Genomic DNA, 144179 nt, shown 5'->3' with positions numbered 1-144179 from the left:
GTTGGTGTAATCAGGTCACCCCTAGGTGTACCGGTGACCAACCTGGCTGCCATATTTTGAACTAGTTGAAGTTTCTGGACTAGGTACAAACGTAGCCCTATGTACAGGCCATTGCAGAAGTCAAGCCTCGAAGTTACCAGCAGGTGCACTACCATCTTTAGGTCTTCTAACTCTAGGAAGGGGCACAGCTGGTGTATCAGGCAGCAAAGCTGATAGTAGGCACCCCTGGCCGTTGCATCTATCTGGGCTGTCATTTGGAGCGATGGATCCAGAAGCACCCCCAAGCTGCAAACGCAGACTTTCACGGGGAGCGTAACCCCATCCAGAACTGGTTGACACACCTCCAAACCCAGGTTGGGGCCTTTGACAGTAAGCACCTCCATCTTGTCTGGATTCAGCTTCAGTTTGTTTTTCCTCATCCAGCCCAGTACCGCCTCCAAGCATTTATTCAGAGGAGACACACTATCCTTAGCTGACGCTGTTGTCGGAGGCATAGAGAAATATATTTGAGTGTCATCGGTATATTGATAGCACCGCACCCCCTGCCTCCGGATGATCTCTCCCAGCGGTTTCATGTAGCCTAAAAAGCTGACTGGATGTTGCACTTGACCATCAGGGCCCCTGTCCCACATGCCCTGATTAAGCCAGCTTCATGCTCAAATGACATAATGTATAGCTATGAGCTCAGGTGGGATGGCATCATTAACAGAGGGCTTTTTTGGGTATGACAAATGGTGGATAAGGCAACAGTTGGCTGGTGTTTTCTTTGGCACTATTCTCAGTGGAGAGACTTGGAGGTTGGGAAGGAGTGGGATGAACAATAGATTTGCCACTCTACCTGCTGATGTCATCTGGCTGGATGGGGGTGCTAGCCAGCCCCAGGCCTTCCTTCCTCTGCATTGCCCCACTAGTTTCTTAGGGAACCTCAAGGTGCTTGGTTTCCAGCTGCATTTCCTTCTCGCTTTCTGACTGGTAGGTTGGCAGGGCAGTTGCCTCGAAAGGAACTCTGCCTCCCCTCTAGGACAGGACAGTCTAGGATGAGAGCCCATGCAGCTATCACTATCATGACTGAATTTGCAATGGGTCCCTCTGGCATTTCCCTTGGTTGTATTCCCTTCCAAAAAATTCCCTTCTATTCATGCCCTTGGCCAAATGCTAGCCCCGCTTGGGTATGTTGACATTACCCCCATGTACGTTGAGTAGCCCACCAGCTGATTATGGTTGTGATTTATAAATGACAGAAATTCTTTACCAGAACCCAGAAGGGAGGAGAAAGGATTGATCCCTAGGATACAGATGTGAACATCTTAGCAGAAACACGTGAGTTTAAGAGCATCATCAGATGGGGGTGCGTGGGTGGGTGGGGAGAGAGAATCAGACATCAAAGCCTGACAATACCTTTTGAACTTTTCTGGGATCTTTGTATGGTTTGCTCCAACCTCGTATCAGGTGCTACAGCACTGAAGCTCCCCTCTTTATCCTTCACAACAAAATATCCTTCAATGAATTTTTGGTAAACAAAGAGGTTCTTATGCTCCACTTTCTTTACTCTCTCCAGGTACCAGCTGCCATACTGAAGGTAATTGGTGCAGTCAAACTCACGAAAACTGGGAAGTAAAGACTCAACAGTGTCAACATGCAGATTCAAGTTACCATTACGATCAGCAACAATCAAATTTTTCACTAGTGAAATTTGCTTGAGGAGGATTTCCCAGTACCTACATAGTTCAGATTACTCTCCACATTCTTTAACTAAAGCTTCAAACTTGGTTCTCAGTTATACAACCTTCCCACTTAGCACATCAAACTTTTTGTGAGGGTTTTTTTTTGGTCTGTTAGGTTAAGTACATTCTGCAGCTTTTTTACCTCTTGAATGACTTCCAAAAATACTGATTTGTCCTCTCTGCACCAAAAAGTATTCCACAACAGTGTTTGTATTGCCTCTGATATTATTATCATACCATGGAAAGGCTGAACATAATGACATCCATTCAGTATTGACTGCATAGTTTTACTGATAAAAAATTCTACTTCAATAAGGGCATCATCCATGCCACTTTCACTGATGTGTTTTCCTGCACACCTTAATGTGGAACATGCCCATCATGTGATACAGATCAGGGAATTCTTCTGGACAAGAAGGAAAAATATCTGATTGCATATATCTATAGATTGCATATATCTATGCCCAGAAAGCTTCAGCTATTGGGCGGTATAAAAATGTAATAAATAATTAAATCGACACTTGAGCGCCATTTTTAAACATGGTGGAAGGACTATGTTTCCATCAAAATTAATGTCATTGTTGACCTGTTCAACCCCAAAAACCTATATTTTAAAGCCAAAATCACATGTGCATATTGATTTGTTGAGAAAATGATAAAATGAGACAACATTTCAATGCCATCTTGGAAAATGGCAAAAGGATTACTCTGACAATTAATATAACATATTCTTTGAACTCCTTGACCCTGAAAACCTATGATTTGATACCAAACACAGGACAGTTACTTCTGTGATTGACGAAAATTAGTGATCTAAAGAAAACTGTGCACCATTTTGAAAATAGCCCCTAAAAAGGTTTGTGCAAGAATCAGAATGTCTACCTAAATGATTATGTTAATCCAACACCACAAGATCACATATCAGCAGGGAAAATCTCTGAACCTCAAAATTTTAATGGGGTTATATTGTGGTTACTGGATTAATCTAGCCCAGCTGGGTTAGAATGGTGGTTCAACTGCTTAATGAGGATGGCAAAATGATAACAGATGACCAAGAAAAAGCAGAAGCATTCAATTCCTACTTTGGCTCAGTCTTCTCCCAAAAGAGGGTCTATGACCCACCCACCCTGGCAAACGTAGTACAAGCTGAATGGTCAAGCAACACCTAATTACTTTGAACAAGCACAAATCTCCAGGGCCTGATGAATTGCATCCTGGCGGAAGAACTCTCAGAACCACTGTCCATTATCTTTGCGAAATAATGGAGAATGGGTGAAGTGTCGGACAACTGGAGGAGGGCTAACGTTGTCCCTATCTTCAAAAAGGGCAAAAAGGAGGAACCTGGGAACTACAGACCAGTCAGTCTGACATCCATCCCTGGGAAAATTCTGGAGCAGATTATAAAGAAGTCAATCTGTAAACACCTTGAAATCAATGCGGTGATCACTAGAAGCCAACATGGATTTGTCAAGAACAAGTCCTGTCAGACAAATTTGTTCTTATTTTTTGATAAGGTAACCTCTCTTGTGGACCGTGGGAATGCTGTGGACTTCATATATCCTGACTTCATTAAAGCTTTTGACAAAGTATCACATGACATTCTGATTAACAAACTAGCTAAAAGTGGGCTCAATGGAACAACTATTAGGTGGATTCACAGTTGGCTACAGAATTGGACTCAAAGTGTACTTATCAATTGAACCTTCTCAAACTGGGGAGAGGCAACGAGTGGGGTACCGCAGGGCTCAGTCCTGGGCCCAGTGCTCTTCAACATTTTTATTAGTGATTTGGACGAGGAGGTGCAGGGAACGCTGATCAAATTTGCAGATGACACAAAATTGGGTGGGATAGCTAATACCCCGGAAGACAGAAACAAACTTCAAAGTGATCTTGATAGGCTGGAGTGCTGGGCTGAAAACAACAGGATGAAATTTAATAGGGATAAATGCCAAGTTCTACATTTAGGAAATAGAAAGCAAAGGCACAGTTACAAGATGGGGGATACTTGGCTCAGCAATACTACAAACGAGAAGGATCTTGGAATTATTGTAGATTGCAAGCTGAATATGAGCCAACAGTGCGATATGGCTGCAAGAAAGGCCAATGCTATTTTGGGCTGCATTAATAGAAGTATAGCTTCCAAATCACGTGAGGTACTGGTTCCTCTCTATTCGGCCCTGGTTAGGCCTCATCTAGAGTATTGCATCCAGTTCTGGGCTCCACAATTCAAGAAGGACGCAGACAAGCTGGAGCGTGTTCAGAGGAGGGCAACCAGGAAGATCAGGGGTCTGGAAACAAAGCCCTATGAAGAGAGACTGAAAGAACTGGGCATGTTTAGCCTGGAGAAGAGAAGATTGAGGGGAGACATGATAGCACTCTTCAAATACTTAAAAGGTTGTCACACAGAGGAGGGCCAGGATCTCTTCTCGATCCTCCCAGAGTGCAGGACACGGAATAACGGGCTCAAGTTAAAGGAAGCCAGATTCCGGCTGGACATCAGGAAGTTTTCCTGACTGTTAGAGCAGTACGACAATGGAATCAGTTACCTAGGGAGGTTGTGGGCTCTCCCACACTAGAGGCCTTCAAGAGGCAGCTGGACAAGCATCTGTCAGGGATGCTTTAGGGTGGATTCCCGCATTGAGCAGGGGGTTGGACTCGATGGCCTTGTAGGCCCCTTCCAAGTCTGCTATTCTATGATTCTATGATTCTAATTCTTAGCAAGGTAGCTAAGGTAACTGTATTAGACATTTTACATTAGACTCTGCAGTCACATGCTATTGCAGGCCTTATAGGAAATGCATTCTACTAAAGGTGTATACAACAATCAAGTAGCATTTAAATCTCTCTACAACATTAGTAAATTCAATGAAACCAACTTGCAACTCTAGGTTTTCTTTATGCTTTTGAAAATTCCATACATGTTACACAATTTTCAACTAAGTCTCAGGGTGCAATTGCCTTAGCATCATAAGATATCCATACTTTATTTTTCAACTTCCCCATCTTTTCTTTGACAGCTACATCTTTTAAATTAAGATTCCTTCAAGCCATTTCGCAATGAGAGGGCCATTGGCCACTAGGCCTCCCACAGCTTTCATGAAATTCTCAGGTTTACAGATTCTTCTAGCTACGTAGCAAATTGAGAAGGAACGTTGAACACTAGTGTGGATATTGATGGATAACCCCTTTGCTTGTCAAAACAAACAAAACATTCTGTGCTTCATACCTGGGACAGGACAAAACTTTCCCCATTACAAGATTTACTTCTTCTTTTCTGTCAGCTTGGCGTGAAACCACAATACTTCCTGTTACAATTTTTTCTCAGGGTATGTCTTTTGCAATCTGGTATTGTCAAGGCAATTTCAGTCTTGCCTGGGAGTGGCTAACTCCTAAATTTCAACTTCTCAATCATGTGGATCTCAGATATGTTGTCTTCTACAAAGAAAACAAGATACCTGGATTCAAGGTAGTAAATTTATCTGGATTCTCCATGCAATATCTGTTCATATTGAGTCAATCTCTGATTTGATAAAAACTTTTTTACATGCAAAGCAGATGCGGCATTCGCTCATAGACAAAGCATATGGAAACATGCCACTGGCTGCTGTTGAGTAATCACACTACAGTCAGCTATGACAATACAAAAGAAAACATTTTTTGTAAGTTGGCAAGCTCAATGTAGGGGTTTGGGGTGTTTTACTTCAACCACAAGTTCACTTTAACCATGTTAAATGCTAACACTCCAAACTGGAGGGTGTAGTCTTTGGGGTTCGGGATTGCTTATCTCTTGGCTCTGGAGCTTGTGTCTCAGGACAGTATTTACTTTGACCTCCCTTTTTCTGCTTCAGTCTGCACTAGTTTTGGAAATGGCCTTTCTTTCCACAGTAATAACATTTAGGTCTATCTCTTCAGCTTCTTTGGGGCTTTTCCCAAGAGGTTTGAAGCTGTTGCAATTGCTTAGTTAACAGCTTTGTTTCCAACTGTTCTTTCTCTTCTCACATGTCATCCTAGTATTGGGTGGCTTCTGGCAAAGCTTTCCAGTACTTGATGATTGTAGTCCAAATTTTCTCTAAAATTTCACTGAGAAGCTCATTCAGGAGCAAATCAGTTATTTGCCAGGTGTTCTGTGGATCACCTGGGTATAGGTTGATAGCACATTCCAGCCAAGTTTGTTTTTAGATGTGCTTTCATCCTTAAACTGTTTTGTATCTTAAATGGCAGTCATATTTGTTCCTTTTTCACAAATCTGACAACTGGTTTCTCTTTCTTGTCTTATCACGCTGGAGGTCTGCTTCTGTTAAAGTGAGTTCTCCAGTGGGGAAGGGTTTTCTGGCTGGACCGTAAGGGCTAGGTAATCTCTGTTTAAAATTCTAATTATTAGCTGAATTCCAAAGCTGGTAAGCTCTGAACGGAGCTTGATTTGGGGCAACAACATTTGGGTAAGTGCGCAGAGGAAACAATTTACTGGGAGTATTTTCAACGCCAGAATCTAGTAAACTTCTCACTTTTTCTATCAAGGCTCTCTGGATTTGGGGTTAAGGACTTTAGCAAGGACAAGTCCAAATAGGCTATGCACAGTGGATACTTCTTTTGGAGGAACAAATGTTTCTTCGAGAACCACTTTATTTATTGCTCTCTTTACTTCTACTACTTTAAAATGCTTGCACTTGTCTTTCAAAGACCCTTCAAGCTCACTGTTCAAGTAGTCCATCACATTTTTAATTTTTTTTAAATTGAACTTAAACACATCAATACATTAATACAATAATACAGTAATACAGTAACAACAACAAAAAGTATGAAAATATAAAAAATAAATCATAATACATAGGACTGCATAACCTTATAACATTTCTAATTTAATATTTTTAACTCCTCCCATAACATAAAGTGCACCCCCCCCCCCCGGATCTATTCCTGTTTCCAAAATCTCATTGTTTCTTCTGGAGGTGGTTTTCCACTCGCCTTAGATAATACATATTCTAGGAACTGATTCCAAATTCCCTCAAAATCATTCGTTTTTGTTATCCCTCTTCTTACTTTTATATTACATGTCAATTTATCATTTATAGCAATATCCCAAATCTCTTTATACCAATCCTCGACATGATAATCTCCTTGTACCTTCCAGTTCCTAGATATGATCAACCTTGCTGCTGTCAGCAAATTCGTTATCAATTCTTTTAATTCTTTATTACATTTTAAATCTCCATATAATGATAGCAATGCCACTGTAGGTGTCTCTTCAATCTCCATTCCAACAATATCATTTATCTCTTTAAACACCATTTTCCACAATTTTTGAACATATTCACATTCCCACCACATATGTAAATACGTTCCTTTTTTTTTACATCCTCTCCAGCAATTTGCTGAATTCAGCTTATTTATTTTATTTAATCTCACCGGGGTTAAATACCACCTCCATACAATCTTATAGTAGTTCTCTTTTATCCTCACTGACATACTTCTCAACACTCTTTGTCTCCATATTCCCTCCCAACTCTGTTGCCCTATTTGTATCTTCAAGTCAGTTTCCCACACCATCTTGCCCATGTTTTCTGACTCCCCCTTCCCAACCAATACTCTATATATTTCACTTGTTAAACCTTTTATCATTTTATTTTCTCCTTTCGCCACTCTCTTTAAGATCAACTCCTCAAATTTCGTCATTTCTCTACATTCCCCATTATCCTTTAACCATTTCTTCGTCCATTGCTCTAATTGATAATAATTTAACCATGTTAAGTTCTTCTCCTTTAATACCTCTTCTAATTCTTCTCGAGTGTTCATCCTCCTTAACCAATTTTTTAATTTCATTATATCCTTCTCTATTAATATTTTCCCTAATTTGTCTTTTAGATTCCCTGGAAATTTTCCTAACATTATCACTGGTGTTATTGGAGAAATACTTGGAAGTAAATCCTTTTTATATACACGACATATTTCCCAATGATTTCTTAGAAGGGGTTTTTCTATTTCTTCCCCCCATTTTTTATTATATTCTCTAAAAAATATATTTTCCAATTTCCAGTCTTTGTCCATTCCTTTTCTGTCCTTTAACCAACTTAAATCTACAACTCCTAACATACTTTCTACTATGTGTCTTAATCTATTTGCTACATAATATAATTTTATATTTGGGAGTCCTAATCCTCCTCCTTTTTGTGTTAAATACCACCTTTTTTTATTTATTCTCGCTTTCCTATTCCCATTACAATAATTATTTAAAATATTTTGCCAACTTTTTATCTCTTTTTTAGATTTTCTTATTGGTAACATTCTAAACACAAAATTTACCTTTGGTAATATCTTCATTTTTACTAAAGCTATTCTTCCAAACCAAGATAAATTTAATCCTTTATATTTTTCTAATTTATCTATTACTTCTTTTTTCAAGTTATTTAAGTTCTCCTTTTCTAAATCCTCTAAATCTTTTGTAATTTTAATTCCGAAATATTTAATCATCTCTTTAATTTTCATATTCTTCTCCTTACTTTCCCAATCTTTCCCTTCCTTTTTAGTATAGTTAAGCAACATCATCTCTGATTTTGTCCAGTTTACTCTCAATCCCGTAACTTCTTCAAAATCCCTCAGATGATGCTTGATTCTTTCAATTTTTTCTAATGGATTCTTAATTGTCAACAGTGTGTCATCTGTAAACATATTTATTATTATTATTTTTATTACATCCTACTCCCTCTATGTTATCATCTTCTCTTATCGCGTTTGCCAATAGTTCTATAACCAATACAAATAGGACCGGTGAGAGTGGGCATCCTTGTCTAGTTCCTCGGGCCAGTTGTATCTTTTCTGTGACTCCATCGTTTATCACCACTGAAGCTGTGTTTTGTGAGTATAATTGTTCAAACCTTTAAATCTATCTCCAAACCCCATTTTTTCTATTATCCTCTTTAGTGCTTGCCAGCTCACACAATCAAAAGCCTTAAATATATCCAACGCTATTATTCCTGCTTTTGTCTTTATCTTTTTTACCTCTTGTACTATGTTTAAAACTTCCAACTAAGTTAGACATTTGTCTACCCGCCACAAAGCCACTGATCCTCCCCAATATAATTACCTATAAAAGTTTTCATCCTCCTTGCCAATATAGCTGAAAATTTTTTTGCGTCCTGATTTATTAATGAAATAGGTCTATAGGAATCTGGGACTGTTAAGTCCTTATCCGGCTTTGGAATTAATATAATTAATGATTGTTCCCACGATGGTGGTATCTTCTCTCCTTTTATTATTCCATTATATAATTTCAATAATTTTGGTACCAACATTTTAAAAAATATTTTATAATATTCAGATCCCAACCCATCTAACCTGGGGGATTTACCCCCTTTCAATTTCTCAATAGCTTCCTCTATTTCCCTTTGAGATATATCTTTCTCCATTAAATCTTTATCCTCTTCTATTAGACCCTTCTTTATATATTTATCTATATATATATATCTCCATCTTTATCTTAAGTGTGTCACTCTCTTTGTATAATTCTTGATAGAATTCCTGAAATATCTTTATTTTCTTTTTCATGATACTACATGGCTTTCCTAATTTATCCTTCACTATCCCTATCGAATTCTTTGACTTTTCCTTTTGTGTGAGCCTCGCTGGCACCTTTGAATTTTTATTACTATTCTCAAAATACTCTCTTTTCATATAAATCAAATTCTTCTGTACATCTTCTATATTCTTATTCTCTAATTCTTTCTGTTTTGCTTGTAATTCTATCAAAAATTGTTTGCTTCTACTTTGTAAATACTCTTTTTCCAACTTCTTAATCCCTTCTTCTAAGTTTTTCTGCATTTCCTCTTGTTGCCTCCTTAAATTACACATTTCTCGAATACAGATCCCTCTAATCACAGCCTTCATTGTGTCCCACACAACTGATGGTGAACTTCCCCCATTTTCGTTAATTTCCCATATTTCCGACATTTCTTTCTGCGTTTTTTCTACAATCTTATCATATTTTAAGATCCTAGTATTCATCTTCCATCTATTTGCTTCCCTATAATCTCTTTTTACTTTAAAGTCAAGACTTACTAATGCATGGTCAGTTACTTTAATTACCCCTAGTTTCATATTACATACCCTTGTTGCTAAATCCTTTGAGACAAAAATATAATCTATCCTAGAAAAGGTTTTGTGGACTGGAGAATAATATGTGAAGCCTGGTTCCCCCATTCTAGTTAAACGCCACCCATCAACATAATCCTTCTCTTCTATCATTTTATTTAAAATTGTAATATTTCTTATTTCAAACCTACTAGGGTTGGGCCTATCTACTCTATTATCCATAACCATATTAAAATCTCCAGCTAAAATAACATATCCTCTTTTGAATTCCTCTATTTCCCTAAATAATTCTTTAAAAAATTCTTTTTGTCTCTCATTTAGTGTGTATAAATTAATTAAGGTATAATAATTACCTTCCAATTGCCCTTGTATCTCCCTTTCTCATCCTTTTTACTCTTTTCTATATTAAATCCACTTTTCTTCGAAATTATTATAGCAACCCCATTTTTTTTTTGAAGTCCCCAGGGACTTTTCGTAATACCCTGACCATTTTAAAGTAATTCATTCATACCTTCCTTAGCTTGATGTGTTTCCTGTAGAAAGATAAAGTCGGCCCCTTCTTTATTTAATAATTGCTCAATTATCTTCCTTTTAACAACTGCCCCCAAACCTTTGACATTGAGTGTTGAAATTCGTATCTTCTTATCCATAATCTTTTTGTTTGAATTCTTTTAGATCCCTTGTGCACACCCACATTATTAACAAAAACATAAATTTTAACATATAACGACATAAAAACATTTTTTAATTCCCCCCTCCCCTTTCCCCCCTCAACCTCCCTCCCTCCCCTCCTCTCTCCCCCACTTCCCCCCCTTCTACTGCTCCATGGATGCAACACTCCGGTCATGGCCAACCAACCTTAAGGGGGGTGGGGTGATGAAGCCCACAGTTCTGAGACGGCAAGCCTTCTACTCATTTTTTAATTTATTGTTATTATCTCCCTTATATTAACGCTTTATTCCCCACTTGGGCCTGGACCTTCTCCCTCTCCTCCTTCTTGCTGGGATAGAGTATCACTATCCAACCCCAGACTTCTCAGCAGCTCCAATCCCTGCTCCAGTGATGTTACTCTGTGCTGTTTTCCATCTCGCATAAATCTCAGGTACACCGGATAACTCCATGAGTAAGCAATGCCCTCCCGCTTAAGCTTTGCCAAAACTGGTTTTACGCTGCTCCTCCAGAGAATGGTTTGCTGACAAAGATCATTGTAGATTTGGACTGGCGTTTCTTGAAACTTCAGCGTTGTTATTGATCTCAATTTTTTCATCAATTGCTCCTTCTTATAATAATTGCCAAATTTGACCAGAATATCTCTTGGCATGGCTCTTGATCTGTTTCCAGCTACTCTGTGAATTTTGTGTTATATGTTGTGTTATATCCAATCATGTTGTGTTTTATCCATATCAGGAACCAGCTCTTTGAACCATCCTAGACTAGAGAGCGCACAGAGGCAGCAGAAAGCATATTATGACAAGCACACAGCACCTCTTCCACCTTTGCAAGTAGGAGATAGGGCCAGGTTGAAAACAGCTTTAGGTTGGATGCCAGCATCAATAGCTCAGAAAAGAAGAGAGCCACGCTCATATGTAGTTGAGACTCCCCAAGGTCAAACTTATAGAAGGAACAGGGGGCACCTCCGGAGGGATTGCTTTTCCCCTGTGGGTGCAACCAATGTGGATCTAGGGGTTGCAGAGGAGCCGGCATCCCCTGAGGCAGTGGTCTTGCCAGAAGGACCTCAAGGTGAGCTGGAGCTTTCGTCAGATGTAACAGCAGATGGAATCGAACGGACACGGAGTGGGAGAGAAGTGAGACTACCAGCAAAGTTTAAGGACTATGTTATGGGATAGTGGTGAAGAGCTGAGATTGACGAGTTAAGATTTAATTGAACAAAAGTTATTGTTTTTATGGAGAAGGGGGGATATGATATGTGGATGTATCTACCTTTAAGAGGCCTGTAGCTGCTAGTCTCCAGGTCCTCATCGAAGGCCTGGGCGGGGCCTCTGTTTCAGCCACTTGGTGGTGTGGGCCTTGCTACAGGGTTTTGGAGTGTCACTGTTCTAGGAGGTTTTAGTAATAAAGGAATCCAGCAAGGAAAAGACTCTGAAGTTATTGCCTGGTAGTCTAGGGGCAAGTGGCAGGCTGAGCAGGTAAGCTCACCCGTATGGTCCCTATGCCTGAGGGATACTACAGATCTCAAATTTTCTCCTTGTATTTCTGGAAAATATTTAATTTGAATATTTCCTCGTCTTTCTTGTCTTCCAGACGAATCAGCCTCTTCTCATACAGATCAAATTTGATATTGTGCTGAGTTAACTGTTGTTCATTCAAATCCACTTTTTTTGATATTTGATTAATTTCTGTTTTAATCTCTTTAACATCTTTCTCAGCTTTTACAACTGAAGTGTGTAAGTTTTCCATCTTTTTAAAAACTTCTTCCTTAATCGATTTCATTTCTTGAAGCATTGCTTCATTATTACTTTTAATAAATTCTTTCAGATTGTTCTGCAGTTCATCGAGTGCTGATTTTGGCCCAATGCCAGCTTCTGCCGCCATCTTTTGGCTTTGTTGTTGTTCACTGTTTTTTTATTTTCCAACCCATTTTCTTCCCCGTTGCTATTACTGGGGGTATCAGCTTTTGTCAATCTTGCTGCTGATTTGTCTGACGGGTGGGATCTCACCCAAATGGAATTTCTGGATTTATTTTTCCTTTTTGGCATTTAATCTCCCGACACTCTTCTAATTACTGGGCGGAAGTCGATCACATCAATAAATCACAGCTCTTTGATCCTTCCTTAGCCTCAGTAATGATTTAATACTTTCATCTTAGTTCTTCTAGATAGTGATTAGTTACTGTCTCTGCCTCCGATAATGCAGTGATTACAGCATGAAAGTTTCCCTTGAAGCTGTTACGCGGATTTCAAAAACCAAAGTAAAAAACAAACAGTCTTATAGCTCTCTGGGAAACATTTCAATCTTGTCCACTTGCAGAGATATTTCACTATTCATTATTAAAGACAATACTCACATATTTGCCAATTAAGTGGAGATAATTACGTTTCTTGGCTCTCTTCTCAGGAACCGAGAAAAAGGCTTACCGCTCCATTGAACCGTCAGGCTCCGCCCCCCGTAGTTCATCACATTTGGCTGGGCCACATGTCCAGACAAGTGATGTTCTCCATGATCTGGATCTGCCCTACTCAAATCGGGTATGCTTAACCTTCGAACTCCCATGGACGAAGGAATAGCAAACAACCCAGAACTTTCATTTCTGGGGGTTGGCACGTCAGCCTGAAGTCTTGCTACTTCTGGTGGTCTAACCACAACTGCTGCTAGTACAGGAAAAGGGGCTGGCTGCTTTGATGCTGAAATACTACACGGCAGAATGTCTTCCAGGGGATCTACGGGGCATCATAACAAATGCCATGGGGCCTCTGGGAACCCAGCCGTCCCAGGCATAATGTGAGATGTGCCTGCGAACAACGTGTGGTCATACTGAGACAGTGGCAAAGGGGTAGTAGCCACTTGACTGGCTGCTAGTCACAACTGTTGTTTTAGCATGTTCAAACTATTTTTCTAGCTGGCTATTATGCTTTCTGCTCACAAATTGGACATTTGATCCTTCCACAAAAACCAGTATGCTATTTAAGAGGGTTTCCCCCCTTCTAAATAATGTTTCAAGTGCGTGAGCCTTGAATGTACCCTCGGCAGGCCACGGTAATGTGGGTTGATATCTGGTGAAGAATGGCCAATTTTCTTTGCACAAAGTCACTAATCTTTTTAACTTCAACCTAGATGACATACAAATCTTATAGATCTTACACATTTTCCTTACAGGATTTTTGCTGTTTCTGGGCAGCCTGACTTTAACCCAGAGCTTCCCATTGTAACTTACTTAACAGAATAATCTTGTTGGCTGCCTTGAAAGTGTTTCTGCTTATAATCTAGCTGCGATGTTCTCACAACCACCATCAAACCACATACAGGGCTTTCATACATGGCAATTTCCGGGCTTTGGCACAGGCACACAGGATTTTCACACAAGGACTGGCTTAGTATAGGGTGTCTATGCTTCTCTCGCTCCTCTAGTGGCTCTGTCCCTACTCAAGGGAAGGCACAATAGATAGAGCTTGACCAGCACAGTTCATAATTGGAGGGTAATAGGAAAGAAGTCCACTTATTCAGGGCAACTCATTCAGACATGACATATAACACATAACACTGGTATGACTTATGTAGGAGTCCTGTTATTTTCCAGGCTCATAGTTGGAATTAGGGTAGGGAAAAAACAGACAGACAGACAGACAAACATGTTAAGTGTCTCAGTTACATGTGTCTTCCTTATATGTGTCCCTGTTGTTAGAGTTTTACTATTTTAGAGCTCTTTCAGAGGCTTATTCCTCTGTTTTCCTGTTCCTTTCCCCTTTTCCCCTATTTTTCTGTTTTTCTGTTTTCTTGGCTGGACTGGGTTTTCTACCCAGGCTGGGGTTCTACCCCAGTCTTGACTGGTGCCTCCATAGAGGTCTTACCCTCTCAGGGTCCACTATGGACCGCTATGACCTTTTAGGAGCGATCTATGCTCCACCAGTTTAGCGTCACTGCACCTTTTAGGATCCTTGTCAGAGGAACCCCCGCATGCCTTAGGTCTTAGAGCGTTCCACACACGTCCATCTGTCCTTCTTGGATAACAGACTTCAAATTTTCTCATCTGCCTCTACTCACGAGGTCTTATAAACCACGTTTCCAAGATTATTTGACTTGCTTTTTATGCAAGTCTCACTTCCCAGCTGTTGTTCTCTGGATCTCCAAAAATTCCCTCTCAAGGGGAGAGAATACCCTAAAACAGGCGTCACTGACTTTAAATGACACTTACCACTAGAAATCTTCAGCCTCAGAGAGAGTTGACTACAGGAAGGCCCTCCTCTAGTAAGATTTTTTTTTAATAGGGTACCTACTCACCCGCTCCATTTGTGTGCACGTTGGAGGATTTCCTGTGTCACATCTCCATGAAGCAGGGGGTCTCCGGTGTACCACTCATCCCTTCTCGTCGCCAAAATTGTGGAACCCGAAAGGGCAGGTTCCCTTGGTTCGCTGAGTGGCGGTCAAAGACTCTCAAGACACAATTTCTCTCATCTTGGAAAAGTTTTATTATGAGCAGCCTGCAGTGCTGCAAGGTGGCAAACCATAGAAGATCTGAAGGACTGCCCACTAGTTGTAGGCAACGCTAAGATACTTATAGGGTAGCATCCTCAGAAGCAACAACAGAACTTCCTCATATAATAAACCAATCATAATACAGTTTTGCAATACTGTAACCAATGATAAACCAATGAGTAACCAATGATAAACAAGGCATTTATGCATGTGCAGAGTGCAGATAATTCTAAGACTAGAAAAACAACATGTAGATGGGTATTGCAATCCTGGAACATCTATTCCTTTGTGCTTACTACTCTTCCTGTCCCCACTGGGAGATTCACACTCTGACTAATGTGTCAATACTTCTTTTTGGTTGAGCAAGTGTTACTCAATATATTTTCGATTACAGTTTGGGTCAAATTGCTATAGAACTTAATTTCTAATAGAAAGGGCTTTCATCAAAACAGGGTGGGCACAGACAAAACAGCCCATTCACACATTTCCTTGACCCCCAGGAAGACAGAAGCAAACTTCAAAGTGGTCTTGAAAGTCTGAAGCACTGGGCAGAAAACAACAGAATGAAATTTAATAGGGTTCAAGATGGGGGATACTTGGCTCAGCAATACTACAAATGAGAAGGATCTTGGAATTGTAGTAGATCACAAGCATTGTAAACCACCCAGAGAGCTTCAGCTTGGGGTGGTATATAAATGTAATAGATGATGATGATGATGATGATGATGATGATAATGAATAATAGCCAACAGTTTGATGTGGCTGCAAAAAAAGCAAATGCTATTTTAGGCTCCATTAATAGAAATATAGCTTCCAAATCGTGCTAGGTACTGGTTCCTCTCTATTTGGCACTGATTACGTCTCGTCTTGAGTACTGCATCGAGTTTTGGATACCACACTTCAAGAAGGATGCAGACAAGCTGGAGGGGGTTCAGAGGAGGGCAACACAGATGATTAGGGGTCTGTAAAAAAAGCCCTATGAGGAGAGACTGAAAAAACTGGGCATGTTTAGCCTTGAGAAGAGAAGACTGAGGGGAGACATGATAGCACTCTTCAAGGACTTGAAAGGTTTATTTATTTATTTTTATTTATTTTATTTATTACATTTATATACAGCCCAATAGCTGAAGCTCTCTGGGTGGTTTACAAAGATTAAAAAGATTGGATTAAAAGAATGAACATTAAAAAGCAATATACAAAATTTAAAAACATAAAAAACAGTTAATATTTAAAACATTTTTTTAAAACACTAAGCCAATCCAAAGCTATTGGAGTCAATTAAAACTCAGCATATGCTGTTGAATGTCTGGAAGAAAAAGAAAGGCTTAACCTGACGCCAAAAAGATAACAATGTTGGAATAATGGGCTCAAGTTACAAGAAGCCAGATTCCAGCTGGATATCAGGAAAAACGTCCTGACTGTTAGAGCAGTACAATAACGGAACCAATGACCTAGGGAGGTCGTGGGCTCTCCCACACTAAAAGCATTCAAGATGCAGCTGGACAGCCATCTGTCACGTATGCATTAATGTGGATTCCTGGATTGAGTAGGGGGTTGGACTCAATGACCTTATACGCCCCTTCCTACTCTACTGTTCTATGCCACCCAGAGAATATTTGCTGATGGATAGATATATAAAATAAATAATTAATCTTCATGAGTGTTGATTATGTGAACTCTCTGCTTTTTTTGCATTTTTCTGCCTCTGTTTACAGATAATGTTTACTGCCTCTGAGTTAGGAGTATTTGATCTGTTGAAATCAACGAAATTCTTAAATGCAAAAACCATTGCTGAACGTCTGGGCACCAGCCCCACTGGAATGGAGAAGCTACTGGATGCTTGCGTGGGGTTCAAGTTCCTGAGAGTGGAGAGGAAGGAGAACGAAGGTAACCATGTTGGAAGGAGGAAGCAAGTCAAGTTGTTTTAAAGTTCTGACTTAGTAGCTAAAGATGAAAGCCTTTAGCCATGTTTTCTACCAGAGTTCATCCATGCCGAAACATGCTTAGTAGGGGAAGGGTGGGGAAAGTGGGAACCTCTAGATGTTGTTGGAGTGCAACTCCCATCAGGCTTAGCCAGCATCGTTGCAGTCCTACAACAGGCACACATTCTCTATCCCTACGCTTAGGAGTAGAGGTGTGTGCTCTGCACCAGAAAGATCTTGTAACCGCGAACATCCGTGGAGCATTTGATCTTCGAGAGTGGAGACTGGGCGCTTCCAAACCCATTGAATAATTTCAGAGTGGAGGTGTGCCCAATCGGAGCTTCTAATGTCTCTGAAATTATTCAACCATTTAGTGTGTGTGTGTGTGTGTGTGTGTGGTGTGGCCCAATAAGGAACATGGGGGTGATGGAGTGGGGTATTTTTGATAATTGATATTGACATCTGTGGCTAACAAATTAGGAATTGTCAAAGCACTGTCCGTGACTGTGTGTTCTTCCAATTGCAGTGTTCGGGGGAGTGGGAAACACTAACTGGCTGCTGGCTCTGGCCACGGGGGGAGAGGGAGTGCAGGGCTCTTTGGTTGCACATTTCTGCTCGGACTCATAGAAGTCATCCAAAGTGCTGCTGGGCTGGCACCGTGAGTGAGCAAGCTTCTACATCTGAGTCAGGCAGGCTCTTTATTTCAGTTAAACTATTACTGCTATTGGCTGGCTGGGCTTCCAGTGCAGGGTAGGGGCTCCATCCAATAGATCTGGAGGGCACCAGGTTGGAAAAAGCTGGAGTAGAAACTTCCACCAGCAGCAGTGGAGCTCTGCATCAGCAAAGTAAAGGATAAAAACTCCCTCCATAAATGCGCAGGGGAGAATTAACGTGTGTGTGTGTGTGTGTGTGTGTGTGTGTGTGTGTTTAAGGGGGATGGAAATTGTTTGAGGGGGGAAATAAAAAAATCCTTAAAATCAAGGCATGAAGGGATCTGCCTCCAAATTTGTATGCCGAAATCCCTACTTAAGAGCTACCACTGTGCCAAGTTTCATCTCTTTATCTTTAAAAATGAGGGAGCTGTACGCATTTGCTTAATTTCTATTGATTAGAGCGGGTAACCCGTTGGAGAACAACTGGTTCTCCAACGAGTAATCCAATGGGGCGGAGTAAGGGGAGCCTTTCCAAAATTAGGGCAGAGAATCAACTCAATGGAGCTCCATCCCAAATTTTGGGGTGGTGAAGACCCACTTTGTACACCCCTACCAGGGAATAAGCCCCATGCAGGCTTACTTCAGGTGGAACTTACTTCTGAGTAAGCATGTCTAGGCTTGAGCTGCCATTCCCCAATTGAGGGGGGAGGAAGCAAGTAAACATGGCAAATGTGCAGATAGTTATATTTGGATAGCAAGAGATGAAACACATAAGAGCTTCTCTATATAAGGATTTTATTGGGTGCTTGTGATCGGTCACTCATGGAAGTTTGCAGGTCCTTTACATTACATCATCAGCCTCCAGGGCCTCTCCTGTCCTTTGTGACCAATATCATGTCTTTTTCATTAAATGGGAAAATGTAGGATTAAATCTGGAAAGGGCAATATTGCTGTGTGTAAGTGTGCGATTGCCATCTAGTGGCTGTTTAATGAAACATATAGAACTCACAGACTAAGGAAAATCCCACAAAAAATCAAGGAGAAGCATGTGGAAAGAAGCTTTTTTAGGAAATTTGTAAAGTTAAACTTCAACCACAAAATCCTTCAGAAATAAAGGAGATAGTGCATTTCAGGACAATATTAGCACTTCAACTAATTAGCACTTCTGCCCTCATCCGGAGCCAAAACTGTGTGCAACAATGGAGGCTCCGGAAATTACTTATTTTCCCATTGCATAAATGGCGGCCGTAAAGAGTGTGGGCCGATGGGTAGTGCATGTGACATCCCTAAATCCAATGCAACTCTTTCAGAACAGTGTAATAGTTCTTCTGGTATGCTTTCACACTTAATCCGAATGCTACCAATCAAAAGTAATTATGCAGCTATTCTATCTTCCATTCCTTAACCGATTATTATTATTTTTTTTGGTAAGAGAAAAAACAGAAGCAGCAGTGGGAGAACAAGAGAGGGGGTTACCATGGAGGATGTTGTCATATAGTCCGCTTGTAAAGTTCCATGAATGAGGCAGAGTGATTGCACAATAAAAGACTTGTCTAGAAGGAAGCTGGGGAAAAAAACATAGTTTCATACTGATCTGGAAGGCCTGTTTCCCATATCATGACAAATGTGGACTTTCTGTGGTTACTCAGCTACATTTGAAATCCACTATCATGGATTCTTTCCAAATCCATTCTAGAGCTGAGCTCCGGCACAACCTCTGCAGAAAGGGAGAGAAGTAGAAGGGAGTATTCAGGACCACTTGTCTTGCTTTTTTATTATTATTATCATTCAGACATTACTTATGCACTGGGTACAATATTTCTCAATTTCTCCCACAAGGAGGTGTTCAGCAAAACCATAGTCGGGTACTCCTATGTTTTTCTTCACCCCAAAAAATGTGCCTTTTTCTCTGATAGAAAGAGGCAGTTAACTATCTATTTATTATTAACTTTTATACTGCTTCATTTGCTAAAAAGCAATCAAGGCAGGGTACAACAATCTAAAACAAAAAACCTTAATGTATACAAAAACAAGAATGTTAAAATGACATTATTTAAAAGGTGAAATTAAAAAGATGTGTCTTCACTCCATTTCTAAAAGCCAGGAAAGTACTGATAAGCTAGGACTGCCTTCCCCAACCTGGTGCCCTCCAGATGTTATGGACTACAACTCCCTGGATTCTTAATGGGAGTTGGGGGTGAGGAGAGTTAGGAGCTCAAGGGGTGCAAGCTTAGGATGACCATATGGAAAGGAGGACCGGGCTCCTGTATCTTTAACAGTTGTATAGAAAAGGGAATTTCAGCAGGTGCCATTTGTATTCATGCAGCACCTGATGAAATTCCCGCTTCATCACAACAGTTAAAGCTGCAGGAGCCCTGGCCACTTTTGTATCTGATCACTCTAGTATAGCTCCTGCAGCTTTACCTGTTGTGATGATGAGGGAATTTCACCAGATGCTTCATGCATACAAATGACACATGCTGAAATTCCCTTTTTTATACAACTGTTAAAGATAAAGGAGCCCTGTCCTCCTTTCCATATGGTCACCCTATTCAAGCTGCTGCAACAGCATCTGTGTCCAAACTTCTTTCACTGTGGCGATTTCTGCAACTGCAAGGTGAAAATAGAGCAGTTCCATTCTGGTTCATCGGTTACACTTCTCCGGTGAACAGACTGCTGGTATCCAAAGTGGAAGGCCACTGGGGGAGAAGATATAAGCAGCAAACGTTAGTGGGATTTGGTCCATAATTATCGTACAAAGCTACTCTGCTTGTAAGCCGGACTGTCCTTATATCTCAGTACCACTCAGGTTAAACTGCATGTCCTTTAACTTGAAATATATTTGGATAATTAAATTGTACTCTTCAAGTGCTGTTAAAATGTTGCTCCGAATGACAGCCCAGAGAGATGCGATGGCCAGGAGTGCCTGTGGCGTTACACCCCACAAGTCAGTTCCCTAACGTATGTCTAGAATTTGTAAGTCTATTGTGTTTAGAATGTTGACCTGAGTGGGTGGAGATTGAATATCTTAGGAGGGGGAGGAGCATATATAACAGAATGACAGAGGTGATAGGGTGGTTTTTTTAAAGTACTTTGGTTCGAGGGAGAATTAGAGGATCAGGGTAAAGAGGGTTGTCTTTTGTGTGCAGGTTGCAGATAGTCAGTTGGTGTATATTAAACAATCCTGATAATAAAGAAAGTTCAAGAGTGAAGGTGTGAGAGAAAGGAAAGTGTGTATGAGAAGACAGAAAGGATTGGGTGAGAGGTTTTAACAAGGGGCTGAAAAGTTTTATTATGAAACAAAGTTTGTGAACATTGAAATAAATTTTTATTCAGTTTTTTTTTACTACCACAAAAATCCCACATGTCTCCTTGGCATTTATCATCTGCAGTTATATACATATAACACCCGTTCTGACATTAATTCACCATCAGCACATATAATTCACAGCGCATTATTTTATCCCTGAAATTATTCCTGTTTAAATCACACTCTGAACCTGAGTTGAGCAGAAGTAGCAGTGTCTCTCAGTTTAGGACGCAGCAAAGACAAAATGAGGCAAAGGATTCTTTGTAAGTTAAAAGCAAATCCTTTACTGACAGTTGAAATAATTTTAGTTATGGCAGCATATATACAAATACTCACAGACGTTCAATACATAGCAGCATACAGCAAGATGGGGTAAGTTGAAGGAATAATAAACATGAAAAACACAGCTACTTATATAGGCAGTCCTATACAATGATGCAATCACTAATTGATTAATTGCAGAAAAATGCTTCCATACAATAATTCAATAAGTGTCCAGCTGAGACCTTGACATTTAAGAGAATACGTTCTGCTGAATCCTCACTTTCTTCAGGTCTCCAGGTAATAGTAAAAATAGTGGAAAAATAAAAACCAGATCCAATCCAGGATCCAACAATAATTCACAGCACATTATTTTATCCCTGAAATTATTCCTGTTTAACCCCTTTCTCCACATAGTTTGTAGAAAGGTGGTGTTTGTCCCTCACCTCAGGCTCATAAAGTGGTGGCGCTTAGCTTGAGCAGGGAGTGTCCGCAGACAGGCCTGTTGTAAAGAGTCTGTGTCGTGGCACAGTGCCTACTATCAGCTTTGTCTGACATGCCAGCTGCACCTCTTCCTAGAGTTGGAAGACTTAAAGACGGTAGTGCACGTGCTGGTAACTTCAAGGCTCGACTTCTGCAATGTGCTGTACATAGAGCTACCTTTATGCCTAGTCTGGAAAATTGGCAGCCAGGTTGGTCACCAGGACACCTAGGGGTGACCATACTACACCAATTTTAAAATCACTTCACTGGCTGCCGAATAGTTTCCATACAAAGTATAAAGTGTTGGTTATTACCTTTAAAGCCCTACATGGTTTGGGTCCAGGTTACCTAGGGATCACCTTCTCCCATACAACCTGCCCCGCACACTTAGGTCCTCTGGGAAGAATTTACTTCAGTCAGCGAAAACTAGGTTGACATCCATTTTCTTGTACAACATCACTAGAATTCGAACGTTGCTATCGGTCTCTTCCGCCAAGACCCTTGTTCATGCTTTGGTTATTTCTCGCCTGGATTATTGTAATTTTTGTTGACCGGTGTTCCTTCTTCTCATTTGTCTCCACTGGTCTCCATTCATCATTTGGCGGCTAGGATTATTTTCTTCGCTCGTCATTTTGATCATGTCACCCCACTTTTAAAATCCCTCCGCTGGCTTCCTATCTCTTATAGAATCCAATACAAGCTTCTTCTTCTTACTTTTAAAGCCTGTCACGATCTGTCTCCTCCCTACCTTTCGTCCCTTATTTCACTTCATCGCCCTGCCCGTGCCCTCCGCTCCAATAACACCATGTCTCTTACCTTCCCAAGAGTTTCCACATCTCTCACTCGTCTTTGCCCATTCTCGCTCGCTGCCCCTTATGCCTGGAATTCTCTTCCAGTGCATTTGCGGACCACGACGTTAATTTCTGTTTCTAAATCTCACTTGAAAACATTTCTTTTCTCAAAAGCTTTTTAATCGTAGTGTGGTCTTACTAGTCTATATTTAGTTTTAATGTCCCCTACCCCTATTGGTTTTTCCCCTCCCTCCCCTGTCTGTTACAGTGATTTTAGACTGTAAGCCATATAGCAGATTGTCTTGTTTTATTTTATTCTGTACAGCGCCATAAAAATTGATGGCACTTTATAAATAATAATAATAATAATAATAATAATAATAATAATATCCAGAGGACCTTCTCTTCTGCTGCTCCCAGACTTGAATGGCCTGCCAGGAGAGATTTGCCAACTTAACAGTCTTTCTGAATTTAAAAAAGCTTATTTGATTATGTTATTAAGATAAGATATTTTGTATTCAAAATTGAACATTATGCAGTATGTTGTTGTTGTTGTTGTTTTTATGTGAATGTAATGTGTATGTTTAAGTATTGTAGAAAATAAAAAAATTTATATATAAAAAAAAATGAATTTAAAAAAGCTATAAAGACTGATCTCTTCCGGCAGGATTACCCAGTCAAATTTTAAGATGTCTGGCTGTTATTTTAATAATGTATTAGTTTTTATATGTTTTTAATAAGTTTTATGTATTTTATAGTATTTTTGTATTTGATGTTATTCCCCTCCTCGATCCAGAGGGAGAGGCGAGTAAGAAATAAATAAATTCATTATTATTATTATTATTATTATTATTATTATTATTATTAAGTAATGATACCTTCTCTTTGTTAAATCAATGACATGTCTTTTGAAACAGGTGGTGTTTCAAGGACATTCAAGTAAAGAAAGGAAGCATCTATGATACTATTTTAGGAAGAAAATAATGTTGCCCCTTCTTCAGGGTTGGGCAAATTTCAGTGCTTAGAGGAATCTAGAATAATAAAACTTTGATTGATGATTGATTACATGTGTATCCCATTTTTCCTTTAAGGTCCGCTGAATAGCATAGACAGTCACAAACATTTTATCCTGGCAACAAGGCCGTGCGGTAGCTTAGGCTGAGTGGGGATTTGAAACTAACCCTAGACCTACCTCTTATCATGTGACGGAGGAGGGAAGATCCTGTGATGTGATTATTGCGAGATCTCTCCTCTGTTTACACATGAGGCGTGACGACCTCAGGAGGAGCGGCATCGCACCCACCATTTTTTTAAAAGTGACCGGAGTGCACAAATGCTCATGTGCAAAAGGTAAATCTTTTTTTAAAAATAATTTAAATTCCTGCTCCCCCATCCTACCCCTGATGGGTGCAGCTCCCGGCTCTGCCATGAGTAATCAAACCGCAGCAACAGGCCACACGTTCTGTGTTCTTGGGCTCAGCCCAAAAAGCGGGCCCAAAGTGTAGGGCTATATCCCTGATCCTGGGATTCCCTATGTATCATGTGGACGCACAGGGACGATTTCAGGGTTCACCCCAGGATAAAGCCCCATCTAGCTAAGGCCTGAGTTTCCCTACTCTGACTTTGACACTCTAAACCAGAGCTTTCCAAACTTTTCATGTTGGTGACACACTTTTTAGACATGCATCATTTCGCGACACAGTAATTCAGTTTTACTAGCAAACCGGAGGTTAAACCAAACCCTTATAAGAGATACAGACACATACATAAATTGTAATAGCGAAATGTATGGGGACACAACATATCTCATGAAAACCTTTCATTTATATTTTAAAAAATATATGATTTGTAAGATAATAACATACATTTCCAAGATTGTTGTCATTTATGAGTAACAATATGTAAATATGTGCAAGAATTTTTTTAAAAATTGAATAACACCAATAACTACTTACCATTTTAATGAGATGTATGAGGTTGATGGGATGAACACAGCTTTTGAATATTTGGTGGAATATTAGATAAGACACTAGCATTTCGTCATCAAGCATTTTTAAACTTGCATGTTTCAGTGTCTTTAAGTTTGTCATCGCTGAAAAGGATACTTCACAAATGTATGTAGTAGAAAACTGCAGAAGAATTTTTAATGCTTTTTTACTTATGTTTGGATGCTTTTTTGAAATGCGAATCCAAAAGCTGTCTAAGGGCCTTGCTAGACCTACCTTAAAATCCGGGCGTGTGGAAGGGCCAGTCCGCGCTAGAAGGAGCACTGGCTGTCGCTCCTATCCACACATCAATGCGACGGGGAAAAGGAAAGCCCCGTCGTGTCGGCCATTTTGTTTTATATCTTAAAGGGGCCATGTGTGCAGGAGTGCACCAATGATAAAGGTAGTGCACTATACTAATTGGCACCTTTGCTGCGTAAAAATGCATGCAAGTTGGTATTGCTTATTTCACACAGACTCAGAGGTTTTTCATTATGTTCACGTGACACACCTACACACTGCAGCCGACACACAAATGTGTCACGACACACAGTTTGGAAAGCTCTGCTCTAAACACTACACCATCCTGTTTCTTTTCAGTTGATTCTTCTAGATTGACTGACAAGGAATGTTTACATTTATGAAATAATGTCCTAGCCTCTGAACTCCCCATTCAGCCTAAGCTGCCTTGTGATATTTAAAATCTTGGGGTTATTTAGGGGTGCCACCAGGTGCTATTTTCTCACCTCTCCTTATATACAGAGAAGTGGTTCATTGTGTTAAAGTCAATTTGGCTCATCCTGTATACACACACACACACACACACACTTTCATACAGTTGTTTCAATTCATTCCTCCTTTTGTTCCTAAAGCATGTTGGGATGATTTAAGTGTGATTGAATTCAGATACTTTAACTTTCTTATTCTAACCTTGCTGGGAAGTTAGACAAGTTATTAGCCCCAAGATATCAGGTCCTTTTTAAATAAAAAATGAGAGTTGACACAAGGGTTTGAGTTTAAGCACTATTCATGTAACATTTATTAACATAAACATAGTCATACGTGCCACATCAAAGCAACCACAAGCACATAATTGATCCCTAATGCACAGCAAGCATAACCTACTCATGCAATTCACACAGAATAACCTGACCAGTTTCAAGCTGTGGGTGTTGGGACAGAGGAGAAATTTTGAAGGCTGGCAAAGTCCCTTCTTTGTTGATGATTAGGGTGACCATACCACCTGGGGAAGTCCGGATTCCTCTGGGGAAATAAGGCCAGCCGGAGCTGAGAGCCCACTTACTGGGAAAATGGGGGTGCCCAGCCCGGTGGTTGCGGTAGGCCTTGTTTCCCTGGCATACTGGCCTTCTTTCCCAGGAAGTCTCACAAGACTTCCCAGGCCAGCCCAGTACTGAGCTGAGATCTCGCGTGATTCCAGAGTGTGACCAAACAGTCCCCGGCTGGCTGGCTGAACTGTGCAGAAACAGTAGCCAGCCATTGCAGCAAGGCAGTGGGAGAATGAGCAGTGCAAAGAGCAGCAGCAGAACAGGTGCGAGGAGGAATAAGATGATGACAACGAGCAGCGGCGCAAGCAGCAGGACCAGGCCTGCAGCAGCACCACCATGAAGGTACATGGCCAGCAGCACAGCCATTCTCAGCTGTGTGGAGCACGTGGCTTGGTTTTCACTGCCTGGGCAGCCCAGGGTTCCCAGCTCATCCTTTACCTCAGTTGTGTGGCGCACGAAGCTTGGTTTTTTTGGGCCTGCCTGGGCCTGCAGCAATGTAACCCCTTTGTTGATGTCCAGCGACTGTGCAAGCTGGCTGCTTGGTGGGTGGTGATAATAATGATGCTGATAATTGATGATGATGGTAATATAATGATGACAATAATGGATGATAATGGTGATACAGTGAGGGTGAAAGGAGCAGCCTATTGTTGTTTTGTTTTTCTTTCCACTCTCTTTCTTCTCCCACAAGTTAAAGAAAGCTGTGCATGGAATTTAATTATATCATTACTAACTTTCCCCCTGAGTTGATGACATTCCACATTTGGAACTTTCATTGAAAAGGGGTGAAGTTTATGCTTAAGTTAAATCCCTTGGCTAGAGACGTTGGAATAAGCAACAGCCATTTGTTGAAGCTATTGTATGGAGGGAGAAATAACTGGTTGAAAAGTCACTAAATGATTAATACATATTTTGGTTTCAGTTTTGCCTACTTTACTTTTCCTGCTTTAATTGTAAGAAGAAAAGATGCATGTTCTTATTAAGCAAAAGGCCTGTTTAAAGCTTGTTGTCTTAAGTGTGGTTAGACAAAACTTACTCTGCAATGGCATAAAGGGTATTGATGAGCTGTAAAATCTTGCTGCTGGCTTTTCATCTAGCATTATAAGGCTGGTAAAAAATCAGTGGCAAACAGTGTAACAGTATATAATACTCTCACCAATGAAAACGTTGCTTTGTTTTTTCTTTTATGTGCCATTTGTCTGTCTTTAAATAAATTGAGAGTGCACTTGGGGAAATGTAATAATGTGCTCTTGTGCAGGGTTTCCTATATAGTAAATAATGTTAAGTAGCAGAACTATGGTGCTCCATTTAAGCTTGCTTGTGTGTGCGCGCGTGTGCATGCGTGCATTTAAGCCTTGTTTTATAGATTTGATAGGAATTCAAAACATCTGGAGAGCACCAGGGTGGGGACAGCTGATGTTGATAGGATAAGCATATGAAAAGGAGGACAGGGCTCCTGTATTATTAACAGTAGTATTGAAAAGGGATTTCAGCAGTTAAAGATGCAGGAGTCCTGCCCTCTTTTGTTTCTGGTCAAAGCTCCTGCAGCTTTAACTGTTGTGATGAACAGGGACTCTTACCAGGTGCTGCATGCATACAAACAACACGTGCTGAAATTCCTTTTTCTATACAGCTGCTAAAGATGCAGGAGCCCTGTCCTTCTTTCCATATAGTGAGCCCATGCATGTACAGCAACTAAAAATAAATGTTAATTTCTGATACATTGAATGTCTCACATGTTCTTTATTTCAGTGATTTTAATATTAATATATTATGTAGAACAGTTCTGTCTTAATTATAAGGTGTAGAATTAGACATGTCACCAGGGCCATGCCCCCTTGGGGTCCGGGAATGTCAAGTTGGCCCTGCCTTGGTGTGGGCATGTTGGGGTGGGCACGCCTCCTTGAGGGTGGCCATATTGTTCTCCTTTTGGGTTTCCAAAATATGGTCAGCTTATTGATGATGGTGCAGTCTTCTCAGCTTTCTCTAGTACAGACTGGTCTTTTTATAAGATTTTGGTCCATGAGCTCAGCTCTTCTTTGTCCATCCTCTGGGTCCTCCTTCTGGCTCCATCCTTCTGTTATCAACCTCATTCTGGATCATGAAGACAGTTCCCAGGTCACTGTGCCCCCTTGTTCATGTCCTTGTTCATGTCCTTGTTCATGTTTCTCTCTCCATTGGCTCAAACTTCACTGAGTCAATGACCTTGTAAGGACTTTTGGCAAGTTCACTTGTTCCTCTCTCCACAGTCGTCGTTCCTCAGAAATTCCATCTGTCTTGGAAACCACCCATTTTTCTTCAGCCTTTGGCCTAATTTCAAAAACATATATAATCTATCTATCCTGAGCAAACCATCTAAAATATAAAGCAGGCTTCTTATGTTAGGAAAGGCCTCATAAGTCTGTCCAAAGCTGACGTCACTGTCTTGTTGTCCAGATAAAATGGAAGAGAAAGAAAACTACTGTCTATGCTATGCTGAGGACCTTGGAGGAAGGGTGGGATGTAAATGCAATTAATCAATCAGTCAAAGTTTTACTATTCTTGCTTCTTTAAACATTGAAGCCTGCCCAGCCTTGAAGTAGGGGCAACATTATTTTCTTCCTAAAATGGCATTACAGACGCTTCCTTTCTTTACTTGAATGTCCTTGAAGCCAGCGGCACTGAGGAGCCCACTGAACTCTGATGCGGTCCGTATTTTTCCTTCAGTAAAAACCATTAACGTCATGGAGTATAGATGGGCTGCTAAGGGCCCAGTTCTATCTTCATCGAGAATTGTTTCTGAGATTAACACTCCACCACCTGTTTCAAAAGATATTTCATTGATTTAGAAAAAAGAAGATATCATTACTTTTTAAATAGCAATTTGAAGAATACAACTTAATTTTTCAATTTCTCAAGTTAAAGGTAATACAATTTAACATGAGTGGCACCAACATATAAAGGCAGTCCATGGTGAAAGCAAAGTAGCTTTGAATAGTAATTATAGACCAAATCCCACTATCGTTTGTTGCTTATATCTTCTCCCCCACGCGTCCTTCCACATTGGATACCAGCAGTCTGTTCAATGGAGAAGTGTAATTCATGAACCAGAATAGAACTCCTCTATTCACACTGTGCAGTTGCAGAAATCTCCACACTGAGAGAAGTGCGTATTTTTTTAATAACGCCTGAGAGATGAGCAGCAGCGCAAATACACAGCAACACAAGGAGGGATAAGCACTGTGTCTAATATGCACCCTTGTGCAGAGATTTGTGGGTTTTTTTTTAAAAAAAAAACCCACAAGATTGGTGCCAAAACACACCAAGAACAATCAAAACATGTGCAAAAATGGTGGATGGCTCCATTCCACTCACCTCCGAAACTGCTGGACGTGCTCCGGACAGCAGGTTGGCTGTTCGCTGAGCCAGGAGCTCATGCCGAATAGCAACAGCTTTGTAAAGGCAGGGGCACACCAGCCGCGAACTTCAGGGTTGTACCGAGAGAGTCAGCAAAACCGCTACAAAAGCAGTCAGCGAAACCCCGGAATAATGGAGTGGTGGAGCCGAGATCACAGTGGGATCAGCTGTGTGTCATGTGGCCCAGTAGGGACGAGTTCAATATCATCCTGAAATAAATGTCTGGTGTAGACCCAGCCTATGTGCTAACCAAGCCACTGAATCTGTGTTGCTGTGTTTTGTTAATCGCTCTTTATCTGATATGTATTTTTCTGTGTTTTATTATTATACTGTTTACTGATGTTTTGATGGTAGGATTTTATTGCATTTTATTACTTTTATTTTTAATGTACCCAGCTTTGTATAATGAAAAGCAGGTAATACATTTTAGAAATAAATACATAAATAAATCCCAGGAAACTTGAGAGTCCTATAAATAAATTAAAAGGCAATGCATATGGTGAGCCCGAGCATGCAAATTGCAGCTTCTGCTATATAAGTACACCTACCAGGTTTGCAGGCCTTGTACAGTTTAGTTAGCAGCTGCACACACTTCTCATCATCCCAGTCATGCAGGACCCGAGCCAAAAGATATAGGTCAGCTTCAGGAATTGGATCTTTAAAAAAATCCCCTGAAATAAAATAGGTTGAGATTTTTTAAAGTAAGCATATTGTCTTACCAGAAGAATAATGTTTCACCTATAATCACCAGTTATAATAAGATATACATTGCTGTCTGCTGTTGCTCCCAGTGCATGGCCATCTTGCTTAGTAAGCCAAGCATTACGTAAGCCTATCTAGACCTGGTTCACATATAACACTAACCCATAGTTTACTTAACCCATAGTTCGTTGGCCTAGCCAGGGTTTGTCTGGCAGACAATTGAACAAACCATTGTTTGTTTTCTTAGTCCTGGGGTTGTTTGTTTCCCTCTTCCTTCACCCACTGCCTCCCTGTATCCCAAATGCCTTTGCAGTACTGTAGTACTGGCAGGTAGAGCAGCTTTCTTTTCTTTTTTACTACTCTTGCCCACTGCCTCTATAGCCTGGAAAAAACAAATCATGGACAACCCACAATTCTGGGTTCACATGTAGAGGCAACCCATGGTTTAAACAATCCAGAATTCTCAACCCAGCAACAAACCCTGACCTGGATCACATGTTACAGCAATTCGTAGTTAAAACAACACATTAAATGGTGGTGCCTTGCGAGAATTAGTAGAGTGCTGCCTCTTACTCACTTGCCTCTTTGGTTTGCATCTGCTTTCCTAAACAGTTTTAGTTGGGTCATTTAAATCTGTTGGTTCAAACTCTGGGTTTTTGTGGGTTTGAATGCCACAACTAACAACTGGATTCAAACATTATGCATAACAACCCAGGAATGTTATGTTCCTGAGTTGTTTAGCAAAGCAGATTCGAAGTGGTGAGCAGGCAGGAGGCAGCATGTTCACTTGTGTTTGGCCTCAACAAGCCATGTTTTAAACAAGCCATGGGTTGTCATTATGTGGAAACTGGGCCCATGTTTTTTTCTTTCTGGGTTGTTTGTGCTTAACAAGCCATGGTTTGTTAGCAAAGGTGGGTTCTCACGTGACAGCAACACAGAATTTAAAAAAAAACCTATATCATGAATTCGCATGATGTGTAAACCAGGCCATAAATTGTCAAAACGAAGTATACGGTTTGTTAGCGCAGGTGGGTTCTCATATGACAGCAACACAGTATTAAAAACCCTATACCATGGATTAGCATAATGCTTAAACGGGGCCATAAATTGTCAGAACTAAGTATATTTTACCTTCTTGGAAAGTAATCTGGTATTCTTGTGAGAACACAACATGCTTCTTTACTCTTTCTACTACTTCAGGTAGGTCAAAAATTGTCACAGTAGATTTGGGATACAAGGAAATGCATTCCTTAGCCAAGGCACCAACAGCTCCTTAAAGAAAGAACAAAAAGAGGGGGAATTTGAGGGGGAAATTAATATGCTATGAATTTTACACTTCTTACAAATTTTCCTGTGTAGCATGTCAGAGTGCTGCATCAGATAGGTGGCTGTGCATTACTTTCATAGACAGGGCAAAATGAAGAGTTTACCACTTAATATCTCTTAGGGTTTGATAGTCTAGAATGTGAGTTAGGGGATATAAGAGCAAGGGTGGGCTAGCAAAACATAGTGAGGACATACTATCCAGATTAGAAGCAGCCAAAAGAATATATTATAGACTACAGCCATAGGAGAGTGTTCTAAATAGGAGTGGAGAGGACAGGTTAATAGTTTCTGCCCTCTTGTTAAAAACTTGATTTGCTGTAGAGCAAGAAGACTCTAGTTGCCTCCATTATTTCTGACAGCTATTTTCCCCTATGACTGGACTACACTGAATAGAGGCCCTGTTCAGATGACACACTAAGCCATGGTGGTTAAGCATTTTGAGCTAAATATTATGGCTTAGAATGTCGTTTGAACCATTCCTAACCATAGTAGCTACATAACCATGGTTTAAACACACTGACCATTTACTGCAAAAGGGTTAGCCACCTAACCATGGTTTAGTGTGTTCTCTGAACAGGGCTAATGTGATTCAAAAAAATACATCAATGAAGGACAGATTGCTTACCTGTAACTGTGGTTCTTTGAGAACACCCGTACAGCAAGAACAGACAGCGAGAGAACCATGCTGACCTTGTTCAGGCAGGAAAAGTAGGGGTAATACTTGCATACTTGCAATTTGGGAGTTTGTGTAGCCAGAAGGCTGTGGAGTCAGTATCCTGTGTAGACCGACACAGCCAGCAAGGCTAACAGGATATTAGTTCTGTTTATTTATTTATTTATTTATTTATTACATTTTTATACCGCCCAATAGCCGAAGCTCTCTGGGCGGTTCACAAAAAACTTCTGTTGAGTCATTGAGCACTTTTTATCCAGCATATTTGGTTAGGCTGTTGGAGGTGAACTAGATATTAGCTGAACACTATCAGATGTATTTGGTGTTTTGCTCTGTTTTGCATAAGTAGTGCTTTCAATAAACTCCTTCCTTTCATTCAAAAAAGCATTGTCTGTGTTTCCTGTCTCCACCTCATAAGATCCAGGTTCTCCCGGCCTGATCAACTGCTAGAATCACAGAGTTAATTAAATCTAACTCTATCGCCTGTTCCAACATGGCTCTCCCTTTCTAGAACAACCTCCAGCCATTTTCTAGTAAATCAGTAACTCTCACAAACGAAGGAGATAACGAAGGCTAGACATCACCACTTAACCAGTCCTTTGATGATCACAGAATAACAGGGCTGGAAGGGAACCTATGAGGCCAACCAGCCCAACCCCAAAACCATGTAACAAGAAAATCTCTAGCTCCACATAAAGAAAGACTACTGAGAATGTGTGGTACTTACCTCCCACATCACAAACGAGTGGGAAATTAGAAAGATCAAATGCAGACAATACTTCTTTACCATACAGACTCCAACTATCACCCAGGCCATCAATGAAATTTTGCAACCCTTCCTCTGACCTAGAAATTCAAAAGGGTGGATAAAAATCAATTTCAAAAAATGGATCTTTAACTCTAAATAGGTTATTTTATTTAAATCGATTTTATTTATTTTTATAACACCATAAATAAAATAGGAAATTGCTTTATAACTTAAAAAGAGTTACAATTAAATGTTATTATAAACATGCTAAATCTACATCTACAGTCTCATAGAACTGAATTTCCCTATCAAACAAACATTGGCATTCATTTCAGTTTTACATCTCATGAAAATGGCTCTATCCGACCTAACTGCTGTTGCTTCTTGAAAGTTGTAGATGTTCAGTTTTAATAACAAAAATCACATGTAAAAAGACACAGAGCTGGTTTGCATTTTAAACATGATTTAAATTGCCTTGAGTTACATCAGTTCACCCTGATTGGCTGGTAGGAAGCAGACAGAGCATGTCTGGAAACAGCATCTGACTTACATATTACCCTACAAAATACAGCAATACCCAGCCCCCAGCCCCAGACTGGAGGTGGGGGCTGCTCACTACAAAAACAACAAAAACAAAAAAGATAGAGAAAAATGCTAATTTTTTACCTGGAAAAGGCATCAAATATATGATTTGATGAAATGCCATGTATTAATTCACTCTGGTTTTTTCCTTCCCTGGAACAGAACATTTGTTTTAATTGTATGAAAATTAGGCAGCAAAGGTGCCAAATTGAATTTATTTATTTTATTTTATTTATTACATTTTTATACCGCCCAATAGCCGAAGCTCTTTGGGCGGTTCACAAAAATTAAAACCATAATAAAACAAACAACAATTTAAAAACACAAATATAAAATACAGTATAAAAAGCACAGCCATGATAAAACCACACAGCAAAAATTGATATAAGATTAAAATACAGAGTTAGAACAGTAAAATTTAAATTTAAGTTAACATTAAGTATTAAAATACTGGGAGAATAAAGGTTGCTGAAATGATGGTGAATGGAAAGGGGCAGCTATATATATTTTTTGTATTAAAAATACATTATATAATTGAAGCTCTAGCACTTTCATTTAAGCATTATTGTGCAAATATTTTAATTTTAAATGTATTGTGGGACCTGCCCATAACTTTTTCTTGTAGGAAACATATCAATATCATAAACAAGAGAGAGAGGGAGGGAGAGATGAAAACGTTTTTCAGCTAAATTGCGTGACAAATGACAGCCATGTGAAGGGCTATAGTGAAGTTGCTTTTTGCTATATGTTCACTGTCCCATACATCACCGCACTCATCAAAGCTATGCCTCTTGGAAAGCATGAAGAATATTGCTAAATTGCACTCCTATTTTGTTTCTTCATTAAAATTTGATTTTCTATAGGCTGAAAAAGACAGAAGAACTCTTGAGGGAACAACAGGAGAACAATGATTTGATGAACGAACAGAATGAACAACCTAGTTGCTTCCTGGAAATGGAGATGACCAGCCCTAGTCCTATGAGATGGAGACTACCAGCCCCAGCTCTACTCCTCACCTCACAGCATCAGGAAGGTAATGCATATTTGGATAGAAAAATTCAGAGCAGAGCTTCATGTAATTATACTGAGACTTCGGGCTTGTTTTAGCAAGGCACAAATCAGCGAGGTCTGTGTTTCCGTAAAGTCCTTAAAACGAAGGGGACAAAAGATGATGCTTAAAACCCCAGAAAATATTAGGATAACAGATTGATGAAAAAAAATCTAAAATACACCTTTTCCCCACAAACCAGCAATTCTTTGCAAAGGAGCAAAGCATGATATTCATTAGCTGCTATTGCATTTCATTTATTTTAGTTATATTTATTAATACTAGAGCTGGAAAGCATCTTCTGTCAAAATACTGCATTTTTGTCTTATGGCATTTCTCTATATGAGGCTTCCATAGTGCACTTGTGATTGGTCACTCAAGGAAGATTGTGGGTCCTTTACATGACGTCCTCAACCTCCGTGGCCATGGAAACCTTAATTCTGACTTTTTGCTTTCTTCTTAAAAGATTTTATTATTTTTCCAAAACAAAATCAACAGAGAGAGAGAAAGAAAGAATAAGAAAGGAAATAATAAATAAAAAGAAATGAACTGAATTTACATTGAATTAAATTATTGACAGAGGGCAGCACATGTAAACTCTTCATATTTTTCTGCTTTATTTTACAATCTGAGACATATGTGGAATCCATGAGCTGCTTAAAAGTTTTCTTTATAATTCTTCTGTATGTCAAACTTACATTTAGTCTCTTTTACATAATCCAAGGAAAGGTTTGACAAATACTGCTGTGTACGTCCCTGATCGGTATGTAGAATAAAATCCTGCCATGTTTTATAAAAAGTCTGATGTTTTGACTTTAGCTAGTTTCAATTAGAATTCCAAGTCTTTTTTCTTATGCAGGAAAATGCACTGTTTTCTCTGCATGGCCCTCCAGCGGTTCCATGTAACTGCATAACACTGCTATATCATAGCTATACTGCTGCTCATATAGAGGGTTTATAGTGAAACATACAGAACTTGCAGAAAAAGGATATCCTGGAATGGAAAGCACAAGTAAGCATGTGTAAAAGAAGTGGTCTTAATCCTGCAAAGAATCCAGAAGCGGAAGCCCCAGTTAAGGTGCATGATAAAAGCCTGATGTAGAGATGCTCTGAGTCCCTGTGTTTTGTCACTTGTCCAAATATAAGTCTTTTCATATTTGCTATGTGAGTTTGCTTCCTCCTTCTAGAATTGGGGACTTGTAACTCAAGCCTAGAACTCAGAAGGAAGTCCCACTGTGAAAGCCTTACCCTGAAGCACAGGGATGGGGAATGTGTACCAATGCAGATGTTGTGGGACTACAACTATGCTGGGTAGATCTAATGAGGATTGCAGTTCAACAACATCTAGAGGGCCCCACTTTCCCCAACCCTGCCCTGCTAAGCATGTTTCGGGTGGTGAGGCTTTCAAGGGATCCAGCATTTACCCAGAGTTCAGTTTCCTTTGAAGGCAGTCACTGGGGACTTATGGTGTTTCTGTGATGTAAGGTTAATTTACACACAGATGTAGGCAGAGCAAAAGATGAGGGCTCACAGCATTAACACTAGGGATGTGCTCCGCTTCTCCTCGAACTGGAGAAGCAGGAGTGGAGCGGGGGGCTTCGCCTACCCTTAAGGTGGAGGCGAAGAGGATAGGGGGGCCGGCGGAGCATTGTGAAGAGGATCGAGGTGAAGGCGGATCCTTCGCCTCGATCTGGAGCTCCGCAAGAAAGGTAAGTGGGGTTTACCGGGCCATGCCGCTGTCACTGTTGCACTTGCGGCCCAGACTTCCTGGTTGAGCCACGGGCTCAATTGAAGAAGCTGAGGGACTGCGGACGGACGCAGGTAAGGCCCCCCTCCCCCTTGGTCCCTTACTGGGCTCGGCCCGTGGGGCGGATCGGGGGTTCCGTGCACACCCCTAATTAACACACACACCCAATGGGTTTCTGAAGGATGACCAAAGAAAGACTTCAATGGAGAATAATAATTGGTTGTTGTCTTTAAGGTGGAACACAGGTAGACAAAACAGACAGGAGAGGAAACACAAATATCAAAGTACTTGTGCAGCAAATTACACACAAAAGCTGCTGGTATGGATGAACTCTGGTAGAAAACATCACTGAAAGCTTTCATCTTCATCCACTAAGTCAGAATGTTAAAACAACTGGAGTTGCTTCCTTCTTCCTACACGGTTACCTTCCTTCTCCTTCCTCTCCACTCTCAGGAACTTGAACCCCACACAAGCATCCAGCAGCCTCTCCATTCCAGTGGGGCTGGTGCCCAGACGTTCAGCAATAGTTCCTGCAGTCAGGAGTTTCTCTGACTTCAGCAAATCAAATACACCCAACTCAGAGGCAGTAAACATGATCTGGAAACAAAGGCAGAAAAATGCAGAAAAGCTAAGAGTTCACATTATTGACACTCAGGAAGATTACTTAGCCAAGTTCCTGCCCTTAACAAGGAGCAGTGAATCATAGGGGTGAGTAGGCCGTCGGTGAAGTGAGAAGGGCTGGTAAAGAGCAGCAGCATAGCCATGGCAGCAGCACAGCCACGGCTGGGGCCAAGCAGCACACTGATGGGGTGGGGCCAAAGAGGCGGACCCAGCAGAGTGAGGTCACTCCTTTGTTCTGCCTCCAGTTCAACTTCAGGCTCCCAAAGGCAAACCTCCCATGCATCTCCAGGATTGCAGTTGCTGTTGCTGACTTCCCCAAGAGTAAATCCATGGGGAAAGTGATCACTGAGCTCGCAAAAGAGTTCCACAAGATGGGCTTGATGAGGAGCAAGCCCCCAACCCTGCCCACAAAGGAGGAGCAGGCAAAAGGCCTCAAAACGCCAAATGGGTAAGACACTGGGTAGGAAGAGCAGTGGAAGCGGAGCAAACTTGCCTGTTTGCTAGGAGGTTTGGCGATCAAAGCGCAGAGGAGGGAGGTGGCCCTGAGGGGAAAGGAAGCTGAAGGGTATGAGGCTGCAAATGAGCAACTAGGCCAGCAACAGACCATGAGTTTCTGTTCCCTCCTGTTGAGGAAGCAACATATTATCCCCCCTTTTTAATTTTTGCCAGGTCAGCCAGGCTGAAGGCAAAGGGTAGAATCACACACACACACTTGATACAGCATGTGGCAGCCACCATTGGAAAGGGACAGGGCACATGGCGGTGGCCATTTTATAAATGGAACAAGCCCTGTGTTGGTGGCAGCACAAGCCAAGTTCCTCCCTTAACGGGGAACAGTGGACGGAGAGGCGTGCTGGCTGGCAGCAAAGGGAGAAAGGCTGGTGGAAAGCGGTGCGGTAGCTCAGACCCAGCAGCAGCATCTCCTTCCCAGGAGGGGGCTGCTGAGCCAATCAGCACGATGAGGGGGTGTGGCCAAAGAGGCAGACCCGCCAGAGAGAGACCTCTCCTTTGTTCTGCCTCCCTTGCATTCCTCCCATGGGGCTCCAGGATTGCAGTTGCTGGCTTCCCCACCCACTTAGAGTGGCCATATGAAAAGGAGGACAGGGCTGCAGCTACATTGTGACCAGATTTAAAAGAGGGCAGGGCACCTGCAGCTTTAACTGTTGTGATGAACAGGAAATTTCACCAGGTTCTCCATATATACAAATGACACCCGCTGAAATTCCCTTTCCAATACAACTGTTAAAGATACAGGAGCCATGTCTTCCTTTTCATATGGTCACCCTAGCACCCACCCACTCCTGGTAGTAAGATGTCTTGCAGTGGCAGAAGTAGTCTGGGAAGGAATTTTACCTGCACAGCAGTTGGCAAAGACTGTGCAAGGGTTTTGCCTTCCCCATTGCAAGATTAACTCCATTGTAAATATGTTGATCTGGACTATCAGTATATTCTGTGTGGATTCTTCATTTTATAACATTTCTCACAATTTACATAGGTGTGATAGGCATTGGGTTGGATCCATTGGTGAGGGGGAATGGGATTGGCCTCCCTGCTCCCCCATGGTGAGGATTCCCATAAGGGATCTTGGGGACATGGCACCAAGACCAGACTAGCATGGAGGCTGCAAGCTAGCCACGTCCAAGGAGGTGGAAAGAAGTTCACAGTAGCGGTCCACGCTATGGTGTGTTCCTGGCCACTGGCCAGGAAGAGGAATTGGTCAGCAAGAGAGCTGGCCTATTACAGGATCCACGCCCTGTGCTGCTGCCAAGCCTATTGAAGTGACTCAGTAACATTGTGTCCAATTTATTACTCAGTTATTCCTGTGTGTCTAATTTGTTCTCATCCCTTTGCCAGCTGGACCCAATAAGTGCTGCTCTCACAAGTACAAACCACAATAGCTAAGGCATGAGTTACTACTCACTGTATGTGCACTGCTCCCCCGCCCCCCCCACCTGGCCCAACTAAGCTTATGGGTGGCTGTTATACTTTGAGGAGCTGCCCTACGGAAGGCCGTTCTGCCTGCATAAGTTACGAGCACCAGTTACCCCAGCCCCCACTGTTCTTCACAAAAGGCTGCTGGCTTTCCCCGCTATGGTGGCCAGACCCGGGAAACCCTGGAGACCTATGGAAAAACGAGGATCTCTGGGGCACCTGAGACGGGCTCCCAATTTACTGGGGAAAGGCCTGGCCTCCAGCCCCGCCTATTGCCTCTCGTTGCACATCTGTGGCTTTTCTTTGTCAGCGTGCTGGCGCCGACCAAGAAAAGCCTCGGATTGACACGAGGAGTGGGGCTGGAGGCCACATTCCCCGAAGTGCGGGAACATGGCCTCCAGCCCCGCTCCTCGCACATCTGGGACTTTTCTTGGCTGGCGCAATGGCGCTGACCAAGAAAAGCCCCAGATCGACATGAGGTGAGTGGCTGGGGGCTGCGTGCGGGAACTTCCAGCAACGCGGCCTCCAGCACCCCCCCAGCGCTGAAGCAGCAGCAGCAGCAGCAGCAAGTAGAAGGTAAGACTAAGGTGTGTGTCTGTGTGTGAGAGTGAGTGTTTGGGTGAAGGTGTCTGGTTGTTTGAGTGTGTTTTGACATGGGTGATCCTGTGTGTGTGTCTGTCTGTGTGAGAGTGAGTGTATGGGTGAGGGTGCCTGGTTGTTTGAGTGTGTTCGGGAATGGGTAATCCTGTGTGTGTGTGTGTGTTGGCAGTGTCTGTATTGATGTGATGATGTCTGAATGGGATGCCTGGTTGTTTGACTATGAATGGATGCATGTTTGCAGTGGGGGGGGGAGGGCTGTAGTTTGCTGCAATTTGTGGGGGATGTTTTTGAGGTGATATTCCTATTAAATAATGCATTTTGACCTAGGCCGGATCTACACTACTGCTTTAAAGTGCTTTATAACAGTTATAAAGGGTTTTAACTGCTTTAAAGTGCTATAAAACTTTTATAAAGCGCTTTAAAGCAGTAGTGTAGATCTGGCCCTATAGACCTTCCTCCAATTTGTTTGATATAATTGGCATGATGTATATTTTGTAACAATGGCTGCTAATTGTCTATCGTTCTTAAAAAGCTTTTAAAAATTAACAGGGTTGCCATCATCATCATCATCCTTTATCTCTCTTTTTTTGCTCCTTGTGGTTTTTCTAGATGAAAATGATGGGCTTTGCCAAGTCATGCTGTCTTTTACTGATTCAGAAATTTCCTGACTATTGAACATGTTTCAAGTATGACTGATTTCTGGATGTTGGCGTGCATGTAGGTTTTATAATGTAGGTTTTATATATATATTGTGATGCTGGTGACTGATGTGACTAACTTAATAATTGTAACTTTTTCCTGTTGCCATAGTTCTTTAATTTACATAGCCAGTGGTGTTTCCTCTTCCTTTTCTGCAACATTTTTGTTATTAGGTATTGCTATGTCAATGAAGTAAGTGTGTTTTTCTTGGTTGTTTTTGACTGTTATGTCTGGTTGAAGTTGGTGCTAGCTAAGAGGTGCTAGCCTTTAGTCCATTTTGTTCCATGGCTAATGTTTGCAGAGAAATAGTAGTTTATACTCTTTCTGAATGCTTGGCAGCTGGTTTGTTGTACTAGGTTTTTCTCTACTTGTCAACTGCTTCATTTGTTCAGTGGTAGCAGTATGCTGAATGTGTGAGTATGGATATGAGAAAGGTGATGGGGAAAGTGTGTTAAATGTTAGGAAAAGTGAGACTATGGTCATCCAGTGAAAGATTTGCAGTCAGAAAAGATATTTGAGGGAAGGGGAGACTGTATCACACAGAGTATAGCAAAAGCTTCAAAGTACAGCAAAAGCTACAGAAGTAGAAATGAGTGAAGTTAATTTCAGATACATTGAATGTTTTATTTGTTCTTTATTCCAGTGATTTTAAGATTAAGATGTTATGTAGAACAGGTTTGTTTTAATTGTGTGGTGTGAAATCAGACCTGTGACCAAGGTCATGTTTGGGTGAGCACGCCCCCTTGGGGGCGGCCATGTGGTCCTTCTTTTTGGTTTCCAAAATATGGTCACCCTAAGAAGTAGCCAAACAATCCATCTCATGAGGCTTAGACCATTCTCTTCCCCACATTCCCCAAACTGCTGCTTTGTGATGTAGTGGCTACTTTTATTAGAAGCCAAAAAATGAAAAGAAATTATCAGCCGCTGTAGGAGAGGGCAGGCAATAAAAGAGATATATACATCGACATTGCAGCTCTCAATAGAGCCTATCCTATGAAAGCTTACTGGAAGGGCTGTGGCTGAGTGGTAGAGCACGTGCCCGGCAAATAGTAAAGGGGGAGGGCGGTGGCAAAGTTACCAAAAAACAGTCAGGCACAATGCCCCCCATACACACCTGGGAATATAAAAACCAATGCTCTTGCACCCCACTACTGAGAAGGGAGAACTTGCAGGGGCTTCAGCACTTACTCAGAAGGAGGACACTGGAGACTGACCCCAAGAACATAACATCTGGGTGTGTGTATGCATAAAAAATAATGGTAGCAGGCTTTAGCATCTGCCTTACATGCAGCAGATCCCAGGCTCAAAAGCCTCCTCCCCTCCACCCCAGTATGTAGGCATATAAAGATTAGGCATTTTAGATAAGGAATTAAAGACCACAACAAAATCCAAGATTGAACTGTCCTTATGCAAATCTATGGTGTGACCATACTTGGAATACTGTATACAATTCCAGTAATCACATTAAGATGATAATGATGGTGATACCCACCAAACAAACAGATATGGTAGAGTTAGGAAAACAGCAGAAAGGGGCAACCAAAAGGATCAAGCAACTCCCTTATGAGAAATGGTTTCATGATACGCATGGGGTGGAGAAAGTAGACAGGGAGGCATTTTCCCCCCTGCTATAACACTAGAACACAATGGGTTCATCCCATGAAGCTGAATTTTGGGAGATTCAGGGCAGATAAAACAAAGGACTTCTGTACACAGTGCATAGTAAACTATGGAATTCACATGCACAAGATATAGTGATGAAAACCAATGTGGATGGCTTTAAAATGGGATTGGACTGGAGAAATTCCTCGAGAATATGAGTGGTTTCTGGCCAACAGGGAGCTGATTGGCCAGTAAGTGAGTAGAATGCTGGACTGGATGGATCTTGGTCGGATCCAGCGCGGCTCTCCGTATGTTCTTATGTAACACATGTGGGTTAAAGAGGTATAAGCTTCAGGAAACCAGACCCTACAATGGCTCAGAACGAACGACGCCTCAGGCAAGGGAGCGGGGGCAGGTGAATAGGCATAGAATCAGCTTTCCATGCAACAGATCCCTGTGCCGCCTCTTGTGGCGTGGTACACACTGGGCTGGATCCATTGCTGAGGGGGAGCGGGATTGGGCTCCGTTCTCCCCCATGGTGAGAATTCCTGTAAGGGATCTTGAGGATGTGGCGCCAAAACCAGACCAGCCTGGGGGCTGTGAACTGGCCACATCTGTGGTGGTGGAAAGGAGTTCACATTAGCGGTCTGCGCCGCAGTATGCCCCTGGCTCTTCCAATCAACACCAGTGCACCTGGCATGCCACTTAATTCCTCGAAGATCCTCTGCAGGTGCCTAGGTTATTATGTCTTCCGTGCCAAAAAAGAAGACCCTTCTTTTGTCCTGGGCACTTTAGGGTGACCATATGACCGGATTTGTCCAGGTTTTTGGTGACAAATCCAGGAGGGGGAGGGGAAATCCAGATTTTTCCAATCTTCCCCAGCCAAAGAGCAGCTCTAATGGGAATTAACAAAAATGCTTATAACTCCGTCATTTTTAAAGATAAAGACATGAAATCTGGCATGATGGTAGCTCTTAGGTAGGGCTTTAGTCGTACCAAATTTGAAATAGATCTGTTCATTCATTGATTTTTTAGGGTTTTTTTTTAAAAATTGAGGTTTTAAAATTATTATTTTTAAAATTGTCATTTTTAAAGATAAAGAGTTGAAACTTGGCACCATGATAGGTTTTAGGTCGAGCTTTAGCCACACCAAATTTGAAACAGATCCGTTCATTCATTGATTTTTTAGGATATTTTTTAAAAATTGAGGTTTTAAAATTATTATTTTTAAAATTGTCATTTTTAAAGATAAAGAGTTGAAACTTGGCACCATGATAGGTTTTAGGTAGAGCTTTAGCTACACCAAATTTGAAACAGATCCGTTCATCCATTGTTTTTTTAGGATTTTTTTAAAAAGTTCAAAGTTTTAAAATTATGGTTTTTTAAAACTGTTGGAGCCATATCCTTCAAACTCAGGTTGTCAATCCTCCTCTTTGGGGTGTTGCACACTGAGCAGTTTCAGCCCTTGGCATTAAGGGGATCTCCAGTCTTTAGGTAACCCTGGGCAAGCAGGGCACCTTTCCTGTTGCAGATTTGGTGTGCAGTTGGGCACCTGGAGCTCAGCAGAGGCAAAGCATCCACAAATCAAAATGTGGGAAAGGAGAGGTCAGTCAAAGCAGCCCACAAGGCAAAACAGAATGGGCCAGAGGCCTTTTCCTCAAATTTCCACATCATGGGTGATAAAGGGTCATCTTTAGAGAAAAACTCTCATGACCAACAGTAAGTTGCCATTCGAGAGAGAGGCTCTCTTCTTTGCGGATGCCCTGTTGTTACAAATGTTGGAACCTGGCATATCATTGCTTTGCTTCGCTACCACTTCCCCTCCACTTCACTTTGTACACTTGTGAGATAGGCCCTGACTGCACAGCTGGGATGCAATGCAGAACATTTGAAGTGCATACCAGAGAAAAATAGATAGATTTGTGGCTTTGGCTGGCTGGCATATCTCTTAGAGACAGAGTTAGACTGAAGCCACAACTCAGAGATGGCTGTAGCTGAGCCCTGAGAGGCTGCTGTACAGCACAGAGGCTTTTTAAGAGTGTCTCAGAGTCCAGTTTTGGTGCAGGCAGAGGCAGCTGGTGGTGGAGTTTTTTCTAAAAAACAAGAATCACCAGATGCAACTAAGCTATAAGCTGTTGCCCTACCCCCCAGCCACAGGGTACAAGTGCACAGCCTGGCTGGACCATTGGGAGACTTTGGCAGAGAGAAAGGGGGGTGGGGGAATATTTGAGGCTGGAAATGTTGGAAATCTGGCATAAGGCAGAGAGAGGCTGAAGGCAACCCAGATGCACCTGTAGTTTGGCCCTGAGGCTGGCTTGCCATGCAGAGTGTTTAAAAAGTGCATCAAAGTTGTGCAGGAGGAAGGGAGGCGGAGGCGGCTAGTGGCAGAGTTTTTTAAAGTATTGGGCAAAAGGCGGGAAATAATAATAATAATAATAATAATTATAGTAGTAGTAGTAATGTAAGAGTCACCAGACATGACGAAGCAATAACCTGCAATAAGCAATATCCCAAGCCACAAGTGTACAGCCTAGCTGGACCATTGGGAGGCTTTGGGGAGGGGGGGGAGAGAGAGAGACAGACAGACAGACAGACAGAGAGAGATTTTATGAGGCTGGAGGCTTTGGTTTGTCTGCAATGACTTAGAGTGAGAGACAACAGAGGCTGAACAGACAACCCAGAGACATCTATTGTAACTTAGCCCCATGATGCTGGCATGAAACGCAAGGCATTAGGAAGAGGGTCTCAGAGTTGCGTGTTTGTGCAGGAAGTAGACAGGAGTTCAAAGTCTGGATGTGCAAAGTGGTGCCAACACACAATCCTTGAGAAGCTAATGTATATAAGTGAGAAGTGTGAATGGGCAAAGTAGTGTTCACTGCCACAACACCCACCCTAATGTTAGAGTAGAGAAACTTGTGACAATTATACACAAGCTTATATTAAAAAGCCAGCCATCTGGCTGGCCAGTAGCAAACCCTGTTAACAACAACAGCAGCTTTCAATAAGTGAAGATACAGTCAGAAAAGATATTTGAGGGAAGGGGAGAATGTATCACACAGAGTATAGCAAAAGCTTCAAAGTACAGCAAAACCTACAAAAGTAGGAGTGAGTGAAGTTAATTTCAGATACATTGAATCTCTCACTTGTTCTTTATTTCAGTGATTTTAACATTAAGATGTTATGTAGAACAGATTTGTCTTAAATGTGTGCTCTAAAATCAGACATGTGACCAAGGCTATGTTCGCGTGGGCACACCCCCTTGGGGTCCGACCATGTTGTCCTCCTTTTTGGTTTCCAAAATATGGTCACCCTACTTTACATACTTTGTTCTAGATTTTAAGGCTGTTTTATTGATCCCTCTGCTTTTTGTTGTTTTGCATTGTCCTTTATTCTTTTAAATTTTCAATGGGAAGTGGTATATAAATATTGTAAATAAATAAATAGACATTTGTATTGTATTTTATTTTTTTAACTGTTTTATGGTTGTTGGGTTTTTTTTTTTTAGTCTTTTAACTATCGTACTTTGCTCAGAGAACATTAGCTTTTGGAAGGATTAGAAATGTAATAAAATAGAGTAGGAATAAGCAACCTCACATCCCTGGGCCACATCTGACCTATCACTTAATTCCATCTGGCGCACAGTGAAGAGAGTGGCTGGTTTGGTGCCACAACCCAAAGGTCTTCTGAGTGCTCAAACTGCTTCCCCTTCTCCTGGAAATCACTCACCCCACCCCACCCCTGACCGTTCCTGAGGAAAGGGCCACGGAGAGGTGTGCCGAGTTGGTGCCGGTGCTGGAAGGGGCTGCCGCGTCCAACCTTCCCTTAAGAGAGACAAAGAGGGGGAATAGACAGGGAACAGAGTGGGGGATCGAAGGTAGAAGAGAGAGGGCCCGCTGAGATGGCTGAAAGCTGCTGCTGCTGCTACAAGGTGAGGCAGAGGAAGAAGCAGGGAGCCCAGAGGGAGGGAGGGAAGGGAAGTAGAAAATGGTTCCCCACTTCCAGGGGAACATCAGTATAAATGAACTTGAATTGATCCACACTTCATCAGAATATCTAAGAGAAAGGAACTTTTTGCAAACATGTCTGTAGGGAGGCAGTGAGAATAATTTATTATTATTTATTTATATAGCACCATCATTGTACATGGTGCTGTACATAGTAAAAAAATAAAACAGCAACACCCTGTCATATCGTCTTAGATTATAATAAAATCATAATAAAACATTAAGAAAGGGAAGAGAATGCACCAAACAGGCACAGGGGGCAATAAAATTAACAGTGTGAAAGTAAGAACAAAGTCAAATTCTAAAAGCTGTAGAAAAAAGAAAAGTTTTCAACTGGGCTTTAAAAACAGTAATTGAACTCATGATCCGCAAATGCTCTGGGAGATAATTCCAGGCATAAGACACAGCGAGAGAAAATGGACAAAGCCAAGCAAGAGAAGTCAAGACCTTTGGGCGGGTAAGAAACATGACATTCGGTGAGCGAAGAGCACGAGCGGGGCAATAATGTGAGATGAGAGAAGAAAGATAGGAAGGAGCTAGACTGACAAATTTTGAAAGTCAACAGGAGAAGCTTATATTGGATTCTGAGGTGAAATTAGATGTATTTCATGAAATATTTTATATTGCGTAATTTAAAATAATTCCTTTATTTGTGTTCTGCTTTATTTTCCAGCTCACTTGGTGTTAGAACAAAACAAATATTTGTAGGCATTACCCACTGACCTTACCTTTGAAACAATAAATCCGTGCTGGTGCTGAAATAAGGTTTTAATGGCAGAATTCATTCTTCCTCTGTGTTTGGCCAGACACAACGGGGTCTTCGGCAGCTGAATCACTTATTTTTTCTTGAGGTGAAACAGACTCTTCACTGTCACAACAAAGGCTTCTCCAGAATTTCTTTTCTGAAAAAGCTCCAGAGCTCTCCAGAATGTTCCCTTCTAAAATGAAATTATAACTGAAAAGGGGGGAAAGAGGAAAGTTCTGGCTTGTTGGTTTCAGGAAAACGTGCAATCGTGACGTTATAGCATAGAAGGAGTAAAGAAAAAAAATAGTTGGAAATTCTCTAATTGGGAAGGTGGAAAAAGATATAAATGACTTTAGGAGAGAAAATGGACATAGAAAGGAAATGGTACAGCAAAGTTACTATGACGTAGAGAAACCAGAAATCTTGACACAGTGGGAGAGGTGTTAGGAAACAGAAAGAATTCAGGACAATGGAGGACACAAAACGGCTTACCGGTGGAAGTTCCAGGGAAAGAAGCTGAAATAGCAGAGTTTGTTGCACTCAGCTTTTGCTCCTTTTATTGACTACTAATATTTGAGGAAGAACTTTAAAAAAGAACAACCCTCTCTCCAAAAGGGTTGGAACTTGTTTAGGATAAAACAGACAATCTAATAAATCATTTAAAAAGTTTTTGGAACCATGTCAGCAAAATATGTGCAATTGCATAATGATCAATGTCCTTGGCAGAAAGAGAGCTCCATCATACCTTCACATTTGCCCTGGTTTTCCCATAAATTATACGCCTTCGTTTCTATAGGGTATGAAAGCCTGGGCCCTTATATCTATGCACTTTTATGTATCATTCATCTTTACACCTCTCCTCTCCTGCGCACCAGTGTATCGATGTTGTTCCGTTGAGATGCACTCTCAGATCTCCTTTGTGCCCCCCTACAGTTCACTGGTTGATGGTAGTTGGACACCTCACCCTCCCTAGTAATCGACATGGGACACTCAATGTCCCTCATCTTGACGACTATGATAATGCTGCATGTGGCCACGCGAGACGCAATGCCACCGCATTGACGCTTCTTCCGACCATCTACATCAGAAAGAGCGCAGTTGTGGGCTTTCCAGGCGCCAGCCATCCCCACCTACCTGAACACTCACATGGTTAGTCCAGGTGCGCCTGGGAGCATCCACACTCCCTCTTCTGTGATTAGTGAGTGTTTCAAGGGGGAAAGGGGTCTGATGTGTGTGTGGTTTTAGCTGTAAAAGCAAAGGATCGCATTTACAACTAACTGGGGAGGACAAGGGGGAGGAACGGGGTGCTACCTCCCTGGCAGGATTTCCACACACACCCTTTAATTTTTTTTTTTCATAACAAGGCTCTACTGAGGCGCAGTCTTGCTCCAATCTAGAAAAGTCAGGGTAAGTACCCAACTATTTGTAGTGTGAAGCTTTGGGGACTTTGCCGTTGGATTGCTTCAGAGTGATGACTGCATCATGTAGATCACCTGCCGCCATTCTGATGCAATCCTGTGGCAAAGCGCTCATGTAGCTGAGCCCCAGGTCTTGCACTGCTTTTTCCTAGGAAGTAGCTTCTCTTGTTACTGAACTCACTTCGGGAAAACTCTGTTTCTCTCCTATGTACTCTCGTGGTTATTCCCTGTTGCCTAGGCTACGCCTGTTCCCCTCAACCTGCCTGGGGGCTTTGGAGCGGGAACTGGAGAGGGTTGCAGGATTGTGTAAATCCCATTGATTTCAACTGCATTTACATCCAATTCGTACTAAAATCTCCTGTATGCTTACCTTTGAGTAAACCCCATTGAACAGAGACAGGCTTACTAAAATGGGGTTTCCTCAAAGGTAAGCATGCATGGGATTTTAATATGAATTGGATGTAAATGCAGTTAAAATCAGTGGGATTTACTCTTGAGTAAGGGAACAGCAGATCTCTATTTAATAAACTTGAAAATGCACAGCTTAACATGATCAAGGGATCGATCCTTCGCACTTGCAGACTACCAGGAAAAGGGTTTAAGGGGGAGAATTTAAAAAATTCTCCCTCTTCAACATCCAGTGTTGCATTTATGGCTTGGATTACCTTGTTGCAAATATCTATGGCAGCTAATATTTTGTACCACATGGCTGACATTAACACACAGGCAAAAGATGTCACATATAATAAAACTCCATGGACTTCATTTCTTGTTTTGGCCATCAAATTTAGTTCTAGGAGGTCTTCCAGTGCTATAGGGAGATGGGGAAGTGCCCTGTTACCGTCTGTGGAAGTGCAGGTGCCAGGCATGGGGAAGACCTCCTTACCACCAGTATCCCCATTCATGCCAGTGTGCGGGGGCACCCACAAGGATCCCCCCACTGGGGCATTTTGTTTTGTTTTTTGCTCTCATAACCCCATTTGGACAAATAGGGTTATAAGAACAAACAAACAAAAAGGGAAAGGAAATAGGGGAGGGACGTGCTGGGATGGGGAAGATACAAATGGGTCCCCCACAGGGGCATCCCTTTCCTCCCCTGCCCCACACCTCGCTACTTCCAAGTAAGCCTCTTCTCCCAGATCGGAGCTGAAAGGCTTTGTCCCAAGGCTTGATGTTGATTCCAGGTGTGTGAGTGGGCAGCTGCTTAAAGGCCCCAACTGGGGCAGAGGAGGGGAAAGTGTGTCATTCCTACCCACACCCCACTGCTCCAATATGGGCCTTTTGTATAATGTATGGGAATGGCATGCTTTCCCCTTTAAGGCCCCGATTGGAGCAGGGCGGGGAGTGTGCTTTCCAGGGCCTCCAGAAAGTGTGCTTTCCCTTCCACCGCAGTCGAGACTTTACAGGGGAAAGTGTGTTATTCTCAGACATAGAAAATTATAGAAAATCCCCGGACACCCATGAGAGAACAAAAACCTGGACAAATCCAGGGAAATCTTGACAGTTGGTCGCCCTAGATACAGAGTCAGAACTGGGGCTGTTTCCTATTGATAACCCAGCATTGCAGTAATAGTGCAAATAGAATCCATAGGAAAGCAGGCAATGGGTCTAACAACTGGAGAAAGTGGAAGCAGAGCTTCTAAGTACATTGGATTTTTTTGTGGTGCAGATACAAAGGATGAAAGATTCCAGGCTGCTCTCTTTCTGCATGTGTCTGGAGAAGAGCTCAGGGAGGTTTTCAACAGCTTTCAGTTTACTGAAGAGTCTGATAAACAAGTAATCACAGTTGTTATGACCAAATTTAAGGCCCACTGTGCTCCAAAAGAGAATGTGACTTATAAACGACACAAATTCTTTACCAAGACCTGGAAGGAAGGAGAAAGGATTGATCCCTAGGATAAAGATTTGAACATCTTGGCAGAAACATGTGAGTTTAAAAGCATCATCAGATCGGGGGAGGGGAGGATATCATGTTTCCCTACCATCATTTCCCCTCCAGCTTCTGCCCCACAATACTTCCTCTTTTTTCACATGGGGAAGAAAGAGGAAGTAAACAATGACCACATGGCCTATTCAGCGGGCATGTTTATTGCATGTTTTTCTCTGCACACAGCAGGAAATTGCAGCATGTGACTTTTAGAGGCTAATGGGAAGTTTCAGTGCCGGGTAAGTTATAGAGTTAAACATCAGGTTAGGGTTAGGGATGGAAAGTCCTGGCTCTGTCAGTAGGGAATGGGAGCTTGGTAGGGGCTAGCCTCACCCGACAAACTGAGCAGGCCACCAGGATAGCTTGCCTATTGACTCTTAGAGGCTGGAGGGATGTCCCAGTGGCACCTGACGGTTTGGGTGAAGCTGTAGGTTGGAGTTATTGTTAGGGTTTGGGACTGTATGGCCTGGTGGCCTGCAAAACCATGGATGCCTGCAAAGGCTTCTGGGTGAATGGCTGCTTCTGCCTTTAAGCTAGCAAACTGTTATTTCAGCCTGTACATACCTTTGTGTTATGGGAAAGATAAGTCAAAGCACACAGTTACAGTGATCTCATGAGAACAGCAAGAAGTTTATTTGAGTAGGCTGGAAAACTCTTAACGAGCTGACATTCCAGCCCCTTCATCCAATTAGTAAGTGCATCTGGGTAAAGAGAAGAGCCTTATGTGTGCCAACGAAATGCCAAGTTGTGCCTTGTTTATCACAACATGATATAACCTTAGCATAGATGCTTATGGTGAGAAGAGCTTCCTTGTTATTAATCCACATGTATGATTGATCACTCTCTGAAGTTGGCAGCAATGCCAGTCCAGTTAAACTATAACTAAACTTGTGCCCAGGGGGTGGGCGTTGAGATTTCTCCTGTGCAGGAAGCTTTCGTAGCCTAGTCCACCTTTATGTAGAATAGGCCTGATGTGCTGAAACTATTCTAACAAAGACTGTCTCCTCGTAAGTAAACTTCTGGATCTGGATGACTTTCTCTTCTCCTTGGTCACCCTGAAAGAACCTGGAAGCTCACAGCTGGAGCTTGGCAGGGGGGAAACAGGGACAGACTGGGTGGGACACCAGGACAGCTTGCATTTGCAAGGGCTTGTATTTGCAGAGCGGCAAATGCATGCAGGAGCTCAAAGGTAGTGAGGAGCTCAAAGGAAGTGAGGCAGGTGGCTACTAGGAGGAGGGCTTTCTCCGCTGTGGCACCCCGGTTGTGGAATGAGCTCCCCAGAGAGGTCCGCCTGGCGCCTACACTGTACTCCTTTCGTCGCCAGCTGAAGACCTTTTTATTCACTCAGTATTTTAACACTTAATTTTAACTTAAATTTAAATTATACTGTTTTAACTCTGTATTTTAACCTTATATCAATTTTGCTGCGTGGTTTTATCCTGGTTGTGCTTTTTATATTGTATTTTGTATTTGTGTTTTTAACTTGTTGGTTGTTTTATTATGGTTTTAATTTTTGTGAACCGCCCAGAGAGCTTCGGCTATTGGGCGGTATAAAACTGAAATAAATAAATAAATAAATAAATGTAAGTTTCCTGCAAAGTCCTCAGCAGAAGATGAATCCTGCAACAAGTTTGGCAACATCCACAATACATTTCCCAGGATGTTGGGCTAACCGTTTTAACGGTTCAGGAAAACCTGTCTTTGCACAGACAAGCAAGCAATTCAGCCCCAGGGCAGGACCTTAATTCTTTGTTTGCAGGCCCTGTATTTGCAAGCCAGACTGCAGAGCAAAAAGCATCGAGTGCTCTCTGGTGTGAAGAGGTCACTGTTGCTGGAAAGCCCCTTTTCTTTCAGACTGGACAGTGGTGCAGGTGTAAACACTATTCCAGGAGACAGAGCTAGCCTATTGCAAGGAAAGGTGCAAAAACTCTACCAGGTATAGCATAGAATATTTATTTCTTACGCACCTCTCCCTCTGGTTCAAGGCGGGGAACAATGTTAATTACAAAACCACAATAAAATGCATAAAACTGGTTAAAAACATATAAAATTGGTACAATATTAAAATAACAATTGGACATGCTAAAAGAAACCTAGGTAGGCCTGCCGGAAGAGATCAGTCTTTATGGGTTTCTTAAACTAGGCAAGACTATTAAGTACACAAATCTCTTCCGGCAGGCCATTCCACAGTTTGGGAGCAGCAGAAGAGAAGGTCCTCTGGGTAAAAGTTGTCAGCCTAGTTTTGGCTGACTGTAGTAAATTCTTCCCAGAGGACCTAAGTGTGTGGGGCAGATTGTATGGGAGAAGGTGATCCTGCAGGTCACCTGGACCCAAACCAGGTAGGGCTTTGAAGGTAATTACTAACACTTTGTACTTCGTCTGGAAACTAATTGGCAGCCAGTGAAGTGATTTTAAAGTTGGTGTAATCAGGTCACCCCTAGGTGTACCGGTGACCAACCTGGCTGCCATATTTTGAACTAGTTGAAGTTTCTGGACTAGGTACAAATGTAGCCCTATGTACAGGCCATTGCAGAAGTCAAGCCTCGAAGTTACCAGCAGGTGCATTACCATCTTTAGGTCTTCTAACTCTAGGAAGGGGCACAGCTGGTGTATCAGGCAGCAAAGCTGATGGTAGGCACCCCTGGCCGTTGCATCTATCTGGGCTGTCATTTGGAGCGATGGATCCAGAAGCACCCCCAAGCTGCGAACGCAGTCTTTCAGGGGGAGGGTAACCCCATCCAGAACTGGTTGACACACCCACAAACCCAGGTTGGGGCCTTTAACAGTAAGCACCTCCATCTTGTCTGGATTCAGCTTCAGTTTGTTTTTCCTCATCCAGCCCAGTACTGCCTCCAAGCATTTCTTCAGAGGAGACACACTATCCTTAGCTGACGCTGTTATTGGAGGCCTAGAGAAATATATTTGAGTGTCATCGGTATATTGATAGCACCGCACCCCCTGCCTCCGGATGATCTCTCCCAGCGGTTTCATGTAGCCTAAAAAGCTGACTGGATGTTGCACTTGACCATCAGGGCCCCTGTCCCACATGCCCTGATTAAGCCAGCTTCATGCTCAAATGACATAATGTATAGCTATGAGCTCAGGTGGGATGGCATCATTAACAGAGGGCTTTTGGGGGTATGAGAAATGGTGGATAAGACAACAGTTGGCTGGTGTTTTCTTTGGCACTATTCCCAGTGGAGAGACTTGGAGGTTGGGAAGGAGTGGGATGAACAATAGATTTGCCACTCTACCTGCTGATGTCATCTGGCTGGATGGGGGTGCTAGCCAGCCCCAGGCCTTCCTTCCTCTGCATTGCCCCACTAGTTTCTTTGGGAACCTCAAGGTGCTTGGTTTCCAGCTGCATTTCCTTCTCGCTTTCTGACTGGTAGGTTGGCAGGGCAGTTGCCTCGAAAGGAACTCTGCCTCCCCTCTAGGACAGGACAGTCTAGGATGAGAGCCCATGCAGCTATCACTATCATGACTGAATTTGCAATGGGTCCCTCTGGCATTTCCCTTGGTTGTATTCCCTTCCAAAAAAATCCCTTCTATTCATGCCCTTGGCCAAATGCCAGCCTCGCTTGGGTATGTTGACATTACCCCCATGTACGTTGAGTAGCCCACCAGCTGATTATGGTTGTGATTTATAAATGACAAATTCTTTACCAGAACCCAGAAGGAAGGAGAAAGGATTGATCCCTAGGATACAGATGTGAACATCTTAGCAGAAACACGTGAGTTTAAGAGCATCATCAGATGGGGGTGCGTGGGTGGGTGGGGAGAGAGAATCAGACATCAAAGCCTGACAATACCTTTTGAACTTTTCTGGGATCTTTGTATGGTTTGCTCCAACCTCGTATCAGGTGCTACAGCACTGAAGCTCCCCTCTTTATCCTTCACAACAAAATATCCTTCAATGAATTTTTGGTAAACAAAGAGGTTCTTATGCTCCACTTTCTTTACTCTCTCCAGGTACCAGATGCCATACCATTGGTAATTGAAGCAGTCAAATTCATGAAAACTGGGAAGTAAAGACTCAACAGTGTCAACATGCAGATTCAAGTTACCATCACAATCAGCAACAATCAAGTTTTTCACTAGTGAAATTAGCTTGAGGAGGATTTCCCAGTACTTACACAGTTCAGATTTCTCTCCACATTCTTTAACTAAAGCTTCAAACTTGGTTCTCCGTTATACAACCTTCCCACTTAGCGCATCAAACTTTTTGTGAGGGTTTTTTTTTTTGGTCTGTTAGGTCAAGTACATTCTGCAGCTTTTTTAGCTCTTGAATGACTTCCAAAAATACTGATTTGTCCCCTCTGCACCAAAAAGCATTCCACAACAGTGTTTGTATTGCCTCTGATGTTATTATCATACCTTGGAAAGGCTGAACATAATGACATCCATTCAGTATTGACTGCATAGTTTTACTGACAAAAATTTCTGCTTCAATAAGGGAATCATCCATGCCACTTCCACTGATGTGTTTTCCTGCACACCTTAATGTGGAACATGCCCATCATGTGATACAGAGCAGTGAATTCTTCTGGACAAGAAGGAAAAATGTCTGATTGCATATATCTATAGATTGCATATATCTATGCTCTTCATGATTTTAATTTTTGTGAACCGCCCAGAGAGCTTCAGCTATTGGGTGGTATAAAAATGTAATAAATAAATAAATCGACACTTTGGCGCCATTTTTAAAAATGGTGGAAGGACTGTGTTTCCATCAAAGACATTCCACAACAGTGTTTGTATTGCCTCTGATGTTATTATCATACCTTGGAAAGACTGAACATAATGACATCCATTCAGTATTGACTGCATAGTTTTACTGACAAAAATTTCTGCTTCAATAAGGGCATCATCCATGCCACTTTCACTGATGTGTTTTCCTGCACACCTTAATGTGGAACATGCCCAACATGTGATACAGATCAGGGAATTCTTCTGGACAAGAAGGAAAAATATCTGATTGTATATATCTATAGATTGCATATATCTATGCCCAGAGAGCTTCAGCTATTGGGTGGTATAAAAATGTAATAAATAATTAAATCAACACTTGAGCGCCATTTTTAAAAATGGTGGAAGGACTGTGTTTCCATCAAAATTAATGTCATTGTTGACCTGCTCAACCCAAAAAAACCTATATTTTAAAGCCAAAATCACATGTGCATATTGATTTGTTGAGAAAATGATAAAAGAGACAACATTTCAATGCCATCTTGGAAAATGGCAGAAGGATTACTCTGACAATTAATATAACCTATTCTTTGAACTCCTTGACCCTGAAAAACCTATGATTTGATACCAAACACAGGACAGTTACTTCTGTGATTGACGAAAATTAGTGATCTAAAGAAAACTGCACCATTTTGAAAATAGCCCCTAAAAAGGTTTGTGCAAGAATCAGAATGTCTACCTAAATGATTATGTTAATCCAATACCACAAGATCACATATCAGCAGGGAAAATCTCTGAACCTAATCTAGACCAGCTGAGCTCTACCAAGGGCCCAGTTACTGCTCTAGAAACAGACCTCCCAACCCTAATTGAGGTTGAAACCTCACCCTCACGTGCCACTAAATTCCCTCAAGCCACGGAAATAACAGTAGGCAACCCATCCTTACTGTCAAACTCAGTCTGTCTTGCATAGCCAGGCAGTACTGAGGCCCCGATTCCTGCCTGGAGAGTCTTGCCTCCCCAACCCTGATCCTTGTTTGAAGTTTAAACCTAACCTTCCAACCACAAAAAGTCAGTACACAAACCATCCTGTTGGCCCACTCAGACTGTCTGGTCCAGCAAGGCTTTACCATTTGAAACCCCATTTTAGTAAGTCTGTCTCTGTTCAATGGGGTTTACTCAAAGGTTAGCATGCATGGAATTTTAGCATGAATTGGATGTAAATGCAGTTGAAATCAATGGGATTTACACAGTCCTGCAACCCTCTCCAGTTCCCGCTTCAAAGCCCCCAGGCAGGGTGAGAGGAACAGGCGTAGCCTAGGCAACTGGGAATAGCCACGAAAGTACATAGGAGAGAAACAGAGTTTTCCCAAAGTGAGTTCAGTAACAAGAGAAGCTACTTCCTAGGAAAAAGCAGTGCAAGACCAGGAATGTCCCATGTCGGTTACTAGGGAGGGTGAGGTGTCCAACTACCACCAACCAACGAATTGTAGTGGAAGGTACAAAGGAGATCTGAGAGTGCATCTCAATGGAACAGCAGCGATACGCTGGTGCGCAGGAGAGGAGAGGTGTAAAGATGAATGAAACATAAAAGCGCAAAGGTGTAAGTGCTCAGGCTTTCATACCCTATGGAAACGAAGGTGGATAATTTGAGGGCAAACCAGGGCAAACGTATAAGTGTGATGGAGCTCTCTGTCTTCCAAGGACATAGATCATTATGCAATTACACAAATTTTGCTGGCACGGTTCCAAAATCTTTTATACTGGGCAAGTTCCAAACCTTTTGGAAAGAGGTACTGTTGTTTCTTTTTTAAAGTTCTTGCTCAAAAAATAGTAGGCTATAAAATTAGTAAAATATGAGTGGAACCCCACTATTTTGTTATGAGCTTCTTTCCCTGGAGCTTCTACCGGTAAGCAGTTTTGTGTCCTCCATTTTCCTCTCTCACTGTGTCAAGATTTCTGGTTTCCCTATTTCATAGTAACTTTGCTGTCCAATTTCCTTTCTTTGTCCATTTTCTCTCCCAAAGCCATTTATATCTTTTTCCATCTTCCCAATTACAGGACTTCCAACCACTTTTTTCTTTACTCCTTCTATACTATAAAGTCATGATTGCACGTTTTCCTGAAACCAACAAGCCAGAACTTTTCTCTTTCCCCCTTTTCAGATATAATTTCATTTTAGAAGGGAACATTCTGGATTGCTGTGGGGCTTTTTCAGAAGTGAAATTGCAGAGAGGCCTTTGTGGTGGCATTGAAGAGTCTGTTTCACCTCAAGCAAAAACAAGCGATTCAACTGACGAAGGCCCCAGTGTGTCTGGCATAGCACTAAAGAAGAATGAACTCTGCCATTAAAACCTTATTTCAACACCAGCATGGATTCATCGTTTCACAGGTAAAGTCTGTGGGTAGGGATGGTGGGGAATCCATTTTTGCTGGCTCAACCCCCTCACTGGATTCCAAAGTCTGCCAATTGGCCCAACACAGGCCACACTGAGTCGAGCCAGCTGGCGGATTTTCAGCCTTCACATGGCTGTGTAGCAGCAGGGGAGAGAGGATAAAAGGGAGGAGAAAGAGAGACTCATGCAAAGCACCCCACTCTGCGCAAAATGGAGCATGAGAGGGGAGCACCATTCCCTTCTCATCCTCCAAGCCCTGCTGTTGTGTTGCCATGCAAAGGCCAAAAATCTTCCATATGGCCCAACTCAGTGCAGTCTAGTTGGACCAGCTGGTGGATGTCAGACCAGAGCCACTTGTCCATGATGGTGGCAGTGTGGGCAGCGGTGGGTGGTGGGAAGCCCTGTCCTCTCCTTGCCAGTGTCAGCAAAGCGAGCGTGAGGACTTTGCGCATGGCGGCGGCAGTACCAGCGGCAGTGAGCAAAAGGCAGAAGGTCAGTCGAGCAGAGGCAATGATCCCATGGCCTACAACAACAACAACAACAAGAGTAGTTGTTGTGGAAGACTCCCTGCTGCATGGGATTGAAACCTAAGTATGTCGTGAAGACCCATGGATTCACCAGGTATACTGTCTACATGGACGATGGATTAGAGATGTGACTGAAGGGTTGCCAGTGCTCACAAAGCCCACTGATATGTATCCCTTTCTTCTCCATACGGGAACAAATGATACCGCCAAGCGGAGCTATGAAGAAATCACATTAAACTTTGAAGCTTTGGGAAGGAAACACAAGAACTTTGGGGGTCAGTTTTCTCATCCATCCTAGAAAGGGAAAGAAAAATACTGCAGGTGAATAACTAGCTACAAAGATGGTGCCGATGTGAGAGATTCGGATTCTGGGACCATGGGCTATGCTTCTTGGAAGATGAGACTACTGGCTAGTGTTTGGTCGCACTTCACAAGGACTGGGAAGAATGTGTTTGGCCACAGCATGAAGAACTTCATCAGGAGGGCTTTAAACTGAATCCTCTGAGGGAGGGTAAACTTGGAGGCAACAGTGGTCGAAGGCTTAGGCAGCTCATCAAAGAGAACAGCTCTAATAGTTCCCAATGATAGTCTTCACATTAATGTAGGAAGGAAGCCAGAGGAAGGAACTAGAGGATCGGCTATCCTTGCCTTGATTTTGACCAATTGAGATGACTTAGTGGATTAAGTGGCAGTTATGGGAACTCTTGGGGAAAGTGACAATCTCATACTTAAGTTCTATAAGCAAAAGCTGAATGTATCTATATGTATACTTTGTATTTTAGGGAAGCAGATTTTAATAAACTCAGAACTATGATAAGTAAGGTCCTACAACAGCAAGTGATCCTAATGAGAAAAGGACTCCAAGATGGGTGGGGGGTTTCTAAAAAAAAAAAAAAAATTCTTTCCCAACAAAGTAAAAAGGTAGAAGACAACAGAAGAAGACAACGTGGCTCCACAAAGAGCTTAGAGATGACCTGGAAACAAAAAAAGGACACATATAGGAAGTGGAAGGTAGGCCAGCCTGCAAAAGTAGAGTACAGACAGCACAGAAATGCCAGAATGGTGTCAGGAAGGCTAAAGCTGAGAATGAGCTGAGGTTAGTGAAGGATGTTAAAAGCAACAAAAAGGCGTTCTTCAGATATGTGAATAGTAAAAGACAGAAGAAAGAAATGGTGGTTCAACTGCTTAATGAGGATGGCAAAATGATAACAGATGACCAAGAAAAGGCAGAAGTGTTCAATTCCTACTTTGGCTCAGTCTTCTCCCAAAAGAGGGTCTATGACCCACCCACCCTGGCAAACATATAGTACAAGCTGAATGGTCAAGCAACATCTAATTACTTTGAACAAGCACAAATCTCCAGGGCCTGATGAACTGCATCCTGGCAGAAGAACTCTCAGAACCACTGTCCATTATCTTTGCGAAATCATGGAGGATGGGTGAAGTGTCGGACAACTGGAGGAGGGCTAACGTTGTCCCTATCTTCAAAAAGGGCAAAAAGGAGGAACCTGGGAACTACAGACCAGTCAGTCTGACATCCATCCCTGGGAAAATTCTGGAGCAGATTATAAAGAAGTCAATCTGTAAACACCTTGAAATCAATGCGGTGATCACTAGAAGCCAACATGGATTTGTCAAGAACAAGTCCTGTCAGACAAATTTGTTCTCATTTTTTGATAAGGTAACCTCCCTTGTGGACTGTGGGAATGCTGTGGACGTCATATATCCTGACTTCATTAAAGCTTTTGACAAAGTACCACATGACATTCTGATTAACAAACTAGCTAAAAGTGGGCTCAATGGAACAACTATTAGGTGGATTCACAGTTGGCTACAGAATTGGACTCAAAGAGTACTTATCAATGGAACCTTCTCAAACTGGGGAGAGGCAACGAGTGGGGTACCGCAGGGCTCAGTCCTGGGCCCAGTGCTCTTCAACATTTTTATTAATGATTTGGATGAGGAGGTGCAGGGAACGCTGATCAAATTTGCAGATGACACAAAATTGGGTGGGATAGCTAATACCCTGGAAGACAGAAACAAACTTCAAAGTGATCTTGATAGGCTGGAGTGCTGGGCTGAAAACAACAGGATGAAATTTAATAGGGATAAATGCCAAGTTCTACATTTAGGAAATAGAAACCAAAGGCACAGTTACAAGATGGGGGATACTTGGCTCAGCAATACTACAAACGAGAAGGATCTTGGAATTATTGTAGATTGCAAGCCGAATATGAGCCAACAGTGTGATATGGCTGCAAGAAAGGCCAATGCTATTTTGGGCTGCATTAATAGAAGTATTGCTTCCAAATCACGTGAAGTACTGGTTCCCCTCTATTCGGCCCTGGTTAGGCCTCATCTAGAGTATTGCGTCCAGTTCTGGGCTCCACAATTCAAGAAGGACGCAGACAAGCTGGAGCGTGTTCAGAGGAGGGCAACCAGGAAGATCAGGGGTCTGGAAACAAAGCCCTATGAAGAGAGACTGAAAGAACTGGGCATTTTTAGCCTGGAGAAGAGAAGATTGAGGGGAGACATGATAGCACTCTTCAAATACTTAAAAGGTTGTCACACAGAGGAGGGCCAGGATCTCGTCTCGATCCTCCCAGAGTGCAGGACACGGAATAATGGGCTCAAGTTAAAGGAAGCCAGATTCCAGTTGGACATCAGGAAAAACTTTCTGACTGTTAGAGCAGTACGACAATGGAATCAGTTACCTAGGGAGGTTGTGGGCTCTCCCACACTAGAGGCCTTCAAGAGGCAGCTGGACAAGCATCTGTCAGGTATGCTTTAAGGTGGATTCCTGCATTGAGCAGGGGGTTGGACTCGATGGCCTTATAGGCCCCTTCCAACTCTGCTATTCTATGATTCTATGATTCTAATTCTTAGCAAGGTAGCTAAGGTAACTGCTTCTCTTATTAGACATTTTACATTAGACTCTGCAGTCACATGCTATTGCAGGCCTTATAGGAAACGCATTCTTCTAAAGGTGTATACAACAATCAGGTAGCATTTAAATCTCTCTACAACATTAGTAAATTCAATGAAACCAACTTGCAACTTGGTTTTCTTTATGCTTTTGAAAATTCCATACATGTTACACAATTTTTAACTAAGTCTCAGGGTGCAATTGCCTTAGCATCATAAAATATCCATACTTTATTTTTCAACTTCCCCATCTTTTCTTTGACAGCTACATCTTTTAAATTAAGATTCCTTCAAGCAATTTCGCAATGAGAGGGCCATTGGCCACTGGCCACTGGGCCTCCCACAGCTGTCATGAAATTCTCAGGTTTACAGATTCTTCTAGCTACGTAGCAAATTGAGAAGGAACGTTGAACACTAGTGTGGATATTGATGGATAAGCCCTTTGCTTTTCAAAACAAACAAAACATTCTGTGCTTCATACCTGGGACAGGACAAAACTTTCCCCATTACAAAATTTACGTCTTTTCTGTCAGCTTGGCGTGAAACCACAATACTTCCTGTTACAATTTTTTCTCAGGGTATGTCTTTTGCAATCTGGTATTGTCAAGGCAATTTCAGTCTTGCCTGGGAGTGGCTAACTCCTAAATTTCAACTTCTCAATCATGTGGATCTCAGATATGTTGTCTTCTACAAAGAAAACAAGATACCTGGATTCAAGGTAGTAAATTTATCTGGATTCTCCATGCAATATCTGTTCATATTGAGTCAATCTCTGATTTGAGAAAAACTTTTTTACATGCAAAGCAGATGCAGCATTCGCTCATAGACAATTATTATTATTATTATTATTATTATTATTATTATTATTTATTTATGTAGCACCATCAATGTACATGGTGCTGTACAGAGTAAAACAGTAAATCGCAAGACCCTGCCGCATAGGCTTACAATCTAATAAAATCATAGTAAAGCAATAAGGAGGGGAAGAGAATGTAAACAGGCACTGGGTAGGGTAAACAGGCACAGGGTAGGGTAAAACTAACAGTGTAAATTCCAAACAACATCAAGTTTTAAAAGCTTTAGGAAAAAGAAAAGTTTTTAGCTGAGCTTTAAAAGCTGCGATTGAATTTGTGGATCTCAGATGTTCTGGAAGAGCGTTCCAGGCGTAAGGGGCAGCAGAGGAAAATGGACGCTTTTTCTGCTTCAGTCTGCACTAGTTTTGGAAATGGCCTTTCTTTCCACAGTAATAACATTTAGGTCTATCTCTTCGGCTTCTTTGGGGCTTTTCCCAAGAGGTTTGAAGCTGTTGCAATTGCTTAGTTAACAGCTTTGTTTCTAACTGTTCTTTCTCTTCTCACATGTCATCCCAGTACCGGGTGGCTTCTGGCAAAGCTTTCCAGTACTTGATGATTGTAGTCCTAATTTTCTCTAAAATGTCACTGAGAAGCTCATTCAGGAGCAAATCAGTTATTTGCCAGGTGTTCTGTGGATCACCTGGGTATAGGTTGATAGCACATTCCAGCCAAGTTTGTTTTTAGATGTGCTTTCATCCTTAAACTGTTTTGTATCTTAAATGGCAGTCACATTTGTTCCTTTTTCACAAATCTGACAACTGGTTTCTCTTTCTTGTCTTATCACGCTGGAGGTCTGCTTCTGTTAAAGTGAGTTCTCCAGTGGGGAAGGGTTTTCTGGCTGGACCGTAAGGGCTAGGTAATCTCTGTTTAAAATTCTAATTATTAGCTGAATTCCAAAGCTGGTAAGCTCTGAACGGAGCTTGATTTGGGGCAACAACATTTGGGTAAGTGCGCAGAGGAAACAATTTACTGGGAGTATTTTCAACGCCAGAATCTAGTAAACTTCTCACTTTTTCTATCAAGGCTCTCTGGATTTGGGGTTAAGGACTTTAGCAAGGACAAGTCCAAATAGGCTATGCACAGTGGATACTCCTTTTGGAGGAACAAATGTTTCTTGGAGAACCACTTTATTTATTGCTCTCTTTACTTCTACTACTTTAAAATGCTTGCACTTGTCTTTCAAAGACCCTTCAAGCTCACTGTTCAAGTAGTCCATCACATTTTTAATTTTTTTTAAATTGAACTTAAACACATCAATACAATAATACAATAATACAGTAATACAGTAACAACAACAAAAAGTATGAAAATATAAAAATTAAATCATAATACATAGGACTGCATAACCTTATAACATTTCTAATTTAATATTTTTAACTCCTCCCATAACATAAAGTGCACCCCCCCCCCCGGATCTATTCCTGTTTCCAAAATCTCATTGTTTCTTCTGGAGGTGGTTTTCCACTCGCCTTAGATAATACATATTCTAGGAACTGATTCCAAATTCCCTCAAAATCATTCGTTTTTGTTATCCCTCTTCTTACTTTTATATTACATGTCAATTTATCATTTATAGCAATATCCCAAATCTCTTTATACCAATCCTCGACATGATAATCTCCTTGTACCTTCCAGTTCCTAGATATGATCAACCTTGCTGCAGTCAGCAAATTCGTTATCAATTCTTTTATTTCTTTATTACATTTTAAATCTCCATATAATGATAGCAATGCCACTGTAGGTGTCTCTTCAATCTCCATTCCAACAATATCATTTATCTCTTTAAACACCATTTTCCACAATTTTTGAACATATTCACATTCCCACCACATATGTAAATACGTTCCTTTTTTTTTTTACATCCTCTCCAGCAATTTGCTGAATTCAGCTTATTTATTTTATTTAATCTCACCGGGGTTAAATACCACCTCCATACAATCTTATAGTAGTTCTCTTTTATCCTCACTGACATACTTCGCAACACTCTTTGTCTCCATATTCCCTCCCAACTCTGTTGCCCTATTTGTATCTTCAAGTCAGTTTCCCACACCATCTTGCCCATGTTTTCTGTCTCCCCCTTCCCAACCAATATTCTATATATTTCACTCGTTAAACCTTTTATCATTTAATTTTCTCCTTTCTCCATTTCTCTCTTTAAGATCAACTCCTCAAATTTCGTCATTTCTCTACATTCCCCATTATCCTTTAACCATTTCTTCGTCCATTGCTCTAATTGATAATAATTTAACCATGTTAAGTTCTTCTCCTTTAATACCTCTTCTAATTCTTCTCGAGTGTTCATCCTCCTTAACCAATTTTTTAATTTCATTATATCCTTCTCTATTAATATTTTCCCTAATTTATCTTTTAGATTCCCTGGAAATTTTCCTAACATTATCACTGGTGTTATTGGAGAAATACTTGGAAATAAATCCTTTTTATATACACGCCATATTTCCCAATGAATTCATAGAAGGGGGTTCTCTATTTCTTCCCCCCATTTCTTATTATATTCTCTAAAAAATATATTTTCCAATTTCCACTCTTTGTCCATTCCTTTTCTATCCTCTAACCAACTTAAACCTCCAACTCCTAACATACTTTCTACTATGTGTCTTAATCTATTTGCTACATAATATAATTTTATATTTGCCAACTTCTTATCTCTTTTTCAGTTATTCTTATTGGTAACATTCTAAACACAAAATTTACCTTTGGTAATATCTTCATTTTTACTAAAGCTATTCTTCCAAACCAAGATAAATTTAATCATTTATATTTTTCTAATTTATCTATTACTTCTTTTTTCAAGTTATTTAAGTTCTCCTTTTCTAAATCATCTAAATCTTTTGTAATTTTAATTCCCAAATATTTAATCATCTCTTTAATTTTCATATTCTTCTCCTTACTTTCCCAATCTATAGTTAAGCAACATCATCTCTGATTTTGTCCAGTTTACTCTCAATCCCGTAACTTCTTCAAAATCCCTCAGATGATGCTTGATTCTTTCCATTTTTTCTAATGGATTCTTAATTGTCAACAATGTGTCATCTGCAAACATATTAATTTTTATTTATTTTTTATTACATCCTACTCCCTCTATGTTATCATCTTCTCTTATCGCGTTTGCCAATAGTTCTATAACCAATACAAATAGGACCAGTGAGAGTGGGCATCCTTGTCTAGTTCCTCGGGCCAGTTGTATCTTTTCTGTGACTCCATCGTTTATCACCACTGAAGCTGTGTTTTGTGAGTATAATTGTTCAATTAAACCTTTATTTATTTATTTATTTATTTTAATTTTTTTTATTTATTTTAAAACACAAAATAAACATCTTACAAAAACAACAACACAACATACTACATACATTTAACTAAATGTTGAATACATATATATTGAGTAAATATTATCTATTACTTATCCTATCATACAATATACCATTCTTAACATATAAGTGCCCCCCCCCACCTCGGGATCTATTCCTGCTTCCAAAATCTCATGCTTTCTTCCGCTGGCGGTTTCCCACTTCCTTTAGAAAACACAAATATTAGGAACTGTTTCCAAATTCCTTCAAAATCATTTGATTTAGCTATCCCTCTTCTCCATTTAATATTACTTGTCAATTTATCATTAATAGCTATATCCCATACTTCTTTGTACCATTCTTCAATAGAATATTCCCCTTGAATCTTCCATTTCCTAGCTACAATCAATCTCGCTGCAGTCAGCAAATTCGTTATCAGTTCCTTAATTTCCTTTTTACATTTAAAATCATCTTCAAATAGTGACAGCAATGCAACTTTTGGTGTTCGTTCTATCTTCATTTCCACAATTTCTTCAATCTCCAAAAACACCATCTTCCACAATTTTTGAACATAGTTACATTCCCACCACATATGCAAATACGTTCCTTTAACCCCACAACCTCTCCAACAATTTTCTGATTGCTGATTGTTTATCTTATTCAATCTAACCGGAGTTAGGTACCACCTCCATACAATTTTAAAATAATTCTTTTATTCTTACTGACGTATTTCTCAACGCTCTTTGTTTCCATAATCCCTCCCAACCCTGTTGTCCTATTTGTACCTTCAAATCTGTCTCCCAAACCATTTTACCCAAATTATCCTCCATCCCTTTCTCCACCAATATTCTGTATATTTCACTCATCAACCCTTTTAACACTGTTCTTTTCTCCCTTTCATTATCTTTCTTAACTATTAGTTCCTCAAACTTTGTTAATTCTCTACAATCTCCATTATCTCTTACCCACTTTTTAGTCCACTGTTCTAAATTAAACCTTTAAATCTATCTCCAAACCCCATTTTTTCTATTATCCTCTTTTGTGCTTGCCAGCTCACACAATCAAACGTCTTAAATATATCCAACGCTATTATTCCTGCTTTTGTCTTTATCTTTTTTACCTCTTGTACCATGTTTAAAACTCTTCCAACTAAGTTAGACATTTGTCTACCCTCCACAAAGCCACACTGATCCTCTCCAATATAATTACCTATAAAAGTTTTCATCCTCCTTGCCAATATAGCTGAAATTTTTTTTTGCGTCCTGATTTATTAATGAAATAGGTCTATAGGAATCTGGGACTGTTAAGTCCTTATCCAGCTTTGGAATTAATATAATTAATGATTGTTCCCACGATGGTGGTATCTTCTCTCCTTTTATTATTCCATTATATAATTTCAATAATTTTGGTACCAACATTTTAATTTTTTTTTATAATATTCAGATCCCAACCCATCTAACCCGGGGGATTTACCCCCTTTCAATTTCTCAATAGCTTCCTCTATTTCCCTTTGAGATATATCCTTCTCCATTAAATCTTTATCCTCTTCTATTAGACCCTTCTTTATATATTTATCTATATATCTCTCCATCTTTATCTTAAGTGTGTCACTCTTTGTATAATTCTTGATAGAATTCCTGAAATATCTTTATTTTCTCTTTCATGGCTTTCCTAATTTATCCTTCACTATCCCTATCGAATTCTTTGACTTTTCTTTTTGTGTGAGCCTCGCTAACACCTTTGAATTTTTATTACTATTCTCAAAATACTCTCTTTTCATATAAATCAAATTCTTCTGTACTTCTTCTATATTCTTATTCTCTAGTTCTTTCTTTTTTGCTTGTAATTCTATCAATGTTTGCTTCTACTTTGTAAATACTCTTTTTCCAACTTCTTAATCCCTTCCTCTAAGTTTTTCTGTATTTCCTCTTGTTGCCTCCTTAAATTACACGTTTCTCTAATACAGATCCCTCTAATCGTAGCCTTCATTGTGTCCCACACAACTGATGGTGAACTTCCCCCATTTTCGTTAATTTCCCATATTTCTGACATTTCTTTTTGCATTTTTTCTATAATCTTATCATATTTTAAGATCCTAGTATTCATCTTCCATCTATTTGCTTCCCTATAATCTCTTTTTACTTTTTAGTCAAGACTTACTAATGCATGGTCAGTTACTTTAATTACCCCTAGTTTCATATTACATACCTTTGTTGCTAAATCCTTTGAGACAAAAATATAAACTATCCTAGAAAAGGTTTTGTGGACTGGAGAATAATATGTGAAGCCTGGTTCCCCCATTCTAGTTAAACGCCACCCATCAACATAATCCTTCTCTTCTATCATTTTATTTAAAATTGTAATATTTCTTATTTCAAACCTAGTAGGGTTGGGCCTATCTACTCTATTATCCATAACCATATTAAAATCTCCAGCTAAAATAACATATCCTCTTTTGAATTCCTCTATTTCCCTAAATAATTCTTTAAAAAATTCTTTTTGTCTCTCATTTGGTGCGTATAAATTACTTAAGGTATAATAATTACCTTCCAATTGCCCTTGTATCATAATATATCTCCCTTTCTCATCCTTTTTACTCTTTTCTATATTAAATCCACTTTTCTTCGAAATTATTATAGCAACCCCATTTATTTATTTTTTAAGTCCCCAGGGACTTTTCATAATACTCTGACCATTTTAAAGTATTTCATTCATACCTTTCTTAGCTTGATGTGTGTCCTGTAGAAAGATAAAGTCGGCCCCTTCTTTATTTAATAATTGCTCAATTATCTTCCTTTTAACAACTTTCTCCAAACCTTTGACATTGAGTGTTGAAATTCGTATCTTCTTATCCATAATCTTTTTGTTTGAATTCTTTTAGATCCCTTGTGCACACCCACATTATTAACAAAAACATAAATTTTAACATATAACGACATAAAAACATTTTTTAATTCCCCCTCCCCTTTCCCCCTCCCCTTTCCCTCCTCAACCTCCCTCCCTCCCCTCCTCTCTCCCCCCTTCCCCCTTTCTACTGCTCCATGGGTGCAACACTCCGGTCATGGCCAACCAACCTTAAGGGGGGTGGGGTGATGAAGCCCATAGTTCTGAGACGGCAAGCCTTCTACTCATTTTTTTAATTTAGTGTTATTATCTCCCTTATATTAACGCTTTATTCCCCACTTGGGCCTGGACCTTCTCCCTCTCCTCCTTCTTGCTGGGATAGAGTATCACTATCCAACCCCAGACTTCTCAGCAGCTCCAATCCCTGCTCCAGCGATGTTACTCTGTGCTGTTTTCCATCTCGCGTAAATCTCAGGAACACTGGATAACCCCATGAGTAAGCAATGCCCTCCCACTTAAGCTTTGCCAAAACTGGTTTTACGCTGCTCCCCCAGAGAATGGATTGCTGACAAAGATCATTGTAGATTTGGACTGGCATTTCTTGAAACTTCACGTTGTTATTGATCTCAATTTTTTCATCTATTTCTCCTTCTTATAATAATTGCTGAATTTGACCAGAATATCTCTTGGCATGGCTCTTGATCTGTTTCCAGCTACTCTGTGAATTCTATCTATATCATGTTGTGTTATATCCATATCAGGAACCAGCTCTTTGAACCATCCTAGAATACTAGATCTCAAATTTTCTCCTTGTATTTCTGGAAGATATTTAATTCGAATATTTCCTCGTCTTTCTTGTCTTCCAGACGAATCAGCCTCTTCTCATACAGATCAAATTTGATATTGTGCTGAGTTAACTGTTGTTCATTCAAATCCACTTTTTTTGATATTTGATTAATTTCTGTTTTAATCTCTTTAACATCTTTCTCAGCTTTTACAACTGAAGTGTGTAAGTTTTCCATCTTTTTAAAAACTTCTTCCTTAATCGATTTCATTTCTTGAAGCATTGCTTCATTATTACTTTTAATAAATTCTTTCAGATTGTTCTGCAGTTCATCGAGTGCTGATTTTGGCCCAATGCCAGCTTCTGCTGCCATCTTTTGGCTTTGTTGTTGTTCGCTGTTTTGTTTATTTTCCAAACCGTTTTCTTCCCCGTTGCTATTACTGGGGGTATCAGTTTTTGTCAATCTTGCTGCTGATTTGTCTGATGGGTGGGATCTTACCCAAATGGGATTTCTGGATTTATTTTTCCTTTTTGGCATTTAATCTCCCGACACTCTTCTAATTACTGGGTGGAAGTCGATCACATCAATAAGTCACAGCTCTTTGATCCTTCCTTAGCCTCAGTAATGATTTAATACGTTTAATACTTTCATCTTAGTTCTTCTAGATAGTGATTAGTTACTATCTCTGCCTCCGATAATGCAGTGATTACAGCATGAAAGTTTCCCTTGAAGCTGTTACACGGATTTCAAAAACCAAAGTAAAAAACAAACAGTCTTATAACTCTCTGGGAAACATTTCAATCTTGTCCACTTGCAGAGATATTTCACTATTCATTATTAAAGACAGTACTCACATATTTGCCAATTAAGTGGAGATAATTACGTTTCTTGGCTCTTTTCTCAGGAACCGAGAAAAAGGCTTACCGCTCGATTGAACCGTCAGGCTCCACCCCCCATAGTTCATCACATTTGGCTGGGCCACTTGTCCAGACAAGTGAAGTTCTCCATGATCTGGATCTGCCCTACTAAAATCGGGTATGCTTAACCTTCGAACTCCCATGGACGAAGGGATAGCAAACAACCCAGAACTTTCATTTCTGGGGGTTGGCACGTCAGCCTGAAGTCTTGCTACTTCTGGTGGTCTAACCACAACTGCTGCTAGTACAGGAAAAGGGGCTGGCTGCTTTGATGCTGAAATACTACATGGCAGAATGTCTTCCAGGGGATCTACGGGGCATCATAACAAATGCCATGGGGCCTCTGGGAACCCCGCCGTCCCAGGCATAATGTGAGATGTGCCTGCGAACAACGTGTGGTCATACTGAGACAGTGGCAAAGGGGTAGTAGCCACTTGACTGGCTGCTAGTCCCACCTGCTGTTTTAGCATGTTCAAACTATTTTTCTAGCTGGCTATTATGCTTTCTGCTCACAAACTGGACATTTGATCCTTCCACAAAAACCAGTATGCTATTTAAGAGGGTTTTCCCCCTTCTAAATAATGTTTCAAGTGCGTGAGCCTGTCCGTTTCAAATGTACCCTCGGCAGGCCACGGTAATGTGGGTTGATCTCTGGTGAAGAATGGCCAATTTTCTTGGCAGAAGGTTACTAATCTTTTTAACTTCAACCTAGATGGCATACAATTCTTATAGATCTTACACATTTTCCTTACAGGATGTTTGCTGTTTCTGGGCAGCCTGACTTTAACCCAGAGCTTCCCATTGTAACTCTTGCTTAACAGACTAATCTTGTTGGCTGCCTTGAAAGTGTTTCTGCTTATAATCTAGCTGCGATGTTCTCACAACCACCATCAAACCACATACAGGGCTTTCGTACATGGCAATTTCCGGGCTTTGGCACAGGCACACAGAATTTTCACACAAGGACTGGCTTAGTATAGGGTGTCTATGCTTCTCTCGCTCCTCTAGCGGCTCTGTCCCTACTCAAGGGAAGGCACAATAGATAGAGCTTGACCAGCACAGCTCATAATTGGAGGATAATAGGAAAGAAGTCCATTTATTCAGGGCAACTCATTCAGACATGACATATAACACATAACACTGGTATGACTTATGTAGGAGTCCTGTTATTTTCCAGGCTCATAGTTGGAATTAGGGTTGGACATTAAGGCTTCTAATGTCTCTGAAATTATTCAACCATTTAGTGTGTGTGTGTGTGGTGTACCGCAATAAGAAACATGGGGGTGATGGGGTGGGGTATTTTTGATAATTGATATTGACATGTGTGGCTAGCAAATTAGGAATTGCCAAAGCACTGTCCGTGACTGTGTGCTCCTCCAATTGCAGTGTTCGGGGGAGTGGGAAACACTAACTGGCTGCTGGCTCTGGCCATGGTGGGAGAGGGAGTGCAGGGCTCTTTGGTTGCGCATTTCTGCTCAGACTCATAGAAGTCATCCAAAGTGCTGCTGGGCTGGCACCATGAGTGAGCAAGCTTCTACACCTGAGTCAGGCAGGCTCTTTATTTCAGTTAAACTATTACTGCTATTGGCTGGCTGGGCTTCCAGTGCAGGGTAGGGGCTCCATCCAATAGATCTGGAGGGCACCAGGTTGGAAAAAGCTGGAGTAGAAACTTCCACCAGCAGCAGTGGAGCTCTGCATCAGCAAAGTAAAGGATAAAAACTCCCTCCATAAATGCACAGTGGAGATGTGTGTGTATGTGTGTGTGTGTTTAAGGGGGATGGAAATGGTTTGAGGGGGGGGAAATAAAAAAATCCTTAAAAATCAAGGCATGAAGGGATTTGCTTCCAACTTTGTATGCCTAAATCCCTACTTAAGAGCTACCACTGTGCCAAGTTTCATCTCTTGATCTTTAAAAATGAGGGAGCTGTACACATTTGCTTAATTTCTATTGATTAGAGTGAGTAACCTGTTGGAGAACAACCGGTTCTCCAGCGGGTAAAACAGTGGGGCAGAGTAAGGGGAGCCTTTCCAAAATTAGGGCAGAGAATCAACTCAATGGAGCTCCACCCCAAATTTCGGGGTGGAGAAGACCCACTCTGTACACCCCTACTAGGGAATAAGCCCCATGCAGGCTTACTTCAGGTGGAACTTACTTCTGCGTAAGCATGCCTAGGCTTTGTGAAGGACTGGGAAAGTTATCAAATGTATTAGGTCCTAAAATATAGTTGTTCCCGAAGTAATTTGTGTTTTTTTTCCAGGTATTAAACCTTGTTTTTCTGTTAGGCAGTATACCATAGTGGTGATAGATAGAGGAAAGATTAATTTGATATGTTTATGGGGGAAACCGGCGCCAGGACCCAGCTTTTGGTATGTGGGAAAGTGGGAGTTAAACTTGCTGAGGTCAGGCTGAGGCTTCACACCTGGAGGTTATCTCCTGCCTAGGCTAATTGGGCTTTGTGTGGGAAGAAAGGACCGACTCCCTCATTAGGAGACAAACAGATAAAAGCTAATGGGATTAAGCTGGGGGTTCGTCTTTAGCCCTGAGGCTATGGATGTCTACGGTTGCCCGGTTAGGGGACTGGGAGAGCGTTAGGAAGCCGTACTTTGGCTGTGAGCTGGTTTCTTTAAAGGCAAGTTGGTCGGTTTGACCAGGGAAAGGGAAATTTAATGGACTGACTGTCGGTTCTTGTATGAATGGATTTATGGGTGGTTTTGCCTGACTTGTATTTGTTTTATCCATTCCCTACCCCCATTCCCTCTTATGTTCTGTTCTATGTACTTGTTTATATCTGCTACTGACCAAGTGCCTATCTAATAGCTGTCTTTTTAAAAATAAACCTTTTATTTTGGTTACTTCGGGTGTTGGTGTGTTTTATTCCAAGGAAGTACTGGTTCTTTGGGTGGGAGCAAGCGGGGAAGAGACCCTGAGGAAGGACTGATTAACTCAGACTTCCATCACAAGACCCTGAGGAAGGACTGATTAACTCAGACTTCCATCACAGGCTTGAGCTGCCATTCCCCAATTGAGGGGGGAGGAAGCAAGTAAACATGGCAAATGTGCAGGGAGTTATATTTGGATAGCAAGAGATAAAACACAGAGACTAAGAGCTTCTCTATATAAGGATTTTATTGGGTGCTCGTGATTGGTCACTCATGGAAGTTTGCAGGTCCTTTACATTACATCATCAGCCTCCAGGGCCTCTCCTGTCCTTTGTGACCAATATCATGTCTTTTTCATTAAATGGGAAAATGTAGGATTAAATCTGGAAAGGGCAATATTGCTGTGTGTAAGTGTGCGATTGCCATCTAGTGGCTGTTTAATGAAACATATAGAACTCGCAGACTAAGGAAAATCCCACAAAAAATCAAGGGGAAGCATGTGAAAAGAAGCTGATCTTGATCCTGCAAAGAATCCAGAATCAGAAGCTCCTGGTAAATAGGCATGTGCTCCGCTCCAATTAGGAGCGGAGAAGCAGTAGCGGATTGGCCTGCTCCGCCTTACCCAGAGGCGGAGTAGAAGCGGACTGCGGACCCCTAGAAGCAAGGCGAAGAGAAGCGACCATTTTTCGGAGCTCCTAGTTCAGGCAGAGCGCTCCGGTCGCCATCTTGAAAACATTTCGCCATAGGATTGCATTGCGGGAAATAATTGCGCATAACTAGGTTGTTTTTGAAGCTATTGTTCTGGAAATTCTTGTGCACAGAGAGTCGTGGATGGGGGTCATTTTGAGACTACTCTCACCTCTCTGCGTCGTGCGGGTCACGTGCTAGAATTTTTTAAAAATTGGGTCAACAGCGCGGCTCAAACGGTGATTTTCGGCTTTTCGCCCATAGGATTGCATTGCGGGAAAGAATCGGGGATAACTGGGGGGGGTTTAAGCTATCGTTCTGAAAATTCTTGTGCTTAGACAGTCGTGGATGGGGGTCATTTTGAGACTACTCTCACCTCTCTGCGTGGTGCGGGTCGCGTGCTATATTTTTAAAAAAATCGGGTCAACAAACATTACAAACAGGGACAGCGCGGGTCAAACGGAGGTTTTCGCCCATAGGATTGCATTGCGGAAAACAATCGGGGATAACTGGGGGCGGGTTTAAGCTATTGTTCTGAAAATTCTTGTGCTTAGACAGTCGTGGATGGGGGTCATTTTGAGACTACTCTCACCTCTCTGCGTGGTGCGGGTCGCGTGCTAGAATTTTTGGAAAAATCGGCGGGAAAAATACCTTTTTCAAAGGGCTGAGGGGCAGAGTCAGCTCCCGGTCATGATCACATGATCCCAAAGTTAGAGGAGGGCATAGGCAAAATGGGTAATTTGGGATTCTGGGAAACTTCTCTTTCTTCATCTGAACGGACTTTTCCCAGTGTTTTTTAACACAGTAGCCCCACCAAATGCACAAACACAACCTGAAATCATATACTAAGCCAAGAATAAAAGATAGAAACACAGCACTGCTACCCACCCTAACTTTGGGGAACAACTGAAAAGATGTGGTGCAAGGGGATGAGCTCCCCTAGGGCATCTCATTGTGGACGTGCCCCCACTCTCTCCTGCACTGGAAGGCCATTAGAGCCTTCCAAAGAGAGTAAAATGGTGGAGCAATGCCTATCATGAGTCGAAGTGAGCGTTTACTTCTTAGTGGTGGAGCGATGCCTATTATGAGTTGAAGTGAGCGTTTACTTCTCAGAGCTCTTGGTGAAGCAATGGCTGTCTTGAGTTGAACTGGCAGCTGCTTCCCTCTCCCCCGGGCACGTCCCCCTATTACTGGTAAAAGACAGATATAGCCTTTTTTTAAAAGTTCTTCTTGTTGTTTATTGAGCAACACTGCTGCTTTTAATTCCACCCCTCCTTTGTTTATTTGTTTATTTATTCCATTTTATATGCATTACTGGCTTATCCTTGGCTCACTTCCTTATGCCCCCAGAAATGCCAGCTGCATGCCTGCCTGCCTTCCCTCCCTCCTCCCCTGCCCACCTCACAGGGATGTTGTGTGTGTGTGGCTTTGACTCAGGGGAGAAGTCCTTCCTGCGCTCACTTGGAGTTTTGGAAGTTCCAAATTTTGCAGGTTTAAGCCCCGCCAAAAAACAGGGGATGATGGGACTGCCTTGAGTCTCGGTGTGCGGCGTATGTATCCCTGGATAAGCTGTCATGGTGGTGAGTTTGAGGTTTTTTTTTAACGTGCAAAATTGACAGAGCTATGGAAAGGGGTGTTGGATTTTCATAAATTCCCCAAAAATCAGGGGATGATGGGACTGCCTTGAGTCTCGGCATGCGTATGTATCCCTGGATAAGCTTCCATGGTGGCGAGTTTTAGGTTTCTAACGTGCAAATTGACGGAGCTATGGAAAGGGGTGTGAATGGGGTGCCCGATTTTCAAAAATTCCCCAAAAATCAGGGGATGATGGGAATGCCTTGAAACTTGGCGTCCATGTGGACACATGGATAAGCTATCATGGTGCTGAGTTTGAGGTTTCTAACGTGCAAATTGACGGAGCTATGGAAAGGGGTGTGAATGGGTGTTGGATTTTCAAAAATTCCCCAAAAATCAGGGGATGATGGGATTTGCCTGAGTCTCGGCGTGCCTATGTATCCCTGGATAAGCTTTCATGGTGGCGAGTTTGAGGTTTCTAACGTGCAAATTGACGGAGCTATGGAAAGGGGTGTGAATGGGGTGCCCGATTTTCAAAAATTCCCCAAAAATCAAGAGATGATGGGATTGCTTTGAAACTTGGCGTGCGTGTGTATACCCCCATGAGGTGTCATGGTGCCAAACATGAGGTTTCTAACTTGAACAGAAAAAAAGTTGTATAATTCTTTAGCTTTCAATGCAAGCCTATGGGGGGGGGGAAAACGGAGCTCTTATCCGGATCCGGAGCTCCGAGCGGAGCGGAGCGGAAGTGGGCGGAGCGGGGGCGGGGCAAAGCGGCCCGCTCCAAAAATCGCGGATCTGCAAGTGAAGCGGAGCGGGGGGTCTGTGCACACCCCTACTGGTAAAGCTGCAGAATAAAAGCATGCAGAAGAGAAACTCTAAAAGAAATTGACATTATCTTGATAGAAGATGCTTCTGAGCTCCAGTTTTAGAAAATATGACATACATAAATGGAACACAATAATAGTTACTTAATATTATGCTTTTCTCCTTTGCAAAGAATTGCTGGTTTGTGGGTTTTACAGCATTTACAATATTTACAATATTGCTGTGTGTAAGTGTGCGATTGCCATCTAGTGGCTGTTTAATGAAACATATAGAACTCGCAGACTAAGGAAAATCCCACAAAAAAATCAAGGAGAAGCATGTGGAAAGAAACTTTTTTTAGGAAATTTGTAAAGTTAAACCTCAACCACAAAATCTTTCAGAAATAAAGGAGATAGTGCATTTCAGGACAATATTAGCACTTCAACTAATTAGCACTTCTGCCCTCATCCGGAGCCAAAACTGTGTGCAACAATGGAGGCTCCGGAAATTACTTATTTTCCCATTGCATAAATGGCGGCCGTAAAGAGTGTGGGCCGATGGGTAGTGCGTGTGACATCCCTAAATCCAATGCAACTCTTTCAGAACAGTGTAATAGTTCTGCTGGTATGCTTTCACACTTAATCCTAATGCTACCAATCAAAAGTAATTATGCAGCTATTCTATCTTCCATTCCTTAACCGATTATTATTATTTTTTTTGGTAAGAGAAAAAACAGAAGCAGCAGTGGGAGAACAAGAGAGGGGGTTACCATGGAGGACGTTGTCATATAGTCCGCTTGTAAAGTTCCATGAATGAGGCAGAGTGATTGCACAATAAAAGACTTGTCTAGAAGGAAGCTGAGGAGAAAACATAGTTTCTTGCTGATCTGGAAGGCCTGTTTCCCATTTCATGACATATGTGGACTTTCTGTGGTTACTCAGCTGCATTTGAAATCCACTATCATGGATTCTTTCCAAATCCATTCTAGAGCTGAGCTCCGGCACAACCTCTGCAGAAAGGGAGAGAAGTAGAAGGGAGTATTCAGGACCACTTGTCTTGCTTTTTTATTATTATTATCATTCAGACATTACTTATGCACTGGTACAACATTTCTCAATTTCTCCCACAAGGAGGTGTTCAGCAAAACCATAGTCGGGTACTCCTATGTTTTTCTTCACCCAAAATACATGTGCCTTTTTCTCTGATAGAAAGGGGCAGTTATCTATCTATTTATTATTAACTTTTATACTGCTTCATTTGCTAAAAAGCAGTCAAGGCAGGGTACAACAATCTAAAACAAAAAACCTTAATGTATACAAAAACAAGAATGTTAAAATGACATTATTTAAAAGGTGAAATTAAAAAGATGTGTCTTCACACCATTTCTAAAAGCCAGGAAAGTACTGATAAGCTAGGACTGCCTTCCCCAACCTGGTGCCCTCCAGATGTTATGGACTACAACTCCCTGGATTCTTGATGGGAGTAGGGGGTGAGGAGGGTGAGGAACTCAAGGGGTGCAAGCTTAGGGTAATCATATGGAAAGGAGGACCGGGCTCCTGTATCTTTAACAGTTGTATAGAAAAGGGAATTTCAGCAGGTGCCATTTGTATTCATGCAGCACCTGATGAAATTCCCTCTTCATCACAACAGTTAAAGCTGCAGGAGCCCTGGCCACTTTTGTATCTGATCACTCTAGTATAGCTCCTGCAGCTTTACCTGTTGTGATGATGAGGGAATTTCACCAGATGCTTCATGCATACAAATGACACATGCTGAAATTTCCTTTTCTATACAACTGTTAAAGATAAAGGAGCCCTGTCCTCCTTTCCATATGGTCACCCTATTCAAGCTGCTGCAACAGCATCTGTGTCCAAACTTCTTTCACTGTGGCGATTTCTGCAACTGCATGGTGCAAATAGAGCAGTTCCATTCTGGTTCATCGGTTACACTTCTCCGGTGAACAGACTGCTGGTATCCAAAGTGGAAGGCCACTGGGGGAGAAGATATAAGCAGCAAACGTTAGTGGGATTTGGTCCATAATTATCGTACAAAGCTACTCTGCTTGTAAGACGGACTGTCCTTATGTCTCAGTACCACTCAGGTTAAACTGCATGTCCTTTAACTTGAAATATATTTGGATAATTAAATTGTACTCTTCAAGTGCTGTTAAAATGTTGCTCCGAATGACAGCCCAGAGAGATGCGATGGCCAGGAGTGCCTGTGGCGTTACACCCCACAAGTCAGTTCCCTAACGTATGTCTAGGATTTGTAAGTCTATTGTGTTTAGAATGTTGACCTGAGTGGGTGGAGATTGAATATCTTAGGAGGGGGAGGAGCATATATAACAGAATGACAGAGGTGATAGGGTGGTTTTTTTAAAGTACTTTGGTTCGAGGGAGAATTAGAGGATCAGGGTAAAGAGGGTTGTCTTTTGTGTGCAGGTTGCAGATAGTCAGTTGGTGTATATTAAACAATCCTGATAATAAAGAAAGTTCAAGAGTGAAGGTGTGAGAGAAAGGAAAGTGTGTATGAGAAGACAGAAAGGATTGGGTGAGAGGTTTTAACAAGGGGCTGAAAAGTTTTATTATGAAACAAAGTTTGTGAACATTGAAATAAATTTTTATTCAGTTTTTTTTTACTACCACAAAAATCCCACATGTCTCCTTGGCATTTATCATCTGCAGTTATATACATATAACACCCGTTCTGACATTAATTCACCATCAGCACATATAATTCACAGCACATTATTTTATCCCTGAAATTATTCCTGTTTAAATCACACTCTGAACCTGAGTTGAGCAGAAGTAGCAGTGTCTCTCAGTTTAGGACGCAGCAAAGACAAAATGAGGCAAAGGATTCTTTGTAAGTTAAAAGCAAATCCTTTACTGACAGTTGAAATAATTTTAGTTATGGCAGCATATATACAAATACTCACAGACGTTCAATACATAGCAGCATACAGCAAGATGGGGTAAGTTGAAGGAATAATAAACATGAAAAACACAGCTACTTATATAGGCAGTCCTGTACAATGATACAATCACTAATTGATTAATTGCAGAAAAATGCTTCCATACAATAATTCAATAAGTGTCCAGCTGAGACCTTGACATTTAAGAAAATACGTTCTGCTGAATCCTCACTTTCTTCAGATCTCCAGGTAATAGTAAAAACAGTGGAAAAATAAAAACCAGATCCAATCCAGGATCCAACAATAATTCACAGCGCATTATTTTATCCCTGAAATTATCCCTGTTTAACCCCTTTCTCCACATAGTTTGTAGAAAGGTGGTGTTTGTCCCTCACCTCAGGCTCATAAAGTGGTGGCGCTTAGCTTGAGCAGGGAGTGTCCGCAGACAGGCCTGTTGTAAAGAGTCTGTGTCGTGGCACAGTGCCTACTATCAGCTTTGTCTGACATGCCAGCTGCACCTCTTCCTAGAGTTGGAAGACTTAAAGACGGTAGTGCACATGCTGGTAACTTCAAGGCTCGACTTCTGCAATGTGCTGTACATAGAGCTACCTTTATGCCTAGTCTGGAAAATTGGCAGCCAGGTTGGTCACCAGGACACCTAGGGGTGACCATATTACACCAATTTTAAAATCACTTCACTGGCTGCCGATTAGTTTCCATACAAAGTATAAAGTGTTGGTTATTACCTTTAAAGCCCTACATGGTTTGGGTCCAGGTTACCTAGGGATCACCTTCTCCCATACAACCTGCCCCGCACACTTAGGTCCTCTGGGAAGAATTTACTTCAGTCAGCGAAAACTAGGTTGACATCCATTTTCTTGTACAACATCACTAGAATTCGAACGTTGCTATCGGTCTCTTCCGCCATGACCCTTGTTCATGCTTTGGTTATTTCTCGCCTGGATTATTGTAATTTTTGTTGACCGGTGTTCCTTCTTCTCATTTGTCTCCACTGGTCTCCATTCATCATTTGGCGGATAGGATTATTTTCTTCGCTTGTCATTTTGATCATGTCACCCCACGTTTAAAATCCCTCCACTGGCTTCCTATCTCTTATAGAATCCAATACAAGCTTCTTCTTCTTACTTTTAAAGCCTGTCACGATCTGTCTCCTCCCTACCTTTCGTCCCTTATTTCACTTCATCGCCCTGCCCGTGCCCTCCGCTCCAATAACACCATGTCTCTTACCTTCCCAAGAGTTTCCACATCTCTCACTCATCTTTGCCCATTCTCGCTCGCTGCCCCTTATGCCTGGAATTCTCTTCCAGTGCATTTGCGGACCACGACGTTAATTTCTGTTTCTAAATCTCACTTGAAAACATTTCTTTTCTCAAAAGCTTTTTAACCGTAGTGTGGTCTTACTAGTCTATATTTAGTTTTAATGTCCCCTACCCCTGTTGGTTTTTCCCCTCCCTCCCCTGTCTGTTACAGTGATTTTAGATTGTAAGCCATATAGCAGATTGTCTTGTTTTATTTTATTCTGTACAGCGCCATAAAAATTGATGGCACTTTATAAATACTAATACTAATACTAATACTAATAATAATAATAATCCAGAGGACCTTCTCTTCTGCTGCTCCCAGACTTGAATGGCCTGTCAGGAGAGATTTGCCAACTTAACAGTCTTTCTGAATTTAAAAAAGCTATAAAGACTGATCTCTTCCGGCAGGATTACCCAGTCAAATTTTAAGATGTCTGGCTGTTATTTTAATAATGTATTAGTTTTTATATGTTTTTAATAAGTTTTATGTATTTTATAGTATTTTTGTATTTGATGTTATTCCCCTCTTCGATCCAGAGGGAGAGGCGAGTAAGAAATAAATAAATTCATTATTATTATTATTATTATTATTATTATTAATTAATGATACCTTCTCTTTGTTAAATCAATGACATGTCTTTTGAAACAGGTGGTGTTTCAAGGACATTCAAGTAAAGAATGGAAGCATCTATGATACTATTTTAGGAAGAAAATAATGTTGCCCCTTCTTCAGGGTTGGGCAAACTTCAATGCTTAGAGGAATCTAGAATAATAAAACTTTGATTGATGATTGATTACATGTGTATCCCATTTTTCCTTTAAGGTCCGCTGAATAGCATAGACAGTCACAAACATTTTATCCTGGCAACAAGGCCGTGCGGTAGCTTAGGCTGAGTGGGGATTTGAATCTAACCCTAGACCTACCTCTTATCATGTGACAGAGGAGGGAAGATCCTGTGATGTGATTATTGCGAGATCTCTCCTCTGTTTACACATGAGGCGTGACGACCTCAGGAGGAGAGGCATCGCACCCACCATTTTTTTTAAAGTGACTGGAGCGCACAAATGCTTATGTGCAAAAGGTAAATCTTTTTTTAAAAATAATTTAAATTCCTGCTCCCCCATCCTACCCCTGATGGGTGCAGCTCCCAGCTCCGCCATGAGTAATCAAACCGCAGCAACAGGCCACACGTTCTGTGATCTCGGGCTCAGCCCAAAAAGCGGGCCCAAAGTGTAAGGCTATATCCCTGATCCTGGGATTCCCTATGTATCATGTGGACGCACAGGGACGATTTCAGGGTTCACCCCAGGATAAAGCCCCATCTAGCTAAGGCCTGAGTTTCCCTACTCTGACTTTGACACTCTAAACCAGAGCTTTCCAAACTTTTCATGTTGGTGACACACTTTTTAGACATGCATCATTTCGCGACACAGTAATTCAGTTTTACTAGCAAACCGGAGGTTAAACCAAACCCTTATAAGAGATACAGACACATACATAAATTGTAATAGCGAAATGTATGGGGACACAACATATCTCATGAAAACCTTTCATTTATATTTTAAAAAATATATGATTTGTAACATAATAACATACATTTCCAAGATTGTTGTCATTTATGAGTAACAATATGTAAATATGTGCAAGAATTTTTTAAAAAATTGAATAACACCAATAACTACTTACCATTTTAATGAGATGTATGAGGTTGATGGGATGAACACAGCTTTTGAATATTTGGTGGAATATTAGATAAGACACTAGCATTTCGTCATCAAGCATTTTTAAACTTGCACGTTTCAGTGTCTTTAAGTTTGTCGTCGCTGAAAAGGATACTTCACAAATGTATGTAGTAGAAAACTGCAGAAGAATTTTTAATGCTTTTTTACTTATGTTTGGATGCATTTTTGAAATGCGAATCCAAAAGCTGTCCAAGGGCCTTGCTAGACCTACCTTAAAATCTGGGCGTGTGGAAGGGCCAGTCCGCGCTAGAAGGAGCACAGGCTGTCGCTCCTATTCACACATCGATGCGACGGGGAAAAGGAAAGCCCCGTCGTGTCGGCCATTTTGTTTTATATCTTAAAGGGGCCATGTGTGCAGGAGTGCACCAACGATAAAGGTAGTGCACTATACTAATTGGCACCTTTGCTGCGTAAAAATGCATGCAAGTTGGTATTGCTTATTTCACATAGACTCAGAGGTTTCTCATTACGTTCACGCGACACACCTACACACTGCAGCCGACACACAAATGTGTCACGACACACAGTTTGGAAAGCTCTGCTCTAAACACTACACCATCCTGTTTCTTTTCAGCTGATTCTTCTAGATTGACTGACAAGGAATGTTTACATTTATGAAATAATGTCCTAGCCTCTGAACTCCCCATTCAGCCTAAGCTGCCTTGTGATATTTAAAATCTTGGGGTTATTTAGGGGTGCCACCAGGTGCTATTTTCTCACCTCTCCTTATATACAGAGAAGTGGTTCATTGTGTTAAAGTCAATTTGGCTCATCCTGTATATATACACACACACACACACACACACTTTCATACAGTTGTCTCAATTCATTCCTCCTTTCGTTCCTAAAGCATGTTGGGATGATTTAAGTGTGATTGAATTCAGATACTTTAACTTTCTTATTCTAACCTTGCTGGGAAGTTAGACAAGTTATTAGCCCCAAGATATCAGGTCCTTTTTAAATAAAAAATGAGAGTTGACACAAGGGTTTGAGTTTAAGCACTATTCATGTAACATTTATTAACATAAACATAGTCATACGTGCCACATCAAAGCAACCACAAGCACATAATTGATCCCTAATGCACAGCAAGCATAACCTACTCATGCAATTCACACAGAATAACCTGACCAGTTTCAAGCTGTGGGTGTTGGGACAGAGGAGAAATTTTGAAGGCTGGCAAAGTCCCTTCTTTGTTGATGATTAGGGTGACCATACCACCTGGGGAAGTCCGGATTCCTCTGGGGAAATAAGGCCAACCGGAGCTGAGGGCCCACTTACTGGGAAAATGGGGGTGTCCAGCCCGGTGGTTGCGGTAGGCCTTGTTTCCCTGGTGAACTGGTCTTCTTTCCCAGGAAGTCTCGCAAGACTTCCCAGGCCAGCTCAGTACGGAGCTGAGATCTCGCGTGATTCCAGAGTGTGACAAAAAAGTCCCCGGCTGGCTGGCTGGCTGAACTGCACAGAAGCAGTAGCCAGCCATTGCAGCAAGGCAGTGGGAGAATGATCAGTGCAAAGAGAAGCAGCAGAACAGGTGCGAGGAGGAATAAGATGATGACAACGAGCAGCGTTGGCCTGCAGCAGCACCACCATGAAGGTACATGGCCAGCAGCACAGCCATCCTCAGCTGTGTGGCACATGTGGCTTGGTTTTCACTTCCTGGGCAGCACAGGGTTCCCAGCTCATCCTTTACCTCAGTTGTGTGGCGCACGCAGCTTGGTTTTTTTGGGCCTGCCTGGGCCTGCAGCAATGTAACCCCTTTGTTGATGTCCAGCGACTGTGCAAGCTGGCTGCTTGGTGGGTGGTGATAATGATAATGATGCTGATAATTGATGATGATGGTAATATAATGACAATAATGGATGATAATGGTGATACAGTGAGGGTGAAAGGTTTTGTTTTTCTTTCCACTCTCTTTCTTCTCCCACAAGTTAAAGAAAGCTGTGCATGGAATTTAATTATATCATTATTAACTTTCTCCCTGAGTTGATGACATTCCACATTTGGAACTTTCATTGAAAAGGGGTGGAGTTTATGCTTAAGTTAAATCCCTTGGCTAGAGATGTTGGAATAAGCAACAGCCATTTGTTGAAGCTATTGTATGGAGGGAGAAATAACTGGTTGTAAAGTCACTAAATGATTAATACATATTTTGGTTTCAGTTTTGCCTACTTTACTTTGCCTGCTTTAATTATAAGAAGAAAAAATGCATGTTCATATTAAGCAAAAGGCCTGTTTAAAGCTTGCAGTTGTCTTTTGTCTTAAGTTAGCATGACCAATCGTCCGGATTTGCCCAGACATGGCCGGAAATGGGGGGGAAAACTCCGGCCGGCCGGAAATGGCCATTCCCCCCCTTTTGCCCAGGAAAAAAAGGCTCCCCCGGCTTCTATCGGGGCCTCTCCTTGGTCGTCGTCACCATGGCGACCAAGGCGAGGCCCCAATAGAAGCCGGGGGAGCCTTAAACCGTGTGTTTCCCAAACGTGGAAACACCCGGCTTAAGACCTGCCCACCTCATCCAATCGGGTCTCTCCTATGACGTCGATGTCATAGGAGAGACCCGGATGGATTAGGTGGGCGGGTCTTAAAGCCGGGTGTTTCCGTGTTTGGGAAACACGCGGCTCTCGGGGCTTCTATTAGGGTGTCTCCATGGAGGAGACGCTCCAATAGAAGCCAAGCCCCGAGAGCCGGGTGTTTATCAAACACGGAAACACCCAGCTTTAAGACCCGCCCACCTCATCCAATCGGGTCTCTCCTATGATGTCAACTTTGGCCTAATTTCAAAAACATATATAATCTATCTATCCTGAGCAAGCCATCTAAAATATAAAGCAGGCTTCTTATGTTAGGAAAGGCCTCATAAGTCTGTCCAAAGCTGACAACGTCACTGTCTTGTTGTCCGGATAAAATGGAAGAGAAAGAAAAGTACTGTCCATGCTATGCTGAGGAAGGGTGGGATATAAATGCAATTAATCAATCAGTCAAAGTTTTATTATTCTAGTGTCTTTAAACATTGAAGTCTGTCTAGCCTTGAAGTAGGGGCAACATTATTTTCTTCCTAAAATGGCATCAAAGAGGCTTCCTTTCTTTACTTGAATGTCCTTGAAGCCAGCGGCACTGAGGAGCCCATTGTACTCTGATGCGGTCCGTTCTTTTCCTTCTGTATGGAGCAGCATCAATATGGAGTGTAGGTTGGCTGCTAAAGGCCCAGTTCTATCTTCATCGAGAACCATTTCTGAGACTAACACTCCACCACCTGTTTCAAAAGATATTTCATTGATTTAGAAAAAAGAAGATATCATTATTTTTTAAATAGCACTTTGAAGAGTACAAGTTAATTTTTCAATTTCTCAAGTTAAAGGTAATATAATTTAACATGAGTGGCACCAACATATAAAGGCAGTCCATGGTGAAAGCAAAGTAGCTTTGAATAGTAATTATAGACCAAATCCCACTATCGTTTGTTGCTTATATCTTCTCCCCCACGCGTCCTTCCACATTGGATACCAGCAGTCTGTTCAATGGAGAAGTGTAATTCATGAACCAGAATAGAACTCCTCTATTCAAACTGTGCAGTTGCAGAAATCTCCACACTGAGAGAAGTGTGCATTTTTTTAATAACGCTTCAGAGATGTGCAGCAGCGCAAATACACAGCAACACAAGGAGGGATAAGCACTGTGTTGAATATGCGCCCTTGTGCAGAGATTTGTGTGTGTGTTTTAAAAAAACCCACAAGATTGGTGCCAAACACACCAAGAACAATCAAAACATGTGCAAAAATGGTGGACGGCACCATTCCACTCACCTCCGAAACTGCTGGACATGCTCCTGACAGCAGTTTGGTTGTTCGCTGAGCCAGGAGCTCATGCCAAACAGCAACAGCTTTGTAAAGGCAGGGGCACACCAGCCGCGAACTTCAGGGTTGTACCGAGAGAGTCAGCAAAACCACTACAAAAGCAGTCAGCGAAACCCCGGAATAATGGAGTGGTGGAGCCGAGATCACAGTGAGATCAGCTGTTTGTCATGTGGCCCAGTAGGGACGAGTTCAATATTATCCTGGAATAAATGTCTGGTGTAGACCCAGCCTATGTGCTAACCAAGCCACTGAATCTGTGTTGCTGTGTTTTGTTAATCGCTCTTTATCTGATATGTATTTTTCTGTGTTTTATTATTATACTGTTTACTGATGTTTTGATGGTAGGATTTTATTGCATTTTATTACTTTTATTTTTAATGTACCCAGCTTTGTATAATGAAAAGCAGGTAACACACTTTAGAAATAAATACATAAATAAATCCCACGAAACTTGAGGGTCCTATAAATAAATTAAAAGGCAATGCATATGGTGAGCCCGAGCATGCAAATTGCAGCTTCTGCTACAGAAGTACACCTACCAGGTTTGCAGGCCTTGTACAGTTTAGTTAGCAGCTGCACACACTTCTCATCATCCCAGTCATGCAGGACCCGAGCCAAAAGATATAGGTCAGCTTCAGGAACTGGATCTTTAAAAAAATCCCCTGAAATAAAATAGGTTGAGATTTTTTTAAAGTAAGCATATTGTCTTACCAGAAGAATATCACATGTTACAGCAATTCGTGGTTAAAACAACATATTAAATGGTGGTGCCTTGTGAGAATTAGCAGAGTGCTGCCTCTTACTCACTTGCCTCTTTGGATTGCATCTGCGTTTCTAAACAGTTTTAGTTGGGTCATTGAAATCTGCTGGTTCAAACTCTGGGTTTTTGTGGGTTTGAATGCCACAACTAACAACTGGATTCAAACATTATGCCTAACAACCCAGGAATGTTATGTTCCTGAATTGTTTAGCAAAGCAGATTCAAAGTGGAAGTGGTGAGCAGGCAGGAGGCAGCATGCTCACTTGTGTTTGGCCTCAACAAGCCATGTTTTAAACAAGCCATGGGTTGTCATTATGTGGGAACTGGGCCCATGTTTTTTTCTTTCTGGGTTGTTTGTGCTTAATAAGCGATGGTTTGTTAGCGCAGGTGGGTTCTCATATGACAGCAACACAGAATTAAAAGAAAAACCTATACCATGGATTCGCATAATGTGTAAACGGGGCCATAAATTGTCAGAACTAAGTATATTTTACCTTCTTGGAAAGTAATCTGGTATTCTTGTGAGAACACAACATGCTTCTTTGCTCTTTCTACTACTTCAGGTAGGTCAAAAATTGTCACAGTAGATTTGGGATACAAGGAAATGCATTCCTTAGCCAAGGCACCAACAGCTCCTTAAAGAAAGAACAAAAAGGGGGAATTTGAGGGGGAAATTAATATGCTATGAATTTTACACTTCTTCCAAAATTTTCCTGTGTAGCATGTCAGAGTACTGCATCAGATAGGTGGCTGTGCATTACTTTCATAGACAGGGCAAAATGAAGAGTTTACCACTTAATATCTCTTAGGGTTTGATAGTCTAGAATGTGAGTTAGTGGATATAAGAGCAAGGGTGGGCTAGCAAAACATAGTGAGGACATACTATCCAAATTAGAAGCAGCCAAAAGAATATATTGTAGACTACAGCCATAGGAGAGTGTTCTAAATAGGAGTGGAGAGGATAGGTTAATAGTTTCTGCCCTCTTGTTAAAAACTTGATTTGCTGTAAAGCAAGAAGACTCTAGTTGCCTCCATTATTTCTGACAGCTATTTTCCCCTATGAGTTTACATATGACTGGACTACACTGAATAAAGACCCTGTTCAGATGACACACTAAGCCATGACGGTTAAGCATTTTGAGCTAAATATTATGGCTTAGCGTGTCGTGTGAACCATTCCTAACCATAGTAGCTACATAACCATGGTTTAAACACACTGACCATTTACTGCAAAAGGGTTAGCCACCTAACCATGGTTTAGTGTGTTCTCTGAACAGGGCTAATGTGATTCAAAAAAATACATCAATGAAGGACAGATTGCTTACCTGTAACTGTGGTTCTTTGAGAACACCCCTACAGCAAGAACAGACAGCGAGAGAACCATGCTGATCTTGTTCAGGCAGGAAAAGTAGGGGTAATACTTGCATACTTGCAATTTGGGAGTTTGTGTAGCCAGAAGGCTGTGGAGTCAGTATCCTGTGTAGACCTACACAGCCAGCAAGGCTAACAGGATATTAGTTCTGTTGAATCATTGAGCACTTTTTATTCAGCACATTTGGTTAGGCTGTTGGAGGTGAACTAGATATTAGCCGAACTAATATCTAGTTATTAGATATTAGATATTAGAACTAGATATTAGATATTAGCCATCAGATGTATTTGGTGTTTTGCTCTGTTTTGCATAAGTAGTGCTTTCAATAAAATCCTTCCTTTCATTCATAAAAGCATTGTCTGTGTTTCCTGTCTCCACCTCATAAGATCCAGGTTCTCTCGGCCTGATCAACTGCTAGAATCACAGAGTTAATTAAATCTAACTCTATCATCTGTTCCAACATGGCTCTCCCTTTCTAGAACAACCTCCAGCCATTTTCTAGTAAATCAGTAACTCTCACAAACGAAGGAGATAACGGCTAGACATCACCACTTAACCAGTCCTTTGGTGATCACAGAATAACAGGGCTGGAAGGGAACCTATTAGGCCAACCAGCCCAACCCCAAAACCATGTAACAAGAAAAGCTCAAGCTCCACATAAAGAAAGACTACTCAGAATGTGTGGTACTTACCTCCCACATCACAAATGAGTGGGAAATTAGAAAGATCAAATGCAGACAATACTTCTTTACCATACAGACTCCAACTTTCAGCCAGGCCATCAATGAATTTTTGCGACCCTTCCTCTGACCTAGAAATTCAAAAGGGTGGATAAAAATCTATTTCAAAAAATGGATCTTTAAATCTAAATAGGTTATTTTATTTAAATTGATTTTTATTTATTTTTAAAACACCATAAATAAAATAGGAAATTGCTTTATAACTTAATAAGAGTTACAATTAAATGTTATTATAAACATGCTAAATCTACATCTACAGTCTCATAGAACTGAATTTCCCTATCAAACAAACATTGGCATTCATTTCAGTTTTTCACCTCATGAAAATGGCTCTATCCAACCTAACTGCTGTTGCTTCTTGAAAGTTGTGGATGTTCAGTTTCAATAACAAAAATCACATGTAAAAAGACAGAGCTGGTTTGCATTTTAAACATGATTTAAATTGCTTTGAGTTACATCAGTCTACCCTGATTGGCAGGTAGGAAGCAGACAGAGCATGCCTGCAAACAGCATCTGACTTACATATTACCCTACAAAACACAGCGATACCCAGAACCCCCTACCCGGTACTAAAAAGTCTTTTTGCTCTGTTCACTACAGAAAAAACAAACACATAGAAAAATGCTATTTATTTTTTTACCTGTAAATGGCATCAAATACATTATTTGATGAAATGCCATGTATTGATTCACTCTGGTTTTTTCCTTCCCTGGAACAGAACATTTGTTTATTTATTTATTATTTATTTATTACATTTTTATACCGCCCAATAGCCGAAGCTCTCTGGGCAGTTCACAAAAATTAAAACCATAGTAAAACAACCAACAGGTTAAAAGCACAAATACAAAATACAGTATAAGAAGCACAACCAGGATAAAAACCACGCAGCAAAATTGATATAAAATTAAAATACAAAGTTAAAACAGCAAAGTTCAAATTCAAGTTAAAATTAAGTGTTAAAATACTGAGAGAATAAAAAGGTCTTCTGCTGGCGACGAAAGGAGTACAGTGTAGGCGCCAGGCGGACATCTCTGGGGAGCTCATTCCACAACCGGGGTGCCACAGCGGAGAAAGCCCTCCTCCTAGTAGCCACCTGCCTCACTTCCTTCGGCAGGGGCTCACGGAGAAGGCCCCCTGTAGATGATCTTAAGGTCCGGGCAGGTACATATGGGAGGAGGCGTTCCTTCAAATAACCTGGCCCCAAACCATTTAGGGCTTTAAATGTCAATACCAGCACTTTGAATCGGGCCCGGACCTGGACTGGCAGCCAATGAAGCTGGAAAAGGACTGGCGTAATGTGATCTCGCCAGCCAGTCCCTGTTAGTAAACGGGCTGCCCTGTTTTGTACCAGCTGAAGCTTCCGGACCGTTTTCAAAGGCAGCCCCACGTAACGCATTGCAGTAATCCAAACGAGAGGTTATCAGAGCATGGATAACTGTAGCTAGGCTATCTCTGTCCAGATAAGGGCGCAGTTGGTATATCTTTGGTGCTCTTTGCCACTCAGTTGGTGCTCTTTGCCACTGAGTTCACTTGTGCCTCAAGTGACAGTTCTGGATCCAAGAGCACCCCCAAACTACGGACCCGATCCTTTAGGGAGAGTGCAACCCCGTCCAGGACAGGGCAAACATCACCTCGTACAATTTAATTGTATGAAAATTAGGCAGCAAAGGTGCCAAATTGAATGCCGACTCTTTCCTCTCCTAAGACAGCCACAATGCTAATATTCAATTAGATGCATTGCTTTCAAACTTGACTCTAAAGAGGTCTTTCAGACAGGGGGAAAATCACCTTTCCTTACCGTTGCTTTACTTCCTGCTTCTCTTCCGCATTTGAAACTAGCTGAATTGCATGGGAAGACAGCAACGACCATGTGGCCTGTAATGTAAAACTTCCCAGACCATACAGTGCCCTTTAGTGGGCATTTTTTAGTGCAGTTTCAACAGCACACAACAAATCCTGACATAATATTTCAGAAGAATTCAGGTTTCTGAGGTTTATTTTTTTTTCCAGAAAAAATGGGGAAAGGAGTGTGGCATGTGCAAGAGGCTCACGGCATTCTCAAAATGACTTGTGAACATCTGTGAGTGGCCAATGACGAGCATGCTATAAATTGCTTGCTTAAAGAAGCCCAAAATTACAGGTTCTAAAGCAGGAGTAGGAAGCTTTTTTAGACCAAGGGCCAAATTTCAACCAGGCAGTGGTCTGGGGAAGGGGGAAGCATTCCAGCAGTGGGTGAGGCCAAAGGCAAAGTAGGAATGGGGCAAAATAAAATAAAATAAATGGTACTCCCCATTTTCAATAAGTAGAGTCTGCATCAGAGCTAAAGAGCCCCAATGCAGCAGCAACAAAGGCAATGGAAACCCACAGAGCACACTGAAGTGCTCAGGAAAGACAGAGGGCTTTCTGGGAAGGTTGTCTGAGGTCAAGAGAAGCTGAAATAAATGGGAAAACTGTAGATCATAACCCAAAAACCAGTTCAACATTTAAAAGATGTATAAGCAAAGATCAAATTCCAGACCAAGGGCAAGTGGCCGTGACGGCTGCAAGGTGGTGTGCAAAGACTGGAGAACTTGGCAGGTTGGATTGGGGAGCCCGCAGGCCAAAGGTTCCTGTACATCCCACTCAGAAGTAAGTTTCTCTAAGTTGTCCTGCTTTATTTCTACCTAAGTAGTGCTGAATAATGTTGACTTCTAGGCTCAACCCCTTCATATTCAACACTACTTAACAGTACTAAAGAAGAAGAACCCATTTTTCTCAATACATGCTCCTGAGCTGGTGTTGTTGGCAGAGATCTCTCCTGAAGCCCACTATTTAGCCTCCTAAGACCCAATGAGGCACATTTTCCTCCCACCATTTAGCCAAGTTTCAGCAACCCACAAGCAACTGCATTGGCAACAAGTGAGATGCTTGCACTGGCAACAAGTGAGATGCTTGATGACTTTGCCAGTGCAGACCTGTGGCGTGGGAGGAGCAGGGGCTGTTGCAACAGAACTGAGCTTCTGAAAGAGGCCTTAAAAACATGTCATAGAAGTTTGCTTCTCCATCACGCTTACAGTCATTTTACACTCTGCCATTAACACATCTCTGGCCCCATGTTACTTCAAAGCACAATATACCATTGGCCAATTTGGTCTGAGTCAGCCATGTGATCAAAAGATGATGCCTCTCCCATTAAAAGTTCCAATGCCTCCCTTCTAATCAGTTCTTTCACCAGTGAAGGAGAGGCGGAAGGAATAGGAGTTGCACCCTTACTGGGTGTGTTGGAGCTTTTGAAAGCACAGGCACCATCTCCACGTTGACACCTGGCGACTCTACTTTGTGTCTAACTGAATCCATCTTGAGAAGGCCTCTTGAAAAATCTGTCAAGTAGAGGGGAGGTATACGCCCTTGAAATCTGTAAATTCTGTTCATTCAGGCCATGTCCTTGGTATTTAGAGGAGATTCTGATCTCGCTCTCACCATGATTTATATAAAGGGTGTTATTCCTACTGAATTAGTTTTAAAAGGATGGTCCAGAGAAAACACTTGTGTCTACCCAACACCCTCAAGTGTTTTCACTCTAATGGTCTCTTGCAAGAAAAAAGTCTCACACGTTATTTTAGAATTGTACAGAGAAATGAAAAGTCTGATACCAATTGACTAGCAATTATGTCATTTATTTTAGATACTGTTCCCAAGCAATTCTTGTGGTTTCCTTTATACGGGTTTTCAACTGATGTGAACATGGATTAAAGGAAGAGGCAAGGTCAAGTTCCACCAGAGGATGCGCTGATACATCAGGATTGTGCTGGAAATGTGAAGAGCAGGAAGGAACATTCTACCATGCATGGTGGACCAGTAAAAAAGCAAAAACTTTCTGGATACAAATTCACTTTGTAATCCTAAAAAATCCTAAAAATTAACATCCAACTGAAACTGGAATACTTTCTTTTGGGATTTATGGATGAGCAGATGAAAAAGAACCATGGGACTATATTTTTTTTATATGACGACAGCAGCACGTTTACTATATGTCCAAAGATGGAAGGGCAAAATAGTGCCCACAACAGAGGAATGGCTACTGAAGATGTTTGAGCTAGAGGAGATGGCAAAACTCACGGCAATTATGAGAGAAAAATCGACTTTAAGATTTATAACTGAATGGGAACCTTTTGTAAACTTTACAAAGGGACAAGAAAAAGATGACTTGTACATCTGTGGATTCAACCAATAATGTAGAAAATGTTAAGAGAGAAATTAGAGATTTGGATTTGACATTATAGAGTAAGAAAATATAACAACAACATTGTTACATACTTTTGCTGGGGGGAATATTGGAAGAACATTTTTGTGTTTTTTGTTTGTTTTTGCTTTGTTGCATTTTTGTGTGTGTCTGCTTATATGTATTATATTTTGCGCTGTAGTGTTTTTATTTATTGGTGTTTGGAAACAATAAAAAAGATTAATCTCCAGAAGATGCCCTGATAGCACCTGAATAAGGTCTGGGAAGAATGAGGTTAGTGTGACTCTCAGCCATCAGAGTAGTGTGGACACATGAGTGAACTCCACCCCAGAGGCACTGTTGGCAAGGGACCTGAAGGAAACAGAGTCAGAGACCATTATCCAAAATATATACCTGAAAATAAACTCTTACAAACTTACTTTGAACTCCGGAATCCTGGGATGCTTCCAGATGGACAGTTCCTAGTGCTAACTAATCATTGCTCTTCCACTGGAAGCTGTATGTGGAATTGCCATGGACTTTCCTCACTAGTATTTCAGTTATAGTTGTGTTTTGGTTTAATGTGTGCATCTTACTATGGTCTGTTCCTATCAGTGGATATGTTATAGCCACAGTTTACTGGGGAAGGGGAAAGCACAGCTACTTGAGCAGCCATAGTTTAAAAATCCTTTTCCTCTTAGCAATCTTCCCCCCACCCCCACAAATAGGTTACTTAATTTGCATTAGAACACTTAACGATGTAAGTGCGATTGCGTGAAATGTCAAAAAATGTAAGGCACTGTCCAACTGTGTCATTCCACAGTGCAAATGACACTCCCTATCAGAAACTAGTTTCCAAATTACTGTTTTACTCTGTACAGCACCATGTACATTGATGGTGCTATATAAATAAATAATAATAATAATAAGAAGAAGAATCGAATTAAATTTACGTTTCCACAAGCATGGCTGCGCATTATGCTTGTACAACCACTTTTGCACACATAATGCCCAACCACTTGCACAACAGGTTCAGTGGAGTCCCACTAGCACAATTGGAGTGTGCAGAATGGTGTCCTTGGATAGTGCCAAAGTATTTTAACATTTGTTTTGGAGCAGAAGTGTAAACTGTAATTATTTAATGAGGTAAAAGAAAACCAAAGGTTGCTGAAATGATAGTGAATGCAAAGGGGCAAATTTTTTGGGGGGTATTAAAAATACATTATATAATTGAAGCTCTAGCACTTTCATTTAAGCATTATTGTGGCAATATTTTAATTTTAAATGTATTGTGGGAAACACATCAATATCATAAATGAGAGAGAGAGGGAGAGATGAAAAAGTTTTTCAGCTCTAGTTAAAAGATTGCTTAAAAATTTCGTGACAAAAAGACAGCCATGTGAAGGGCTATAGTGAAGTTGCTTTTTGCTATATGTTCACTGTCCCATACATCACCACACTCATCAAAGCTATGCCTCTTGGAAAGCATGAAGAATAATGCTAAATTGCACTCCTATTTTGTTTCTTTACTGAAGTTTGATTTTCTATAGGCTGAAAAAGACAGAAGAACTCTTGAGGGAACAACAGGAGAACAATGATTTGATGAACGAACAGAGTGAACAACCTAGTTGCTTCCTGGAAATGGAGATGACCAGCCCTAGTCCTATGAGATGGAGACTACTAGCTCCAGCTCTACTCCTCACCTCACAGCATCAGGAAGGTACTGCATACTCGGATAGACAAATTCAGAGCAGAACTTCATGTAATTATACTGAGACTTCGGGCTTGTTTTAGCAAGGCACATATCAGCGAGGTCTGTGTTTCCATAAAGTCCTTAAAATGAAGGGGACAAAAGATGATGCTTAAAACCCCAGAAAATATTAGGATAACAGATTGATGAAAAGCCCTTCTAAAATACACCTTTTCCCCACAAACCAGCAATTCTTTGCAAAGAAGCAAAGCATGATATTCATTAGCTGCTATTGCATTTCATTTATTTTAGTTATATTTATTAATACTAGAGCTGGAAAGCATCTTCTGTCAAAATACTGCATTTTTGTCTTTTGGCATTTCTCTATATGAGGCTTCCATAGTGCACTTGTGATTGGTCACTCAAGGAAGTTTGTGGGTCCTTTACTTGACGTCCTCAACCTCCGTGGCCATGGAAACCTTAATTCTGACTTTTTGCTTTCTTAAGATTTTATTATTTTTCCAAAACAAAATCAACAGAGAGAGAGAAAGAGAGAAAGAATAAGAAAGGAAATAATAAATAAAAATAAATTAACTGAATTTACATTGAATTGAATTATTGACAGAGGGCAGCACATGTAAACTCTTCATATTTTTCTGCTTTATTTTACAGTCTGTGACATGAGCTGCTTAAAAGTTTTCTTTATAATTCTTCTGTATGTCAAACTTATATTTAGTCTCTTTTACATAATCCAAGGAAAGGTTTGACAAATACTGCTGTGTATGTCCCTGATCGGTATATAGAATAAAATCCTGCCATGTTTTATAAAAAGTCTGATGTTTTGACTTTAGCTAGTTTCAATTAGTATGCCAATTTTTCTGCCATGGCTCTTTACCATAATTCCAACACTTTTTTCTTACAGGGGAAAATGCACTGTTTCCAACGGTTCCATGTAACTGCATAACACTGCTATATCATAGCTATACTGCTGCACATATAGAGGGTTTATAGTGAAACATACAGAACTTGCAGAAAAAGGATATCCCGGAACGGAAAGCACAAGTAAGCATGTGTAAAAGAACTGGCCTTAATCCTGCAAAGAATCCAGAAGCGGAAGCCCCAGTTAAGGTGCATGATAAAAGCCTGATGTAGAGATGCTCAGAGTCCCTGTGTTTTGTCACTTGTCCAAATATAAGTCTTTGCATATTTGCTATGTGAGTTTGCTTCTTCCTTCTGGAATTGGGAACTTGTAACTCAAGCCTAGAACTCAGAAGGAAGTCCCACTGTGAAAGCCTTACCCTGAAGCACAGGGATGGGGAATGTGTACCAATGCAGATGTTGTGGGACTACAACTATGCTGGGTAGATCTAATGAGGATTGCAGTTCAACAACATCTAGAGGGCCCCACTCTCCCCAACCCTGCCCTGCTAAGCATGTTTCGGGTGGTGAGGCTTTCAAGGGATCCAGCATTTACCCAGAGTTCAGTTTCCTTTGAAGGCAGTCACTGGGGACTTATGGTGTTTCTGTGATGTAAGGTTAATTTACACACAGATGTAGGCAGAGCAAAAGATGAGGGCTCACAGCATTAACATCCACCCCCAAACGGGTTTCTGAAGGATGACCAAAGAAAGACTTCAATGGAGAATAACAATTGGATGTTGTCTTTAAGGTGGAACACAGGTAGACAAAACAGTCAAGAGAGGAAACACAAATATCAAAGTAGTTGTGCAGCAAATTACACACAAAAGCTGCTGGTATGGATGAACTCTGGTAGAAAATATCACTGAAAGCTTTCATCTTCAGCCACTAAGGGCTTTGCTAGACCTACCAGGTGTTCCGCCGTTGAGGAACGGTGAAAGCGGATTTTCCCGTTCAGCCGTGACGCCTCATGATCCACACCTGCCTTCGATTTGTGGCGGAAGTTTGCGCCGGTTGTGCTGCTGCCGCCGCGAGCACAGTTGCGCAGCCACACCGGCCTGATTGCTGCGGCTTTTTTTTTTCGCTCGCTGCACGGTTTGCGCAAGTCCGAAAGACCGCAAACTTGCGCAGCCGTCAGCGATGCTGCCGCCGGCCCCGGCGGCAGCGGCAGTGCCAGTGCCAGCTGAAGTGCTGCTGGTGCTGTTGAGGGTGAACATTGATGCGCTCACTTCCTGATGGGGGTCGTGGCGGGTGTAATATGACCCGAGGTCAATCGTCTGCATGGGCACTCTGTGCCTACATCTCCCATCATGCCTCTGAGGTGTCGGCGGCGATGACCGCCTCTGTGCCCTGTGCCCCATCCCAAGGAGCCAACCCACATCTGGCCGTAGCCATGGCAGCAGCCCACAAACAGCTCTGCCCTCTGCCAGCCTGGTACCCACACTAACAGGCAGCGTACAGCACCGCCATTATGCGGCCACGGTAGCTGCCCACCGCAAGGAGTCACCAGCCACTTTTCCGTTCCTCCGTTCCTGCGCAAACTGTCACTGGGGGAATAATAAAAAAAGCCGCTCCACCGCGCTGCCCCAGTTGGCGGACTGCGCGCAAATGGCGGAGGCGGCTTGACCGAAGCTGCTGACCACTCCCCCTTAGCACGCCTTTTCCTGCCCAGTGCGGACCGCAGTGACCTCACGTCCTCCAACACGTACTCCGAATTACCGCGGGACGGCAGGAAAAGGCGCACTAGAACTCACTTTTTTAAAGTCTGGAGAAAGAGGCTTCACCGCAGGATAACGGCGGATCCTCGTGAACGTCATCTGGAAGCCTCGACGTGACTGCGGAAGGTAACGCGCGCTAGAGCCCCGTCTAGTAACGCCCTAAGTCAGAAGTTAAAACAACTGGAGTTGCTTCCTTCTTCCTACACGGTTACCTTCCTTCTCCTTCCTCTCCACTCTCAGGAACTTGAACCCCACACAAGCATCCAGCAGCCTCTCCATTCCAGTGGGGCTGGTGCCCAGACGTTCAGCAATAGTTCCTGCAGTCAGGAGTTTCTCTGACTTCAGCAAATCAAATACACCCAACTCAGAGGCAGTAAACATGATCTGGAAACAAAGGCAGAAAAATGCAGAAAAGGCAAGAGTTCACATTATTGACACTCATGAAGATTACTTAGCCAAGTTCCTGCCCTTAACAAGGAGCAGTGAATCATAGGGGTGACTAGGCCGTCGGTGAAGTGAGAAGGGTTGGTAAAGAGCAGCAGCACAGCCATGGCAGCAGCACAGCCACGGCTGGGGCTAAGCACCACAATGATGGGGTGGGGCCAAAGAGGCGGACCCAGCAGTGAGGTCACTCCTTTGTTCTGCCTCCAGTTCAACTTCAGGCTCCCAAAGGCAAACCTCCCATGCATCTCCAGGATTGCAGTTGCTGTTGCTGACTTCCCCAAGAGTAAATCCATGGGGAAAGTGATCACTGAGCTCGCAAAAGAGTTCCACAAGATGGGCTTGATGAGGAGCAAGCCCCCAACCCTGCCCACAAAGGAGGAGCAGGCAAAAGGCCTCAAAACGCCAAATGGGTAAGACACTGGGTAGGAAGAGCAGCGGAAGCGGAGCAAACTTGCCTGTTTGCTAGGAGGTTTGGCGATCAAAGCACAGAGGAGGGAGGTGGCCCTGAGGGGAAAGGAAGCTGAAGGGTATGAGGCTGCAAATGAGCAACTAGGCCAGCAACAGACCATGAGTTTCTGTTCCCTCCTGTTGAGGAAGCAACATATTATCCCCCCTTTTTAATTTTTGCCAGGTCAGCCAGGCTGAAGGCAAAGGGTAGAATCACTCACACACACACACACACACACTTGATACAGCATGTGGCAGCCACCATTGGAAAGGGACAGGGCACATGGCGGTGGCCATTTTATAAATGGAACAAGCCCTGTGTTGGTGGCAGCACAAGCCAAGTTCCTCCCTTAACGGGGAACAGTGGACGGAGAGGCGCGCTGGCTGGCAGCAAAGGGAGAAAGGCTGGTGGAAAGCGGTGCGGTAGCTCAGACCCAGCAGCAGCATCTCCTTCCCAGGAGGGGGCTGCTGAGCCAATCAGCACGATGAGGGGGTGTGGCCAAAGAGGCAGACCCGCCAGAGAGAGACCTCTCCTTTGTTCTGCCTCCCTTGCATTCCTCCCATGGGGCTCCAAGATTGCAGTTGCCGGCTTCCCCACCCACTTAGAGTGGCCATATGAAAAGGAGGACAGGGCTGCAGCTATACTGTGACCAGATTTAAAAGAGGGCAGGGCACCTGCAGCTTTAACTGTTGTGATGAACAGGAAATTTCACCAGGTTCCCCATATATATAAATGACACCCGCTGAAATTCCCTTTCCAATACAACTGTTAAAGATACAGGAGCCCTGTCTTCCTTTTCATATGGTCACCCTAGCACCCACCCACTCCTGGTAGTAAGATGTCTTGCAGTGGCAGTAGTAGTCTGGGAAGGAATTTTACCTGCACAGCAATTGGCAAAGACTGTGCAAGGGTTTTGCCTTCCCCATTGCAAGATTAACTCCATTGTAAATATGTTGATCTGGAGAAGAAGAAGCAAGTAGAAGGTAAGACTAAGGTGTGTGTCTGTGTGTGAGAGTGAGTGTTTGGGTGAAGGTGTCTGGTTGTTTGAGTGTGTTTTGACATGGGTGATCCTGTGTGTGTGTGGGGTGTGTGTTGGCAGTGTCTGTACTGATGTGATGATGTCTGAATGGGATGCCTGGTTGTTTGACTATGAATGGATGCATGTTTGCAGTGTGTGTGTGGGAGGGGGCCTGTAGTTTGCTGCAATTTGTGGGGGATGTTTTTGAGGTGATATTCCTATTAAATAATGTATTTTGACCTATAAACCTTCCTCCAATTTGTTTGATATAGTTGGCATGATGTATATTTTGTAACAATGGCTGATAATTGTCTATCATTATTAAAAATCTTTTAAAAATTAACAGGGTTGCCATTGTCATCGTTGTCATCATCATCATCATTTATTTTTCTTTTCTTGCTTGTGGTGGTTTTTCTAGATGAAAATGATGGGCTTTGCCAAGTCATGCTGCCTTTTACTGATTGTGTATGCATAAAAATGTGTGTGTATGCATAAAAAATAATGGTAGCAGGCTTTAGCATCTGCCTTACATGCAGCAGATCCCAGGCTCAAAAGCACCCCTGCCTCCTCCCCTCCACCCCAATATGTAGGCATATAAAAATTAGGCATTTTATGTAAGGAATTAAAGACCACAACAAAATCCAAGATTAAACTGTCATTATGCAAATCTATGGTGTGACCATACTTGGAATACTGTATACAATTCCAGTAATCGCATTAAGATGATGATGATGATGATGATACCCACCAAACAAACAGATATGGTAGAGTTAGGAAAACCAAAAGGATCAAGCTACTCCCTTATGTCCTGGGCACTTTAGGGTGACCATATGACCGGATTTGTCCAGGTTTTTGGTGACAAATCCGGGAGGGGGAGGGGAAATCCAGATTTTTCCAATCTTCCCCAGCCAAAGAGCAGCTCTAATGGGAATTAACAAAAATGCTTATAACTCCGTCATTCTTTAAGATAAAGACATGAAACCTGGCATGATGGTAGCTCTTTGGTAGGGCTTTAGTCATACCAAATTTGAAACAGATCTGTTCATTCATTGATTTTTTAGGATTTTTTTTTAAAATTGAGGTTTTAAAATTATTATTTTTAAAATTGTCATTTTTAAAGATAAAGAGTTGAAACTTGGCACCGTGATAGTTTTTAGGTCGAGCTTTAGCCACACCAAATTTGAAACAGATCCGTTCATCCATTGATTTTTTAGGATTTTTTTTTAAATTGAGGTTTTAAAATTATTATTTTTAAAATTGTCATTTTTAAAGATAAAGAGATGAAACTTGGCACCATGATAGGTTTTTAGGTAGAGCTTTAGCCGTACCAAATTTGAAACAGAGCCGTTCATCCATTGTTTTTTTAGAATTTTTTTAAAAGTTCAAAGTTTTAAAATTATGTTTTTTTAAAACTGTTGGAGCCAAATATCCTTCAAACTCAGGTTGTCAATCCTCCTCTTTGGGGTGTTGCACACTGAGCAGTTTCAGCCCTTGGCATTAAGGGGATCTCCAGTCTTTAGGCAAGAAGTCCTGGGCAAGCAGGGCACCTTTCTTGTTGCAGATTTGGTGTGCAGTCTGGTACCTGGAGCTCAGCAGAGGCAAAGCATCCACAAATCAAAATGTGGGAAAGGAGAGGTCAGTCAAAGCAGCCCACAAGGCAAAACAGAATGGGCCAGAGGCCTTTTTCTCAAATTTCCACATCATGGGCGATGAAGGGTCATCTTTAGAGAAAAACTCTCATGACCAACAGTAAGTTGCCATTCGAGAGAGAGGCTCTCTTCTTTGCGGATGCCCTGTTGCTACAAACGTTGGAACCTGGCATATCATTAATTTGCTTTGCTACCACTTCCCTTCCACATCACTTTGTACACTTGTGAGCTAGGCCCTGACTGCACAGCTGGGATGCAATGCAGAACATTTGAAGTGCATACCAGAGAAAAATGGATAGATTTGTGGCTTTGGCTGGCTGGCATATCTCTTAGAGACAGAGTTAGACTGAAGCCACAACTCAGAGATGGCTGTAGCTGAGCCCTGGGAGGCTGCTGTACCACACAGAGCCTTTTTAAGAGTGTCCCAGAGTCCAGTTTTGGTGCAGGCAGAGGAAGCTGGTGGTGGAGTTTTTTTAAAAAAACAAGAGTCACCAGATGCAACCAAGCTATAAGCTGTTGCCCTACCCCCAGCCACAGGGTACAAGTGCACAGCCTGGCTGGACCGTTGGGAGACTTTGGCAGAGAGAGGGGTGGGGTGGGGGGATATTTGAGGCTGGAAACGTTGGAAAGCTGGCATAAGGCAGAGAGAGGCTGAAGGCAATCCAGATGCACCTGTAGCTTAGCCCTGAGGCTAGCTTATTTATTTATTTATTTATTACATTTCTATACCGCCCAATAGCCAGAGCTCTCTGGGCGGTTCACAAAAATTAAAACCATTCAAAGTATAAAACAACAGTATAAAACCATAATATAAAATACAATATAAAGTGTGAATGGGCAAAGTAGTATTCACTGCCACAACACCCACCCTAATGTTAGAGTAGAGAAACTTGTGACAATTATACACAAGCTTTTTTTAAAAATTGAAATTTTACAAAGCCAGCCATCTGGCCAGCCAGTAGCAAACCCTGTTAGCAACAGCAGCTTTCAATAAGTGAAGATACAGTCAGAAAAGATATTTGAGGGAAGGGGAGAATGTAACACACAGAGTATAGCAAAAGCTTCAAAGTACAGCAAAACCTACAAAAGTAGGAGTGAGTGAAGTTAATTTCAGATACATTGAATCTCTCACTTGTTCTTTATTTCAGTGATTTTAACATTAAGATGTTATGTAGAACAGATTTGTCTTAAATGTGTGCTCTAAAATCAGACATGTGACCAAGGCTATGTTCGGGTGGGCACACCCCCTTGGGGGCCGACCATGTTGTCCTCCTTTTTGGTTTCCAAAATATGGTCACCCTACTTTACATACTTTGTTCTAGATTTTAAGGCTGTTTTATTGATCCCTCTGCTTTTTGTTGTTTTGCATTGTCCTTTATTCTTTTAAATTTTCAATGGGAAGCGGTATATAAATATTGTAAATAAATAAATAGACATTTGTATTGTATTTTATTTTTTTAACTGTTTTATTGTTGTTGGGTGTTTTTTTTTTTAGTCTTTTAACTATCGTACTTTGCTCAGAGAACATTAGCTTTTGGAAGGATTAGAAATGTAATAAAATAAAGTAGGAATAAGCAACCTCACATCCCTGGGCCACATCTGACCTATCACTTAATTCCATCTGGCCCACAGTGAAGAGAGTGGCTGGTTTGGTGCCACAACCCAAAGGTCTTCTGAGTGCTCAAACTGCTTCCCCTTCTCCATGAAATCACTCACCCCACCCCACCCCTGACCGTTCCTGAGGAAAGGGCCAGGGAGAGGTGTGCCGACTTGGTGCCGGTGCTGGAAGGGGCTCCTTCTACCCGCTGCGTCCAACCTTCCCTTAAGAGAGACAAAGAGGGGGAATAGACAGGGAACAGAGTGGGGGATCGAAGGTAGAAGAGAGAGGGCCCACTGAGATGGCTGAAAGCTGCTGCTGCTGCTACAAGGTGAGGCAGAGGAAGAAGCAAGGAGCCCCGAGGGAAGGGAAGTAGAAAATGGTTCCCCACTTCCAGGGGAACATCAGTATAAGTGAACTTGAATTGATCCACACTTCATCAGAATATCTAAGAGAAAGGAACTTTTTGCAAACATGTCTGTAGTGAGGCAGTGAGAATAATTTATTATTATTTATTTATTGATATAGCACCTTCATTGTGCATGCTGCTGTACATAGTAAAAGAATAAAACAGCAACACCCTGACATATCGTCTTAGATTCTAATAAAATCACAATAAAACATTAAGAAAGGGAAGAGAATGCACCAAATAGGCACGGGGGGCAACAAAATTAAGACATGGAAGTAAGAACAAAGTCAAATTCTAAAAGCTGTAGAAAAAAGAAAAGTTTTCAACTGGGCTTTAAAAACAGTAATTGAACTCATGATCCGCAAATGCTCTGGGAGATAATTCCAGGCATAAGACACAGCGAGAGAAAATGGACAAAGCCAAGCAAGAGAAGTCAAGACCCTTGGGCGGGTAAGAAACATGACATTCGGTGAGCGAAGAGCACGAGCGGGGCAATAATGTGAGATGAGTGAAGAAAGATAGGAAGGAGCTAGACTGTGAGAAGCTTTGAAAGTCAACAGGAGAAACTTATATTGGATTCTGAGGTGAATTTAGATGTATTTCATGAAATTTTTTATATTGCGTAATTTAAAATATTTATGTTTATTTATGTTCTGCTTTATTTTCCAGCTCACTTGGTGTTAGAACAAAACAAATATTTGCAGGCATTACCCACTGACCTTACCTTTGAAACAATAAATCCGTGCTGGTGCTGAAATAAGGTTTTAATGGCAGAATTCATTCTTCCTCTGTGTTTGGCCAGACACAACGGGGTCTTCGGCAGCTGAATCACTTATTTTTTCTTGAGGTGAAACAGACTCTTCACTGTCACAACAAAGGCTTCTCCAGAATTTCTTTTCTGAAAAAGCTCCAGAGCTCTCCAGAATGTTCCCTTCTAAAATGAAATTATAACTGAAAAGGGGGGAAAGAGGAAAGTTCTGGCTTGTTGGTTTCAGGAAAACGTGCAATCGTGATGTTATAGCATAGAAGGAGTAAAGAAAAAAATAGTTGGAAGTCCTCTAATTGGGAAGGTGGAAAAAGATATAAATGACTTTAGGAGAGAAAATGGACATAGAAAGGAAATGGGACAGCAAAGTTACTATGAAGTAGAGAAAACAGAAATCTTGACACAGTGGGAGAGGTGTTAGGAAACAGAAAGAATTCAGGACAATGGAGGACACAAAATGGCTTACCGGTGGAAGTTCCAGGGAAAGAAGCTGAAAACGAAATAGCAGGGTTTGTTGCACTCAGCTTTTGCTCCTTTTATAGACTACTAATAGTTGAGTAAGAACTTTAAAAAAGAACAACCCTCTTTCCAAAAGGGTTGGAACTTGCCTAGGATAAAACAGGCAAGCTAATAAATCATTTTAAAAGATTTTGGAACCATGTCAGCAAAATTTGTGCAATTGCATAATGATCAATGTCCTTGGCAGAAAGAGAGCTCCATCATACCTTCACGTTTGCCCTTGTTTTCCCATAAATTATCCGCCTTCATTTCCATAGGGTATGAAATCCTGGGCCCTTACATCTATGCACTTTTACGTATCATTCATCTTTACACCTCTCCTCTCCTGCGCAGCAGTGTATCAATGTTGTTCCGTTGAGATGCACTCTCAGATCTCCTTTGTGCCTCCCTAAAGTTCATTGGTTGATGGTAGTTGGACACCTCACCCTCCCTAGTAATCGACATGGGACACTCAATGTCCCTCATCTTGACGACTATGATAATGCTGCATGTGGCCACGCGAGACGCAACGCCACCGCATTGACACTTCTTCCGACCATCTATATCAGAAAGAGTGCAGTTGTGGGCTTTCCAGGTACTGGTGGCACTGGCACCAGCCGTGCCCACCTATCTGATCACTTACACGGCCAGTCCAGGTGCGCCTGGGAGCATCCACACTCCTTCTTCTACTATTTTGGGCTGCATTAATAGAAGTATAGCTTCCAAATCATGTGAGGTACTGGTTCCTCTCTATTCGGCCCTGGTTAGGCCTCATCTAGAGTATTGCGTCCAGTTCTGGGCTCCACAATTCAAGAAGGACGCAGACAAGCTGGAGCGTGTTCAGAGGAGGGCAACCAGGATGATCATGGGTCTGGAAACAAAGCCCTATGAAGAGAGACTGAAAGAACTGGGCCTGTTTAGCCTGGAGAAGAGAAGATTGAGGGGAGACATGATAGTACTCTTCAAATACTTAAAAGGTTGTCACACAGAGGAGGGCCAGGATCTCTTCTCGATCCTCCCAGAGTGCAGGACACGGAATAATGGGCTCAAGTTAAAGGAAGCCAGATTCCAGCTGGACATCAGGAAAAACTTTCTGACTGTTAGAGCAGTACGGCAATGGAATCAGTTGCCTAGGGAGGTGGTGGGCTCTCCCACACTAGAGGCCTTCAAGAGGCAGCTGGACAAGCATCTGTCAGGGATGCTTTAGGGTGGATTCCTGCATTGAGCAGGGGGTTGGACTCGATGGCCTTGTAGGCCCCTTCCAACTCTGCTATTCTATGATTCTATGATTAGTGAGTGTTTCAAGGGGACTGAAAGGGGACTGATGTGTGTGTGGTTTTAGCTGTAAAAGCAAAGGATCGCATTTACAACTAAATGGGGAGGACAAGGGGGAGGAACGGGGTGCTACCTCCCTGGCAGGATTTCCACGCACACTCTTTAATATTTTTTTTCATAACAAGGCTCTGCTGAGACGCGATGTCTTGCTCCAATCTAGAAAAGTCAGGGTAATGTGCATGTGTCTGGAGAAGAGCCCAGGGAGGTTTTCAACACCTTTCAGTTTACTGAAGAGTCTGATAAACAAGTAATCACAGTTGTTATGACCAAATTTAAGGCCCACTGTGCTCCAAAAGAGAATGTGACTTATAAACAACACAAATTCTTTATCAAGACCTGGAAGGAAGGAGAAAGGATTGATCCCTAGGGTAAAGATTTGAACATCTTGGCAGAAACATGTGAGTTTAAAAGCATCATCAGATCGGGGCGGGGGGGGGGGGAGGAGATCGTGTTTCCCTACCATCATTTCCCCCTCCAGCTTCTGCCCCACAATACTTCCTCTTTTTTCACATGGGGAAGAAAGAGGAAGTAAACAATGACCACATGGCCCATTCAGTGGGCGTGTTTATTGCAAGTTTTTTTTTTCTGCACACAGCAGGAAATTGCAGCATGTGACTTTTAGAGGCTAGAGGGAAGTTTCAGCGTCAAGTAAGGTATAGCTTTAAGCATCAGATTAGGGTTAGGGTTGGAAAGTCCTGGCTCCGTCAGTAGGGAATGGGAGTTTGGTAGGGGCTAGCCTCACCAGACAAACTGAGCAGGCCACCAGGATAGCTTGCCTACTGACTCTTAGAGGCTGGAGGGATGTCCCAGTGGCACCTGAGGGTTAGGGTGAAGCTGCAGGTTGGAGTTATTGTTAGGGTTTGGGACTGTATGGCCTGGTGGCCTGCAAAACCATGGCTGCCTGCAAAGGCTTCTGGGTGAATGGCTGCTTCTGCCTTTAAGCTAGCAAACTGTTATTTCAGCCTGTACATTCCTTTGTGTTATGGGAAAGATGAGTCAAAGCACACAGTTACAGTGATCTCATGAGAACAGCAAGAAGTTTATCTGAGTAGGCTGGAAAACTCTTAACGAGCTGACATTCCAGCCCCTTCATCCAATTAGTAAGTGCACCTGGGTGAAGAGAAGAGCCTTATGTGTGCCAACAAAATGCCAAGTTGTGATTGATCACTCTCTGAAGTTGGCAGCAATGCCAGTCCAGTTATGCTATAACTAAACTTGTGCCCAGGGGGTGGGCGTTGAGATTTCTCCTGTGCAGGAAGCTTTTGTAGCCTAGTCCACCTTTATGTAGAATAGGCCTGATGTGCTGAAACTATTCTAATAAAGACTGTCTCCTTGTAAGTAAACTTCTGAATCTGAATGACTTTCACATCTCCTTGGTCACCCTGAAAGAACCTGGAAGCTCACAGCTGGAGCTTGGCAGGGGGGTTCAAGGTGGAGAACAATGTTAATTACAAAATCACAATAAAATGCATAAAACTGGTTAAAAACACATAAAACTGGTACAATATTAAAATAACAATTGGACATGCTAAAAGACACCTGGGTAGGCCTGCCGGAAGAGATCAGTCTTTATGGGTTTCTTAAACTGGGCAAGACTATTAAGTCCACAAATCTCTTCCGGCAGGCCATTCCACAGTTTGGGAGCAGCAGAAGAGACGGTCCTCTGGGTAAAAGTTGTCAGCCTAGTCTTGGCTGACTGTAGTAAATTCTTCCCAGAGGACCTAAGTGTGTGGGGCAGATTGTATGGGAGAAGGTGATCCTGCAGGTCACCTGGACCCAAAACAACGTAGGGCTTTGAAGGTAATTACCAACACTTTGTACTTCGTCTGGAAACTAATTGTCAGCCAGTGAAGTGATTTTAGAGTTGGCGTAATATGGTCACCCCTAGGTGTATTGGTGACCAACTTGGCTGCCATATTTTGAACTAGTTGAAGTTTCCAGACTAGGTACAGAGGTAGCCCTATGTACAGGCCATTGCAGAAGTCAAGCCTCGAAATTACCAGCAGGTGCACTACCATCTTTAGGTCTTCTAACTCTAGGAAGGGGCACAGCTGGTGTATCAGGCAGCAAAGCTGATAGTAGACACCCCTGGCTGTTGCATCTATCTGGGCTGTCATTTGGAGCGATGGATCCAGAAGCACCCCCAAGCTGCAAACGCAGTCTTTCAGGGGGAGAGTAACCCCATCCAGAACTGGTTGACACACCTCCAAACCCAGGTTGGGGCCTTTGACAGTAAGCACCTCCATCTTGTCTGGATTCAGCTTCAGTTTGTTTTTCCTCATCCAGCCCAGTACCGCCTCCAAGCATTTCTTCAGAGCAGACACACTATCCTTAGCTGACGCTGTTGTCGAAGGCATAGAGAAATATATTTGAGTGTCATCGGTATATTGATAGCATCACACCCCCTGCCTCCGGATGATCTCTCCCAGCGGTTTCATGTAGCCTAAAAAGCTGACTGGATGTTGCACTTGGCCATCAGGGCCCCTGTCCCACATGCCCTGATTAAGCCGGCTTCATGCTCAAATGACATAATGTATAGCTATGAGCTCTGGTGGGATGGCATCATTAACGGAGGGCTTTTGGGGGTATGACAAATGGTGGATAAGACAACAGTTGGCTGGTGTTTTCTTTGGCACTATTCCCAGTGGAGAGACTTGGAGATTGGGAAGGAGTGGGATGAAGAAGAGGTTTGCCACTCTACCTGCTGCGCTTTCCTTGGCTATGTTTGCCTCTGCTATCTCTGACTTGTCGCAAACTGATCTGAGATAGTTTGAATCTCTGGTGACCCATTTTCCTGTGAAGGAGATCCAGAATACATGGGTGAAACTATCCCACTTCCCAGGAACTTTCCAGGATTGGCAAGATGTCATCTGGGTGGATGGGGGCCCCAGGCCTTCCTTCCTCTCCATTGCCCTACTAGTTTCTTTGGGAACCTCAAGGTGCTTGGTTTCCAGCTGCATTTCCTTCTCGCTTTCTGACTAGTAGGTTGGCAGGGCAGTTGCCTCGAAAGGAACTCTGCCTCCCCTCTAGGACAGGAAAGTCTAGGATGTGAGCCCATGCAGCTATCACTATCATGACTGAATTTGCAATGGGTCCCTCTGGCATTTCCCTTGGTTGTATTCCCTTCCAAAAAAATCCCCTTCTGTTCATGCTCTTGGCCAAATGCCAGCCCCGCTTGGGTATGTTGACATTACCCCCATGTACGTTGAGTAGCCCACCAGCTGATTATGGTTGTGATTTATAAATGACACAAATTCTTTACCAGAACCCAGAAGGGAGGAGAAAGGATTGATCCCTAGGATACAGATGTGAACATCTTGGCAGAAACATGTGAGTTTAAGAGCATCATCAGATGGGGGTGGGGAGAGAGAATCATCTTTCCCTACCATCACTTCACATGGGGAAGAAAGAGGAAGTAAACAATGACCACATGGCCTGTTTATTGTTTGTTTTTCCTGCACACAAGAAGAAATTGCAGCATGTTTTGCTTCAACCCCCAAAAGTTGGACTTTCTGGGAATTTGTTGTTGTTGTGGAAAAAAGACCAGGAGGAGCAGGAGATGCATGGGAGGTGGACGATGTCATCAAAAGGACCCACAAACATCTGTAAGTGGCCAGTAATGCTATAAAATGCTTGTCTGATGACACTGTAAAACATGTGTGAATCCCTCATTATTATTTTTGTTGAGTGAGCTCGGACCTTGACTTGACTCCAGACATTTGAAGAACTGAAGCAGCAGACTTTTAGTGTCTGGAGGGAAGTCTTTATGGCATGTGAGTGTTGGGCTAAAGCATCATGTTATGATTTGGGTAGCGGACTCCTAGCTGGCTGGGCCGGAACTGGGGCCTCCAAAGAGCCTAGCCAAGCCAGATAGACTGAGGTTGCAATGCCTACAGTCTTTTAGAGGCTGGAGGGAAGTCTCAGTGGTACGTGAGGGTTAGTGTTAAACTTCAGGTTAGGTTTAGGGTTGGGGAGGGAAAGCACCCTCAGCAGGTAGTGGGGCCTCAGTAAAGTCTATCTGGGCCAAACAGGCCAAGTGGGCCACTAGATGGCATGCATACTGACATTTTGCAGCTGGAGGAAAACCTCAGTGGCACATGAGGGTTAGGGTTAAATCTCAGGTTAGGCTTAGTGTTGGGCACCGTGAAGGAACCAAGGCCTCAGTGAAGTCTAGCTAGGCCAGACAGACTGAGTGGCCATCACAATAGCATGCATACTGACTTCTCGTGGCTGGAGAGAAGTCTCCATGGCACATGAGGGTTAGGACTAGGGAGTCCGGACTCCCTGAACAGGAGCAGGGGCTTTCGTAGAGCTTCGCCGGGCAGACAAGCTGTGTGGGTCACCATGATGGCTTGCAGGATGACTTTTGGTGGCTGGACGGAAATCTCAGTGGCATATGAGGGTTAGGACAGAGAGTAGGGTTAAAGTGGAGGAGGTATGGCTCCCTGAACAGGAATAAGGGCCTCATTTATGCCTAGCCAGGCAACGCAGATGGAGTGGGCGCTGGGACGGCTTGCATACTGAATTTTCATGGCTAGTGGAAAGTCTTGATTCTCCCCTTTCTTTCACAATTTCCATCTCTCTGTGTGCTTGAGCAATTACTTTCTTAGTTATCAGTTTGGGTGTGGTAGGCCCTGTGATGTTCAATGATGGTCAATGAGTCAACGAATATGTTATTTTAATTCTCAGAGTACTCCTTCTGCCATTTTCCAAGATGGCACTGAAATGTTGCCACATTTTCTCAACAAATCTGCATATAAATGTGATTTTGGCTTTGAACGATAGGTTTTTTTGGTTGAGCAGGTCAACAGTGGTATTCATTTTGATGGAAAGACAGTCCTTCCACCATGTTTAAAAATGGCACCCAAACTTTTATCCCTACAATATGCCATGTAATGTGACTACTTAGCTTATATGGCCATTTTATTATGAATTATTGCATCATTCATATTAAAAAAAAGGAAATTTTAATTTATTTTATATGCTCATCAGGTGCTACTATTATAGCTAAAGACTTGCTAAAACGGAACACACACACATTTATATAGAAATAGCAAAGCAGTTTAACATAAGCGTTTTTACAATTTCCCCCCAGACATTTACAGAAATTTGTGCATTTGACCACTGTGCTTCAACATGGGCATCTCATTGTACCACAAACTTTACAGTTACATACACATAAAAGATCACTTGGCAGGAAGTTCAAGAACTTTTTTGGTCATAGGACATCATTATCATTTTCCCAACTGTAATCACATGGGTCTATTTCTGGATGAACATTCTCTAAGACAGTGGTTCCCAATTAGCTAAGTATTGCGGACCCCTTGTTTTTCAAATGCCAAGCCATAGACCCCCTATTATTGAAAAAATTGTTATCTCTGTGGTAGTTACCTGTGCAAAGCAATTTTTTGGAGACAAAAAGGGGTAGCCCCTAATAAGCAAAGGATTTTAGGTATACTAAATAACAGACCATAAAATTTGTGATATTTGTGATATTATCACGCAAAAATGACAATGATTTATTTAGGAATATAAAGAAGAATTTATTTTTACTAATGTCTAGTTTACAATTGAACAAATTATGACATCTCTAGCAGCTACTAAACCTAAATGTGATGGGGAAAATTATGGCTCTTTTTGTCCTGAGCAATCGCCTTCTACATTCGGTTCAATATTTCCTACTTATAATCTCAAATCTGGATCAACATCAAGCCGATTTCTATGCTTGTTCTTCATATAACAAAATGTTGAAAATGTTTGTTCACAAAGATATGTGGAACAAAAGGGAACTAGATGTTTCAAAGGTTTTTCACCTAACTTCTTATAATCAGGAAAAACCATCAGCCAGAATTGGTCCAGTCTATATTCTTTGAAAAATGATTTCAATGAACCGTCACAAGTCACGTCAACAAGTGCATCTTGCTGTTCTGAAGATAGAGTTGTTAGTTGTGCATCACCACATTCAAAAGGATTCCTTCTCCATGAGTTTTCAGGATTAGGTGCAGAGAAGTAATCTGAAGCTAGTCGCAGGTGCTCAGTGATGTTATATTTTCCTTCTGGTAGGAATTTGTTGTCAGTGGACTCCAGAAATGAATGGTGTCACAGACCCCCTGGGTGGGTTATGCGGACCCCTGGGGTTCACGGACCACCAATTGGGAACCACTGCTCTAAGAGGCAAATGCAAGTCCTTAACAGGTAAAATGCTCTTGTGATATGCCCCCTTATGGAGCATGATGTGGGAGGAAGCTCATTGATTGGTCCAGATCTTTTATATTCACTGAAACACACACTGTCAAAAGTGTCACATTTTGAGTGAGATTTCCAGACATGTACAAGGTACTTCTCCATTTCCTCAAAAGGACAGTCATCAGGTATTCCCGCAAAGTCAGTAAGATATTTTGTTGGTTCAGCACTTGGAGCTCCAACTTTTCTCCCAATTTTGCTCATTTTATCATCTCCTGTTAGAATATGAGCCTTTATGACCAGAATTTTTCAAGCTGAACAGGTTTTTGTTATATTGTTTTCAATTACACCCAGATCTAATGTACCACTGGTAGATTCTCGTCTTATACCCTCACATTCCTTTACTGACAGCTACAAATAGCCGCCAAAACCAAAATGAAGTCCTTAAAGACAACATATTATTATTATTATTATTTATTTATTTATTTATTTATTTATTTATTTATATAGCACCATCAATGTACATGGTGCTGTACAGATTACACAGTAAATAGCAAGACCCTGCCGCATAGCTATGTTGTTAATAATGTCTCCAAAGTTCTCCATTGCTGACATCTTAGCCATTCGTACTTGGGACATAAAGTCAACTACAACAGTGGTTTTCAATGAGGAATATGCATTGAATTCAAAATCTTCAGGGGAGAGATGCTTCTCAAGCTGCGCTATGAGAATGTGTTTTGCTGGTTTTGTAGGTGCATCAACATCAAACAGCATGTTTGTTGGCAGTACATCATCATCCCATAATTTATTGATTCTCCCCTTTCTTTCGCAATTTCCATCTCTCTGTGTGCTTGAGCAATTACTTTCTTAGTTATCAGTTTGGGTGTGGTAGGCCCTGTGGTTTTTTTTGTGGCAAAAGATGGTAGCTTCACTTTAGAGATTGTGCCTGACAGCTTTTCATTTTCTGAATTAAACTTCTCCTGCCTGAGGTGCTGATGCAGGTCTGAACCATGTCTTAAGACCTGACAATACCTTTTGATCTTTTGTCAACAAATCAGGGGCTATTTTCAAAATGGTGCACAGTTTTCTTTAGATCACTAATTTCCATCAATCACAGAAGTAAATATCCTGTGTTTGGTATCAAATCATAGGTTTTCAGTGTCAAGGAGTTCCAAGAAGATGTTATTTTAATTGTCATAGTACCCCTTCTGCCATGTTTCAAGATGGCACTGAAATGTTGCCTCATTTTCTCAACAAATCTGCATACAAATGTGATTTTGGCTTTAAACTGTAGGTTTTTTGGGTTGAGCAGGTCAACAATGGCATTAATTTTGATGGAAAGACAGTCCTTCCATGATTTTTAAAAATGGCACCCAAACTTTTATCCCTACAATATGTCATGTAATGTGAATATTTAGCTTATGTGGTCATTTTATTATGGTTTATTGCATCATTCATTCTTTTAAAAAAGGAAATTTGAATATATTTTATTTTATATGCTCATCAGGTGCTACTATTATAGCTAAAGACGTGCTAAAATGGAAAACACACACATTTATATAGAAATAGCAAAGCAGTTTAACATAAGCATTTTTGTAATTTCCCCCCAGACATTTACAGAAATTTGTGCATTTGACCACTGTGCTTCAACATGGGCATCTCATTGTACCACAAACTTTACAGTTACATACACATAAAAGATCACTTGGCAGGAAGTTCAAGAACTTTTTTGGTCATAGGACATCATTATCATTTTCCCAACTGTAATCACATGGGTCTATTTCTGGATGAACATTCTCTAAGACAGTGGTTCCCAATTAGCTAAGTATTGCGGACCCCTTGTTTTTCAAATGCCAAGCCATAGACCCCCTATTATTGAAAAAATTGTTATCTCTGTGGTAGTTACCTGTGCAAAGCAATTTTTTGGAGACAAAAAGGGGTAGCCCCTAATAAGCAAAGGATTTTAGGTATACTAAATAACAGACCATAAAATTTGTGATATTTGTGATATTATCACGCAAAAATGACAATGATTTATTTAGGAATATAAAGAAGAATTTATTTTTACTAATGTCTAGTTTACAATTGAACAAATTATGACATCTCTAGCAGCTACTAAACCTAAATGTGATGGGGAAAATTATGGCTCTTTTTGTCCTGAGCAATCGCCTTCTACATTCGGTTCAATATTTCCTACTTATAATCTCAAATCTGGATCAACATCAAGCCGATTTCTATGCTTGTTCTTCATATAACAAAATGTTGAAAATGTTTGTTCACAAAGATATGTGGAACAAAAGGGAACTAGATGTTTCAAAGGTTTTTCACCTAACTTCTTATAATCAGGAAAAACCATCAGCCAGAATTGGTCCAGTCTATATTCTTTGAAAAATGATTTCAATGAACCGTCACAAGTCACGTCAACAAGTGCATCTTGCTGTTCTGAAGATAGAGTTGTTAGTTGTGCATCACCACATTCAAAAGGATTCCTTCTCCATGAGTTTTCAGGATTAGGTGCAGAGAAGTAATCTGAAGCTAGTCGCAGGTGCTCAGTGATGTTATATTTTCCTTCTGGTAGGAATTTGTTGTCAGTGGACTCCAGAAATGAATGGTGTCACAGACCCCCTGGGTGGGTTATGCGGACCCCTGGGGTTCACGGACCACCAATTGGGAACCACTGCTCTAAGAGGCAAATGCAAGTCCTTAACAGGTAAAATGCTCTTGTGATATGCCCCCTTATGGAGCATGATGTGGGAGGAAGCTCATTGATTGGTCCAGATCTTTTATATTCACTGAAACACACACTGTCAAAAGTGTCACACTTTGAGTGAGATTTCCAGACACGTACAAGGTACTTCTTCACTTCCTCAAAATGAAAGTCATCAGGTGTTTCCCCAAAGTCAGTAAGATATTTTGTTGGTTCAGCACTTGGAGCTCTAACTTTTCTCCCAGTTTTGCTCATTTCATCATTATGACCATTAACATCTTTGGACGTAACCTTTTGAAGAGTTCATGAACTGGAATGAAGCGATGATTTTCCCCTGTTCCAAAACATACCCATAACTGAGACATACCTTTGGAAACCTAATTGGACATAAATTGAAGAAGCAAGATGATGACATCAGTATCACTCAAACGCACAACAACTCTCTCTGTACTGTTGCGAACTGCCCAGTCTACATGTGGAACAATAATAAGGTCAGCCTCTTCCAGTGTATTCATTAGTTGTTCAAGAACATGAGTCCCTTCTCTTAAGATTAGAACAGCAGGTTCCAGCTCATCATGAACAACTGAACTACTAGATATCAGTGCAAGTATAGCTTTTCTTGCTTCCTCTTGCAATTTTGTTCATGCTAGCTTCTGTAGATTTGTCTTGTTTGAGATGGATGACCAGAATTTTTCAAGCTGAACACGTTTTTGTTATATTGTTTTCAGTTACACCCAGATCTAATGTACCACTGGTAGATTCTCAAGCTGAGAATGTGTTTTGCTGTTTTTGTAGGTGCATCAATATCAAACAGCATGTTTGTTGGCAGTACATCATCATTCCATAATTTTCTCTATTGATTCTCCCCTTTCTTTTGCAATGTCCATCTCTCTGTATGCTTGAGCAATTACTTTCTTAGTTATCAGTTTGGGTGTGGTAGGCCCTGTGATGTTTTTTGTGGCAAAAGATGGTAGCTTTACTTTAGAAAATACGACTGACAGCTTTTTATTTTCTGATTTAAATATCTCCTGCCTGAGGTGCTGATGCAGGTCTGAACCATGTCTTAAGACATCAAAGCCTGACAATACCTTTTGAACTTTTCTGGGATCTTTGTATGGTTTGCTCCAACCTCGTATCAGGTGCTACAGCACTGAACCTCCCCTCTTTATCCTTCACAACAAAATATCCTTCAATGAATTTTTGGTAAACAAAGAGGTTCTTATGCTCCACTTTCTTTACTCTCTCCAGGTACCAGATGCCATACCATTGGTAATTGAAGCAGTCAAATTCATGAAAACTGGGAAGTAAAGACTCAACAGTGTCAACATGCAGATTCAAGTTACCATCACAATCAGCAACAATCAAGTTTTTCACTAGTGAAATTAGCTTAAGGAGGATTTCCCAGTACTTTCACACTTCAGATTTCTCTCCACATTCTTTAACTAAAGCTTCAAACTTGGTTCTCCATTATACAACCTTCCCTCTTAGTGCATCAAACTTTTTGTGAGTTTTTTTTTTTTTTTTTTGGTCTGTTAGGTCAAGTACATTCTGCAGCTTTTTTACCTCTTGAATGACTTCCAAAAATACTGATTTGTCCTCTCTGCACCAAAAAGCATTCCACAACAGTGTTTGTATTGCCTCTGATGTTATTATCATACTTTGGAAAGACTGAACATAATGACATCCATTCAGTATTGACTGCATAGTTTTACTGACAAAAATTTCTGCTTCAATAAGGGCATCATCCATGCCACTTCCACTGATGTGTTTTCCTGCACACCTTAATGTGGAACATGCCCATCATGTGATACAGAGCAGTGAATTCTTCTGGACAAGAAGGAAAAATGTCTGATTGCATATATCTATAGATTGCATATATCTATGCTCTTCATGATTTTAATTTTTGTGAACCGCCCAGAGAGCTTCAGCTATTGGGTGGTATAAAAATGTAATAAATAAATAAATCGACACTTTAGCGCCATTTTTAAAAATGGTGGAAGGACTGTGTTTCCATCAAAATTAATGTCATTGTTGACCTGCTCAACCCAAAAAACCTATATTTTAAAGCCAAAAATCACATGTGCATATTGATTTGTTGAGAAAATGATAAAATGAGACAACATTTCAATGCCATCTTGGAAAATGGCAGAAGGATTACTCTGACAATTAATATAAAATATTCTTTGAACTCCTTGACCCTGGAAACCTATGATTTGATACCAAACACAGGACAGTTACTTCTGTGATTGATGAAAATTAGTGATCTAAAGAAAACTGTGCACCATTTTGAAAACAGCCCCTAAAAAAGTTTTGCGCAAGAATCAGAATGTTTACCTAAGTTATTATGTTAATCCAATACCACAAGATCACATATCAGCAGGGAAAATCTCTGAACCTCAAAATTTTAATGGGGTTATGTTGTGGGGACTGGATTAATCTAGCCCAGCTGGGCTCTTTCAAGGGCCCAATTACTGCTCTAGAAACAGACCTCCCAACCCTAATTGACGTTGAACCCTCACCCTCACGTGCCACTAAATTCCCTCAAGCCACTGAAATAACAGTAGGCAAGCCATCCTTACTGTCAAACTCAGTCTGTCTTGCATAGCCAGGCAGTACTGAGGCCCCAATTCCTGCCTGGTGAGTCTTGCCTCCCCAACCCTGATCCTTATTTGAAGTTTAAACCTAACCTTCCAGCCACAAAATGTCAGTACACAAACCATCCTGTTGGCCCACTCAGACTGTCTGGTCCAGCAAGGCTTTACCATTTGAAACCCCATTTTAGTAAGTCTGCCTCTGTTCAATGGGGTTTACTCAAAGGTTAGCATGCATGGAATTTTAGCATGAATTGGATGTAAATGCGGCTGAAATCAATAGGATTTACACAGTCCTGCAACCCTCTCCAGTTCATGCACCAAAGCCTACAGGCAGGGTGAGGGGAACAGGCATAGCCTAGGCAACAGGGAATAACCACGAAAGTATATAGGAGAGAAACAGAGTTTTCTCAAAGTGAGTTCAGTAACAAGAGAAGCTACTTCCTAGAAAAAAGCAGTGCAGGACCAGGAGTGTCCCATGTCCATTACTAAGGAGGGTGAGGTGTCCAACTACCACCAACCAACGAATTTTAGTGGAAGGTACAAAGGAGATCTGAGAGTGCATCTCAATGGAACAGCAGTGATACGCTGGTGCTCAGGAGAGGAGAGGGGTAAAGATGAATGAAACATGAAAGTGCAAAGGTGTAAATGCTCAGGCTTTCATACCCTATGGAAACGAAGGTGGATAATTTGAGGGCAAACCAGGGCAAACGTATAGGTGTGATGGAGCTCTCTGTCTTCCAAGGACATTGATCATTATGCAATTGCACAAATTTTGCTGGCATGATTATAAAATCTTTTATTCTGGGCAAGTTCCAAACCTTTTGGAAAGAGGAGGTGTTGTTTCTTTTTTAAAGTTCTTGCTCAAAAAATAGTAGGCTATAAAAGTAGCAAAAGCTGAGTGGAACCCCACTATTTTGTTTTGAGCTTCTTTCCCTGGAGCTTCCACCGGTAAGCAGTTTTGGGTCCTCCATTTTCCTCTCTCACTGTGTCAAGATTTCTGGTTTCTCTACTTCATAATAACTTTGCTGTACTATTTCCTTTCTTTGTCCATTTTCTCTCCCAAAGCCATTTATATCTTTTTCCATCTTCCCAATTACAAGACTTCCAACCACTTTTTTCTTTACTCCTTCTATACTATAAAGTCACGATTGCATGTTTTCCTGAAACAAACAAGCCAGAACTTTTTGTCTTTCCCGCTTTTCAGATATAATTTCATTTTAGAAGGGAATATTCTGGAGAGCTCTGGAGCTTTTTCAGAAGTGAAATTCCAGAGAGACCTTTGTTGTGGCATTGAAGAGTCTGTTTCACCTCAAGCAAAAACAAGCAATTCAGCTGCCGAAGACCCCGTTGTGTCTGGCAAAACACGGGGGAAGAATTGATTCTGCCATTAAAACCTTATTTCAGCACCAGCACGGATTTATTGTTTCAAAGGTAAGGTCCGTGGGTAATGCCTGCAAATATTTGTTTTATTCTACCACCAAGTGAGCTGGGAAATAAAGCAGAACACAAATAAAGAATTTATTTATTTATTTATTTATTTATTCAATTTATTTTATTTTATTCAATTTATATACTGCCCCATAGCTGAAGCTCTCTGGGTGGTTTACAAATTTTAAATTGTATAATATAGAAGGTTTCATGAAATACATCTAAATTATTCTCACTGCCTCACTACAGACATGTTTGCAAAAAGTTCCTTTCTCTTAGATGTTCTGATGAAGTGTATCCAATCAATACAAGTTCCATACCACCTGTACTGATGTTCCCCTGGAAGTGGGGAACCATTTTCTACTTCCCTTCCCTCCCTCCCTCTGGGCTCCCTGCTCCTTCCTCTGCCTCACCTTGTAGCAGCAGCAGCAGCTTTCAGCGATCTCAGTGGGCCCTCTCTCTTCTACCTTTGATCCCCCACTCTGTTCCCTATCTATTCCCCCTCTTTGTCTCTCTTAAGGGAAGGTTGGATGTGGTGGGTAGAAGGAGCCCCTTCCAGCAGCGGCACCAACTCGGCACACCTCTCCCTGGCCCTTTCCTCAGGAACGGTCAGGGGTGGGGTGGGGTGAGTGTTTTCCAGGAGAAGGGGAAGCAGTTTGAGCACTCAGAAGACCTTTGGGTTGTGGCACCAAACCAGCCACTTTGCGGTATCCAAATAATTGCTATTTATTTATTACATTTTTATACCGCCCAATAGCCGAAGTTCTCCTGCTATTATTCTTAAGATGAATCCTCCCTGCTAGGTAGAACATGTTTTTCTGCACTGGAATTTGGGGAAGGAATTCTGGATTCACCACTTATTTCATATTGGAACACATGGGAGCAATGGAAGTCAGACACCTTTGGCTATAGGAGAGGCAGTGCTTTGACCCAAACCTCTTGCATGCCTCTGCAGTTCATCTACTGTCCCATTGCTTCTGTCCTCAAGCACTTTGGACAGAGTGGCTTTGAATTTGCACTGGTAGAATTCATTAGCCAAGATCTAAAGGTCACTGTGCTCTGTTCAGGTATGAACTAACTCCACATTCCATATGCTACTCTTGCATTAAGTTTTAACTAGAACCTGATATGAATTGCCAGGCTTTCAATGGGACTCATCAACACATGCAAAACCCAGCAAAGGACTTTGTGTTTCAAAGGCATCTCCTTTCAATATCCTTTCTCCCTTTATAAATGTTCATATTTTTAATATTGCAAGCCACCCAGGGAATATTTGCTGATGGAATTTAATAAGTAACAAACAAATTGTGTGGGTAGTGCTTAATTGGGTCCAGCTGGTAAAGGGATGAGAACAAATAGACACAGAGGTATAGCTGGGACAATAAATTGGCAACAACTTTTGTGGACTCACTTGAATAGGCTTGGCAGCGGCATAGGGCATGGATCCTGTAATCGGCCAGCCTGCCTGCTGACCGATTCCTCTGGTCATGCCAGGAGCATGCCAGGAGCACTGGTGGTAGTTGGAAGGGCCAAGGGCACACTGCAGCACAGACCGCTAATGTGAACTCCTTGACACCACCACAGACATGGCCAGTCCACAGCCCCCATGCTGGTCTGACCTTGGCGCCACATCTCCAAGATCCCTTATGGGAATTCTTACCATGGGGGAGCAGGGAGGCCAATCCTGCTGCCCCTCACCAGTGTATCCAGCCCAATGCCTATCATGCCACAAAAAGTTGGGGTGTGTGTGTGACCATATGACTGGTTTCATCTGGACATGACCGGAAATGGGGGGGCCAAACCAGATCCAGGGGGAAATCCCCATTTCTCCCATTTTGTCCAGGAAATGCATGGTTAAGGTCCTCCAGGCTTCCATCCGGGCCTCTACGTGGTCGCTGCTTTCATGTCGACCCAATAGAGGCCTGAATGGAAGCATGGGTGGGCCTTAAACCATGCATTTCCACATTTGGAAACGTGCAGTCTAAGCTCCCCCCCACACTCGGCTATCTGGCTGGAGGATGACGACGTTGCCGCTGCAGCTGCTCTCTCCCTGCTGCTGCCCTGCCGCTGTCTTCACCCTGTCGCTGCTGCCCAGCTGGTGCTAGCTGGCTGCTTATTTGCTGCTGCTGCTACTTCTTCAATGTGCCCAGGAAAGCCTCTCCCACACAGCCATAAGGACACACGAGGCCTCTTCTCTGTTCAGCTTTGCCAGCAGGTCTGTAAATCCCCCCCAAATCCAAACCCCTGATTTGTGTGCCCCCCATTCCCTGTACATTAGTTCAGGGCTTTGATTTTCTCCAAAATAAATAAAATCCAAGAAACCCCTAATTTGGATTCCCCCCCTTTCCTGTATGTTAGTTTTGGGCTTTTATTTTCTCCAAAATAAATACAATCCAAGAACCCCCTGATCAGGATTCCCCCCTTTCCTGTATGTTAGTTCCGGCTTTTATTTTCTCCAAAATAAATAAAATCCAAGAAACACCTGATCTGGATTCCCCCCTTCCCTGTACGTTAGTTTTGGGCTTTTATTTTCTCCAAAATAAGAACCCCCTGATCTGGATTCCCCCCTTCCCTGTACGTAGTTTTGGGCTTTTATTTTCTCCAAAATAAGAACCCCCTGATCTGGATTCCCCCCTTCCCTGTACGTAGTTTTGGGCTTTTATTTTCTCCAAAATAAGAACCCCCTGATCTGGATTCCCCCCTTCCCTGTACGTAGTTTTGGGCTTTTATTTTCTCCAAAATAAGAACCCCCTGATCTGGATTCCCCCCTTCCCTGTACGTAGTTTTGGGCTTTTATTTTCTCCAAAATAAATACAATCCAAGAACCCCCTGATCTGGATTCCCCCCTTTCCTGTACGTTAGTTCTGTGCTTTTATTTTCTCAAAAATAAATAAAATCCAAGGAACCCCTGATCTGGATTCCCCCCTTTCCTGTACGTTAGTTCTGTGCTTTTCTTTTCTCAAAAATAAATAAAATCCAAGGAACCCCTGATCTGGATTCCCCCCGCTTTCCTGTATGTTAGTTCTGTGCTTTTATTTTCTCAAAAATAAATAAAATCCAAGAAACACCTGATCTGGATTCCCCCCGCTTCCCTGTACATTAGTTCTGTGCCTTTATTTTTTCAAAAATAAATAAAATCCAAGAAACCCCTGATTAGGATCCCCCTTCCCTGTACATTAGTTCTAAGCTTTTATTTTCTCATAAATAAATAAAATCCAAGAAACATCTGATCTGGATTCCTCCCCTTCCCTGTACGTTAGTTCTGTGCTTTTATTTTCTCTAAAATAAATCAAATCTAAGAAACCCCTGATTTGGATCCCCCTTCCCTGTATGTTAGTTCTAGGCTTTTATTTTCTCGAAAATAAATAAAATCCAAGTAACTTGGTTGCAGTTGTTACTGTAAGGTGAACAGATGTGAAGAGGCTGCAACCCTATATTCATTTATCTGGAAGTAAGCTTTATTGAAATCAATGGGAATTGTTTCTGGATTTCTTTGGGACCTTGATTGGTATTTCTGTTCTCTGCACACTGAGGCAGTGTAAACTCAGGAGATATTTGGATAAAAGGAGGGAAAGATCCTTGTCTAGCATTATGATAATGGGCATCTGTTCTGGCCTTTCTTTGTATTGCTACTTACCATGGTCTTGTTTACATGTCTAATGAACCAGAGATATAACGACACATTTTTAGATTAGTTTCTCAATAATAAACCAGAAGTTGAAACACTGATAACACTAGTTTATCTCACTGATAAACCAGAAGTGAAGTGGTGCTAGTGAGAAGTGACAGCAACAAGCCTTTAGTCCATTTTCTTCCATGCCTAATGGTTGCAGGATCATAGTATTGTATATTCTTTCTGAATGCTAGTTTGCTAGTTTGTTGTACTAGATATTTCTGCACTTGACAACTGCTTCATTTGTTCAGTGGTAGCAATATGCTGAATCTGTAAGTATGGATGTAAGAAAGGTGATGGGGGAAAGAGTGTTAAATGTTAGGAAAGGTGAGACTATGATCATCCAGTGAGGATTTGCAGTCAGAAAAGATATTTGAGGAAAGGGGAGACTGTATCACACAGAGCATAGCAAAAGCTTCAAAGTACAGCAAAAGCTACAAAAGTAGGAGTGAGTGAAGTTAGTTATTCCAGTGATTTTAACATTACGATGTTATGTAGAACAGGATTGTCTTAATTGTGTGCTGGGAAATCAGACATGTGACCAAGGCCAAGTTTGGGTGGGCACGCCCCCTAGGGGGTTGGACATGTAGGTGGGCACACCACGTTGGGGCGGCCATGTTGTCCTCCATTTTGGTTTCCAAAATACGGTCACACTACTCATGGACAAACTCCAACCCCATTAAAAAGGGTTCTTCCTCAAACACCAGCATAAAAGGTGAAGTAAAAGCTGAATGGAACAAAGCCTGCCATTGGGTTGTTTGACTTCTTTCCCTGCCACCTGGCACAGGTAAGCAGTCTTGTGTCCTTCCATTCTCCCAAAATCTCTCTGTTTCCCAACATCTCTCTCACTCTGTCAAGATTTCTGGTTTCTCTTATTCCCAGTAACTCTGCTGCCCCATTTCCCTTCTTTGGCAAACTGCAAATTGTTCATTTTCTTTCTTAGTACCATTTATGTCCTTTCCCATCTTCCCAATTAGAAGACTTCCAGTTATTATTTTCTTTACTCATTCTATGCTATAATGTCACTATTGCACATTTTCCTGAAACCAACAAGCCAGAACTTTTCTCTTTCCCCCTTTTCAGATATAATTTCATTTTAGAAGGGAACATTCTGGATTACTCTGGAGCTTTTTCAGAAGTGAAATTGCAGAGAGGCCTTTGTGGTGGCATTGAAGAGTCTGTTTCACCTCAAGCAAAAACAAGTGATTCAACTGACGAAAACCCCAGCGTGTCTGGCATAGCACTAAAGAAGAATGAACTCTGCCATTAAAACCTTATTTCAACACCAGCATGGATTCATCATTTCACAGGTGAAGTCTGTGGGTAAGGATGGTGGGGAATCCATTTTTGCTGGCTCAACCCCCTCACTGGATTCCAAAGTCTGCCAATTGGCCCAACACAGGCCACACTGAGTCGAGCCAGCTGGTGGATTTTCCACTTTCACATGGCTGTGTAGCAGCAGGGGAGAGAGGATGAAAGGGAGGAGAAAGAGAGACTCATGCAAAGCACCCCACTCTGCGCAAGATGGAGCATGAGAGGGGAGCGCCATTCCCTTCTCATCCTCCAAGCCCTGCTGTTGTGTTGCCGTGCAAAGGCCGAAAATCTTCCATATGGCCCAACTCAGTGCAGGCTAGTTGGACCAGCTGGTGGATGTCGGACAAGAGCCACTTGTCCATGATGGTGGCAGTGCGGGCAGTGGTGGGTGGTGGGGACTCCTGCCACTGCTCCCGGCCTCCACCACCGTGCACAAAGCCCTGTGCGCTCCTTGCCAGTGACAGCAAAGAGAGAGTGAGGACTTTGCGCATGGCTGCGGCAGAACCAGCAGCAGTGAGCAAGAGGCAGAAGGTCAGTCGAGCAGAGGCAATGATCCCATGGCCTACAACAACAACAACAACAACAACAAGAGTAGTTGTTGTGGAAGACTCCCTGCTGCATGGGATTGAAACCTAAGTATGTCGTGAAGACCCATGGATTCACCAGGTATACTGTCTACATGGACGATGGATTAGAGATGTGACTGAAGGGTTGCCAGTGCTCACAAAGCCCACTGATATGTATCCCTTTCTTCTCCATATGGGAACAAATGATACCGCCAAGCGGAGCTATGAAGAAATCACATTAAACTTTGAAGCTTTGGGAAGGAAACACAAGAACTTTGGGGGTCAGTTTTCTCATCCATCCTAGAAAGGGAAAGAAAAATACTGCAGGTGAATGACTAGCTACAAAGATGGTGCTGATGCGAGAGATTCGGATTCTGGGACCATGGGCTATGCTTCTTGAAAGATGGGACTACTGGCTAGTGTTTGGTCGCACTTCACAAGGACTGGGAAGAATGTGTTTGGCCACAGCATGAAGAACTTCATCAGGAGGGCTTTAAACTGAATCCTCTGAGGGAGGGTAAACTTGGAGGCAACAGTGGTCGAAGGCTTAGGCAGCTTATCAAAGAGAACAGCTCTAATAGTTCCCAATGATAGTCTTCACATTAATGTAGGAAGGAAGCCAGAGGAAGGAACTAGAGGATCGGCTATCCTTGCCTTGATTTTGACCAATTGAGATGACTTAGTGGATTAAGTGGCAGTTATGGGAACTCTGGGGGAAAGTAACAATCTCATACTTAAGTTCTATAAGCAAAAGCTGAATGTAGCTATACACATACTTTGGATTTTAGGGAAGCTGATTTTTATAAACTCAGAACTATGATAAGTAAGGTCCTACAGCAAGTGATCCTAATGAGAAAAGGACTCCAAGATGGGTGGGGGGTTTCTAAAAAAAATTAATTCTTTCCCAACAAAGTAAAAAGGTAGAAGACAACAGAAGAAGCCAACGTGGCTCCACAAAAAGCTTAGAGATGACCTGGAAACAAAAAAAGGACACATATAGGAAGTGGAAGGTAGGCCAGCCTACAAAAGTAGAGTACAGACAGCACAGAAATGCCAGAATGGTGTCAGAAAGGCTAAAGCTAAGAATGAGCTTTAAAAGCAACAAAAAGGCATTCGTCAGGTATGTGAATAGTAAAAAACAGAAGAAAGAAATGGTGGTTCAACTGCTTAATGAGGATGGCAAAATGATAACAGATGACCAAGAAAAGGCAGAAGTGTTCAATTCCTACTTTGGCTCAGTCTTCTCCCAAAAGAGGGTCTATGACCCACCCACCCTGGCAAACATGTAGTACAAGCTGAATGGTCAAGCAACATCTAATTACTTTGAACAAGCACAAATCTCCAGGGCCTGATGAACTGCATCCTGGCAGAAGAACTCTCAGAACCACTGTCCATTATCTTTGCGAAATCATGGAGGATGGGTGAAGTGTCGGACAACTGGAGGAGGGGTAATGTTGTCCCTATCTTCAAAAAGGGCAAAAAGGAGGAACCTGGGAACTACAGACCAGTTAGCCTGACATCAATTCCTGGGAAATTTTTGGAGAAGATTATAAAGAAGTTGATCTGCAAGCACCTTAAAAACAATGCAGTGATTACTAGAAGCCAATATGGATTTATCAAGAATAAATCCTGCCAGACTAATCTGATCTCATTTTTGATCAGTTAACCTCCCTTGTGGACTGTGGGTGTGCTGTGGACATTCAGCAAAGCTTTTGAAAAAGTGCCCCATGACATTCTGATTAGCAAACTAGCTTAAAGTGGGCTGGATGGAACAACTATTAGGTGGATCTACAGTTGGCTACAGAATCGGACTCAAAGGGTGCTTATCAATGGTACCTTCTCAAGTTAGAGGGAAGTAATGAGCAAGGTACTGCAGGGCTCAGTCCTGGGACCAGTACTCTTCAACAATTTTTATTACTGACTTGGACGAGGAGGTGCAGGGAATGCTTATCAAATTTGCAGATGACACAAAATTGGGTGGGATAGCTAATACCCAGGAAGACAGAAGCAAACTTCAAAGTGGTCTTGAAAGTCTAAAGCACTGGGCTGAAAACAACAGAATGAAATTCAATAGGTTTCAAGAAGGGGGATACTTGGCTCAGCAATACTACAAATGAGAAGGATCTTGGAATTGTTGTAGATCACAAGCATTGTAAACCACCCAGAGAGCTTCGGCTTGGGGTGGTATACAAATGTAATAAATGATGATGATGATGATGATGATGATGATGATAATGATGATGATAATGATAATGAATAATAGCCAACAGTTTGATGTGGCTGCAAAAAAAGCAAATGCTATTTTAGGCTCCATTAATAGAAATATAGCTTCCAAATCGTGCTAGGTACTGGTTCCTCTCTATTTGGCACTGATTACGTCTCGTCTTGAGTATTGCATCCAGTTTTGGATACCACACTTCAAGAAGGATGCAGACAAGCTGGAGGGGGTTCAGAGGAGGGCAATACAGATGATTAGGGGTCTGTAAAAAAAGCCCTATGAGGAGAGACTGAAAAAACTGGGCATGTTTAGTCTTGAGAAGAGAAGACTGAGGGGAGACATGATAGCACTCTTCAAGGACTTGAAAGGTTTATTTATTTATTTTTATTTATTTTATTTATTACATTTATATACAGCCCAATAGCTGAAGCTCTCTGGGTGGTTTACAAAGATTAAAAAGATTGGATTAAAAAGAATGAACATTAAAAAGCAATATACAAAATTTTAAAACATAAAAAACAGTTAATATTTAAAACATTTTTTTAAAACACTAAGCCAATCCAAAGCTATTGGAGTCAATTAAAACTCAGCATATGCTGTTGAATGTCTGGAAGAAAAAGAAAGGCTTAACCTGATGCCAAAAAGATAACAATGTTGGAATAATGGACTCAAATTACGAGAAGCCAGATTCCAGCTGGATATCAGGAAAAACTTCCTGACTGTTAGAGCAGTACAATAACGGAACCAATGACCTAGGGAGGTCGTGGGCTCTCCCACACTAAAAGCATTCAAGATGCAGCTGGACAGCCATCTGTCACGTATGCATTAATGTGGATTCCTGGATTGAGTAGGGGGTTGGACTCAATGACCTTATAGGCCCCTTCCAACTCTACTGTTCTGTGCCAACCAGAGAATATTTGCTGATGGATAGATATATAAAATAAATAAGTAATCTTCATGAGTGTTGATTATGTGAACTCTCTGCTTTTTTTGCATTTTTCTGTCTCTGTTTACAGATAATGTTTACTGCCTCTGAGTTGGGAGTATTTGATCTGTTGAAATCAGCGAAACTCTTAAATGCAAAAACTATTGCTGAACGTCTGGGCACCAGCCCCACTGGAATGGAGAAGCTACTGGATGCTTGCGTGGGGTTCAAGTTCCTGAGAGTGGAGAGGAAGGAGAACGAAGGTAACCATGTTGGAAGGAGGAAGCAAGTCAAATTGTTTTAAAGTTCTGACTTAGTAGCTAAAGATGAAAACCTTTAGCCATGTATTCTACCAGAGTTCATCCATGCCGAAACATGCTTAGTTGGGTTCAGGGTGGGGAAAGTGGGATCCTCTAGATGTGGTTGGAGTGCAACTCCCATCAGGCCTAGCCAGCATTGTTGCAGTCCTACAACAGGCACACATTCTCTATCCCTATGCTTAGGAGTAGGGGTGTGTGCTCTGCACCAGAAAGATCTGGTAACAGCAAACATCCGTGGAGCTCATCCAAAGTACTGTTGGGCTGGCACCATGAGTGAGCAAGCTTCTACACCTGAGTCAGGCAGGCTCTTTATTTCAGTTAAACTATTACTGCTATTGGCTGGCTGGGCTTCCAGTGCAGGGTAGGGGCTCCATCTAATAGATCTGGAAGGCACCAGGTTGGAAAAAGCTGGAGTAGAAACTTCCACCAGCAGCAGTGGAGCTCTGCATCAGCAAAGTAAAGGATAAAAACTCCCTCCATAAATGCGCAGGGGAGAATTAACGTGTGTGTGTGTGTTTAAGGGGGATGGAAATGGTTTGAGGGGGGAAATTAAAAAAAAATCCTTAAAAATCAAGGCATGAAGGGATCTGCTTCCAACTTTGTATGCCTAAAACCCTACTTAAGAGCTACCACTGAGCCAAGTTTCATCTCTTTATCTTTAAAAATGAGGGAGCTGTAAGCATTTGCTTAATTTCTATTGATTAGAGCGGGTAACCCATTGGAGAACAACCGGTTCTCCAACGGGTAATCCAATGGGGCGGAGTAAGGGGAGCCATTCCAAAATTAGGGCAGAGAATCACCTCAATGGAGCTCTACCCCAAATTTCGGGGTGGAGAAGACCCGCTCTGTACACCCCTACTAGGGAATAAGCCCCATGCAGGCTTACTTCAGGTGGAACTTACTTCTGCATAAGCATGCCTAGGCTTGAGCTGCCATTCCCCAATTGAGGGGGGAGGAAGCAAGTAAACATGGCAAATGTGCAGGGAGTTATATTTGGATAGCAAGAGATGAAACACATAAGAGCTTCTCTATATAAGGATTTTATTGGGTGCTTGTGATCGGTCACTCATGGAAGTTTGCAGGTCCTTTACATTACATCATCAGCCTCCAGGGCCTCTCCTGTCCTTTGTGATCAATATCATGTCTTTTTCATTAAATGGGAAAATGTAGGATTAAATCTGGAAAGGGCAATATTGCTGTGTGTAAGTGTGTGATTGCCATTTAGTGGCTGTTTAATGAAACATATAGAACTCGCAGACTAAGGAAAATCCCACAAAAAATCAAGGGGAAGCATGTGAAAAGAAGCTGATCTTGATCCCGCAAAGAATCCAGAATCAGAAGCTCCTGGTAAAGCTGCAGAATAAAAGCATGCAGAAGAGAAACTCTAAAAGAAGTTGACATTATCTTGATAGAAGACGCTTCTGAGCTCCAGTTTTAGAAAATATGACATACATAAATGGAACACAATAATAGTTACTTAATATTATGCTTTTCTCCTTTGCAAAGAATTGCTGGTTTGTGGGTTTTACAGCATCATTTTTTGTCCTCTTCATTTTAAGGACTTTACGGAAACACAGACCTGGCTGATTTGTGCCTTGCTAAATCAAGCCCGAAGTCCCAGTATCATTTCATGAAGTTGCACTCTGAATACATCTATGAGAATATGCATTACCTTCTTAATGCTGTAAGGTGAGGAGTAGAAACTACTGCATTAAACTGTGTCATGGTCCTGGGGCTGGTAGGCTCTATTATGGTAGGCTACTCTTCAGGCTTTCCTAGAGACATAGTGTTGATGAGTGTGGTGATGTACTGGACAGTGAATTTATAGCAAAGGACACACCTCCACTACAAACATTCCAGTGGTCATCACCCAATTTTTAATCAGTCTTTTAATTAGTGCTGAAACATGCATCAGTCTCTCTCTCTCTCTCTCTCATTTATTTTATGACATTGCTATGCCACCCCATAAGGAAAAAAAATGTGGGCGGCTCCCACAATATATTTAAAATTGAAGTATTTCCACAATTATGCTGAAACAAAAGGGTTAAGATCTCTAATTATAGCATATCTATATTTTAAAAATAGCTACCACCTTTCCATTCACCATCATTTTCACAATGTTTGGTTGGGCAACTGGTTGAACATTACGAGTACAAAAGTAGTTGCCCAAGCATAATGCACAACCACACTTGTGCAAATGTAATTTCAGGTGGATTTTCCTCTTGCTCATAGTTTGGAAACCAGCTTCTGCTAGAGCAGTGCCATTTGTGCTAGTGGAATGACACAGTTGTATACTGTCCTATGTTTTTTGACATTTCATGTAATCAGGCAATCACACTTCGATGGATAAGTGCTGTAATGCAAATTAGGTAATCTGTTTTGAGGGGGGATTTTGCTCAGAGAAAAAAGATTTTTAAACAATGGCTGCTCAGTTGAGTTGGGCCTTCCCCATCCCCACTACTTTGGCTATTATGGCTGTGCTCCGCTCTGATTTGGATCGGCGAATCCAGAACAGAGCGGCCCGATCAGCCTCTGCTAAAGGCGGATCCGAATCAGGTTGGGGGAGCTGCAGATCGAGGCAAAGTGAGTCACTCCACTGCGGAGCGCTTCGTCTCAATCCAAAGCTCCGGACACCATTTTGAGCGTCTTTTCCCATTGACTTACTTTGGAAAAGAAAAATGCCTATAACTTTTTTGTTTTCCAAGATACACACATGTAACTGGGCAACATGATAGCTTCTAAATAGATCCCTATTCATGCCAATTTTGAAGGAAATGAGTTCATCTCTTGATTTTGGGGGATTTTTAAAATGATTTCCCCCCATTTACAGAAATGCAGTTATCTCCGCTATTTTTTAAGCTACACACATGTAACTGGGCACCATGATAGCTTCCACATAGGAACTTAGGCATGGCCACTTTGAAGGAAATCAGATCATCTCCTGATTTTTAGCGAATTTTTAATATTTCAGCATTCCCCCATTTACAAAACTGCATTCATCTCCATCATTTTTCAAGATACAGATATGTAACTGGCCACTATGATAGCTTCTAAATAGATCCTTAGTCATGCCAATTTTGAAGGAAATTTGATCATCCCCTGATTTTTAGGAAATTTGTAAAGTTAAATCTCAACCACAAAATCCTTCATAAATTTCAGGACAATAAGCACTTCAAAGGGAAGTCCTTTATTTATGAAGGATTTTGTGGTTAAAAATGTCCTTCAAATCAGGGGATGATCTGATTTCCTTCAAAGTGGCCATGCCTAAGGATCTATGTAGAAGATGTCATGGTGCCCAGTTCCATGTGTGTATCTTAAAAAATAACGGAGATAACTGCATTTCTGTAAATGGGGGGAAAATCTTTTAAATATTCCCCCAAAATCAGGGCATGATCTGATTTCCTTCAAAATTGGCATGACTAAGAATATATTTAGAAGCTATCATGGTGCCCATTTTGATGTTACTAACTTGAACATTAAAAAAGCTATAAGCATTTAACCTTTGCAATGCAAGTTTACGGGGGGGGGGGAACTGAGCTCCGATTCGGAGCTCTGGAGTGGAGCAGAAGTGGATCGACATGGAGCGGAGCAGACCCGATCCAAAAGGAGTGGATCGGGATCTGGAGCAGATCGGGGGGGGGGGTCCGTGCACAGCCCTATTGGCTATGACATATCCACTGAGAAGAACAGAGGACTTTATTACATGGTAGAACGTAATAAAGCAGAACAACTAATATTTGTACAACTTAGAGAAACTTACACCTGTATAGAATTGCACTGTAAGTGTCTTTGATTTCAAGGTGAATTGGCTTGACTGTAGAAAAAGGGCCCATAAGGCTGTTGTTGTTGTTGTTATAATCTTGAACTGGTTTCTGGGTTGCAATCTGCGGTTTGCCCATTTATTTCAGCTTCTCTTGACCTCAGACAACCTTCCTGGAAAGCCCTCTGCCTTTCCTGAGCACTTTGGTGTGGTCTAGAGGTTTCTATTGCCTTCGTTGTTGCTGCGTTGGGGCTCTTTGTTAATCTCCGGAGCTCCAATGCAGTTTTATAGAATCGTGTTCAGCTGGTGCTTCCGCTAGGGTCAAATCTACACCTTGTGTTATATCATAACGATCCCATCATGGTTGTGCTATATCCCTCTTGCACATTAGTACCTCGTCGGACACCCAGTATGGTCCATATTTTCTCTTTGAACTGTGGGTATATAAACTGCATAGCGGATTACTTCTCTGTGAGGGGCTGACTTTTATTTTTGGTTTGACTTTCTGTGTGGCAAATGGGATTTACTTCTGAGTAGACATGCCTTGAACTGTGCTTGGAGGCCACATCTTGCAGTCTCCACTATTTACTTAAAGTGGGTAATAATGACATTTTGCCCCCTCCCTGGTTCACTTTCACCCTCAACCACTGCTGGAATCCACAGTCCCTGATTGAAAGTTTGCCCTTGGATTAAAAAAAAAAAAAGGTTTCCCCCCTCCTACCTGAGAACCTGTGATTTGAGAGTGAACTTTGAAAACAATACATCTAATATTAGGAAAAGTATATAAGTATAGTGGGTGGTGGGGACAGAAAAGAATTGACATTGAATTTGTCACTTTTGCTGCCTAATTTTCATACATTTAAAACAAATGTTCTGTTTCAGGGAAGGAAAAAACCAGAGTGAATTAATACATGGCATTTCGGCGAATCATATATTTGATGTCCTTTCCAGGTAAAAAATAGTATTTCTCTGTATTATGATGATGATGATGATGATGATGATGTGAGCAGAGCAACTGGATTTTGTGCTGGATTTTTGGGGTATGTTTTGTAGGGCCAGGTCAGACACTGTTTGTGGACATCTTCTTTTGCTTCCTACCTGCCAATCAGGGTGGATTGATTTGAATCAATGTGATTTAAATCATGATTAAAATGCAAATCAGCTCTGTTTCTTTGTACATGTGATTTTTGTTAGAGAAAATGAAGGCCCAGAACTTTCAAAAAGTAACAGCAGTTAGTTTGAGTAAAGCCATTTTCATGAGAAGAAAAACTGAAAAGAATGCTCATGTTTGATTGGTAGGTAATTTCAATTTTTTGAGGCTGTAAGTGTAGGTTTAGCATGTTTATGATGTGCATTAAACTGTAACTAGGTTATTAAGTTATAGAGGAATTTGGCATTTTATTTATGGTGCTTTTTTTAAAAAAAAAATTAAATTTGAGAAAATCCAAAGTAATTTTGAAAAATTGTGTTGTTTTTAAGTCACTGATTTGTATCCACCCTATTGCAAATGTCATTTTGAATTTCTAGATCAGAGGAAGACTTGCAAAGATTCAGTACTGCCATGGATGATGCTTGGAGTCTGCATGGTAGAGAAGTGATGTCTGCATTTGATCTTTCTAATTTCCCACTCGTTTGTGATGTGGGAGGTAAGTGCCACACATTCTCAGGTGTCTTCTTTTACTTGGACTTTGAGATTATCTTGTTACATGGATTTAGGGTTGGGCTGGATAACCTTGAAGGTTTCCTTCCAGCCCTGTGATTCTGTGATTGTCAAAGTAGGACTGGTTAAGTGGTCAAAAACAGTTTGTCCAAGGCCAGATCTACACCAAACTGTATATGGAGTGTGTCCTGGGCCCTGACAGTTGACACTGTGGTTATAAACCGTTGTAAAGCAGTAGTGTAGATCCTGCCCAAGTCTAGTCTGGGGTATCTCCTGTGCTGTGAGGTTTACTGATTACTATTCTGGATGGCTTACAATGACTAGAAAATGGCCAGTGACTGTTCTGGAAAGGGAGAGCTATGTTGGAGAAAGGGGCAAGTCCCTCTTTCCCCACCCATCCCCTTCCTTGTTTGGAGATGACATTGTCAAGTTCTCTGTGTGTGAAAAGACTGCAGTTTAGAGGTGAGACTAAACTGAGATGAAACAGAGAGCTGAGTACGTTGCAGATGAGGGCTGCTTCCATAGAAGAGCAGTGGATTTGAGATGTCTGTGGGAATGTTGTATGCTGTACCTCCACCTGTACTCAACCTGTACATTTGCAAATAAATGTAAATATTACAAAATGCCAAAGCTGGCTGGCATTGATGCAAATGCAGCCCAACATATCTGGAGGGCAGCAGGTTGGGGAAGGCTGGCAGGATGAATGCTCCAATCTGGTTTAGATAATTTTGTATGGAGTTGTAAGCAGCCTGAAAAGAAGTGCGTTGACGTCTCAATCTGCTTTAAGCACTGGCTGTAAGACGATGCTGGGCCTGTTCAGACAACACACTAAACCATGGTAAGGCCACTAACCCTTTTGCAGCAAATGGTTAGTGGGCATGTTTAAACCATGGTTATGTAGCCACCATGGTTAGGGATGATTCACACGACATACTAAGTCATATAGTTCACATGACACACTAAGCCATAATGTTTAGCTCAAATTTCTTAACCACTGTGGCTCAATTTAGTCCAATCATATGCAAACACATAGGGGAAAATTGCTGTTAGAAATAATGGAGGCAACTAGAGTCGTCTTGCTATACAGCAGTTGAAATTTTTAACAAGAAGCCAGAAACTATTAATCTGTCCTCACCACTCCTATTCAGCACACTCCCCTATGCCTTTAGCCTGGAATACATTCTTTTGGAAACTTCTAGTATGGGTTCACTATGTTTTGCTAGCACAACGTTGCTCTTTTGTCCCCTTATAATTGGAAATTCACATTCTGGCCTTGTAAAATGTCAGTGATACTAAGTGGTAAATACTTCATTTTGCCCTGCTTATGAAATTAATGGAGAACCACCAATCTGATGCACTACCCTGAAATTTTACACAGGAATGTTTTGAAGAAGTGTAAAATTCATAGTATATGAATTTCCCCTCAAATTCTCTGTTTGCATTTTATTCCCTCTTTAAGGAGCTGGTGGTACCTTGGCTAAGGAATGCATTTCCTTGTATCCCAAATCTACTGTGACAATTTTAGACCTACCTAAAGTAGTAGAAAGAGCAAAGAAGCGTTTTGTGTCCTCAGAAGAATGCCGGATTGCTTTCCAGGAAGGTAAATACCGTTTGTTCTCAAATTCTATGGCTAGGTTCAAACATAATGCTAACCTATGGTATAGGTTGTTGAATTCTGGGTTGGTGTGATGAGCATACCCAGCCATGCTAACCACAAAAAACTCAGAAAGAGAATGTATGTGCCCAGTTCCCATGTAATGACAATCCATGGACTGTTTAAATCATGGGTTATTGGGGCCAATTGCAAGTGTGTGTGCTCACTACTTCCACTTTGCTAAACAACACAGGAACACATCAGGCATGATGTTCAAACCCAGTTGTTAGTCATTGTGAAGGAGAGCAGATAGACTGTGCTGGGTGGAGGATAGAATAGGTTAAGTAGTGGGGAGAGGGTAGTTTTAACACAATATTTTTATGCATGAAGTTTTAAAGGGACCAGGACCTCAGCGGGCCATCTGGAAGGGGGAGGAGGACAAGATAGCAAGACCTTGGTGCCAGGAAGGGGGGTCCTTACCTCCACCAAGGTCGTAAACGATCACGATTGGCAGGAGGAAGGATAATGCAGCTGGCAGGTGTGAAACCAAGCGCCCGTTTGATGCCAAGGGGAGGAGGGAGGCGAAGATGGAACAAGGAGAAAAAGGTATATAGGTGGGCCCCTCCCCAAGGGCATTTGTCATGTTCCTTCCCGAGAGGCGTGGAGGTGGCCATGGTGGTGTCAACAGCAAGGCCCTACTTAGGAGTAAGTAGTTTTAGTTAGGTTTCTTATTTTTAACGGATTACTGGGTTTTACGCTATGCATGCTTATTAGATGGTTGTAGTTATTCTTCCCATGTATACCCTGCCCTTGGTCTTAATAAAGTCTTCTACCGCACTACTGTGAGCTGTTAATGTCTTGCTTTGTGGGTTCCATGCTAAATCCAGTGATATAGAGCCAGAGTACTGGTGCCCTACTGTAGAGGTTCCCCAATTAAGGGCCTCTGGGAAGGTGGTGGTGGTGAAAGAGCAGGGAAAAGTTGTTTGTGCCCTTGCTCTACCTTTACAGTCGTGACATTTGAACCAGAGTTTGAACCATGGTTTGTTGTTGGGTTCAAATTCTGGGTTGATTAACATTCAATAACCTAGAGTGCCGGGTTTGGATGTCCCGACTAACATTCCAGAAAAGTGGAATGCAAAGTTGAAGTGTCAAGTGGGCAGGAGGCTGCACGCTAGCTGGTTCCCATGTTGCCCCACCAATTCAAGGGGTTACATGTGAATCAGTTCACGGTCAGTTGTGGGGTTGTGAGCTCTGTGTTATTTAAACCATGTATTGTGATTACATGTGAACCCAGAGACGTGGGTTGTTTATGAGTAGATCTGTCAGGCTGCAGAAGCATTGGGCGAGAATAGTGGCGGGGGGAGGGGAAGCTCCTCTACACGCCACCAATACAGTGCTTGAAAGGCTTCTGGGATACAGGGAGGGAGCAAACAATTAGGGAAACAAACAACCCAGAAAGTGAGAACAGAAGCCATGGTTTGTTGGTTTGTCTGCCGGACAAACTCTGGCTAAAGAAACAAAACATGGGTTAAATAAACCATGGATTAGTGTTTTGTGGAACAAGGCCTACACAGGCTTATGTAATGCTTGCCTGAACAAGCAAGATGGCCATACATACAGTAGATAGCAAAAGAAGGACCTAATAGGTCCTTGTACAGTAGTGCATAACTTATTATAATTGGTGATTATCGATATAACTAATTATTAATTTGTTAAGACCATATGCTTAATTAAAATCGATCTCAATGTATTTTATTACAGGGGATTTTTTTAAAGATCCAGTTCCTGAAGCTGACCTATATATTTTGAGTAGGGTACTGTATGACTGGGATGATGAGACGTGTGCGCAACTGCTAACCAAACTGCACAAGGCCTGCAGACCTGGTAGGTGTACTTTTAACGCAGAAGCTGCAATTTGCAACCTTGGCCTTACCTTTTAATTTCTTCATGAGAGCCTCAAGGATTTAGATATTATTTATGTACTTCTTTATAAAATTTATTACCTGCTTTTCATTATAAATAATCCAAAAATGGGTATAATACAAATAACTGTTATAAACCATAATAAACTCATACCATCAAAACATTAGTAACTAATAAAGTAAGAAAAAGAAAAAGGGAGGAGCACATATCAGTTAAAAAGATTAACAAAACACAGCAACACAGATTCAATAGCCTGGTTCATACATAATGTTAACCCATAGAATGGGTTAATGCAGGTGCTTGTATAAAACATGATTTGTCAATCATGATCAGCCCAGAAAGGGAACACATGTTTTGTTGTTGCATTGCTAATTCTGTGTTATTTATACGATGGGTTATTGGTACTTGAGAACCCTGAATCATAGGTTGTTCATAGGCTGTTAGACCAGGCTAAAGAAGCAGCAGGCAAGAGAGATTTTTAAAATAAGCTGTTCTACATGTCTGCACTATAGTGCTGCAAAAACATTTGGGATACAGGAAGGGAGTGGGTGAAGGAAACAAACAGCCCAGGGATTGAGAAAACAAACCATAGTTTTTTTGAATGTCTGCCAGACATATCCTGTTTAGGGCCACAAACTCTGTATTAAATAAACCATGGGTTAGCATTTTATGTAAACCAGGTCAGTAAAAAGCAGGCTGAATTAAAAAAGAAATCTGCTCTACATGCCTGCACCATAGCATTTGGGATACAGGAAGGGAGAGGGAAACGATTAGGAAAACAAAACATGGTTTGTTCAATTGTCTGCCAGACAAACCCTGGGTTAAATTAACCATGGGTTAGCATTCTACGTTAACAGGTCTGTCAAAGGCTTGATTGCGAATTGGCATCAAATTCAGGATGGACAGACTCACCTATATCCAATCAATCGGAAGTTCCCACCACCACCTGCCCCTGTTTGTGGCACCAGGAGAGCTTCTTTTGAGACTTAGCATGTGTCCTACATCATCACGAGCCCTTCTGCCCTCATCTGGAGCCCCAACTGTGCGCAACGATGGAGGCTCCGGAAATTACTTATTTTCCCATTGTATAAATGGTGGCCATAAAGAGTATGGGGCGGTGGATATGGGGGAGCCAGTGAAGTGCCTGTGACATCCCTAAATCCAATGCAACTCTTTCAGAACAGTGTAATAGTTCTTCTGGTATGCTTTCACACTTAATCCTAATGCTACCAATCAAAAGTAATTGCGCAGCTATTCTGTCTTTCATTCCTTAACCGATGGTTTTTTTGGGTTTTTTTTTTGGTAAGAGAAAGGACAGAAGCAGCAGTGGGAGAACAAGAGAGGGGGTTACCATGGAGGACGTTGTCATATAATCCATTTGTAAAGTTCCATGAATGAGGCAGAGTGATTGCACAATAAAAGACTTGTCTAGAAGCAAGCTGGGGGAAAAGCATAGTTTCATGCTGATCTGGAAGGCCTGTTTCCCATTTCATGACATATGTGGACTTTCTGTGGTTACTCAGCTGCATTTGAAATCCACTATCATGGATTCTTTCCAAATCCATTCTAGAGCTGAGTTCCGGCACAACCTCTGCAGAAAGGGAGAGAAGTAGAAGGGAGTATTCAGGACCACTTGTCTTGCTTTTCTTTTCTTTTTTCTTTTTACCATTCAGACATTACTTATGTACTGGGTACAATATTTCTCAATTTCTCCCACAAGGAGGTGTTCAGCAAAACCATATTTGGGTACTCCTGTTTTTCTTCCCCCCAAAAGGTGTCCCTTTCTCTCTGATAGAAGGAGGCAGTTATCTATTTATTAACTTTTATACTGCTTTATTTGCTAAAAAGCAAGCAAGGCAGGGTACAACAATCTAAAACAAAAAACCTTAATGTATACAAAACCAAGAATATTAAAATGACATTATTTAAAAGGTGAAATTAAAAAGATGTGTCTTCACACCATTTCTAAAAGCCAGGAAAGTACTGATAATAACCTAGGACTGCCTTCCCCAACCTGGTGCCCTCCAGAAGTTATGGACGACTCCCTGGATTCTTGATGGGAGTTGAGGGTGAGGAGGGTGAGGAGCTCAAGGGGTGCAAGCTTAGGGTGACCATATGGGAAGGAGGACCGGGCTCCTGTATCTTTAACAGTTGTATAGAAAAGGGAATTTCAGCATGTGTCATTTGTATGCATGCAGCACCTAGTGAAATTCCCTCTTCATCACAACAGTTAAAGCTGCAGGATCCCTGCCCACTTTTGTATTTGATCGCTTTAATACAAATAACATATGCTGAAATTCCCTTTTCTATAAAACTTTTAAAAATAAAGGAGCCATGTGGTCACCCTATCAAGCTGCTGCAACAGGATCTGTGTCCAAACTTCTCTCACTGTGGCGATTTCTGCAGCTGCATGGTGCAAATAGAGCAGTTCCATTCTGGTTCATCGGTTACACTTCTCCGGTGAATAGACTGCTGGTATCCAAAGTGGAAGGGCGCTGAGGGAGAAGATATAAGCAGCAAACGATAGTGGGATTTGGTCCATAATTACTATTCAAAGCTACTCTGCTTGTAACATGGACTGTCCTTATATCTCAGTACCATTCAGGTTAAACTGCATGTCCTTTAAGTTGAAATTGATTGGGAAAATTAAGTTGTACTCTTCAAGTGGTGTTGAAATCTCACTCCAAATGACAGCACAGATAGATGCAATGGCCAGGAGTGCCTACTATCAGCTTCGGCTGATATGCCAGCTGTGCCCCTTCCCAGAGTTGGAAGACCTAAAGATGGTAATGCAGGCGCTGGTAACTTCGAGGCTTGACTTCTGCAATGCATTCTACATAGGGCTACCTTTGTGCCTAGTCCGGAAACTTCAACTAGTTCAAAATATGGCAGCCAGGTTGGTCACCAGTACACCTAGGGAAGACCATACTACACCAATTTTAAAATCACTTCACTGGCTGCCAGTTAGTTTCCAGGTAAAGTATAAAGTGTTGGTTGTTACCATTAAAGCCCTACATGGTTTGGGTCCAGGTGACCTGCAGGATCACCTTCTCCCATACAGTCCGCCCCATACACTTAGGTCCACTGGGGGGAAAAAAACTTCAGTCAGTGAAAACGAGGATGACAACCATTACCCAGAGGACCTTCTCTTCTGCTGCTCCCAGACTGGAATTGCCTGCCAGGAGAGATTTGCCAACTTAACAGTCTTTCTGAATTTAAAAAAGCGATAAAGACTGATCTCTTCTGACAAGACTACCCAGTCAAATTTTAAGACGTCTGGCTCTTATTTTAATATTGTATTAGTTTTTATATGTTTTAATCAGTTTTATGTATTATATAGTATTTTTGTATTTGATATTGTTCACTGCCTCAATCCAGAGGGAGAGGTGGGTAAGAAATAAATTATTAATAATAATAATAATAATAATAATAAGAAGAAGAAGAAGAAGAAGAAGAAAGTAATGATACCTTCTCTTTGCGAAATCAATGACATGTTTTTTGAAACAGGTGGTGGAGTGTTAATCTCAGAAACAATTCTCAGTGAAGATAGAACTGGGCCTTTAGAAGCCCATCTATACTCCATGATGGTAATGGTTTTTACTGAAGGAAAAGTACGGACCGCATCAGAGTACAATGGGCTCCTCAGTGCCGCTGGCTTCAAGGACATTCAAGTAAAGAAAAGAAGCATTTATGATGCCATTTTAGGAAGAAAATAATGTTGCCCGCTTCTTCAGGGTTGGGCAGACTTCAATGCTTAGAGGAATCTAAAATAATAAAACTTTGATTGGTGATTGATTACATGTGTATCCTAGGGTGGCCATATTTTGGTAACCAAAAAGGAGGACAACATGGCCAAACCCCCAAAGGTATGTGGCCATCAACATGCCCACCAACTTGCCCAGCCCCCAAGGGGGGTGCCCACCCAAACATTGCCTTGGTCTCTGTACAGCACCATGTACATTGATGGTGCTATATAAATAAATAAATAATAATAATAATAATAATAATAATAATAATAATAATAAGGTCTGATTTCACACCACACAATTAAAACAAACCTGTTCTACATACATCTTAATGCTAAAATCACTGGAATAAAGAACAAGTGAGACATTCACCGTATCTGAAATTAACTTCACTCGTTTCTACTTTTGTAGCTTTTGCTATACTCTGTGTGATACAGTCTCCCCTTCCCTCAAATATCTTTTCTGACTTCAAGTCTGTCACTGGATGACCATAGTCTCAGTTTTCCTAACATTTAACACTCTTTCCCCATCACCTTTCTCATATCCATTCTCACACATTCAGCATACTGCTACCACTGAACAAATGAAGTAGTTGACAAGTACAGAAAAGTCTAGTACAACAAACAAGCAACGAAGCATTCAGAAATAGTATAAACTACTATTACTCTGCAAACATTAGCCATGGAACAAAATGGACTAAAGGCTAGCACCTCTTAGCTTGTTTCAGCTTCATCCAGATGTAACAGTCAGAAACAACTAAGAAAAATACACCTCCCTCATTGACATAGCAATACCTAATGACAAAAATGTTGCAGAAAGGGAAGAGGAAAAGAGAGAAAAATATACACCACTGGCTATGGAAGTTAAATAACTATGGCAAGAGGAAAAAATTACAATTATTCCATTAGTCACATCAGTCACCAGCATCACTTCATTATTATTATTTTTAGAGAAAAACTACATGCACATCAACATCCCGAAAGCAGTCATACTTGAAACATGTTCAATAGTCAGGAAATTTCTGAATCAGTAAAAGACAGCATGACTTAGCAAAGCCCATCATGTTCATCTAGAAAAACACCACGAGCAAGAAAAGAGAGATAAATGATGATGGTGGTGATGATGATGATAATAATGACTACTGTAATTTTTTAAAAAAGATTTTAAAGAAGGATGAATAATTACCAGAGTTCAAACACAGATAGCCTACAAGCTATGAAGGCCTGTGAAAAGCCAGGATCTTTGATAAAGGCACCAGCTTTTATCCTGCTTTGTTGGTCTGTGGTTGATGGCTGGTTGGCCACTGTGTGAACAGAGTGCTGGACTAGATGGACCCTTGGTCTGATCCAGCATGGCACTTCTTACATGCTTATGTTCTTAAACCTATGCATAATTCTTCCACCTTTTTTTAAACTAATGGTATATTTGATAGTAAAACGATGATACTCCTATATATAGTGTTCCTATTCTTTTCTTTTCCACAATTTATTTTTTGTTCTGTTTTGTTAATATTCACAACAAAAAATTGGATAAACCCCACCACTGTCTTGACCTGGAAGGTGGGAGGATGTGCCTCTCAAGAAGCGAGATGGATAAATAGATGATTCCAGGACTACTGGGATAAAAAATAAATTAAGGATGTTTTAAAGATGTTTTTAATGTGTATTTTATATCATGTTTTCATACTGTTTGTATACTTTGAATGGTTTTAGTTTTTGTGAACCGCCCAGGGAGCTTCGGCTATTGGGTGGTATAAAAATGCAATAAATAATAATATTAATAATAATAATAATAATAGGATGCTCCACACCCTGCATTTTTAAGAAAATAAAGAATTAAGTGAAAACAATAGTCTGGTGCTACTTTAAAGACTTAGGGTCAAACTACACTTTATGTTAATTTATATAGCATGGAGATGACCCTTATCTCTCCCACATATAGAGTAAGTGCACAGGGCCCTAATTCGGACTGGGTCTACCATGCACCATGAGGGGAGATGTAAATCTTCCCCCCAAGCCATTTGTTTCTCAACCCCCCCCACGTATAGGGGTTTTAACAAAGGAGTCATTCACCATCTGTGTCTCTAGAGATACCCCACCTTTTTAAAAACCCTTCACAGGAGTGGGGAATTTTGAAAAGCAAACGTGTGCATGGAAGGTTTATTCCTCCTTTCATAGTGAGCAGTGACTGAGTTCTGAATTGGGGGAGCACTTACTTGCACAGCCATGTAATACGGGGAGCAAAGTGAGCCCCTCCCCTTGCCTTCATCGTGCTGTGACGAGGGCAAGGGGTGGGGCTCCATGTTCACTCCGTCTCACATGGCTGCGCAAGGTGCAGCCACCCAAAACAGGGAGCACGATGGCGCCAGCATGCAGGAGAAGCCTAGATCAGCACTGGGGGGAGCGGGGGCTGGGAGACGCGTTGCCAGAAGTCCAGAGTGCTTCTTCCAGCTCCTACCCCCCAGCGCCAATCTAGGCTTCTCCTGCACACTGGCACTATCGTGCCAGTGCGCAGAAGAAGGCCGCCAATCTTGGAGGGCTGCTACACGCAGTCCCAGCCCCCGCATTTTGCCCAGACATAACAGGGGAAATTGGGATTTCCCACCGGATCGGGTTTGGCTCCCCCGATTCCGGACATGTCTGGGCAAAACCGGATGGTCTCTCTAGTGTATTCCATTTTTCCTTTAAGGTCCTCAGAATAGCATAGACAGTCTTTTTCTCACACACACATTTTATTCTGACGACAAGGCTGTGAGATAGTTTAGGCTGAGTGGGGATTTGAAGCTGAGTTTCCCTACTCTGACTTTGACACTCTAAACACTACACCATGCTGGTTATCTTTTCAGCTCATTCTTCTAGATTCCATTTCATTTCAAAACGAGTTCAGAGGTGAGGGCATTATTTCACAAATTAAACATCCCTTGTCAGTAACCTTAGGTACTCCTTGGAATTATTATTGCTGGAGTCCACATTGTTTTCAAGCCTTCTACAGGCAGACATAGGCCTAATCTACATCAAGCAGGATATTGCACTATGAAAGCAGTTTGGAAGTGGTATCTATAAGGCAGGAGCCACACTACTGTTTTATAACGGCGTTGAAGTGCACTGACAACTGTTGGGGCCCATTGACACATACCATATACTGCTTTCATAGTGCAATATCCTGCTTGGTGTAGATTAGGCCATATTCACATTAGGTATTTAAATGATAATTTAAATATAGAAATAACTTTAGTAATCTATGCAACAGTATTCAGAAGTAATGTATTATTAAATCACCAGAAGAAATCATCTAAGGAAATACACATTATTCAAAGAAATGCTGTTGTGCTCTCTGACACAGAAATGCGGGCACACACACACACAATACACTGGTACAGAAACTTAGAAGAGCATCTCTGTCATAGTAAGGCCCATTCTAGCAGCCATGCTGAATATGTTGTGGACTTCATATCGTCAGGGCAAGGTCAAACACAACAGCAGTATATTCAGTATCCATGGCTGCTTGAATGAGTGTTACTATGTCAAAGATGCTCTTCTACCTCACAGTTTCTGTCCCAGTGTACTTGGGGGAGTGCATGTGTTTCAGATAAAGAGCACTTTTTAAAATAATGTGAATTTCCTTAGATGATTTCCTCTGGCGATTTAGTAATACATTACTTCTGAATAGTGTTGCATAGGTTACTAAAGTATTTCTCAATTTAAATTCTCATTTAAAGTACCTTTTGTGTGTATCTAGATCTACACCGTGTGTCAAATCATTACAAATGTGGAATAAAAAGCAGGAAATAACACTATGAGCGTCATCAGACCAGCGTTTTATTGCATGCTTATTACTGCCCACTCACAGTTTTTCACACATTGTTTAGAGAACCCCACCTCCCATGTGTCTTCCGCTCCTTCTGGCCTTTGTTCCATTACAAAATAGACCCTGGTAAATCTGATTTATTTCTTTTTTTGAAACAAAATGTTCCACCATTTTCCCTGTGTGAACAAAGAGGAAGTATCGTGGGACAAAAGCAGGGAGGAAAGTAATGGTAAGGAAACACGATCCCCCCCTCTGATGATGCCTTATATGTGGTATATGGAATGTGGATGGTGTCCCAACATTTATCAGTGCACTTCAATACCACTATAAAGCAGTAGTGTAGATCTAGCCTATGTCTGCCTTAAAGAAGACTGAAGCCTAATCTACCACCTGCAGCCCTTTTGCAACAGAAGAGGGGGTGATTGCGACTTTTCCCGCTTCCACGATTGGCACTCACAAGGCACATGTGAGCAAAGTTTCCTGCAACGACAGGAGTGTCGTTGTGGGAGCACATGTGCCCCAATACGGCGGTTCTGCATGTGTATTGGTAGAAGTTGGCTGGGCTAGGCAGATGGGTATGGGGCACAGGATTTTTTTAAAAAAAATACTCGTGAGGGATGCGCACCAGTGCATAAACACAGTAACATGGGGTGGGTGGGATAGGAACTCTGTCGAATATGCGCTCCTGTAAGATATGATATGCATGACGTGGAGAAAGTAGACAGGGAGGCATTTTCTCCCCCTGCTATAACACTAGAACACAATGGGGTCATCCCATGAAGCTGAATTTTGGGAGATTCAGGGCAGATAAAATGAAGGACTTCTGTACACAGCGCATAGTAAACTATGGAATTCACATACACAAGATATAGTGATGAAAACCAATGTGGATGGCTTTAAAATGGGATTGGACTATTTTAAATAGCACCAGCTTTCCATGCAACAGATCCCTGTGCTGCTTCTTGTGGCGTGATAAACGCTGGACTGGATCCATTGCTGAGGGGGAGCGAGATTGGGCTCTGTGCTCCCCCATGGTGATGATTCCTGTCAGGTAGGGTGACCATATTTTGGAAACCAAAATGGAGGACAACATGGGCGCCACCAAGGGGGCATGCCCACCAACATGTCCAGCTCCCAAAAGGGCATGTCCACCCAAACATGGCCTTGGTCACATGTCTGATTTCACAGCAAACCTGTTCTACATAACATCTTAATTAACACAATTATCAGCCATTGTTACAAAATATACGTCCTGCCAATTATAACCAAGAAATTGGGAGAGGAAGATGTACGGGTCAAAATCCATTATTTAGGAATATCACCTTCAAATCGTCCCCTCCAACTCACACAAAAAACTACAACCCTCCTCACACACACACTGCAAACATGCACATGCATTCATTCATAGTCAAACACACCATGCACTAACAGTGTGAAAGTAAGAACAAAGTCAAGTTCTTAAAGCTGTAGAAAAAAGAAAAGTTTTCAACTGGGCTTTAAAAACAGTAATTGAACTCATGATCCACAAATGTTCTGGAAGATAATTCCAGGCATAAGGGGCAGCGAGAGAAAATGGACGAGGACAAGCAAGAGAAGTAGTGACCCTTGGGTGGGTAAGAAACGTGGCATTCGATGAGCAAAGAGCACAAGCAGGGCAATAATGTGAGATGAGAGAAGAAAGATAGGAAGGAGCTAGACTGACAAATTTTGAAAGTCAACAGGAGAAGCTTATATTGGATTCTGAGGTGAAATTAGA

The 144179-nt window shown here is 41.7% G+C and overlaps 3 protein-coding genes across 4 annotated transcripts; 1 reads left to right on the top strand and 2 right to left on the bottom strand.

Annotated features, from left to right (window-relative positions):
* Positions 1 to 27390: 27390 nt before the first annotated feature.
* Positions 27391 to 46651, bottom strand: LOC134398758 (acetylserotonin O-methyltransferase-like). Of its 2 annotated transcripts, none has more exons than XM_063126245.1 (9): positions 46569 to 46651; positions 46060 to 46269; positions 36299 to 36470; positions 34095 to 34224; positions 33163 to 33231; positions 32476 to 32594; positions 30881 to 31021; positions 29596 to 29718; positions 27391 to 28450 (listed from the first exon to the last, which is right to left on the bottom strand). In XM_063126245.1, exons 2-9 carry the CDS (start codon positions 46114 to 46116, stop codon positions 28242 to 28244), a joined length of 1020 nt encoding a protein of 339 aa, XP_062982315.1. In that variant the 5' UTR covers positions 46117 to 46269; positions 46569 to 46651; the 3' UTR covers positions 27391 to 28241. The 2 variants fall into 2 exon arrangements, with proteins under 2 accessions (XP_062982315.1, XP_062982314.1); XM_063126244.1 differs by having other exon boundaries at positions 46060 to 46286; positions 46569 to 46636.
* Positions 46652 to 83595: 36944 nt separating this feature from the next.
* Positions 83596 to 102662, bottom strand: LOC134399447 (acetylserotonin O-methyltransferase-like). Its single transcript, XM_063127488.1, has 9 exons — positions 102639 to 102662; positions 102131 to 102357; positions 96054 to 96225; positions 93219 to 93348; positions 87955 to 88023; positions 87267 to 87385; positions 85697 to 85837; positions 84982 to 85104; positions 83596 to 83841 (listed from the first exon to the last, which is right to left on the bottom strand). The coding sequence occupies exons 2-9, from the start codon at positions 102185 to 102187 to the stop codon at positions 83633 to 83635; spliced, it is 1020 nt and encodes a 339-aa protein (XP_062983558.1). The 5' UTR covers positions 102188 to 102357; positions 102639 to 102662; the 3' UTR covers positions 83596 to 83632.
* An 18956-nt stretch (positions 102663 to 121618) lies between these two features.
* Positions 121619 to 138628, top strand: LOC134398761 (acetylserotonin O-methyltransferase-like). Its single transcript, XM_063126251.1, has 8 exons — positions 121619 to 121900; positions 125705 to 125876; positions 127493 to 127622; positions 130576 to 130644; positions 131221 to 131339; positions 132813 to 132953; positions 134709 to 134831; positions 138378 to 138628. Exons 1-8 carry the CDS (start codon positions 121844 to 121846, stop codon positions 138584 to 138586), a joined length of 1020 nt encoding a protein of 339 aa, XP_062982321.1. The 5' UTR covers positions 121619 to 121843; the 3' UTR covers positions 138587 to 138628.
* Positions 138629 to 144179: the final 5551 nt, after the last annotated feature.

Source organism: Elgaria multicarinata, chromosome 5, assembly GCF_023053635.1.
Source record: "Elgaria multicarinata webbii isolate HBS135686 ecotype San Diego chromosome 5, rElgMul1.1.pri, whole genome shotgun sequence".
Taxonomy (NCBI): Eukaryota; Metazoa; Chordata; class Lepidosauria; order Squamata; family Anguidae; genus Elgaria; species Elgaria multicarinata.
The sequence above is the reverse complement of the archived record's forward strand: the minus strand, read 5'-3'. Positions and strand labels throughout refer to the sequence as shown.

What these genes read in the sequence shown, in the direction of transcription:
- LOC134398758 (XM_063126245.1), bottom strand. Translation starts at nt 46,116, where the DNA reads ATGAATTCTGCCATTAAAACCTTATTTCAGCACCAGCACGGATTTATT. An exon ending in TACCTTCCTGATGCTGTGAG is followed by an intron (nt 33,232 to 34,094) that starts GTGAGGAGTAGA and finishes GTTCTGTTCCAG; the next exon opens with GGAAGGAAAAAACCAGAGTG. An exon ending in CCAGATTACTTTCCAAGAAG is followed by an intron (nt 29,719 to 30,880) that starts GTAAAATATACT and finishes ATTTTATTTCAG; the next exon opens with GGGATTTTTTTAAAGATCCA.
- LOC134399447 (XM_063127488.1), bottom strand. Translation starts at nt 102,187, where the DNA reads ATGAATTCTGCCATTAAAACCTTATTTCAGCACCAGCACGGATTTATT. An exon ending in ACGGATTTATTGTTTCAAAG is followed by an intron (nt 96,226 to 102,130) that starts GTAAGGTCAGTG and finishes CTTTGTTTCCAG; the next exon opens with ATCATGTTTACTGCCTCTGA. An exon ending in GTACAAGGCCTGCAAACCTG is followed by an intron (nt 83,842 to 84,981) that starts GTAGGTGTACTT and finishes CTTTTGAAACAG; the next exon opens with GTGGTGGAGTGTTAGTCTCA.
- LOC134398761 (XM_063126251.1), top strand. Translation starts at nt 121,844, where the DNA reads ATGAACTCTGCCATTAAAACCTTATTTCAACACCAGCATGGATTCATC. An exon ending in ATGGATTCATCATTTCACAG is followed by an intron (nt 121,901 to 125,704) that starts GTGAAGTCTGTG and finishes CTCTGTTTACAG; the next exon opens with ATAATGTTTACTGCCTCTGA. An exon ending in GGAGAGGAAGGAGAACGAAG is followed by an intron (nt 125,877 to 127,492) that starts GTAACCATGTTG and finishes CTTCATTTTAAG; the next exon opens with GACTTTACGGAAACACAGAC.